This window comes from Rhinolophus sinicus, linkage group LG01, assembly GCF_036562045.2.
Source record: "Rhinolophus sinicus isolate RSC01 linkage group LG01, ASM3656204v1, whole genome shotgun sequence".
Lineage (NCBI taxonomy): Eukaryota > Metazoa > Chordata > Mammalia > Chiroptera > Rhinolophidae > Rhinolophus > Rhinolophus sinicus.
Genome location: NC_133751.1, coordinates 1450804 through 1577434, shown reverse-complemented (window position 1 = coordinate 1577434; position 126631 = coordinate 1450804). Strand labels below are relative to the sequence as shown.

Genomic DNA, 126631 nt, shown 5'->3' with positions numbered 1-126631 from the left:
ACGGACGTGGCTCTCAGTCGTGGCGCATTAAACAGAACCCAGCAGTGGGTTCCAAACGCACTCCCACACTCGAGGCCCTGCGCCTGTGTCCCAGTGACAGCGCCCAGGCCAGCTGGCTGGGCTCACACTTGCTGCTCCACAGTCGCCAGTGCACAGGGAGCTGACAGCCTCATCCTTTTCCAATGACAGCTAAGACCAAGCAGCCAGTCTTAGCGTCGGTCCACCCATGTGACAAATGCCACGCAGGGCAGGCAGGCGCTGCTGTTTGCTGAGCAGCAGGACACAGGCTCCTTGCTGATTTGGGTCCCCTTCCCCGTCCATCCGACGGGCATGGGGTGGGGACGAGCCCCACCTCACAAGGAACTCGCCACCTGATGGGGGTTCCTGATGGATGTGACCCTGGGTCAGAGGAAGAGAGTGGAACCGGCCTCGTGGCAGAGGGGGAATGTCAGGGTCCTGCCAGGGCCCCTTGTGTTCTGTGGGTGCTGGTGGCCTCGGCACTCGGGGGCCCTGTCCTTGCTGCCAGGAACTCTCTGTGTGCTCTTACGCCAAAATCAGCCCAGATCCTGGATGCCACCCACACATGGCCCTGCAGGGGGCTCCGGGGGTGGATGGGGCTACTTCCCTCCCCACCCTTAGCTGGCCCCCAACCCAAAGCTGCCTTCCCCTTGACGCTGGGAAGGGGGCTGGGTGAGGACCAGAGCCCCTCCTTCTCTTGAGCCCAGAGTCAGGGGTCTGCTGGCCCTCCTGGCCTTTCTGGGCCCCTCGCCCCTTTGTGCAGTCTCCCAGGGGAGGACAGCTTCCTCCAAGGAAGACCAGCAGGACCTCAGCGCCGAGACGCCAGCTCCCTCCTGCACCTTGCTCCAGGCTCCGGGCAGCGGGTCCTCTCCAGGTGCATTTGCAGGAGACTTTGATCCTGACTGAGTTACCTGGGGCGGAGGTGGGGCTGCTGGCACAGGCAGTGGTGGAGGCAGAATGTTCTGGACTTGAGGCCACGGCAGGAGCCTGGGGCAGCTCCTGGAGTCATCCTGCTGAAGCTCCGTCCAGTCTGACCCTACCGTCCTCCCCACCCTGAGGGAACCCGCAATAAGCCTCCTTGTGCTTAAATCAGCTGGAGTGGGTTCTGCTGTGGGCACCACCGACCCAGGCTCCTCACTGCAAACTCGGCCACGTGACCGAGCTGCCAGACCTGCAGCCCATGCTGTGGAGGAGCTGGGTCAGGGGCGAGGCCAAATCACACAGCCTGTGGCCCAGTGTGGAAGTCCGCGGCCACCGTCAGGCCTCTGGGTGACATGGGCAGGGTGCCCACTGGGAAGGTGGCAGTCACGAAGTCACTAGACAGCATGTACTGGGCTGGAGGGGAAATGACGAACACAGGAGTCGGCTTGTTTGGGGCAGAGCTGACGCCCAGGCCTGGAAGTTCTCACTCCAGGAAACACAGGCCCTAGAGTGCTGTCAACACAAGGAGGTGAGTCCTCGGCTGAGCCCCAGATTGAAGGCAGGCCAGCGTGTGAGGCAGGGCGGCCCAGGCTCGAGGTCCAGTCTGGGGCAATGCAGCCAAGAGCCTGGGGCACTGCATCTGTAACCATGGCGATGACACTGGTGGGAAAGGAGCGGGCACTGGGTTGGCTGCCAGGCCTGGTGACCAGGCACAGCTCGCAATGTTCCCTGGAGTCCTGTGCAAAAGGAGGTGGAGAAGCAGCGTCCCAGAGTGAGGAGTCCACTGGGCTAAACTTCCCTGTGAGTCCAGCTGCTGGGCTGTCGCTGGGAGGGCTCCAGGAGCAGTGGAGGGACAGAGAGCCAGGGGGTAGGTGGGGAGTGGCTGCTAGGCCAGGAAGCTGATTCCAGAGGCAACATCAGCAGCCAGCCTTACGGATGGGGAAACTGAGGCACAGAGCAGTTAGGGGACTTGCCCAAGGGCCAGGACCCCAGCACTGCTGAGGTGCTACCCCTGCCAGGCCCCACCAGGCACCTCCATCCATCCCAGTGAGTTGGACGGGCAGCCACTATCCAGCACCCCGCTGTCTCACGCTCAGCTGCCACCCCGTCTGCGCCCTCTCCTGGATGCCAGCCACGGTGGCCTCACTTGGCCGGCAGGGCTGGGTCCTGCTGTCTGTCTGTGAGGCGGTCACATCCGGGGTTAGTGGTGTTGACCAGTGGGCGGCCCTGTGTGTGGTCAAGCGCCCTGGTGATTTGCAGTTTCTCCCCAGTCACTGCTGCAGTTACCAGATCAAGGGCTCGGAACGGACCCCAAGCTGCCTGTCCTCGCCCTAGGCCAAGGGGTCATCTTCAAATCAGAGCTGTGCAGTCCAGACGTCCCAACAATGAGCCACACTGAGGTCCCCAAGCCAGTAGCTTGCATTCCCGTCACACACCAAGAGGCCTGCCTCTCACTTTCAACTGGCCTGCCCACGAGAAGGACCTGGGCAGGCCCTGGTCACTGGTGTGACATTCACTAGTGACATGTGCGTGTAACGTGTCAGAAGTTCAGTCTGTTTTCCACCATTGAGATTTCTCCTTTGTGAACATGTGTTCATGCCCTTTGCTCTCGGTTCTGGTTTGTATGAGCTCAGACCACGGTACTGGCCGTTCCAATGACCCTGTCCTTGGGTGTACCAACAGTGCCTGCTGGTATGCCACCTTTACTTACTTGTGTTTTAAAATGACATCGTGTATTTGACAGATATCTATCTACCTATCTGTCTATTTTATACCTATCCATCAATCTACCTGTGTATCATCTATCGTCTATTGTCTATATCAGGGGTGTCCAAACTTTTTTCAACAGTTTTCACCAAGGGCCATATGTGGTAAAATACATAAACAGCCGGCCACTCACTAGAGGTGAAGTATGTATTGCCTCACCTGGTTTATTTAAGTAAACTAAATATATTTTTGGAATTTGCTGCGGGCCAGTTAACAATGGATCGCGGGCCGCACCTGGCCCGCGGGCCGCAGTTTGGACGCCCCTGGTTTATATCCTCCCTTTCCATTTTCTTCCATTTTCATTTACTTACGTTGTTTTCACCTTTAGAAAATTTCCCTCCAAATAAAAAAAAAAGTACTCTAGAATCATTTGATTTCTAACATCTGTAACTTTAACTCTTCCAAATTATGCCGAAACCATGTTGAATTGTTTAATTTTAGTATCATTTACTACCTCGGCACCAAGCTTTCCCTCTTTCAAAATATTTTTCCGTGTTAATTCTCTGAGATGCTCTGTGGGTCACTCATTCATCACAAAGGCCGGCTTTGGGATTTTGATTAGCTGTGAGTGTGTTTGAATGTGTGTGGTTTGTGTGCATGTGTGCATACGTGGGGTGTGTGTGTGTCTGTGTGTACATGTGTTTGGATGTGTGTGGTGTGTTGTTTATGTGTGCATGCGTGGTGTGCATGTGTTTGGATGTGTGTGTGTGCATGCATTGTGTGTGTGTGTATGCTGTGTGTGTGTGTGGCGGGGGCTGAGCTGGTGGTGCCGAGGTGAAGGGGTGCCTACAGGAAAAGTCCAGCAACCCTGACCAGGAGCCATGAGCACGGTGACAACAAGATTGGTCAGCACGCCCCTATCCCCCACACTTCCTAAGCTGGCAGGACTGATGGAACAGGTGACTCCGTCCTTGGCCTTGTTCGGGGCTCAGGAGGGAGCCCGCCCTGGCAGTCAGGAGAGAAGCACACGCTGCCCTGGACTGTATTTCTCCAGGAAATCACCACCCCGAAGAAGCAACCCCAGAGAAAAATGCAGTATGTACAAAGATGTTCTCACAGTGTCATTTATCACAGTGCGGACCGAGCAGAAGAATTCCTGGGAATTAACAAAGGCTACGGGCTCGGAGTCGGGGCATTGCCACAGGAAGTACAACATGCTCGTTAAAATGACAAGAATGTGCCATGACGTCACATCATACGCAAATTCACACAAAACCACACGCCGCCTTGCGAACGTTTAACAGCAGGACAAAAACCAGAGAGCTTACTTGATGAGATGTAAATATTTTAATGTTCACTGCTTCCCCCTCCTCTTTGCATTCATAATTTAAACAAGTCTTGTTTACAATTTTTGTTTCCAGCCAGTAGAATGGAGACTGGGTACTGTGCCGAGGTCGTGTGGCACCGTGTCATCGCAGAAGTCCCGAGCAGATGCCTCCCTGCGTGTGCCTCTGGGTTTGCGGTCTGCGTCTGCGTCGTGGGTCTCCTTCCTCCAGGTGCTAGTCCCCCTTTCCCCAAGGCAAGCCAGACCCCACAGTGACACCCTCAGGGCAGAGAGAAAGCCGGCAGATGTCGGGATCACCCCGGGGAGACAGCAGCCTTGGAGGGCTTGTGACAGTCCCAGTTTGCCCCTCCCCATGGATAAAGCGAGGCTCCTGGGACTGACCCAGCCGTCCTGCCGCCTGAGGGCCTTGTCCTGTGTGAGCGCTGTGCTGTCCAGCAAGTGTGCGGGCAGGGAGAAGAGACTTACTGTGAGGAATCGGCTCAGGGAGTTGGGGAGGCTGCCGGGGGCCCCAGGGGAGCCAGTGGTGCAGCTCCAGCTCAGGGTGTCTGCTGGGGAAGCCCCCGTGCTCGGGAAGCCAGTCTTTTGTCCCACAGGCCTTTTCCTCACAAGGGAGGCCCACTGTGGGGAGTGTCTTCTGCTTCCCCAAGTCCACCGACTTCAGTGTCCCCCTCACCGAGCACGCCCTGCAAGGTGACCCATAAACCAAGTGTCCCAGGCGTAGCGGCTGGGGTCTCGGAGGCCCCCCGCCGTGCTCCCGGCCTAGGTGGCCTCCCGGCCTGGGTGGATAGCCTACCTCTGGCAGCACTTCTGGGGGGTCCTCCTGTGGGATGGGCGCCAAAATGACAGGCCACTGTCCCCCATCAACCCTGCAGGTCTCCCCGGGCCGTGATCTTCCTTTGGCCCCTCTTCTCATGGCTGCTCAGACCCTGCCTCAAATCCCAGTCAACATCAGAACTGCCCCCCGCTCCCAGCAGACCCCAAGAGGTGTGTCTTGTCCCCACTCCTCTCTTAGGGACAGTGGGCAGGTCGAGCCAATCCGAGTACAGGACGCCCACCTGGAGCTGAGTTTCAGGTGAGCAGCAAGCAGAGCTTGAGGGACCTTCCAGGTGATAGTTGGGACATATCTTTACACATGTGCAGTGACATGAAAAGTATTCCTTGTTCCTCAGCAGTTCGAGTTCATCTGCAGTCCTGCATTTTGTCTGGCACCCTCAGCCCATCCTCCTGGGACCAGCTGATTTACGGCTGTCACCATAACCCATCGGGCCCACACGTGGGGGCCCCTGGCTGGCCAGGCAGGGACATGGCCAGGCCACAGGGACACTGACAGCAGGGGCATGGGGGCTGCCGTGGCAGGTCTGACTTGGAGTAAGGGGCATATCTGCTTTCTCCAAAACACTGAGTGCATACATGGGGGGTCCACACCTGTGGCTCTACCTGGTGGACGCCTGAGCCCGGGACCTCTCTCACAGGTCCCCTGGCCTGGCCCCAGACCCTACCCCACACCGCTCCTGGCCCTTTGCTGTTCTCCCTGAGGAGGGGACATCCTTGTCAGAGGTCAGCCCCAGCCCTGCCCAAGGCACATGGCCCACTTATTGGCCTGAAGGAGGCTCTAGAAAAATCTCACCATTTGGGAATCACGAGGACCCAGACCTGAGAACCCCTAGTCTGGCTGCACTGAGGAGTGGGAGGCTTGGCCTGGGCTCCGACCTGGCTGGTGGGCCTACCTCGTCCTCACATGGAACCGACCACAGGGCCCCAGCCACGGAAACCCAGGACTCAGGCTGCCTGCAGCCGCCACTGTGCCTGGCATGTGATCTTGGGCAAAAGTCGCTGAGAATTTTGAAATGGCAACAGCAGAGTGTTCACCGAGCCTGGGGCCTTGGTGCTGCCGAGCTCCAGCCCCCCCACCACACCCAGAGTGGACAGTGCAGTGGGCCTGGCCTGGCTACCACCCATGGTCTCCTGGCTGTATGGACTTCACAGGCCTTCCAGCAAAGCCTCTGGCACGGAGCACCCCCCCCAACACCCCACCATGAAGACCTGCCGGTGGTGCTGGCATCGCCCCACCTTCCCCCAGCCAGGTCCCCAGGTTGGTGTCATGTCTGCCCGGCAGCCTTCCCAGGGAGGCAGGAGGCCTCTGCCCGGTGTAAGGTCAGGGGCAGTGGGCAGGGAGGGAGGAGCAGAGTGAGCACAGGCCCCAAGGATGCATCCTGCACACCCACCAGCTGCAGTGCCTGGGGCGGCAGCCAGGCTGCAAAGGCACGATCGCCCCACTGAACATGGGGTCTCTCGTGGGGGCGGCCTTGGGGAGGAGATAGGACACGTGCCAGCACTGCTTGGGATTTCTGATCTAACCCTATGCTCACTGCATTCATGGGTAAACTGAGGCCACAGACGACATCCCTGCAGAGGAGAGGCACCTTCCGCTGCCCACACTGGTGATTAGGGACCCGAGGGCATGTCCCTAAGGCCTGTGACGCACTCACCAGCAGTCGAGGCCCCGCCAGAAACACGCAGAAACAGTGTGCTCTTTGTAAAGAGCGTCATAAATATATTTCGATACAGACAGAGCGTAATAAATAGCTGGGACGAGATGTGCCGAACGCATCAGGCCTGCTCCCCACCTCGGCGTGGACGGGCGCACGGGCCAGGCCTCGACGCCCCGCGGCCTTTGAGGTAAACAATTGTATGAACTTTTCCTCTAACGCGAATTCCCTACGGGGCAGCTCTGTGCTCTGCCCCAACGCCCATGGGCCACTATATCCAGCTGCAATGGCCACCAGGGCAGACAGGTGACGCCCCCTACTGGACAAGGGCCAAGGATGGCTCAGGAAGCCAAGCCGCCCCAGCTTGTCCCTCCAGAGGTTTCAGGGCTTCTTGGGCGGCATTCTGGGTAGAGCCGGCAAGTGGTGTCCCTGGGGACCCGGGGCCTGTCAGCCCGTCCTGAGCCTCAGCACCCGGGAGAGGGGCTCCTTGGCGCTGGAGTAGACGAGGTAGGAGCCGGCCGCGGTGCGGAAGGCTTCCCAGTCCCTGCAGCCAAAGGTCGGGAGGCTGTGCACGGCCACGAAGCCCTCGTACCCCTGCCACCTGCGGGAGAGACACGTCAGCCTCGGGGACGAGCACGCGGGGAAGGCTTGCCCCTGCCGCTCGCAAGGAGGGGCTGCTCCCCCACCCCATGGCCCCCACCCCACCCTTCTGTGCTCCTCTCTGGGCTTGGCGTGGAGGGGCCTCGTGGCCCCAGCTGCACAAGCTGCCCGTTATAATCAGAGCTGGGCCAGGAGCCTGCAAAGAGGGAAACTGAGGCCCGAGGTTCGCCCTGTCCACGACCCTGCAGCTCCTCATATCCACCCAGGACCCTGCCCCCAGCCCACAGTGCCCTCGGGGCAGCCCCAAAGGGAGGGGTGGGGGTAGGAAGGGGTCCTGGCGGTTCAATGGGTTAACTGCAGGGCCAAGCCGATGTCCACCCACACGCGCTCAAACACACACTGTCCCCACATGGGACACAGCAGCCAAAGCGGCTCCTCACACACTGCTCTGCGACCCACACCCCAGTTCGGATCCGGAACCCAGCCGTGGTTCTGACAGCTGCAGGGTCAGCGGTTTCTGGGTTTTGCCTTCAAAAGGGATTTATGGACAGGTGGTTCCATTTTCCTAAAGTGGAATCCCCACAGCAGGACGCCTGGATCAAAGGCACAAGTAGCTCCTATTTTAACATTTTTCCAGACCACTTTCTGAAAAGGCTGCGGTGATCCCTGTCCCGATGAGAAAGGGCCGTCCCCCTCCCAGTTCCATGCACCGCTTCCAGATGGATGGAGGAAAGAACCTGGGTCATCCTCGCGCTTTGAGAAAAACAACTTCTAATCTGTTTATTCACATTTGTCATTTCTTCTTCTGAAAATGCCTGCTCATATCTTTTGCCAATTTTCCCAAGTTGAAAAAAAAATCTTTTATTACTTTGTAGGGGTTCCTTTTCGGTCACATGTGTGGTACACAGTTTGTGTTTTCATTTTGAATAGGATGTCTTTTTCCATTTAAAACGTTGAAATGTAGGTCGTCAGCCTGATGACCTATTTTCAGCCTTACTTAAAATTTCCACATCTTCTTGTGTAACTTTAAGGTTATATAAAGTCATCTTAACTTTTCTTTTTACATTTAGATTTTAATCCTTATTTAGTTTGTAGATAACATGAAGCAGGGTTATAGGTTGATTTTCTTCCAGATGGACAGAAAATTATATGAAATTATTTTATTAAGTAGTCCATACTTTTTTCATTGAATTGAAATACAACATTTATCATGTTAAATGACTGTAAACGGTTGGCTTTCTCCTAGACTGTATTCTATTTCACCTATAGATTTAGTTCTGGTGAAAGTCACTTTGCGGTGTTTACATGCTGTCAGGACCTCTTTCACTATTCTTCCTTTTCAAATTTTCTTGGCTATCTTTGAAAATGTATTGTTCCTCATGAATTTTAAAATTTGTCATGTTGGAAACCTCTACAGAAGTAAATTAGAAAGTCTAAAGAAAACTGATGGTTTTTCTAGTAAAACATGGATGGACCAAAATTGTCTTAAGAAGAGACAGAAAACCTGATTAAACCAATAACCATGGGGGGAAACTGGACAAGCTGTTTCAGAAACACTATTAGGAAGGGGCCAGGCCCAGACGGCGTTATAACTGAATTTAACCTAATCGTAAAGAAAATAGATAAATCAATTTTACTATTGAAACTATCCCAGCCGACAGGGATAGGTAGAAAACTGCAGCCTGCATCTACCGGGGGTGCCAAAAAAGTATATATATATGACATGCACTCATCTTCTATTATCAGTATATAATGAGTATTACAATTTTAACACAGAGTTTTCCGTTTTCAAACATATATATATATATTTTTTTTTTGACACCCTCTGTATTAAGTTATGCTTCATATCGAACTAGATAAAGAAAGGTAAGGCCCCAAAAGAAAACCACAGAGCAACTTCATTTTCCATTAAAGATGTAAAAATCTTGACCATACATGATTGGCAGCCAGTGGTATATTAAGTAATTACACATTCAGAGGCCTTAGTCCCTGGAATTCGACGAAACCTCTCACAAATCATTACCCAACAGAGGAACAGAGACCCAGGGGCCATGTCCTGCACTAAGAACTCCACAGGGAACCACGCGGATGGGACACGACCGCTCACGTCCCATCAGGCCATGTGACGCTCAGCTTGCTCTCATCAAATCAACGAGGCAGCTCTGTTGGCCGTTGGCAGAACTATTCAAGATTGTTTTGGAATTTCTAGTTAATTAAGAAAACTAGGGCCGGCCCGGTGACTCAGACGGTTAGAGGTCTGTGCTCCTAACTCCGAAGGCTGCCAGTTCAATTCCCACATGGGCCATTGGGCTCTCAACCACAAGGTTGCCAGTTCAACTCCCACAAGGGATGGTGGGCTGTGCCCCCTGCAACTAGAAAATGGCAACTGGACCTGGAGCTGAGCTGCGCCCTCCACAACTAAGACTGAAAGGACAACAACTTGAAGCTGAACGGCACCCTCCACAACTAAGATTGAAAGGACAACAACTTGACTTGGAAAAAAGTCCCGGAAGTACACACTGTTCCCCAATAAAGTCCTGTTCCCCTTCCCCAATAAAATCTTTAAAAAAGGGGGGGGGGGCAGCCTCAAAAAAAAGAAAACTAGATAAACAGTAAAGACATTTAAAGTAAAGAGGCGAAGGTGTTTTATTCGCAGAGGCAGTGATATTCTTATACCCTCCCACAAACTGCTTCAGAAAACTATCAGAACTGATAACACCATTTTGTCAGGTGGCTAGACACAAAAATCAATTGTCACAATAAGCAGCTGGAAATGAAAACGAAAGGCCCCAGGCGTTGTGCTTAGAATACGGGAAAAAACCCCTAGGTGAATTTGATGAAGGTGCCACAATGAGGACACTAAACTGTCCTGATGGAGGAGAAACCTACCAGAGTCCCAGTGGGAACTTAGAGAATAAAGTATCAACAACTGTCAAATGACTGTGTCCACATACTACATCCCCGGCCAGACTCCAACGTCCTGAGCACCAGCCTGACCACTGGTCCCCTGGCTACCCCAGGGGCAGGACCCACATGTGGCCAGCCCTCAGGTGTGCCAGGCAACCCCCAGGGCCCGAGGCTGTGACTCACTCTGAGCCTGGTCACCAGGCGGGGGAAGGTGAGCCCACCCGGGCGAAGCAGGTGGGGAGGAAGGGTTCGGCCTTCGCAGCACTTTACCTGTAAATAATACTGTTTACCAAGAAGGTATTTCCATCGAAGGAGTTGGCAACCACCAGGAAGTAATCTTCTCCCACTGAGAAAAACTCCCAGTCCAGAGCACTGCGGGAGCAGGGGACAGGGTTAGGGCGCAGGCATTAGGACACTGAGCCCTTGGCACCCGGAGCTCAGGGCTGGCTTCCAGCCAGTTCTCCGAATCCCCAAATCTGAGGAGGGGCGATTTTCTCAGCTACAATGGGAGTTGGTCTATTCCAGGGAAATGCAAGTAGTGGTTCCCTTAAAAACAATTGTTTGAAGTTTATAACTGTGGTAAAACATGCATAATATAAAAGGTAACCTTTTTTGAATGCACAGTCCACTGTTAACATTGTCATTACTGCACAACCATCACCACATCGTCTCCAGAACTTTCCATCTCCCCAAACGACACTCCGTCCCCGTTCAACACGAGCTCCCCATCCCCTCCACCAGCACCTGGCCCCCACCATCTACTTCCTGTCTCTGAGTTTGCCTCATCTGGGCAGCTCCTGTCAGTGGAATCACACAGTATTGGTCATTTGTGACTTATTTCACATGAGGCTATGTCACTCAGCAGAATGCCCTCCAGATCCATCCATGGAGGAGCAGGTGTCAGAATGTCCTTCCCCTTGAGGGCTGAGTGATGTCCCACTGTGTGCATGGACCCCATCTGCTTCTCCCTCCTCCATCTTCGGATACCTGGGTAGCAAGTGTGGATGGTGCCGCTCTGAAATGGGTGCAAAGTCTTTCACTGGGAAGAGGTGGAAACAATCAGAGAGCAGTCCCCAGCTCAGGGTCGCGCCCTGAGGGCTCACAGCACCCTGGAGGCGGGAACTTGAGGACATGGGCAGTGAGGTCACCCGTTTGCCCCCAGTTCCTCCCCAGACACTGGTCAGGGGCTGACACAGACACGTTCTCCTACACTTGGAAGTTGTGTTTCTTGTTGCAAACCAACACGCTGGGTTCTGTCTTAGACAAGTACCCTGGATTTGCTAAGGGGGCGTTTGTGCTCAGAGATGCTCAGTTCGAGGGATCTGACTAGTGGCTCCTGGAAGAACTCCCCAGAACCCTGTCCCTCAAGGAGGCCCCTCTGGGCTGTCAGCCCATGGCCCCCTCATTGCCCCTCTGATGACTGCAGGCCCTGTGCCCACTTTACAGATGAGAAAACAGAGACCAAAGCCACACAGCTAGCAGGATTTCCTCAGATGCCAAGGCCAGGCCAGTGCATCTGCATCTGGTAGCCTCAGGGCTGTGGCCCGCCAGGTGGCAGAAGGCCACCCTGGGTTCTTTCCCTGTGGGGAACTGAGGTGCTGGCCTAGAGCAGGGTACTCAGACAGGACCCCAGGAATGAGGGACCCAGGAGGTACCTGGGGACACAAAGGGGCAGGCCGAGGCCAGCAGGGCCTTGGGGCCCCTCACTCCTTCCTTCTTCCGTTGGCCAGATGTCTTGGGCCACTTCCAGCCATGGCCAGTTATGATTCGGCTCTAAAGAGGTGGCCACAACCATGCTCAGTGAGGAACGGCCTGTGAGGGGCAGCTGTGGGCGCTGGGACAGCGTGTGGTTCCATGTGTGTCATGCCTCCAGGTGTAACTGGCTTCTGAAAGCAAGGCCGTGGACAAGATGCAAACCGCAGTTCTGACTCCACTGCCTGAAATCAGAGGCCGGCCTGGCTTAGCCCAGAAGGGAGACGGGGTACAGAGTGGCCACGTTCTTCCTTGAAGTGGCATAATGGTGGTGGCCCTGACAGTAATCTGAAGTATACTTTTATCCTCAGAACCACACCATGTGGCCAAAAGGTGGAAACGACCCACATGTCCATCTGGTGGGTGAATGAGATGTGGTGCATCCGGACGACGCAGATCCTTTGGCCGAACAAGGAATGAGGCAATGACATGTACTCCAGCTGGAGGGACCTTGAAAACGTGATGCTGAGTGAAAGAGGTCACATGGTACATATCCCTTCATAGGAATGTCCGTCATAGGGACATCCACCAGAACAGGAGGCCGACGGTGATGCCAGGGGCTTGGGGGTGTGGGGAAGGGGTGATAGCTAAAGGAAGGGGTTTCTTTTCAAGGCGATGCAATGCTCTAAAGTTAGCTATGGGGATGGTTGCACATATCTGTGACTTTAATACATCACTGAATTGTAACAAACCAACCAACCACACCATTTGAGAGCCATTAGAGCCCAGATGACAAAGCCAAAGAACCACTGAGCTCGCCCTGGAGAAGGTTTGCAACACAGGCCACACCACACCTCCAAGGGCTGCAGGCAGCAATCTGTGCTGCGCACCACTCCTGAGGTGGGGACGAGGCAAGGAGCTGATGTGACGCTGTGCCCCACCCACCTCGCCTGCCCTTCTAAGCAGCCACCGGCCTCAGCCACTGACCTGCAAGTGGTGATCTCCTGAAACTTGACAAACATCTGTGCGCTGACATTCAGCTCATAGATGACAGAGTTGATGACATAGGAGTCGTTTTGCACTTGCATTTCCACGTCGTAGCTGTGACTGTTGGCGACCGCGAGGAAGAGCCTGTCTCCGATGCGGAAAACTTCCCAGTCTGCGGCGCCGAACGTCTGGGGGGCGAAGGCGTGCAGAGAGCACGTGTGAACAGAGATCCGCAGAAATGGCCAAGTGCCGCCGGAGGCCCCATCTGACGCCCACACACGTTGGTGCAGCCGCGGCGCCCCCGGCCCAGACGGCAGGGGCTCACTTTCCCATCCACAACCACTGCCCTTTACGCACCTGAGTGCCAACTGTGCCTCTTCCTGAACTGTGCCAGCTGCAGTGACTGCTTCTTAGTCCTCAGTGCCGCCCACTCCCCCACACCCTTGCGCTGTCCATCCTGCGAGGTCCAGCTGCCACAACACCTCTTCCAGGGAGCCCTCCCTGCTTCCTCCATTCTGGCTCTAGACTCCGAAGCAACCCCTAGGTGGCTCCGTGTTCCTTACTATGTGCTGTTCCTGCCTGAGGTTCGCCTTTGGCTCCTTCAACAGTCCCATCTCTGAGCTCCTGTGCATGCTGTCCCTGTGTTTATCACTTGTCACCCTCGAGGGTGAGGTGTGCAGGGTCAGCAGGGCTGGACTTCTGCACAGATGGCCAGCTGCAGAGCCTTTGCCTCAGACCTCAAGCTGCACAAGTGGATTTGCATGTGAAGCCCACGTCCTGTTCATGTCGTTTATGGTCAGCATTTTGGGATAATGGTGGTGTGTGTGCGTAGAGAGGGAGAGGACGGGAGAAAGCCAGACCTAGGCCCTGGCCTGAGCCCTGAGGAGAGAGGGTGGGGGCAGAAATGAAAGGAGACATTTTCCTGGGAAAACAAGGGGCAGGTGCAGGCAGAGGTTGGGCAGGTGACCACACAGGACGACAGGCCACAGGGGGAGCGGGAGAACGTGGCAGCCCCTTGTCGCAGGGGCCTGTGGCTGACACAAGAGTGTGCAAACGCTCTTGGGGGCCATGGACCACAGCCTGTGGGGGCAGCTGGTGTCTCAGCTCCCACTTGCGCAGAGGGGGGTTGAGCTGACTCCTTCTGTCCCCCCAGGCTGGTGAGGGCAGCAGAAGCTCCAGTGACAGACTTTGCATTTGAAACTGTCTTTAGATATTTAGCCTCCTGACTTTCTGTTAGACTGACCCGCAATTGTATGCTCTGGATGGTTAAACAAAGCACCCAAAGGTTCTGGAGAAGGGCCGAGAGCAGGCAGAACCTGGGGGGGGTGGATGACGTGCCCCTTAACATGTGCTTATCTGACGTCTCCTCTGAGGACGCGCCCTGTCCCTGGCACGCCAGTCACCCACTTGCACGTCATTTCCATGCTTGTAAATTCAGGGTGTGCCGCCTGGCCCTTCTGCTTGACCCCTGCCTGTCTGGGTGCCCGGCTGGTGGGTGGCAGGTATTATAAAGAAAAAAGTCTGGCCAGACTTGGCAGTGTTTTCTCCATGCCCAGCAGAGGGAGCCATTGCGCCCCAGCCCAGCTGGCCTGGCTGCTGGCTGAGAACATTCCTGGGGGGCCCCTAAGCCTGGGCTCAAAGCCAGGGGCTCTAGAAACAGGTGTGGACCCGTCCTGAGGAGCGGAAACAAGTCAGTTTAAGCTAAAAGTAAGACTCACTAGGACAAGGACACCTGGTGGTCACTGTCCCCTCACTGGAGCCAGAAGCTTGGCTGAGGCCTGGATTAGCGTGTTCTCCCCTCACACATTCTGCCCCCAGGGCTACCCCACAACTTCTGAGTGGGCTCAGAGACCCTGGGGGTGAGGGGCCTTCAGCACCCTCTGCTCTGTGGCCGCTTCACAGAGGATGAAGACCCACGCGGCACGGAGAGTTACACACATGCCAGCTGTGACTTCACGGAGAGCTACAGACATGCCAGCTGTGACTGGGCAGAAACCAAACAGGAGACATCAGACTGTTAGATCATGGGCTCTTCAGACCCATGCTGGGCAAACCATGTCAGTGGGAAACCAAACACGTGTGCACACACGTAAATGCACACACCTATGTGACACATGTAAATGCACATGTCTGCATGCACGCATGTAAAGGCACATGCCTGCACGCACACATGTGCATACGCATGGACATACCTGGGTGCACACACATGCACACATACACACCTCGCATGCACATGTGCACACGGGCACGCCCACACAGTACAGGAACAAGAAGCTGTCTGAGGGGCCTCCTCAGATAGTCAGTTTCCTTCAGCTCTGAGGTACTCGATTCTGAGACTACTCACTTATCCTGAACCCCAGCATGGAGGGCGAACAGATGGGGGGCTGTGGAGGGAGCACTAGGAGAAGAGTCCTGAGGTGGGAAGGAGAGAGGAGAGCGTGGCCAGCGGTACTGAGTCTGGATGGAGGGTCCAGGAGAGCCTGGCTCAGGGGCTGTCATCCTACCTCTGCTCTGTGTGCTCGGCCAGGTCAGGGTCCTGAAACAACAAATGCAGGCCCCTCATTCCATGTAAATTCCAGAGAAACAAGGATTTTTCTGTCTATGTATCCCATGCAATACTCGGGACATGTTTTTACTAAAAAACTATTCATTGTTTCTGTGAAATTCAAATTGAACCGGGCATCCTGTATTTTATCTGTCCACAGGCTGGCAGAGACCTGAATGGGGCCTCGCTGGGTCACCGTCACGGGCTGTCAATGACCCCTTGTCCCCACACCAGGCTGCCAGAAGCCCTAGAGAGTGGGGCCAACACCTGTGCCCTCAGCCAGAGGCCAGGCTCCTCCCACTGGGAGCTGAGAGGGTGGAGAGTCTGCAGCAGCCCGGGCAGGGGTGTATGGGCCTGGGGCCTGTTGTCAGCCCACTCCTGGGTTCTAAGCGCATTAGGACTCATTCGGGGGAGAAGAAGAAATCCCCACATCAAACGGCCTTGCCAAACCCTGCCTGGCACCAGAGCCCAGGCGGCCAGGCACCTGCTGGGCTGGGCAGGCCCTCCCCTCCTTCCCTCCTTCCGAGTGGAATTCCCCTGGAGCGCTGCCCTGCCAGCCCTGGCATGGTGCCAGGGGCTCAGGAGCACCTTGTGGGGAGGACGGTGTGGCCAGAAGCACCCGGAGCTCCTGACAACCATCCTCGAGGGTGGGAGGGCCCCCGGTGATCAGCGGATCAGTGTGGGCAAGGAGGCCTTGGGTCCCGGCTTTGATGGAACAAGAATCTGGCCTGGAAGTGCTGGGGCGAGGGAGGGGGAGGCTGGGGCACTGCCACACAGAAGGCAGGTGGCCCCCAAAGGACCCTAGGGGTTGCTGCCATCCTCACTGCAGGCAGTTGCCTAAGGTGGGTGAGGCTCCCGTCCCAGGAGGCTGCAGAGAGCAGCACACCTCCCAGCCAACTACTGGGTACCCCTCCGAGCTGCCCCCAGCCAGCAGCCCCTCCAAACCGTGCCCCTCCCTCACCTGCCTGGACCACTGGCAGCTGCTGCCTCACACAACAAGCAGAGGTCACTGGAGGCAGAGGCCTGTCCTCTGAGCACCTGGGCAGGTCACGCTGGGCAGTGCCGACCACGACGTGGCCTCCACACCACCCCTCTTACAGATGGGGATCTCCACCCAGCTTTCTTGCCTTTCTTTGCATTTGTTTCTGGACGTTTACACATGGTGGAGACTTTCCAACAAGCCTGCAGCTACCATGCCACCCGCACACCGCCAGCCACTCTGCTGCACCACCAGGCCTCCCCTCCTCACTGACCCTCTCCTGGGGCCCCTGGGCACACAGCCGCCCTCCTGCCCCAGGCCCCTCGCCGCACTGGGTTCTCATGTCTGCCAGCGACACATCCATCAGCCTAGCCTCCCAGGCCACGAACCCGAACTGAGAACCTTGGTCAGCGGCTCCCCTCTCCCGTCGCTTACCTACCCCTCCTTAGCCCCATCCCCTCTATTTGACGACATGACCACAACCCCACAGCTGTCACTCAGGGAGCAAAAACCCCAGCAGCTGAAGTCTGGGTCTCCCTGGACGGAGCCGCTCCCTCCTGGACACACCAGCTCGGGCCTCCTTTGGTCCAAGAGGGAGAAGACCAGCGGTAGAAGCCTGGGTGTCTGCCACCTGGAGAGGGTTCTAGGATTCCTGGTGGGAGAGGTGGGGAGAGCCAGGGGGCAGGGCAGAGGAACGTGTCGCTGGGTGGGCAGCCGGCCTCCCACTCCCACTGGGGCCTGGATTCCTCGTGGTCTGTGCAAACAGCTTTGCAAACACCCACCCGAGCCTCGCCAGCCGGCCGAGCACTCAGAAAGGACTCCCTTTGCTGGCAGCCCCTGTCCCGGCACACGCTCTCTGAGCACCCTGCCCCTCCTGCTCCAACGCTCACGGTCAGGAAAGGTGTTGCAAAACTCCAAACTAAACAGTAAACACATTGAGGCATGTCCGGGGCCGAAAGCATTTAAACACAATAGGAAAATGCTGGCAAACCATGAAAGTGGAATTTGGTGGGTTTCAGGCATTACCGAAGTGTGAAGAGATGTGGCTTTTACAAGGCTGCCTCCAGGCAGGGCCCTCCCTGGCCGTCTGCAGAGCCCCGAGCCACCCTAGCAACCCCCCAGTCCTGGCCCTGGGGCTGGAGAGGCGCTGTGTCACGGCCACTGTGCATCTGCTACTGGGGCTTCTTGTAGGCCCCTTGGCTCTCCTGAGGGTCACATAGCCTGGATGAGGCCTTGCCTTGGCTCAGCTGGCCTGTTTGTGCCCCTCTGCTTCTGGCCTCCCTTCTGAGGATGCCTGTGTGTCCAGGGCTTGGCACAGACTGGAGCCAGCTCTCAGATGCCGCCTGAAAATGCAGAGTGGCTGCCACCTTCCAGGCCGGCTTGTCTACCACCACTGACGTCACCCAGGATGGAGTCCTGTAACCACATTCCAGGACTGCCTCCCACCTGCCCCCAGAGCAGGTGAAGAAGACCCAGGTGAGTCTGCTCAGCGAGGCGCAGCGTCTGTCCTGATGCTTTTTGATGAAGGGCCGGTAGCGTGGGTCTCACACACCAGGAGGGGAGGAGGCAGCTCAGTGTGTAAGCTCGTCCAAGGGCACAGACTGGGATCCACCTGGATGGCACAGGCCTGGAGGAGGGACCGCAAGTGGGCACAAGGACACCTGTGGACAACTGGCCTTTCCACTCACCACCATTTGTCCCGGCCAGGTCCTCTCACTTCCTAGACTCAGTTTTCTCATCTGGTAAATGGGTCTCAGATGGCTCACAAGCCAGCTGAGTACGTGCAGCCACAGACCTCCCTCCATAAATCTCTGTAAATGGCAGAAAGGCTTTTCAAGAAGGGGAACAAGAAAGGTTGCCACCAGTAGAAATTCCAGGGGTTCTGGCTGAGGCTGTCGGGAATGGAGAAAAGCGTGTCCCGAGCCCAGGGCCATGGGGTTGTGCCTATTCGGGAGCAGCAGCCTGCCCATGGTCTAGGGAGACCCTCTGCTTCCTGGAGGGCAGCGCTGGCATTCTCTCTTCATGCCCTGCATCCAGGGTGAAGGTGTAGGGCCTCTACCCTCCTTCCACCACCTCGCCTTCTCCCTCCAAGCTGTTCCCTCCAGTGGTCCTGGCCACATCGTAACATCTTTCTCGCAGAGCCAAGGCCGTGGCCAGGGTTGCTTCAATGGCAGGATGATCTCCATGCTTTCCCAGGGGTCAAACAGACGCGCCGTATGGCTCACTTCACGTGCGGAACTGCTTTTCAACAAGTTCCTAGTTGCATCTTCCGAAACTCCTCCCTCCCTTCTTCCCTCTTCTTCCCTTTTTGGGGACAAAGCATCTTGGCACACAGCCATGTCTTCCAGCTCCTCACTGGTCCCCCCCCGCCCCCCAGGAGCCTGTTCTCTCTCCTGCTCCCTGAAGCCGCTTCCTGTGATTGTCACGTCTTCAGGGCTCTCCTGGGGGTCCCACCCGAGTGTCTTTCCACTGCAGTCTGTGCTTCCATCACTCCTTGAGGTGTCCAGCCCATGAGTCTCCACGGAGTCCCCGTCATGTCTCGTCACCCTCCCCCCGGGGTGCTCCCACCGAGCCCCCAGGGCTGACAGGCTCTAGAACAGACACTGGTTCTCATTCTGGGGTCACCACCATCAATGGCTGGAGCCACCACTTCCCGTTCTGGTTTCGTGCCCGGGGTGACTCCCACGTTTGTCGCCTTCCAGGGGCTTCCCCACATTTCCCAGTGCCTCCTGCCGCTAGGCTGGATCAGGTGACAGGTGCCAGCCAATGGGCGTCGAGCACAAGTGAGCACATGCCCTCCCAGGCTGGGGAGTGAGAGCAGATCTCTGTCCTCTGTGTCCACAGGTTTCTTCCTGGTGAGTTTCGTGTGGCTCTCGTCCCCTAGGTCTCAGTGCCCTTTCTATCTGCAGGTTCATGTCCCAGAGATCTTAGGGTTTTTCTTTGGTAATTCCATTGCTGCCTTCTCCCCCTTCGCTCTTTCTAGAACTCTGGTTAGCCGGCTCTCAGATCTCCTGATGGAGTCTATCTTTTCTTTCTGTTCTACATTCCAGAAGATTTCCTTACCTTTATTTCCCAGTCGTGTTGGAGGGTCTTGTCATGCCAGCAATCGCGTTTTCATTTCCCTGGACTCGTTCCTGTTCACGGCATCCGTACTTACCTCATGAGTGTGATATCCTCTTGGATAATTCCGAAGACAATCATAATTTTTAAATACTCTTGTTTCTAGAACTAGCTGTTTCTCCTATTGTGGGTACATGATCTTTCTGCCGACTCCTCTGTGTTTCAGTCTCCTGTCTAGCACCTGGAGACCCTTAGTTGTCTGAGTCTGTTTAGTGGTAAGGATGGCAGGCTGTGCCCTGGGGACCTGGGGCCTCTGGCTGGGGCCCTTGATGACCCTCCTAAATTGGTCTTTTGTTGTGTTGTACCTTCTTGTTCAAATGTAGGAGATTTAGGGTCACAGTGTTGGTACCTGTAGAATAACCCCCAAACTGCAGTCTCCACCTCCTACAGGGCCTCTCTCCGTACCCCAGGCACAGTCTGACAGCCCTGCCAACGACCTGCGTGGTTCACCAGAAGCCATGTGCTGTGCTTTCTATGCCAGGTTGCAGGAGCCTGTTGCCAGGACCCCACAGAGGTCTGTCCTGTCCCCGCTCATCCCTTACAAACTGGGAAACAATCACCGAATCTCCTTTCAGAACGAAGTCTTCAGTTGCTCCGATCGTCCCTCCTGCCACAGGTTCCAACCCCTCCCAGATTCTGGCCGGACTGCCTGGATGCTGCAGATACGCAACACTGCAAAGCCCTGCTCGGCTGGCGCGGCCCCGGAGGGCAGCCCACACCCCTCAAGCTTTGCAGACCCACATGCGATTAGTTTAGAGCCCTTGGGCTTCCCACGCACACTGCCGTCCACCTGCCACCATCTGCTGCCCAGACCTCTACTCAGCCCCTTCACTCTGCAGATGCCACGTCCTCGTCCAGGCCCTGCTGTCCAGGCCCCTTGGGAACCTGATTTTACCACTCAGGTTTGCAGGCCCAGCCCACCTCCAGCTCCTGCCACTTTGCACATCCAGTCCGACAGGCCTGCGGTCTAATCCCGAGTCGGAGGTTTGGCCACCCCTTGGGGACCCCCTGCCAGCCCATTATTGAATACTCTCAAATCAGTGTGTACACGTACCCAAGCCACATGCTTATCTAACCGGGGATGTCTGGGCACCCGTACGATACCACGGCAGTGACAAACATCACGTCAGGAGCTCGTATTGGAGGCAGCAGCACCCCACTCTGCCCAGAACAACTCCCAGAACCTCCATGCCTGTTTCCCGCGGGTAAGAGGGGTCTGGTGGCAGAAGTTACCTCACAGGGCGGCTTGGAGGCCTGAGTGGGAGAAGCGGTTAAACTCGTGGCACAGGCGCTTTATGAGACCATTGCTCAGCAAGCTTGAACCACTGTCACTACTCACCTCCCAAGACTGAGACCGTTAGAAAGTGGATGGCTGCAGGGGTCACACCTCACCCCAGTCTGGCTTCTTCCAGCATACCCCCGCCCCCAACCATGTCTCAGGAAACAGCTCCCTGGCTATTGACCTCCTCATGCCATGAAACTTGGGGTCACCTGGGTCACAGCCCCCACAGCCTGATGCCCACAGTAGCTGGAGGGTCAGTAGAGTGGCTCTTGCTCTCTTAGCGCCTGCCTCCCACCCTCCCACGGGCACCCATAGGCCCTGGGCTGCCCCTCCTGCCAGCTCCCGTACCCTCTCTCTGGGCTTGTCCTAGTGTCACTTGCCCAGGGAGCCGACCTGACATGCAGAGGAGCAGCTGGGGCCCTGAACTTGGTTTTGTCGGGGCTGCACTGTGTGTGCTGTCGGGCGTGTGTGGATACCTGGACAGCCGTGCCCAGCCCTCAGCGGGCCTGGTGGCCCCGGTGCAATTCCAGTGACTGAATGAAGGACATTAATGGCATGGTGTCCTCCGGGGGCCGGGCCAGCCCTTAGCGCTCAGGCCCTCTGCTTCCTGCACTGCTCTCATTTCTCTCCGTGTGTGTGGGAGCTCCAGGACTCCCGACTCCTCCACATCATCTTCCCCCTCTTATTTGCAAACAAACATGCCGCCTCCACCTCGTGCCACCTCCAGGCTCATCTGTGTAGATGGTGCGGCTGGAATGTTCTGGACTGCCGTCAATCACTCCAGCACAAACCCCCACCAGCCCCTTGGCAAATGCAGGACTGCTTAGCAAACGTGGCTGCCCTCCCTGGAGCCCACAGGAGGGGCGGTGGGTCCCCTGCTCTGCTCCCTCCTCCACCCATGACTGCCACCCTCGCTGGGGACAGGGACACTTGAGCAGTCACTGTCTGAGGCTCAAGGGCCCTCAAAGCACTTTTGTTGGTGAAGGAGGGACACATAAGTGAGCAAAGGCATGTTCCAGAAGGATGTGAGGGAGGAAGGAGTCTCCCGCTGGTGTTGGCAGTGACGGCCTCTCCATCACGTGGAGACAGAGTTCCCCCCACTTTGTGAGGAGAATGGACGGCAGCCAGACCCACCCGCGAGCCTGCAGTGGCCACACCCGCACCCCACCCGGCCTCCATGCTTCCCCTGCCCATTCTCATCACCCAGCCTGGGACACATGCAACTCGTGGGGCATCTGGCACCGCCCCACACTACAAACACTTCCGCAGCCTCCCCTCAAAGGCCCCCCAGCCAGCCCGTGGCCACTGGAACCAGCTGAGGACACTGAGGTCTGAAGGAGAGTGCTGCCTGGCTGCCCAGGGCAGGAGCCTGGCAGCCACACAGAGGCAGGTCACACAGCGGGGCGGCCAGGACAGTGTGATGCCAGTGGGAGGAAACAGCCAGGGCTCCCTCCCCTGCCTCATATTAGGGCTCCCCAGGCCCTTTTTGGGTGACAGGGGCTGCCGTTGGAGCCTTATACTGGGGAGGTGCCTGGGTGGAGGGCACGGGGTGGCAGTGCAGACCCGGGCTGGCCCTGGTTGGGGTCCCCGCCGGTCCTGTGTCACCAGGCACGGATGCGGGATAGAAGGCGGGTGCACAGGTGCACGTCGTCCCTTACCAGGAAGGACTGGAAGAGCTGGAAGGAGCCGAGCAGCCACACGTACAGGTGGGACTGCACCTTCGTGGACGTGCCGTTGAAGGCGTTGGCCACCACCAGGAATGAGTAGGGCCCCACGGTGAAGAACTCCCAGTCGTAGGCCCCGCACGTGGCGATGGTCTGGTTGGGCTCGAACAGCCGTGTGCTCGGGTTCCACTTGTAGATGACGCTGTCGATGTTGTGGTTGTCACCTGGAAGCCAAGCAGCTGCACTGAGGGAGGGGACACAGACTTCCTCCCCGTGGCCCGACACTGCCCAGGGCCCCTCAGCCTGGCCTGCCATCCAGCCAGGCCGAGGGCCGCTCTGGCTGGTCCTGCTCCCTTCTGTACCCGTCACTCCCCAGCGGCGATGCCCTTCATGGGCCATTCCTCCACCCCCGCTCAGATGGACACCCTCAGCGGCCCCCCCTTCCAATAACTCCAGGTTCTTGGAGGTGGGACGCCCCACTGCACCTCCAGCCTCACCTCTCACACTGCCCGGTGTCCCCTCGCTCCCACTGTCCCCCACAGGTCAGGCACTGTGCTCCTGGAGCCCCCTTTGGGCCAGCCTGTCCTGGAGCACTCACTCACACTGAGAGGCACTGGTGAGGTCCCCTGTCCATCAGTGGGTGGGGGGACTCCTCCCCAGGCCCCCCACAGAGCTCCCTGGAGGGTCTCAGACTCAGGTGAACTCTGACTAATGGCATCTGCCCACGGCCTGAGCTAGAGACACCTCACATGGCTGTCTGGGGCCTTGGACCTTGTGCAGCCCTCGAGCCACAGGATGGGGAAGGCTCTTCTTGGTCACTCAGGACAGTCACTGGCCCAGGATGACGTTTGCCTGTTCCTGGCCGTCCTGTCCGCCGCACACATGCGTCACATGGACTTTGGGTACAGACAGGTGAACCTGTTCTCGGAGAAGTAGTGTCTGGCCCTCCCAGCGGCTCCCCCAGACTGACACTGGGCCTCCTGCTCAGAGAGCTCACCTTACCGCTTGTGTCAGCCACACCTCCCCAAGGGGAGGTTGGTTGGCTAGTGAGTCAGTTAGTTTCAAACGAGGCAGTCTGTGCAGCCAGGTGCCCCACATTTCCATGTGGGCAGGTACAGAACACATGTCTGTCTTCCTACCTGGACAGGTGAGGAGGTGCTCAGGTGTGTTCACCCTTAGAGGCCACCATCAGGTGGGCAAACCTGAGGACTTGTGCTGGTGTGATTTATTGTCACTTTTAATGGGAGCAAAATGAGTGGGCAGGTGAGTCATGCCCCACCCGAAGCAGTTCCCTTCCGGGTTGAAGGCCACGGCCCCTACCTTCCCGGTGGTTGGCCACGGCCAGGAAGTGCTCCCCAGCCACCTCAAAGGCCTCCCAGTCCCGAGCGCTGTGGGTAGGAACCCTCTGGTAGGGTGTGAACCGCAGCTTTCTCTGGCTCCATTTGTAAATGACGGAGAACTCCTGACCCTTTTCATTCGGGTCAAAGTTAGCCACAGCCAGGAAGACCTGAAAGATAGGACCCGGGGCACTTGGTTCTCCTGCTCGGCGCCAGGCTCTGGCGCGAAAGGCTTCTGAACGTCAGTGTCTCTGCCCGGAGGACGTGGAACTGGCTGAGCACCCCCTCCGTGACTGCTGGCTTCGGTGGGCTAGCAGCCCCGACTGCCCACATCTGCTCCTCACATTTAAGACCTTCAATCATGTCCGAGTCCGCCAGCCTGCCACTGCCCTTTCTCTCTCCCGAACCCAGGAAAAGCTTTGTCACAAAAATGTTTTTGTTACCAGGCCTGGAAATGTGAGTACCCCAGTAAACCCTGCATCTCCTTGGGTGACTGGACAGATTTTCCTCTTTTTCAGAATTTCCCAATTTTTCTTTGATGTAAAGTTATCATGTTTTATAATACAAACATAAACACCTTTGAAATGTCATCAACCGAATAACCAGAGAGTGAGTCATTCACTCACCACGCTGGACCTGGAGCAAGGACTGCAGTGGATGCCAGGGGCATGGGGGCAGGGCTTGTCTGTCCCCTGTGGGTGGGCCAAGGGGCAGGCAGCACCGTACCCAGCACACATGTGTTGGTGAGTGAATGATTTGGGGGACAAGCATGGGAAGGTGTAGGGACAGAGTCCCAGAGAGCAGTTTCCAGGCTCTCAGCCTCATATGGAAAGGTGCTGGCTCGGGTAGTAGATGGTCATCAGCTGTGATCAGTTGGCCATTAGCCACTATTGTTTTGTATATAAGTGCTGTGGTTACGCTAGCAAGTGCGGATTGCAGATGGTACAGATTGTGTGGATCCTACTTCCTGTGTCTTGCCCAGCAGTCAGTGAGACTGGGGTGCAGGAAAACCACTTGTTGGGGTACTGGCGGATGTTTGCTTCTTGTGTCTCCACCAGCCGCCGTTGAGAATATAGTGGTATGAACCCCCTACCTGTGGCTCTGTGGGTGTTCCTTTTCGGCCTCACCATACCCTGCGTTCACCTGCCAGGAGCGGGAGCTGAGTCCCTGCGTTACAGAAGGTATCCCCAAGAAGGAGCTGGTAGACAAGATTAATCTTGACAGGGGTGGGGATGGCATCTCTGAGACCCTCCACCTGCGGGCCCTCTGCTCAGTGCAGCCCTGACCAGAGGGGGGGCTGCCCACAGAGTCTCACACCCCAGGGCCCCTGGGGCCCAGGTCTCATCCTCCATGCCTGTCCCCCTCTGTCTGGACACAGCATGACCTCAACGTTTGTGTTGCCATTCTGAAATTATTTCTGCATCGTTAAGGGGTCCAAAAGACCACAACAAGTTTTTAATTTAGTACTGATGGGTCTACAGAGAACTGGGTGGCATCTTAGAAATGACCTTTCTTCTGTCACGTAGGGAGCCAACAGACTTTCTCAATGTCACAGTCTGGATTTAGAGACACAGCTACGTAAGCATGTGAGTGTGAATGATGTTGGGAACCTGGAAGGCTTTGGAAGCAGCAGAAATGCTTTTTCCTGTCGGATCTATGTAAGGAGCCCCAACCTTTAGACTCTGTGCGGTTTTCCAGCTTAGAAAGGACTGAGGAAGTCACCCACAGCGGACTTGCCTTTCTCCCGATGGTGAAGTGCCTCCAGGACTGTGCTTGCTGCGTGGGGATGTTCTGGTACGAGGCGAACTTCCCGTCCATCCACTTGTAGATGGCGGACGTGGTTTTCCGATTGGCCGTTGCCATGAAGAGCCCGGCCTCGGGGATGATGAAGACCTCGAGGCCCAGCGTCTCCGAGTTGGTGTGCAGGCTCTGGTACTCTTCCACGTAGTCCAGTTTCTCTTTGGCTTGTCACAGAGATGGTGAGACCGGTTAACACTTCCCAGAACGGAAGCCCGGAGGAGTCTTGGGAGTGTGACCCCCAGCCCTGAGCTGTGACCCTGGGGCATTGGCGAGGACCATGGGCGCAGGTCCACCCTCATGGGTCTGTAGGGCCCCCAGTGACACTCACGGGGAGGACCCCATGTGTCCAGTCCTTATGAGACATTTCCCACGCTCACTGCTGCCACAAAAGGCTGTGCCCTAAACTAGAGGGTAGACTCAGGATCTTGCGAAGGGCCCAGCTGGAGCCAATTCCCTTTCCCTGCAGACACCCTGCCGGGAGCACCCATGGCCCCCTCCACTCGCCCTTCCCACAACAGGGATGGACAGATGCAAGGGCTTGCTACAGCAGTACCACCCTGCGGTTCCTGCATCCAAGGGCACACTGGATGTGAAGACAACGAGTGGGCCCCACGAGCCAGGCCAGCCCCCAGGGAGTCCCGTGCTCTTCCCTGGTCGGGGATGAGGGGAAATGACACACCCTGCCAGCCCACGTGTCGTGCCCAGTGGGCACGCAGTTCCAGTTAAATACATAGGCTCACTGCTCTGGGTGGGGTCGTTCCCTGTTCTGAGCAGACACCCTCCGTCACTAGAGCCCCAGTCATGGCTGCCCAGCCCGCCTCACCTGCCAACACAGAGACCCACTCGCTGCCCACGCACAGGTACAGCCCCTTCCGGCCAGCATCAAACCAGAACTGGGAGTCCTCCACTTTGGTGCATGGAGGTTGGATTCCCAGCGTCACCTTCATGTTGGTTTCTGGAGGGGGACAAGGAGCATGAGTGTCTGGTGGGAACGTGCTCCTGGCAGGGGCGGACCCGCCTTTGCCTTTGAGCTGGGCTGCAAGGACCCACTCCGGGGTCTCAGACAGGAGCAGGTGGCCTGCCCCAGGGGTCTGCACACGGGCAGGACGTCCTAAAGCCCCCTGCCGGCTCCAGAAGACAGCAGTCTTCACCTTCACCTCCAGCTCTTCTGAAACCCTTCGTGATACAGCCGCCTTGCTCACCTCCCTGGGACATGTTTACTTACATTTCTGTTTTGCTTGGTTCTCAGCCCATCACTTCCTGTAATTATACTTCCCTCTCAGGTCAGGCACACATGTCCTACTGATGCTCCGTGGCCACCTCAGAGCCGCATCTGTACTGCAGCCCCAGTGGCCAGAGCATATCCTCGACCCTCACAGTGTCCTGCCCAGGCCTGGGGCTGGACACCTGCCCCGTCTCCTCCTTGTGCTCGGGGTTTTGGAAACATGACTCCAGGACTGCATCTCAAGGTCATCAACCTGAGGGGGCACCCTGGACCTGTGAGGCTCGGAGATAGTCAGGCTGCCTCCCCACTTCCTCGGGGGGTGGGGGCAGGGGGCTTGGAATCTCTACAGCTGGTGGTGTGGTTTAAATAAAACTCAACATTGTAAGTTACATTGGGAAGGTGCAAACACATACTAGAAAAAGCAAAGTCAGGGACCCTCTGGCCTCGGGGTTCATGGAAAACAAAAATGAACCTCACGAAACTTGGGGTCCCCACTGGGATGGGGGCTGAAGTTTGGATGGCTGTCAGAGAGGGATGGGGAGAAAGGACCCCAAATGCTGCTCTGGGGGCAAATCAGGCAGCAGGCAGAAGGCAGAGACTCAGGAAGAGGAAGCCTTGGCATGTGGGGCTGGCAGCTTTGGCTACTAACCATAGGGGTATTTCAGCACCTCATTGTCTGCCGGCCTCCCCGTGAGGCCCTGCAGGACAGGGGGGATGGACAGCACGATGTCAGCATTCCTGCAGGGGCACAGCTGTGCAGCGGCGTCCGAGCCGGGCAGCAGGACGAGCTGCCTCACCAGGCCCTGCAGAGAGAGGGCAGCACGTTAGGGCCTTGGGGGACAGTGGGACTGGGGGGAGCCCTGGGGGCACGCTGGAGAACTGCACATTCTTCTAAGGTAATTAAACCACAAAGGAATTTTTTCTGTGGACTAACCTAGAGTGGCTGGCTTGCCTCACTTACCCATCCATTTGTCTACCTGTCTACCCGTGCATCCTATCACATGCCCATCCATCCATCCATCCATCCATCCATCCATCCATCCATCCATCCAATTACTCATCCATCCACCCAGCCATCTATCATCTGTCTGTCTGTCCATCCATCCATCTACCCTCCCACCCACCCACTCATCCACCCATCCATCCATCCATCCATCCATCCATCCATCCATCCAATCATCCATCCATCCACTCATCCATCCAATTACCCATCCATCCATCCATCCATCCATCCATCCATCCATCCATCCATCCATCCATCCAATTACTCATCCATCCATCCATCCATCCAATCATCCACCCACCCACTCATCCACCCATCCATCTATCCATCCATCCATGCACCCTCCCACCCACCCTCCCATGTGTGGATCCATCCACACATTGATCCATCATCCATCCATCATCCATCCATCATCCTTCCATCCATCCATCCATCCATCCTTCCACACATCCATACATCATCCATCCATCCAAGCATGCCATCAGTATATATTCACAGAGCACCTGCTATGTGTCACGCATGGTTCTAGACACTGGACACACAGGGAATTAAAGGCCCTACTCTCATGGAACAAGGTGCCCTCACCTGCACTCTAGGGGAGAGGCAGGCAGTGAGTAAACACATAGCTGGTCTGAGGGTGGTCAGGGCTACAGCGAAGAGTCAACCAGAGGAGGCATCTGGGAGGGCTGGGCATGGGCTCATCTGCTCAGCATGGGGAAGGCCTTTCTCTGTAGTAAGAGGACACAGGGTAGGGCCTGGAGGTACAGTGGGGACCCGTGTGCCCGGAGGAGGGAACAGTGATGCAGGGTCGTGTCGGTGTGGCTGGTGTGTGTGAGCCGAGTGTTCCCCATTCCCACCTGCCACACCCAGCAAACTGTCAAGCCAGAGCATCAGGACAGCAGGCCGTAGTGACAGCCACCCTGCCAGCAGTGGCGCGGGGAGGGCTGGCAGGCAGCCCCTCTACACTTACCGTGAACAGGCCTTTGGTCCTCCTCCGGCTGCCGATGAAGAACCGGGCTCCTTGCATGGATAGGGTGGCCGGGAAGGGCACGTCAGCAGTGCTGAAAACCATGGAGGAAGGTTTTAGGGCCACAAAAGAGCAGCTGGCGGAGGCCATTTCCGTAGAAAAGGACAGGGCAGCGCCCCCTGAGGGTGTAACGAAGGGGCTGGGGCTGGGCAGCTTATATAACAAATTAATTCCCTCCCAGTTCTGGGGGCCAGAGTCCAAAATTGATGTGTTAGCAGGGCCGTCTCCTGCTGAAGGCTCTAGGGGAGGGTCCTCCCTGCCCCTTCCTGCTCCTGGGAGCTTCCGGCGTGCCCTGCCTATGGCCGCATGGCTCCAGTCTCTGGCCTCGTGGTCACACGCCTTCTCCTCTTCTTATAAACACACCAGTCACTGGATCAGGGCCCACACCTCCAGTGTGACCTCAACTTAACTGGATCACATCTGCAAAGGTGCTGTCTCAACAAGGTCCCATTCCCAGGTCCTAGGGGACATGAATCTGGGGGGACGCCCTTTGTCCCAGGACAAGGTCTTCTGCAAAAGCACTGGCTGTGGAGGTGTTCAGTGGCTCTTTGCCATCTCATGGGGACCTCCAGTGGCTTCTACCTGTGCAGGGTCCCTAGCCCTACCACCCTCCACTGAGCCCTGGCGGGACAGATGGTGTCAGAGCAGGAGAGGGTTCACCTCCCTGGTGACTCGGGGGTGTTGGAAGACGTGACCGGAGTTGGGTCTTGATGTGCAAGTGGGGGCCGAACTCTGAGGACAGATGAGAAGGTGGGCACCCAGCTGGAGGGGATGGCGTGGCTGGAGCCTCTGGAGCAGAAAAGCCAGGCATGTGTGTTCCCCTGGTTGCCCAGGTCCCATGGGCCATGACTCCACATCTTGTGCAAACACCTACTCCTTCCGGTCTTTGCCATCTGGCTGCATCTGGCCGTGGTGAGGCTGGCTCCTGACCACTGTCCCTGAGCGCCCTGGGTTGGCTTCCTGCACCCTCCCCAGCACAGAGATGTCGTACTGCTGGCTCTCAGCATCTGACAAGTCATCATCTTGTAAAGGTCCCAATCTGCTTGGGGGCAGGGTGGGGGAGGGGTTGATAAGCCAGGTTTAAACAGTATCTAGGGGTGGACAGGTGGCTCAGTTGGTTAGAGCGCAAGCTCTGGGCAATGGGGCTGCCGGTTCAATTCCCTCATGGGCCAGCGAGCTGCACTCTCCACAACTAAGATTGAAAGGACAACAACTTGACTTGGAAAAAGTCCCAGAAGTACACGCTGTTCCCTAATAAAAGTCCTGTTCCCCTTCCCCAATAAAATCTTAAAAAAAGTTTTTTTAAACACAGTGTCCAAATGTTATGGATTCTTTTTGTTATGGAATAAGTTTCATTACAACAAAGCAGGGTAAGAGTCTACCTTTGAAAGTAGTATTTGGTATAATGATAGATTTAATGTAAACGGGACCATTTTGATTAAAAAGTCTCCAGCCCCACTCACCAAGGATGGCAGCTGAGGGCCTGTGCGGGTGGTTAGCAGGCCGGGCAGCAGGGACTCACAGTCCAGGCCACAGGAACCGGGCGGGGACAAGGTGATAAGGACAAGAAAGGAACTCAGGCTCCCGAGTGCTCAGTGTTGTGTCAGAGCTACTAAGAATTACTGGCGCGTATCTTGAGTTTTAGTGACTATTTGCCCCCTCGTCCCGGATGAGGACGCTGAGTCAGAGGTTGAAGGACGCGGTGAAAGTCACACAGCAAGACCTGGGCTTCAAGCCTGGCTGTTTGGCTCCGGTGCCTGAGTTCTTCCTGATGTCCCTCCACAGGTGCCTGTGCCTGATGGTGACAGCACCCCGCGGGTCACGTTCCCCTGGCCAAGCCCAACCCACGCAGCCTGGACTCACACTGCAGCCCAAACCCTGCGCCAGGCGTCGCTCCCGCCGCCGCCCTCAGAGTGGCGCCTGTGCTCGGCCCGCCCCACGGTGGCCCTTCTGGAGGCAGGTTTGCCGTGTACTTGCCGATGACCCCGGCCCTCGCGCCACAGTGGGTGTTCCGAAGGATGGTTCCTCCAGAAGCCAGACCCCGCTGGGGCTCACGCAGCACCACGCGACCCTCCCCGGCGTCCTGGTACCTACATGTCCACGGGGATGCCGCAGTCCATGGTGAGGGAAAAGGAGTCTTCAGACACCGCCAAGACCAGCGTGTGCCACTGGCTGTCCATCAGGGCCGGGCTGCGGAAGGACACGCGCGTCTGCCAGGCGCCTGCCGCGTCCTCACGGAGGAACAGGAAGTGCAGGCGGGCGGGCGAGTAGCGCAGGCCCAGCAGCAGAGCGTCCGGCCCCTCCGCCACCACCGAGAACAGGTACTCGTTCTTCTGCAAGAAAGGGGGGCCAGGTGAGGGCCGGCAGGTGAGGGCCGGCAGGTGAGGGCAGGACAGGTGAGGGCCGGCAGGTGAGGGCAGGACAGGTGAGGGCAGGACAGGTGAGGGCAGGACAGGTGAGGGCCGGCAGGTGAGGGCCGGCAGGTGAGGGCAGGACAGGTGAGGACAGGACAGGTGAGGGCAGGACAGGTGAGGGCCGGCAGGTGAGGGCCGGCAGGTGAGGGCAGGACAGGTGAGGGCAGGACAGGTGAGGGCCAGCAGGTGAGGGCCGGCAGGTGAGGGCCGGCAGGTGAGGGCAGGACAGGTGAGGGCCGGCAGGTGAGGGCAGGACAGGTGAGGGCAGGACAGGTGAGGGCCGGCAGGTGAGGGCCGGCAGGTGAGGACAGGACAGGTGAGGGCAGGACAGGTGAGGGCCGGCAGGTGAGGGCCGGCAGGTGAGGGCCGGCAGGTGAGGGCAGGACAGGTGAGGGCAGGACAGGTGAGGGCCGGCAGGTGAGGGCCGGCAGGTGAGGGCCGGCAGGTGAGGGCAGGGCAGGTGAGGGCAGGACAGGTGAGGGCTGGCAGGTGAGGGCCGGCAGGTGAGGGCCGGCAGGTGAGGGCAGGACAGGTGAGGGCAGGACAGGTGAGGGCAGGACAGGTGAGGGCAGGACAGGTGAGGGCCGGCAGGTGAGGGCCGGCAGGTGAGGGCAGGACAGGTGAGGGCCGGCAGGTGAGGGCCGGCAGGTGAGGGCCGGCAGGTGAGGGCAGGACAGGTGAGGGCAGGACAGGTGAGGGCCGGCAGGTGAGGGCCGGCAGGTGAGGGCAGGACAGGTGAGGGCCGGCAGGTGAGGGCCGGACAGGTGAGGGCAGGACAGGTGAGGGCAGGACAGGTGAGGGCAGGACAGGTGAGGGCCGGCAGGTGAGGGCAGGACAGGTGAGGGCAGGACAGGTGAGGGCAGGACAGGTGAGGGCCGGCAGGTGAGGGCCGGCAGGTGAGGGCAGGACAGGTGAGGGCAGGACAGGTGAGGGCAGGACAGGTGAGGGCAGGACAGGTGAGGGCCGGCAGGTGAGGGCAGGACAGGTGAGGGCAGGACAGGTGAGGACAGGACAGGTGAGGGCCAGCAGGTAGGGTGGGGCTTAGTGCTGGGCCCGCTGCAGTAACTATGTCTGTGATAAAACCAGGCGCACTGCTAACACCCATGAGAATGGCTACTATCGACAGAAAACAGCAAGTGTTGGTGAGGCCACAGAGAAATTGGAACCCTCGCGCACTGTCGGTCGTAATACTAAATGGTGCAACAGCTGGGAAAGTATGGAGGTTCCTCAAAAACTCAATACAGAATTATCACATGATCTAGCAATCCCACTTCTGGGCACCTCCCCCCCCAAAGAATTGAAAGCAGGGCTTCAAAGAGATATTTCCACACCCATGTTCACTGCAGCCTCAGTCACAGGAGCTGAAACAGAAGCAACCTGTGTCCACCTACGGATGGACGGATAAGCAGGGTGGTCTAGCCATACAATGGAATGTCATTCAGCCTTGGAAAGGAAGTTCTGACACCCACATGGAGGAACCCTGCGGACATCATGCTCAGGAAATAAGTCGGGCACAAAAGGACAAACACTTTGATTTCACTAATATGAGGTCCCTAGAGGATGCAGATTCATAGAGAGACAGTAGATGCTGGGGGCCAGGGGCTGGCGGTTGCGGACGGGGAGTTAGCATTTCAAGAGAGCAGGTTACATTCTGGAAAGATGAAAGAAGTTTTGGGGAGGACAGGAGTGATTGCTGAACAACAGTGTGAATATCCTTAATACCATTGAACTGTGCGCTGAAACCAGCTTCATGTTATGTGGATTTTACCACAATTTAAAAGCCATGCACTACCACCACCATGGTGATGTCAGACAATGTGACCTCAGAACCCCAGCAACCCCAGCCACACGCTGGACTGGACTGTACAGAAACAATGTACACTCGACTGTATGTAATTGCAACTCCAAGTCTATTCATCTTTAGTCTAACACAAAAAGAAAAGAATTGAAAGGGATTCAACCTGAATACCAAGCAGATCTGTAAATAGCTACAGAACATACACTTTTAGCAAGTCTTTGGCCAACTCACACTGTGAACCCAATTCCATGCCACTATTATTCTACAGAAGTCAAAGGCTCCAAGGTCCTAATAGGATTTAATGCCTAATTCAGCAAAATCCACAAGGCTCAACTTGGTCACATGGCCTCTGGCCACTCCATCACAGACCACCCTGGACGACAGCTAGTCCCACCAGTGACCCTGTCCCCCCAGAGGAGTTAGGCCACTGCCTTTTGGGATTTATTTCTCAGTCACTCATTCCTAGCATATACGTGTGCATGGAGGGGAACAGTGTCTGGTCATAGCCGTGTGTCCCCACCCAATAAGGTCACATGAGGAAGCAGGTCAGGTGATGAAGTGAGTTTATTGGGGTGCCCTAGAAGGTGCTGACACACTGAGAGTCAAGGTCAAGTGATTGACAGAGAAACTGAGAGGGAAGAACAGGTGACCCAGAGGCAGGAGGAGGCCACTCCTGGGAGGCAGAAGCCCGGGGAGCAGTGGGGTCAGGGGTTCCTGGGAGTCAGAGGTCAGGTCAGGACACTCGGGACCTGGGGGAACCCCATCCTGGGTGGGGTTGGCCAGCCAACACAGGTCAGGACCACACTGAGGGGCGGCTGGGGGGACCACTTTCATGGGGTCTGCTGGAGCCTGCTTCCCCTGCGGTGACACACTGGTCAGCAGCAGGACTTCTGGGCCGAGGCGGGGATGCAGCAGACTGTGCGGGAGCACAGGGGGCGGCAGATGAGGGACACGCAGGAGGAGGGTCTGCAGCAGGACGAGGGGGCTGGGCAGGGGGCGGCCCCAGAGCAGATGGGTGTGCAACAGGCCGGCTTACAGCAGACAGGTGTGCAGCAGATAGGTGTGCAACAGATGGGCTTGCAGCAGACAGGTGTGCAGCAGATAGGTGTGCAACAGGCGGGCTTGCAGCAGATGGGTGTGCAACAGATGGGCTTGCAGCAGACAGGTGTGCAACAGGCGGGCTTGCAGCAGACAGGTGTGCAGCAGATAGGTGTGCAACAGACAGGCTTGCAGCAGAAGGGTGTGCAGCAGGAGGGCTGGCAGCAGCTGGGGACACAGCAGGGGGGCTGGCAGCAGCTGGGGACACAGCAGGAGGGCTGGCAGCAGCTGGGGACACAGCAGGGGGGCTCGCAGCAGCTCTCCGGGCAGTCATCCACCTGCCAGGAGGAGTCCGTGCAAGAGTCACAGGAACCAGGCAGGCAGACTCGGCTGCTGTAGGTCAGGTCGCTGGAGCCGACAGACAGGGTGGACGCGGCCATGGTGGGCGGTGGGTGGGAGGTGAGCTGGGAGGAGGGTGTGAGTGTGAGTGTGAGAGAGTGTGTGAGTGTGAGGTGCTCGGCTGTCGGCTTTTATACCTGCCTGGGTGTTTGTTTGAGGCTCCCCACGCCCTCCCTTCCTCCTTGTTGTTTTGAGCACAGGCCTTGGAGGAAGCCCTTACTGCGCTTGTTTATTTACAGGAATGAGTTGCTGGTTGTCAAACAGCTGCTGTCATGGGAACTAGGTTGACCCTTCACCAGGGTTTGCTTTTCTAACACAGACAGTACAGGAAACACCGGAGCCCTGGAGCCTGCCTGCTCTGCTCTCCAGATGTTCTCTGTGACGTTGTAGGTAAGGGTGTCCAATTCTCAGTGACCAGGCAGCACGGGGCTGGCATTGGGACACCGCTGCTCATCCGCTGTAGGACGTCCCAAAAGAGAAGGGCTGAAGATGGGCGAGACCAGGCACAGAGAGAAGTAGTACGATAGGGGAAAGCAGGCAAGGAGGGGTCTCAAAGCCAGCAGATTGACAGCTGGAATGCAGAAAGGAAGACCTAAGATAACAGATGGTATTTCCAGACGATCCATGACTCATCACACGGGATTTCCAGAAAGGCCGAGCACCCACAGGGAGAAAGAGAACGTTTCCCAGAGCAGAAAGGAAACACGGGTCTTCAGACGTGGAGTTTGGACCCAACATGGAGCCAGATGAATGGAAATGGTCATTTCTAGATACACTGGTGAGATATCTGACGCCAAACATGAAGACACACTGAAAAAGCTTCTAGAGAGATTGGCTTCGTACCCTAACCGGCCCGTCGAGATGCTGGAGATAGTGGCACCGATGTCCCACGTCTGAGAGAGGTAAATGACTTCCATGATCTGATTCCGCTAGGTCACCTGGTGTGCGGAACAAAGGCATTTCCGTAACACAGCTGTTCTGAAACACTGCCTCTCACACACTGTGAATGAAAACAGGGGCCAGCAAAACAAAGCACAGACAGTAGATGCAAAGGGAAGCAGAATACAGAAAATAACTGAGCAACATGTCAGCAAAAAGCAGGTGAAGTTTCTGAGCTTCTTCGGGGAGAGGAAATTCATCTGCCTGGCCTCGCAGAACCAAGGGACATACCCCTCCCCCCACCCCTCATTAACTCCCTCTTGGTGGTTGCAGGTCTATGACTTCGACAAGTGCACATGTATCACTGTACCCTACAAAAGAATCTCATCACCCTCAAACGTTCCCTTGGGTCATTTCATTGCCGCCAGTTCCCTTCATCTAAGACCCCTGGCAACCGCTTGGTCTCAGTCACCACAGTTGTGTCTTTTCTGGACGTCATATAAATGGAGCCATATGGTATGTAGCCTTTGGGCTCTGGCTTCTTTCACTCAGCACAACGCACTCGGGGAGTCGTTTTGTACCAACCGTTCATGTCTTGTCATTGCCAACTAGTACTCCACTGTATGGATGGACCACTGTTGGTTTGTTCAGTCATTGGTTCAAAAACGTTTTCACGGTTTCCTGTTCTTGACGATTATTAACGGCTGCTGTAAATATTGTTTGTATCCAGGTTTTGGCATGATAATGACTTTGCGTTTCTTTAGGGTAAACACCAAGGAGAGGGGTGGCTGCATCACGTGGTGAGTGCGTGTTTAACGTGACAAGAATGCCAGACTAGTTTCCAAAGTGACTGTGACACTTTGCATTTCTCACACTGTGTGACCGACCGTTCCAGTTCCTTCACGTCTTTGCCAACTGGGCGTGGTCAGTCTTTTTAATTTGAGCCATTCTAACAAGTGTGTGGGCTATCTCATTGTGGTTTCAGCTTGCATTTCCCTGATAATTAACAGCGTAGAGTATCTTTTTATATGCTGTGTGCCATCCATGCAATTTCTGGTATTTCGTCCAATCATTAGGCCCTTTTCCTTGTTACATTTTATTGCTGTTGAATTTTGAGATTCTTTATAAATTTTGGCTGTAAGTCTTTGGTCAAATGTGTGATTTGCAAATATTTTCTATAATTAAGGTGCTTATCTTATTCAGGTGATTCTCTTAACAGTATCGTTTGAAAAGCAAAAGAGTTTAATAGTAATAAAGTGCTATTTTCATTTTTTTAAAGATCGTGCTTCTGGTGTTGAATCTAAGAACTCTTTGGCTGACATAAGGTCACAAAATTTTCTATTTTCTTCTAAAAGTTTAAAACTTTGACATTTTACATGAGTTTATGAACAATTTGATTAATTTTTTACATTAAGTGTGAAGTATGGCTCAAGGTTCCCCACTTTTTTTGCATATAGATATCTACTTATTCCAAATCCAGTCTGTGTCATTAACTTGCCTGGGCACATATGTCAAAATCGGTTGACTTTATTCGTGTGGGTCAATTTCTCTATTCTGTATCATTCATCTGGGTGCCTAGCTTTTTGCCAACATCTCAATCTCATTGTCTTGATTAGTATAGCTTTATAGTAAATCTTGAAGTCAGGTAGTGTGGGTCTTCCAATTTCGTTCCTCATTTTCAAATTGTTTTGTCTATTTGAGATCTTTGTCTTTCCAAATAATTTTAGATGCAGCCTGTTAATAACAAAAAAAAAATCCTGCTGGAATTTTTATTGGGATTGCCTTGAATCTATAGATCAATTCGGAGGTAACTGACATCATAACAGTATTTCAACCCATGAACATGGTCTAGTTGTCCATTTATTTATGTCCTCTTTGATTTCTTTAATCAGTGTTTTTATAGTTCTCATTATGTACATATTATGTTAGATTTATACCTTTTCCATTTTTATTTTTTTGTAAGTCATATTCTTAAACATAATTTTTGTAATCCAATTGTTCATTGCTATTATATAGCAATACAATTAATTTTTATCATTTTAAGCTCATGTCCTTTAACCTTGCTATATTCTCTTATATTTCTAGGAGTGTTTTTGTAGATTCTTAAGGATTTTCTATGTGGGACATCATGACCTCTGTGAATAGACACAATTTTATGTCTTCACTTCCAGTATGTATGTCTTTTATTTCTTTTTCTCACCTCTTTGCATTGGGGAGGACTTTTAGTGCAATGTTGAGTAGGAATGGTGAGAGGGGACATCTGTGTCTTGTCCCGGACTTAGGGGAAAACCATTGTCTTTTACAATTGAGTATAGTGTTGGCCGTGAGCTTTTGATAGATATCCTATATCAGGTTTGGATTATTTGTTTATTCTTAGTTCACTGTAAACTATTTTAAAATTGAGAAGAGGGAACACTCCTTAACTCATTCTATGAAGCCAGAATTACCCTGATACCAAAGCCAGACAAAGACACTACAAGGAAACTACAGACCAATATCCTTTACGAAAAGTGATGCAAAAATCCTCAACAAAATGTTAGCAGACCAACTTAAACAGATATTAAAAGATTTATACACCATGACTAAAAGGAACCTATTCCTGGAGTGCAAGGAGGATGCTACATATGAAAATCTATCAATGTAGGAGAACCAAGATGGCGCAGTAGGTAAATGCTATGCTTACCTTCTCTCACAACCACATCAAAATTACAACTAATGTACAAAACAACCATTTTTGAGAATCCCCTAAAATCAAGCTGAACTGCCGCCTTGCAACTAAGGACGCACAGAAGAAGCCTAATCCAGACTGGTAGGAATGTCAGAGACACACAATGGGTTGTTCCCACGCCCATGTGTGACCATTAAAGATCAGTAGGGCTATTTTGGCTGTGGGGGTCCCCCACTATCCTCTAGAACAGGGGTGTCCAAACTTTTTTCAACGTTTTTCACCAAGGGCCATATGCGGTAAAATACACAAACAGCCGGGCCACTCACTCGAGGTGAAGTATGTATTGCCTCACCTAGTTTATTTAAGGAAACTAAATGTATTTTTGGAATTTGCTGCGGGCCAATTAAAAATGGATTGCGGGCCGTAGTTGGCCTGCGGGCCACAGTTTGGACACTCCTGCTCTAGAAGGACGAGAGATTCCAGCCCCAACCCAGCCCAGGGTTCCACTGCCAGGGAGAGAAGTCCCCTTGATTTCTCATTATGAAACTCAGTGGAGATTGTGACTGAGTGAGACTCAGTACACCTGAACTCACAGGCGCTCCTCTTAAAGGGACCATGTGCAGACTTACTCACCAACAGAATCACTTGCTGTGAACTCCAGTGCTGGGGAAGCAGCTGGAGAGGCAGCAGGGACAAGTGATGGGGAATTGAGTAGTCGGGCTTGGGACGAAGGGTGGAAAGGCTGCTTTCTCTTGGACAGCGGAGCTAGTGGAGGCAATTGTTTCTTTGTTGAGCCCTCCCCCTTCCCAGCCACACATGGCCATCATATTTGAGTCTCCATTCTTTGTTCACCACCAAGTTAATTTGAAACCTGGCCCTGCCCAACTTTCAGGAACACCCAGGCTGCTTTCTATGGCTTTTTCATGTAGACCGCATGCTTTTGCTCAAGCTTCAGAATTTCCTAGGGTCTCTCAAAGGTTCACGGAACCCAGACAAGCAGCATCTGGCTTGAGCATGTCCTGTACCTCTGGCTGAGCAGCCCTAAGCCGGCACTAGCAACAACCAGCCTTGGTTCATGGCTTCTCCTCTCAAGGAGCTTCCAAGCACAGCATGGGCAGCAGCCCTCTGCGGATTTCTTTATGGCTCCTGCTGGTGGCCCCAGGTAGGGCAGGGGTTGGTGCTGAATTTGACCTACAGCAGACCCTCTCTAAGGTGGTCCTGGGGCTGGCGCCCCCAGTTCCAAGCTTCAAAATGTTCTGGAGCATCACCCAGATGCCTCCAAGTACAACACACTCAAGGGGTGGATTGGGCAGACACCAGAGTCCTGCTGAGGCAGATCCTGCTCCATAGGATTGGCCCCTGGACAACAACTCTTCCACTGTAGTCAAGGCCAGTCCTCACAACCAACGAGTCCAAGGATGAGTCCCTCCTATTGATGTGCAGTTATCAACTAAGGTGCAACTACAAGAGGAGGGCACACACGACCCACACAAGAGACACATCTGGAGTGTGTAGCTCAAGTGACCAGAAGGATTGTGCCATTGAAACCCACAGCACACCTACTACATAAGGCCACTCTACTAAGACAGGAAGACATAACAGCCCTACCTAATACATAGAAACAAACACAGGCAGGCAGCCAAAATGGGAAGACAAAGAAACATGTCCCGAATAAAAGAACAGAACAAAGCTCTAGAAAAACAACTAAGCGAAATGGAGATAAGCAATCTACCAGATGCAGAGTTCAAAACACTGGTGATAAGGATACTCAGTGATCTCAGGGAGAACTTCAACAGAAAGATGAAAAGCATAAAAAAGAACCAGTCAGAAATAAAAGACACAATAACGGAAATGAAGAATATATTACAGGGAATCAACAGTTGATGAGATGAAGCAGAGGATCCAACCAGTGATGTAGAAGACAAGGTAGCAGGAAGCACCCAACCAGAACAGCAAAAAGAAAAAAGAATCCAAAAAATTGAGGAGAGTTTAAGGGGCCACCAGGACAATATCAAGAGTACCAACATTTGCATTATAGGGATACCAGAAGGAGAAAAGAGAGAGAGCAAGGAATTGAAAACCTATGTGAAGAAATAATGACAGAAAACTTCCATAACCTGGTGAAGGAAGTACACATACAAGCTCAGGAAGCACAAGATGAACCTAAAGAGGCCACCACCAAGACGCACCATAATTAAAATGCCAAAGGTTAAAGACAGAGAGAATCTTAAAAGCAGCAAGAGAAAAGAAGTTAGTTACCTACAAGGAAGACCCCATAAGACTGTCAGCTGATTTCTCCACAGAAACTTTGCAGGCACGAAGGGAGTGGCAGGAAATATTCCAAGTGATGAAAAGCAATGACGTACAACCAAGATTGCTCTACCCAGCAAAGCTGTCATTTAGCCCTGAAGGTCAGATAAGGAGCTTCCCAGACAAGAAAAAGCTGAAGGAGTTCATCACCATCAAACCAGTGTTACAAGGAATCTTAGAGGGACTTCCTTAAGATAGTTGGGGGGTTAAGGATGGGTGAAAGGGGAAGGGATTAAGAAGTACAAATTGGAGGGCCGGCCCGGTGGCTCAGGCGATTAGAGCTCCATGCTCCTAACTCCGAAGGCTGCCGGTTCGATTCCCACATGGGCCAGTGGGCTCTCAACCACAAGGTTGCCGGTTCAATTCCTGGAGTCCCGCAAGGGATGGTGGGCTCTGCCCCCTGCAACTAAGATTGAACACAGCACCTTGAGCTGAGCTGCCTCCCGGATGGTTCAGTTGTTGGTTGGAGCACGGGCTCTCAACCACAAGGTTGCCAGTTCAATTCCTCGGGTCCTGCAAGGGAGGGTGGGCAGCGCCCCCTGCAACTAAAATTGAACATGGCACCTTGAGCTGAGCTGCCGCTGAGCTCCCGGATGGCTCAGTTGGTTGGGGCGTGTCCTCTCAACCACAAGGTTGCCAGTTCGACTCCCGCAAGGGATGGTGGGCTGTGCCCCCTGCAACTAGCAACGGCAACTGGACTTGGAGCTGCGCCCTCCACAACTAAGACTGAAAGAACAACAATTTGAAGCTGAACAGAACCCTCCACAACTAAGATTGAAAGGACAACAATTTGACCATTGTTCCCCAATAAAGTCCTGTTCCCCTTCCCCAATAAAATCTTTAAAAAAAGAACATAATTTACCAACATAAAAAAAAAAAAAAGTACAAATTGGATAGGAATGGCGGCAACAGGTGGTCTTCTTGAGTTCTCCTTGGGAACTTGCCACAAATTGAACATCTATAACCCATCAAAGGACTCTCTGCTCATCACACAGAACAGCTGAGAGACTCATACCAGGATTACTTGAAAGTGGGCAAACTGGGCGAGCAGGGGAAGAGGGAAGGGAGCAGAGTGGAGACACGGCCCACATCTGTGGATGCAGAGATACAGGGGGTTCCAGGACAGAACAGAGAACACAAGAGCCAGGAGGTGGGCTCTTTCCCTGCGTCCCACAGCTGATCTCTCCTGCCGAGAGAGCAGCATATCCAGCCTTTGAGGCAGTAACCTCACTGAGACCTCCAGCTGGGCCCTAGGTCAGACAAAGGACATAAACACCATACTTGGGCCCCTTCCCCCACTCTCCCAATCCTACCCCTACCCTTCCAGAGACTCAAGCAGGCCTCTGAACTGAACTGGCCTCTATCAGATTACAGAGGTGCTCATGATCTGGGAGCATTTAGTTTGCAGCTACTGTGACCCAGGGAAGAGGCTGGGAAGAGTGTGACACTGCTGGGCTGGGAGAGAGAAGACTCCTCCATCCCCAGCCCCCACCCTTTCTGGCCTAGAGCAGGGTAATTACAACTGCGGAGACACTCCCAGGGGTCAGCAGTAGGTGGCAGAGGCAGCTTGGGGCTTTCAGCAGCTCAGAAATCTCATACCCTCCACACACACACACACGGAAGAAGTGCCCTAAGACTCAGGAGACCTGGGCACAGGGCTGGCTGTGTTACTCTCACTGCGCATATGTGCAGGCAAGAGCAGAAACTGCACTGACTTTGTAAAAACTACCATCCAGACCCCATAGCCCCACTCATCTAGAACTACAGTCCCAGGGGCACTCTGGGCACCAGGTGACTGGATCTGCCTGCACAAGACGCAGAGGACTCTTTGGTACAGCAGAGGACAACCTGGAGATTACTTGGTGGGTTTAAGCCAAGACCGTTGCTGCTTTTTTTGCTTTGTTTTGTTTTTGTATTTTTGATATTTCTGCCTGTGTTGAGTGTGAGCTATTGGCTGTTTTTACATGTGAGTGTATTTGGTTCTTTCTTTGTTGTTGTTGTTGTTGTTGTTGTTGTTGTGCTTGGTGATTTGCTTTCTTCTGAAATTGCCCTACAGCAGGGCCCAGCCCAAGGGGCACAAGATTCAACACACCCAGAGGCCAACTCCAAACCAAACCAGAGTACTACCGGGTTTGACCTACAAGTGACACACCCAAAGGGAATTCTCTACAGGCACAAGAGCACATAGGGGCCAAGCCTCATTTGAGCAATCAACACTCACGCCGCAGAACATCCTGTTATGGGCAGAGCCACGTCTCACAACTAGTCAGCCTAGGAGTCAATCCCACCTACTGATAAGCCAAAATCAATTAAAGATCAACTATAACAGGACAATATACACAACGTAAGAGTCACCTTTAGAGCACATACACAGGAGAATAGGGAAGTGGTGCAAGTCAAATGTAAAGGACACATATTACATAAGGTCACCCAGCAAAAACCAAGAACCCTAGGGGATCTACCTAATACACTGAAGCAAACACATAGAATCAGCCAGAATGGGGAAACAGAGAAACATGTCCCAAATAAAAGAACAGAAGAAACCTCCAGAAGTGGAACCAAATGAAATAGAGGTACCAACCTATCAGAGACAGAGTTCAGAACACCGATGATTAGAATGTTAAAGGAGCTTAGTGACGACATAAAGAAGGATAGAGAAATCATAACGAACAACCAGTTAGAACTAAAGAACACAATAGCTGAAATAAAGAACTCACTTGAAGGAATTAACAGCAGGTTAGATGAAGCAGAGGATCGAATCAGCGACTTAGAAGACAAGTTAGCAGAGATCACCCAAACAGAACAACAACAACAGCAAAAAAATAAAAAACAATGAAGATGGTTTAAGAGACCTCTGGGATAACATCAAGTGCAACAACATGCGCATCATAGGAATACCAGAAGGTGAAGAGAGGAAGCAAGGGATTGAGAACATATTTGAAGTAATAATGACTGAAAACTTCCCTAACCTGATGAAGGAAACCAACATACAAGCCCAGGAAGTGCAGAGAGTTCCAACCAGGATAAACCCAAACAGGTCCACACCAAGACACATTGTAGTTAAAATGGCAAAGGTTAAAGACAAAGAGAGAATCATTAATCAGCAATTGAAAGACAGAGGGTTACATACAAGGGAACTCCTATAAGACTATCAAATGACTTTTCCACAGAAACATTGAAGGCCAGGAGGGAGTGGCAGGAGGTACTCAAAGTGATACAAAACAAAGGCCTACAACCTAGATTGCTTTATCCATCAAGGCTATCATTTAAAATTGAAGGAGAGATAAAGAGCTTCCCAGAAGAGAATAAGCTAAAGGAATTTGTTACCACCAAGCCAGCACTGCAGGAAATATTTAAAGGACTTCTGTAAACAGAAGAAAGATGAAAACAATCTAACTACAAATTTAAAAACGGCAATAACTACGTACCTATCAATAATCACTTTAAATGTAAATGGATTAAATGTTCCAATCAAAAGACATAGGGTGGCTGAGTGGATAAGAAAGCAAGACCCTTGTATATGCTGTATACAAGAGACTCACCTCAGATCAAAAGACACACACAGGCTGAAAGTGAAGGGTTGGAGTAAGATATTTCATGCAAATGGAAATGAGAAAAAAGCTGGAGTTGCAATACTTACATCTGACTCAATAGACTTTAAAATGAAGAATATATTAAAAGACAAAGTTGGGCACTATATAATAAGAAAAGGATCCATCCGACAAGAGGACATAACCCTAGTAAACATCTATGCACCCAACATAGGAGTACCTAAATATACAAAACAGATATTGACTGACATAAAGACAGAGATCAACAGTAACACTATCATAGTAGGGGGCTTCAACACACCTCTGACAACAAGGGACAGGTCTTCCAGAAAGAAAACCAATATGGAAACAATGATCTTAAATGACACATTGGGCCAGTTGGATTTAATTGATATTTTCAAAGCATTTCACCCCAAAGCTGCAGAATATACATTCTTCTTGAGCACACATGTGACATTTTCCAAGATAGACCACATGTTAGGCCACAAAACAAGTCTTGATAAATTTAAGAAAATTGAAATCATACCAATTGTCTTCTCTGACCACAGTGCTATGAAACTAGAAATCAACTACAGGAACAAAACTGGAAGACACACAAATAAATGGAGGCTGAATAACATGTTATTAAATAATGAATGGGTCAACAATGAGATCAAGGAAAAAATCAAAAGATATCTTGAGACAAACAAAAATGAAAACACGACGACCCAAAATCCATGGGATGCAGCAAAGGCAGTCCTAAGAGGGAAATTCATAGCAATGCAGTCCTACCTGAAGAAATAAGAAAAATCACTAATCAACAATTTGTCTTCACACTTAAGGGATCTGGAAAAATAACAGCAAAATAAGCCCAAAGGGAGTACAAGGAAGGAGATAATAAAGATCAGAGTGGAAATAAATGAAATAGAGACCAAAAAACAATACAAAAGATCAATGAATCCAAGAGCTGGTTTTTAGAGAAGATAAACAAAATCAACAAACCTTTAGCCAGACTCATCAAAAAAAACGAGAGGACCCAAATTAATAAAATCAGAAATGAAAGAGGAGAAGTGACAACAGACACCACAGAAATACAAAAAATTTTACGAAATTACTATGAGCAACTATATGCCAACAAATTAGACAATCTAGAAGAAATGGACAATTTTCTAGAAGCATGCAACCTTCCAAGGCTAACTCAAGAAGAAATGGAAAACCTGAATAGACTGATTACTACCAGGGAGATTGAATCAGTAATCAACAAGCTCCCAACAAACAAAAGCCCTGGACCAGATGGCTTTACAGGTGAATTTTACAGAACATTCAAAAAAGAATTATCACCTATTCTCCTCAAACTATTCCAAAAAATCCCAAACACTTTTTACGAGGCCGCTATCACCCTGATCCCAAAATCAGATGAAGACATTACAAAAAAAGAAAATTACAGGCCGATATCCCTAATGAACATAGATGCAAAAATCCTCAACAAAATATTAGCAAACAGAATTCAGCAATACATTAAAAAGATCATATACCATGATCAAGTGGGATTCATTCCTGGTATGCAAGGTTGGTTCACTATCTACAAATCAATTAATGTGATACACTACATTAACAAAATGAAAAATAAAAATCATATGATCATACCAATAGATGCAGAAAGAGCATTTGACAAAATCCAGCAGCAATTTGTGATAAAAACTTTAAAAGTGGGAATAGAGGGATCATATCTCAACATAATAAAGGCCATATATAATAAACCCACAGCTAACATCATACTCAATGGGGAAAAGCTAAAACCATTCCCCATAAGATCAGGAACAAGCAAGGTTGCCCACTTTCTCCACTTCTATTCAACATAGTGCTGGAAGTTCTAGCCACAGCAATCAGACAAGAAAAAGAAATAAAAGGCATCCAAATAGGTAAGGAGGAAACAAAATTGTCATTATATGCAGATGACATGATACTATATATAGAGAACCCTAAAGACTCCACCAAAAAACTATTAGAACTGATAAATGGATTTAGTAAAGTAGCAGGATACATAATTAATATTCAGAAATCAGAAATTATTGGCATTTGTATGTACCAATAATAGAATATTCGAAGGAGAAATTAAGAAAACAATCCCATTTACAATTGCTTCAAAGACTATAAAATACCTAGGAATAAATTTAACCAAAGCAGTAAAAGATCTGTACTCAAAAAATTATAAGACACTGAAGAGAGAAATTAAAGAAGATACAAATAGATGGAAACACATACCATGCTCATGGATAGGAAGAATCAATATAGTTAAAATGTCCATACTGCCTAAAGCAATATACAGATTTAACGCAATACCTATCAAACTACCAAGGACATTTTTCACAGAAATAGAACATATAATCCTAAAATGTATATGGAACCATAAAACACTCCGGACAGCTGTGGCAATCTTCAGAAATAAGAACAAAATGGGAGGTATAACAATACCTGACATCAAATTATACTACAAGTCTACAGTAATCAAAACAGCATGGTACTGGCATAAAAATAGACAGATAGATTAATGGACCAGAATAGACAGTCCAGAAATAAATCCATGCCTATATGGTCATTTAACCTACGACAATGGCAGCAAGAATTTACGGTGGGGTAAAGACAGTCTATTCAATAAATGGTGCTGGGAAACCTGGACAAAACATACAAAAAAATGAAGCTGGACCACCTCCTTACACCATATACAAGAATAAATTCAAAATGGATTAAAGACTTAAATGTAAGATCTGAAACCATAAAAGTCCTAGAAGAAAATATAGGAAGAAAGTTTACAGACATTACCCAGATTAAATTTTTATTGATATATCCCCTTGGGCAAGGGAAGTAAGAGAAAAAATAAACATGTGGGATTACATCAAACTGAAAACTTTTTTCACAGCAAAGGAAACCATCAATAAAACAAAAAGGGATCCTACTGAATGGGAAAAGATATTTGCCAACAATATATCCAATAAGAGGTTAATATCCCAAATTCATAAAAAACTCACTCAATTCAACTCCAAAAAACAAACAACCCAATTAAAAAATGGGCAGAGGATATGAAGAGACATTTTTCTAAAGAGGACATATAGATGGCATATGAAAAAATGCTCAATCTCCTTAATCATTAGAGAAATGCAAATAAAAATCACAATGTGATACCAGTCAAAATGGCTATCATCAATAAATCAACAAAAAACAAGTGCTGGCAATGATGTAGAGAAAAGGGAACCCTCGTGCTCTGTTGGTGGGATTGCAGATTGGTGCAGCCACTTTGGAAAACAGTATGGAGGTATCTCAAAAATCTGAAAATGGAACTACCTTATGATCCAGCAATTCCATTCCTAGGTATTTATCCGGAGAAATCCAAAACTCTAATTCGAAAAAATTTACGCACCCCTATGTTTATTGCAGCACTATACACAATAGCCAAGACATGGAAACAACCAAAATGCCTATAGGTAGATGACTGGATTAAGAAACTGTGGTAGATTTATACAATGGAGTATTACGCAGCCATAAAGAAGAAAGAAATCTTACCATTTGCAACAACACAGATGGACCTAGAGAACATCATGTAAAGTGAAATAAGTCAGACAGAGAAAGACAAATACCATATGATCTCACTTATACGTGGAATGGAAAGAAAAGAATAAATGAATGAACTAATCAGAAACAGTCTCAGAGACATAGAGGAAAAACAGGGTTGCTAGATGGGAGGGGGTGTGGGGATAAGGGGGAAGGTGAGGGGATTAGAAAGCAGACAGTAACCACAAGATGGCCACGGGGATACAAAAGTCAATTTGGGGAATGTAATCAATAATGTTGTAAAGATTTTGTAGGGTATCTGATGGACAGTAGTCTCGTTAGGGAGACCACCTCAGGGAAGATGTAGATGCCTGATCACTGCACTGTACACCTGAAGCTGAAGCTGAACAATAATGAATGTCAACTACAATTTTATATATGTATATATTTTTACAAGAAGCGGAGCACAGCATTAGGACTAGACACAGTGGAAATGTAATGGCTGTGTGTGATGTCAGAGGGATAGTAGATGGGGGGAGGGAGGTTGTCACTGTGTGAGGGATACAAATGATAAATGTCTAACTATTACATTGTTTTGTGCACCTGAAACTAATTTAAAAAATTCTTTAAAAAAAGAAGTATAAATTGTTGTTACACAGCAGTCATGGGGATGCAGGGTATAGCACAAGGAATACAGACAATAATATTGTAAGAACTAGGTATGGTTCCATACAGGTACTAGATCTATCAGGGAGATAGATGGGGATGGATTGGGGGCAGGTGAAAAAGGTGAAGGTGTTAAGAAATACAAATCGGTAGTTAATACAATATGGGGAATATAATCAACAATGTTGTTAAGATCATGTAAGGTGCCAGACGGGCACTGGACTTATCAGGGGGACCACTTCACAGACACAGCACATAGCTGCCCGCCCAATGTGCTATACACATGAAGAGCTGAAGAAGAAGAATATTGAATGTCAACTATAACTAAATATATGGGTTCATATAATCATGGGATGAGGAGTACAGCATAGGGTAGATAGTAAATGGTATTGTAACAGCTACGTTGTTTCCCCGAAAATAAGACCTAGCCGGACAATCAGTCTAATGCATCCTTTGGAGCAAAAATTAATATAAGGCCCAGTATTATATTATATTATATTAGATTATTATATTAAAGACCTGGTCTTATAGCAAAATAAGACAGGGTCTTATATTAATTTTTGCTCTAAAAGACGCATTAGAGCTGATGTACAGCTAGGTCTTATTTTCAAGGAAACACAGTATATAAGATGTCACAGGGGTAGTGGACTGGGGGGTGGGTTATTACTTTATGAGGGGTTGAAATGTCTAACTATTACATTGCGGTGTACACCGGAAACTAACAAAAAGGGAAAGAAAAATCTATCAATGTATACATACTACTTTAGAATGAAGGAAAAAAATACACGATTAGCTCAACTTGTGCAGAAAAAGCATTTGACAAAATTCAATACCTTGAAAGGTATTGACTGCTAATGACAAGGACTAGAAGGAAAAGACCTGAACATGAATGTATGTATGAAAAACCCACAGCAAACATTGTACTCAGTGATTGTACTCAAAGACTGAAAGCTCTTCCTCTAAGATCAGGAACAAGGCAAGGAGACCCACTTTTGCCACTTCTATTCACCATAGTGCTGGAACTTTAGGACAACAGTTAGACAGTGAAAGAAATAAAATTCATCTAAATTGGAAAGGAAGAAGTAAAATCAACTCTCTTCACAGATGCTGTAATCTTCCAAATAAAAAATCCTAAAGATTCTACAAAAAAACCTGTTAGAACTAATACATGAATTCATCAAAACACAAGGATACAAAGTCAACACCCCAAAATCAGCTGCATTTCTATACACTAACAGGGAACAATACAAAAGGAAATTATGATAATAATTCCATTTAAAAGAGAATCACAAAGAAGAAATACTTAGGAATTAACCAAGGAGGTGAAAGACTTGGGCAATGAAAACTACAAAACACTGCTGAAAGAAATTAGAGAATTCACAAATAAATGGAATGACAGCCCATGTTCATGGATGGAAGACTTAATATTGTTAAGATGTTAAGATACTACCCAGAGTAATCTACAGGCTTTATGAAATCACTGTCAAAATCTCAATGTCCTTTTTGCAGAAATATAAACACCAATCATAAAAGATTCATATGGAATCTTAAGGGACCTGAAAGCTAAAACAATCCTGAAATAGAACAAAGCTCGAGGGCTCATACTTCCTGAAGTCAAAACTTACTGCAAAGCTACAGTAATCAGAACAGCATGGTACCAGCATAAGAACTGACCAGGGGAATAGAATCCAGAATCCAGAAATAAACCCTCATACAATAGGTTAAATCATTTTTGAAAGGGCATCAAATCCATTCAGTGGAGAAAAGACATTGTTTTCAATAAATGGACCTGGGAAAAGTGGATATCCATATGCAAAATAAAAAATTTAGAGCATTCCCTAACATATATACAAAATGAAGTCAGCATGGACCCATGACCTAAATGTAAGACCTAAACAATAAAACTATTAGAATAAAACACAGGATAAAGCTTCACGGCATTGGATTTCATAATGATTTCGTAGACATGACACCAAAGGCACAGACAACATAAGAACAATACAAAAAATGGGCTTTGTGAAAATTTTAAGTATTTTTGCATCAAAGACAATCTCAACAGAGAAAAAATAAAATGGGGGAGAAAACATTTGAAAATCATGTATCTGAAAAGAGATTGATATCTAGAATGTATAGAGAACTCCTAACACTCAATAACAAAATAAATCATAGAGCCCAATTCAAAAATCTGCAAAGGAGTTGAGCAGACTTTTTTCCAAAGAAGACACACAAATGGCCAATAAGCACATGAAAAGATGCACAACATCAATCATCATTAGAGAAATGCAAATCAAAAGTACACTGAGATACCACCTCACACCCATTGGGATAACTAGCATAATAATAATAATAATAATAATAATAATAATAATAATAAAAAACAGAAAGTAACAAGTGTTGGTGAGAATGTGGAGAGATTGGAACCCTTGTGCACTGTTGGTGTGAACATGAAATGGTCCAGCTACTGTGGAAATCACCATGGTTGTTCCCCCCAAAATTAAAAGTAGAATTATCATATGATCCAGTAATTCTATCAGGTACACGCTCAGAGGAACTAAAAGCAGGGTATCAAAAAGATATTTGTAAAGCCATATTGACTGCAGCATTATTCACAATGGCTAAAGTGTGAAAGCAACCAGTGTACATGGATGGATGAGTGGATAAGCAAAATGTATGTACATGCAGTGGAATATTGTTCAGCCTTTTCTTTTTTTTTTTTTCAAAGCCTACAGCACCCGGTATTCCCAGGCGGTCTCCCTTCTAAGTACTAACCAGGCCCGACCCTGCTTAGCTTCCGAGATCAGACGAGATCGGGCGCGTTCAGGGTGGTACGGCCGTAGACTGTTCAGCCTTTAAAAGGAAGCAGAAAAGGATGAGCCATGAGGACACTATGGTAAGTGAAATAAGCCAGTCACAAAAGGACAAATACTATATGATTCCACTTCTATGAGGTGCTTTAGAAACAGAGAGTAGAATGGTGCTTCCCAGGGGCTGGAGGAAGGGGAGAACAGGGAATTACTGTTTAATGTGTATAGAGTTTCAGGTTTTCAAGATGTAAAGAGTTCTTGAGGTGGATGGTGGTGATGGTTGTACAACATTATAAATGTACTTCATACCACTGAACTGTACATTTAAAAATGGTTAAGACAGTACATTTTATGTTAACTTTATTTTATCTCAATAAAATTTTAGAAAGAAAAAAGAGAAAGAAATGAGCCATCAAGCCATAGAAAGACATGGAGGAACCTTAAATGCACATCACTCAGTGAAAGACACAGTCCGAGTCTCCATACCATGGGATTGCAAGTGTACGACATTCTGGAAAAGGCAAAACTATGGAGACAGTAAAAGATCAGATATTGCCAGGGGTGTGGGGAAAGGAGCGATGACTCGGCAGAGAACACAGGAATTTTAGGGTAGTGCAACTGTTCTGTAGCAACTATAATAATCCATATATGTCATTACACCTTTATCAGTACCCCTAGAGCGTATACCACCAGGATGTGAACTATAGATTTTGGGTGATACTGATGCGTCAGTGTAGGTTTACTGGTTATAACAAATGAACCGCATTTATACCAAATGTATCAACATTGCAAGATGTTCACAGCGGGAAAGGCTGTGCACGTGAGAGGGTGCAGGTTATGAGGGAACTCTGTGTACTTTCCGCTCAACTTCGCTGTGAACCTAAAACTGCTCAAAGAAACAAAGACTACTACTGAATTGCCATAGGACCATAAGGTTATCTGGTTTCTCTTGAGTGAGTTCTGGTAGTTTGTGTCTTTAAGAAATGAGTCAATTTCATCTTCGTTGTCTAATTTGGGGGAATAGAATTGTTTCCTGCAGTCCTTTTTGAATTCTTTTAGCCTCTGTGGGGTCTGCAGTAATGCCTCCTCTTCCATCCCTGATACTGGTGATTCGTGTCTTCTTTATCTTGTCTAGCTCGAGTCTGTCCACTTCAGTTACCATTTCAGGAAACAAGTATGCTTTCATCTTCACTACTGTTTCACTGTTTTCAATTTCATTGCTTTCTACTTTAATCTTTATCATTTCATACTTTATGCCTTCTTGGGGTTTAACTCACTCTTATTTTTCCATTTTTCATTTTTAACCTCTTTGTTTCTTTATATTAAAAGTTCACTTCCCATAGGCAGAAGAGTGGAGTTTGTCTTTTTGTCCCATCTGGCAGTCTCTTTTCTGTTCCTCCTTCTCTCTCTTCCTCTTTGGGGACTCCAGTTACAATACTCCAGCTAGCTAATGCTCTGTCCATTTCTTTTCCCTCTCTGTGTCTCATTTAGTTTCTATTTCTCTGCCTTCAACTTCACCTGTCTTCTCTTCTGCAGCATCTATTCTGCTGTTAATCTCATTTAGTGTAATTTAGTGTCGTTTTCACTCCGACATTGTAGTTTTCCTCTCTAGATTGTCTATCTGTGTCCTTTTCAGTATTCCTCATCTTTCCCTAATACGTTGCTTAATCTTTTCTCTATCTTCTTGAATGCATGGAACAGAGTCTTAACTCTTACTAATTCTATCATCCATAACATTTCTGATTTGGTTTTGTTTGTTTTTTTATTGGGGAACAGTGTGTACTTCCAGGCCTTTTTTCCAAGTCAAGTTGTTGTCCTTTCAATCTTAGTTGCGGAGGGTGCTGTTCAGCTTCAAGTTGTCCTTTCAGTCTTAGTTGTGGAGGGCACAGCTCAGCTCCAGGTCCAGTTGCCGTTTTCTAGTTGCAGGGGGCGCTGCCCACCATCCCTTGCAGAACTCGAGGAGTTGAACCAGCAACCGTGTGGTTGAGAGCCCACTGGCCCATGTGGGAATCGAACCAGCAGCCTTCGGAGTCAGGAGCATGGAGCTCTAACTGCCTGAGCCACCAGGCCGGCCCCTCTGATTTGGTTTTGATGGATTGATTTTATCCTTATTATGGGTTGTATTTTCTGCTTCTTTGCATGCCTGGCAATTTTGAAAGGATATCTGAAATTTGAATTTTACCTTGTTAAGTGCTGAATATTTTGTATTCCAGTGACTGTTTTTAACCTTTGTTCTAGGATATAGTTAAGTTCCTTAGAAATGGCTTTCTTTGAGGCTTTCATATCAGCCGTGTCAGGTGGGACTGGACCAGTGGTTACACTGGGGCTAATTTAATCCACAAATGAGGCAATGCCCTGTGGGTGCTCTGCCCAATGTCCTGAGAATTATGACCATGTTCTAACTGCCAATATTTAAAGCATGTCTGGTATCTGGGATTATGCCATCTAATTTTGTTGATTTCCACAGTTGCAGCCTCACACATGTTTGCTGACCATCACTAACTGACACCGAGGGAGACCCTCTGAGGGCCTGGGGTTACTCAGTGCAGCTCTGCCCTCTCTGGCACTCTCACCTCAAACAGCAGCTGTCCAGGGCTCTCCACAACTCTCAAGGCCGTCTGCGACTCAGGGGTGCGTGGAGCTCTCATTGGGTTTTCCCTTTCTGCATTGGGGCCTAGAAATATTAAGGCAGTGAGTGGGGCCAGGCGTGAGACGCACTTTGTTTGTTTCCCTTTCTCAAGTTGCCTGTTCTGTGCTCTTCAAGTCCAGTATCTGAATCCAATTGCTCCACGATATCCTTAACTTTATGGTTTGGCCCAGGTGGGAAGGTCGTCCAGCCCCCCTCACCCCATCTGGGCTGGAGCAGCTCCTCCCTGACTCCTTCACGTCTCTGCTAAAGGTGTAGACCTGCGGGGGTATCACAGGGGTCGCCCCGGGCTCGCAGAGGCCGTGCTGCATGGCGCTCCAGGTGGCATCCTGGTGGGCGACTGTCAGGGTTGGGTTTGCTTAGATGGAACAGCGGGTGGTCATGGTCCAGGGTCCTGAGAGCCTAGACCATGCCTTGTCCGCAGGAGAGCAGCCTCAGGGAAGCCCCAGGCAGGGGCCCAGCAGGCACTGACCCTCCGGGGCGACAGCTAGGGTCCCACCAGTGACCCTGTCCCCCCAGAGGAGTTAGGCCACTGCCTTTTGGGATTTATTTCTCAGTCACTCATTCCTAGCATATACGTGTGCATGGAGGGGAACAGTGTCTGGTCATAGCTGTGTGTCCCCACCCAATAAGGTCACATGAGGAAGCAGGTCAGGTGAAGTGAGTTTATTGGGGTGCCCTAGAAGGTGCTGACACACTGAGAGTCAAGGTCAAGTGATTGACAGAGAAACTGAGAGGGAAGAACAGGTGACCCACAGGCAGGAGGAGGCCACTCCTGGGAGGCAGAAGCCCGGGGAGCAGTGGGGTCAGGGGTTCCTGGGAGTCAGAGGTCAGGTCAGGACACTCGGGACCTGGGGGAACCCCATCCTGGGTGGGGTTGGCCAGCCAACACAGGTCAGGACCACACTGAGGGGCGGCTGGGGGGACCACTTTCATGGGGTCTGCTGGAGCCTGCTTCCCCTGCGGTGACACACTGGTCAGCAGCAGGACTTCTGGGCCGAGGCGGGGATGCAGCAGACTGTGCGGGAGCACAGGGGGCGGCAGATGAGGGACACGCAGGAGGAGGGTCTGCAGCAGGACGAGGGGGCTGGGCAGGGGGTGGCACCAGAGCAGATGGGTGTGCAGCAGATGGGCTTACAGCGGATGGGTGTGCAACAGGCCGGCTTACAACAGACAGGTGTGCAACAGGTGGGCTTGCAGCAGATGGATGTGCAACAGGCCGGCTTACAGCAGACAGGTGTGCAACAGGCGGGCTTGCAGCAGATGGGTGTGCAACAGGCCGGCTTACAGCAGACAGGTGTGCAGCAGACGGGCACACAGCAGGCCTGCTGGCAGCAGCTGGGGACAGAGCAGGGGGACTGGCAGCAGCTGGGGACACAGCAAGAGGGCTGGCAGCAGCTGGGGACACAGCAAGGGGGCTGGCAGCAGCTGGGGACACAGCATGAGGGCTGGCAGCAGCTGGGGACACAGCAGGGGGGCTGGCAGCAGCTGGGGACACAGCAGGGGGGCTGGCAGCAGCTGGGGACACAGCAGGGGGGCTGGCAGCAGCTGGGGACACAGCAGGGGGGCTCGCAGCAGCTCTCTGGGCAGTCGTCCACCTGCCAGGAGGAGTCCGTGCAAGAGTCACAGGAACCAGGCAGGCAGACGCGGCCGCCATAGCTCAGGTCGCTGGAGCAGACGGACAGGGTGGACGCGGCCATGGTGGGCGGTGGATGGGAGGTGAGCTGGGAGGAGGGTGTGAGTGTGAGTGCGAGTGTGAGTGTGAGGTGCTGCTGTCGGCTTTTATACCCCTGCTGGGGGGGGTGTTGTCCCAGGAGGAGGCTCCCCACGCCCTCCCTTCCTCATTGGTGTTTAGAGCCTGTTGCAGCAGAACCCTCATTAGTGCTGGTTTATTTTCTGTAATTGTTTTTCCTCATTAAACCTGTGACTGTGTTGCAGGATGTGTATCCCATCTCTCCTCTGTTTGGCTCCAGAAAACTTACAGAAATTATTTGAGGCAAGATTATGCTGAGTTGAGGTTTAGCTGGGAACTCTCCACAGTGATGGATTCTGCTTCCACCTCTCCTGTGTTTGGAGTGTTTTTCATATTTTCATTACTTTAAAGCAGTTTTAAATGTAGGTATAAAGTGACAGTTGCATATCTTATGAAACACAGCTCTACAGAGGATTTGATAATAGAAACGGGTTCTAAGTCATGTTCTTGCAGGGGCCACAGCAGTCTGAGCTGAGTGGACAATGACGTGTGCGTTTGGACGGAAAGGTCATCAGGATCTTCAAGGGAATCCGTTCTTTAGAGCCCTAGACATACACTGGCAAGTTTTTAAATGAATAGAAATAGGAACAGCCCCCCCACCAGGCGGGAGGGAATGGCTGCCTTGTAGAGGTGAGGCAACACCAGGCTGTCCTCCAAGGTGCAGGACCAGCCCCGCAGGGGGGATCAGGTGCTAAGGGTGATCTTTCCTCTCTTCAAATTATTACATCTTTCTCAAGTAAAGGCAACAGTAACATTTTCACGTAAGCAAGATTTTAGGAAGTGTTCCACTCATATTTCCCTCTTGAAAAAAATACGTAGGAAATACGAAAGACAACCACGTGATGAAGCAAACAGAAAATTCAGGAAATGGAGATGGGGCTGGCGTGGGTGTGAAGAGTCAAACACATCCTTCCGGGGCCCCACTGATGGAACTGTACAGAGAGGGACTGGTAAGGGAAACGACTGTCGAGGTGCAAGGGACCTGCCTCTTGGGCCTGCAGTATTCAAACAGGGACTTCCTGACTCTGTACCTGGTTTGCACAGACCTCCCGTGAAAAGCATGAAGAAGAAATAATACCTGGACAAATTAAAGGTAAGTAGCAGAAAGGAAAATAGCCCTCAAGGACTAAAGCATCAGTGTAAACAACAGTGGAATGTCGTGGAAAATTGTAATTAATTTAAGGAGATTCAGGACATCACTACAAGGGGTTCTGCTTCTGGGAGCCTGTGGTGGAGTTTACTTGACCGAACTTCCTGTTGAAAACAATGGAAAATACTGGGTGGGGGGTGGGGGTCTTCCTAGAGCACTAGAAAGCTGAAAACAGAATCAAGAATAATGGGCCAGTGGGTGTGGCCGGATGGCTCAGTTGGTTAGAGCACGAGCTCTTAACAACAAGGTTGCTAGTTCAATTCCCACATGGGATTGTGGGCTGTGCCCCCTGCAACTAAGATTGAAAACGGCGACTGGACTTGAAGCTGAACTGCACCCTGGAGAAGCACACTGTTCCCCAATATTCCCCAATAAATTTTTTAAAAGTGGGAGACTATCATTCACCCTTCATTTAAAAAAAAGTGAAAAGAATGACAGGCCGGGAGGGATGTCAGGGTCTGTGCTGTGGACCCCCAGCCAGTGTGAGAAACCTTGGCTGTTTTTAAATAAATAAAGTGAAATACATAACAGGTTACAAAGAAGACCAGTTACATTAAAACACACTTACTAAAACATGAGACACAATGAGTGATCTGGTACTTGCCTGTCTGCTAAACAGGTACGTGACATACTCCAGCACTGAGCCTGACAGCTGCCCTCGCTGTACATCCGTGACACCACAGGTGAGGTCTAAGACCTGTGACAGCCCTCGTGTGACACCACATACCTGGATTCTGTTGGTGATAGGCTCAGGCATTGTTGATACCACTAGGGTTTGCTGGCTACTCTCATTATTAATTGAAACGATACATTTCAGTTGGAGGTTAGTGAAAATAAAGACGTAATTCCTTTTTTGCATCCAACTGCAGAGGCCCCAGGGAAGGGCCCTGCTCTAGCCCACGGCACCGGGCAGAGCACAGAAGTCCCTCTGTTCTAAGGGCACATGCTGACCTAGCAACTGGACCTGGGAGTTCCACAGTTTTGTGGGATGAAGGGGAAGACATCACAGCGAGCAGCTGCCCCTCAGGGGGTCAGGCAGGAGACCACCCCTCCTTTAGGCTGAGGGCTGCCTTTCAGGAAGGTGAGTCAGGAAGGGGCGCCCGGCCCAGCCACCCTGGGCTGGTCTTGCAGAGCCAGGCGGAAGCATCCTGTCCATCACAAACCTGCCCTCTTCCCGCAAGCAGCCCAAATCACAGCTCTCAGGGGGCCCACCAACCAGGAGCCTCAGATGCAGTTAGTCTTCCCGGACTCAGAGTTCCCGTGCTGGACAACAGCAAACGTTCTCTCTGCAGGAAGACATCTGAATCGAAGCAGGAAGAGGCCTCAAACTGCCTGCAAACACTTCTCTAAAGACAAGGACCATTACTCAGCCAAAAATAACCAAGCACACCAGGAAAGAAGCCACATGAGCAAGAATGGGCAGACGTAACTGAAAACTGGGCTGCACCCACAGCCTTCCAACAGTGAAGTGCCACCTACAGACTATAAAACAAACCTCACAGAGACTTAAAGAGATAAAAGGCCAACTTTAAAAGGATTCAGGAATAAGGAACTCTAAGAGGTCCTGCAGAGTGGGCCACCAAGAGACTACCAGCAGGTGGGCTGGGCCATCACACTAGGCGTGGTGCCAATTAAAGGGTCTGTCGTGAGGGCCGAGGCAGGCTCTCAAGAATGTTCAGCCTGGCTGTGAGCAGAGAGAGGACTGGCTGGAGTGAGTGAAGGCAGAACTGGGTGGGAGGGAGAGTGCCTAGGTGGCCCTGTGTGGAAGAAAAGGGTCAGAGATGGAGAATCGAGTCACACCGGGCAGAACAGGAGAGGGGCAGGACCCAGGGAGAGGCTGGGCTGCTGGTGTGGCTGTTGTCAGCGGGGAGCTATAATAACACGGGGTTAGGGAGGAAGGACAGGGCGTACCTGGCACCACATTCAAGAGGGTGCATGTTGGCATCCACAGGTCAATCAGCCACCTGGAGGTGGGAATGGAACTTGGGCCCAGGAAGCTCCCTCCACGGGTCACCTGCTTCCTTCTGACTTGGGATCTGTACACCATGACATCGCCAAGCACAGTTTCCCTCAAATGGGGCCAGAGGTGCATTTGAGGCCCGCAGTCAAAGCCCTTCCTCACAGGAGACCACTGCGGCCCAAGCCAGGCTTGCACCCTCCAGGTAACACGCCTGCCCTGAGCCAGTGTCGATCCTCCTCTCTGTATTTCCCAAGATGGCCACCGGCTTTCACACTTGACTTCCTGAGGGGAGCCCCCACTGAGCCCCACCACTTCCAAATATCCCACTGCTCTCAGCTATTAGTCCCTGTGATGGTTAATTTTATGTGTTGACTTGGCCAGGCCACAGTGCCCAGTTTTTTGGTCAAACACATCTGAATGTTGCTGCAAAGGTATTTCTTAGATAAGATTAACATTAAATCAGTGGGCTGGTCAAGATGGCATAGTAGGTAAATGCTGGCTCACCTCCTTCCACGACCACCTCAAAATTATAACTAAACTACAGAAAACCATCATCGAGAATCACCGGAAGTCTGGCTGAATTGAAGCCCTACAACTAAGGACATAGAGGAGAAGCCGTGTCCAGACTGGCAGGAGCGGCAGAGGCGCGGAACGGGCTGGTCCCACACCTGAGTGTGACCATGAAAAATCAGGAGGGATATCTCAGCTGTGGAGGTCCCCCCTGAAAAGTCAGAGGTCCCAGGCTCCCCCACCCAGTGTTTCAGTGCCAGGGAGAGAAGTCTCCAAAATTTCTGGTTGTGAAAATCAACAGAGATTGTGGCTGAGTGAGACGGAGGGTGGCTGGAGTCTCAGGAGCTCCTCTTACAGGGCCCATGCAAGGACTCATCAATGAAATCACTAGCTCTGAGCTCCAGTGCTGGGGAAGCAGCTTGAAAGGTACCAGGGACAAATGGGGAGGAGTTGAGTTGTCTGACTTCAGGACTAGGGCTGAAGGGGCAGCTTTACGCCTGATGGAGGAGCTGGCAGGAGCCACTGTTCCTTTGTTGGACCCCCCCTCCCGGCGGGCAGATGCAGGTGGCCGCCATATTTGAGTTTCCATCAACCTGGCTGACACCATTCACCCCTCCCAACTTGCAGGACCACCAAAGTGGCTTCCAATGGCTTTTCCGTACAAATGGCCTGTCTTGGCTCATGCTAAGGACTTTCCTAAAATCTTTCAAAAGTTCACAACCCCCAAACAAGGAGCATCTGGCCTTGGTGTGCCCTGTACCTCTTGCTAAATAGCCCCAAGCCTGGCATTAGCAGCAGCTGACCTCGGTTCGCAGCTTAGTCGCTTCCAGGCACCTCCAAGCCCAACATAAGTGGCAACCATCACTTTGTAGTTCATACCAAGTGGCTTTGACCTGCACCAGAGACCCTCCCAAGAGGCCCCAGAACCAACAGAACCAGTGGCCAGATTTAAACCACACAAGAGCACCGCTCAACCTCCTCCACAAACAACACACCCAAAGGGCAGACTGGGCAGGCTCCATAGCCCTACAAAAGCAAACCCTGCTCCACAGCAACTCCACTGCAGTCATGGTCAGTCCTCACAGCCAGTCAGTCTGAGAGTCAATCCCTCCCACTGACATGCCAACAGCAACCAAGGCTCAACTATAACAGAAGGGCACAACACAACCTACACGAGAGACATACCAGCAGCACCCTGCTCAGTTGACTAGGAAGACTATGGCACTGAGCCCCACAGGACACCTACAACATAAGGCCACTCTACTAAGACCAGTATACATAGCAGCCCTACCTAAAACACAGAAACAAACACAGGGAAGCAGTAAAATTGGGAAACAGAGAAACATGTCCCAAATGAAAGAACAGAACAAAGATCCAGAGAAAGAACTAAATAAAATGGAGACAAGCAACCTATCATAGACAGAGTTCAAAACACTGGTTACAAGGATGTTCAATGATCTCACAACTTCAACAAAGAGATAGGAAACCTAAAAATGGGGATAAAAACATAAAAAAGGACCAGTCAGAAATAAAGAATACAATAACTGAAATGAAGAATACATTCAAGGGAATCAACAGTAGAATAAATAAAGCAGAGGATCAAAAAAGATTTGGAAGATAAGGGAGCAGAAAATACCCAAACAGAACAGCAAAGAGGGGAAAGGTCAAAGATGGCAGAGTAGATAAAAATTGTGCCTGTGTCCTTCTGTGAACACGTTAAAATTACAACTAAATTATAGAACAATCAACCTGAACAACTATTTGAAGTCTGGTTGAACAGAAGTCCTATAACTAAGAATATAAAGAAGAAGCCATGTTGAGACTGGTAATACAGGCAGAGATGCAGAATGGGCCTCAAACCTTTCTGTGGCGGTTGAGAATCAGGAGGTATACCTTGGCCGCAGAGGTCCCCCAGGAGGACTGAGGAACCCCAGCTTCACACCAGGCTCCCCAGCCCAGAGTACGGGTGCCAGGAAGAGGAGCTCCCACAACATCTAGCTGTGAAAAACAGTGGGGATTCCAACCTTTTGGGTGGGACAGAAGGTTGAGGGAAACCTATGTTCTCTTAAAGGGCCCACACACAAATTGCTCTCACTCCCAGGCACTCACCTTGGGCTCCAGTGGAGGGATGGTGACTCAGGGGGCCTTGGAGGCATGCAAGGTGCAGACTGAAGAGTGTGGCTTTGGGAGGGGGTGGGTACTGGAGGACAGTCAGCATTTTCCTGGTGAGGAGTCTTCTTCCCATGAAGGCGGCAGGTAGGCACCATCTTTTCTGTGTTGAGTCCACCCCCATAGGCCAAATCTGAATCTGATTGTCCTAGTGAGCTCTGGAGCTCCATATGGTTGACTCAGATGGGACCCCACTCCACCCAATTCACACATCACTAAAGGCATTTTTTTCCATGAGCAGCCAGCCCCTTCTGCATTGCACTCTTTTAAGGAAAACTATCAGAGTCCATGGGCCCCAGATGGGTAGCGACTGGCCTCAGTGTGCTCTGAGACTTTCATTGAGTAGCTTCAGGCTCAGCAGTGGGACCAAACTAGAATCTGCATTAAACTGGTGACCACAACTCTTCCCACTCTAGTGACTCCCTGAGACCCTGCCCCACCCAACACACCTACCACATGAGGCTCTATCACTGGCTGAACCTTAAGGGAGCTGGCAAGTGGCAGCAGACCTCTTGGTATCCTGCTTTTTGTGGAGCTACCCCAGGCCTGGTACTGGTGGCTGACGTCCTCGGTTTGTAGCATGGCTTCTCCCACGTGCCTCCAGGATTAGTAAAGGCAGTGAACACTACGGATCATTCTGTAGCTCCTACCAGGTAGTCCCTGGGTGGTCACAGGCAGTGGGTGACCTGGGCTTGCACTGGAGCCCCTCTCAAGAGGCACCAGAACCAACGTACTTGGAGGTTGGCTTCAGACCACAGCAGAGCACCACCCAATTAGCCCCACAAGCAGCACACACAAAGGTGGTCTCAACAGGCACCAGAGCCTGCTGGGGTGAATACCACTCAGTGGGGTAAGCCACCTGCACAATAGCGCATAACCTGTAGATGTGGCCAAACCTCACATCCAGTCAGCCTGAGTGTCAATCCCACCCACTGACATGTCAATAGCAATCAAGACTCAACTATAACAGAACAGCACACACAACCCACACAAGGGACACTCATGGAGCACCCAGCTCAGGTGAGCAGGGAAACTGTGCCACTGGGCCCCACAGGATACCTAGTACATAAGGCCACCTGTCCAAGACTGGGAGACATAGTAGATCTACCTAATATATAGAAACAAACAGAGACGCAACTAAAATGAGGAAACAAAGAAATGCATCCCAAATGAAAGAAGAGGAGAAAAATCCAGATGAAGAACTAAACGAAATGGAGACAAGCAACCTACCAGATACAGACTTTTGAAGATACAAACTTCAAAACAATGGTTATAAGGATGCTCAAGGAACTTAGTGAGAACTTCAACAAAGAGATATTAAGCATTAAAAAATGATATAGAAACCATTAAAAAGAACCAGTCAGAAGTGAAGAATACAATAACTGTAATGAAGAATGCACTAGGAGGAATCACCTGCAGGCTAGATGAAGCAGAGGATCAAATCAGGTAGCAGAAAACACCCACAGAAAATAATTTAAAATATGAGGACAGTTTAAGAGACCTCTGGGACAACATCAAGTATAACAACATTCACATTAGGGGTACCAGAAGGATAAGAGAGAAAGAAGAAATATTTGAAGAATATTTGAAGAAATAATGACTGAAAACTTTTCTAACCTGGCAAAGGAAATAGACATACAAGTCCGGGAAGCATAGAGAGTCCCAAACAAGATGAACCCAAACAGACACATTATAATTAAAATGGCAAAAGTTAAAGACAAAGACAGAATTCTAAAAGTAGCAAGAAAAAGGCAACTAGTAACTTATGAGTATAAGGAAGCTCCCATAAGACTGTCAGCTGATTTCTCAACAGAAACGTTGCAGGTCAGAAGTGATTGGCACAAAATATTCAATGTGATGAAAAGCAAGGACCTACAACCCAGCAAAGCTATTATTTAAAACTGAAGGCCAGATAGAGAGCTCCCCTGACAAGAAAAAGCTAAAGGAGTTCATCACTACCACACCAGTATTACAAGGAATGTTAGATAAGAAAAGAAAACCCCTACATATGCTGCCTACAAGAGACTCACTTCAGATTGAAAGACACACACAGAGTGAGAAAGTAAAGGGATGGAAAAAGATATTCCATAAAAATGGAAATGAAAAAAGTAAACAAAAAAGCTTGGGTGGCAATACTTATACAAGACAAACTAGACTTTAAAACAAAGCTATACGAAGAGACAATGAAGGACCCAATAATTCCACTGCTGGGTATTTATGTGAAGAAATGCAAAACTCTATTTTGAAGGGACATGTGCATCTATATGTTCATTGCAGCATTGTTTACAATGGCTAAGATGTGGAGGCAGACCGGGTGTCCATAGATGGAAGAATGAATAAATAGGAGCTGGTACATATATACAATGGAATATTGCTCGGCCTTGGAAGGGAATGGGTTCTTACCATCTGTGGCAGCATGGATGGACTTGGAGGGTACTGTGCTGAGTGGAGTATGTCAGATACAGAAAGACAGACGCAGTATGATTTTGCTTATATGTGGAATCTAAAGAACAAAATTAACAAACAAAACAGAAACAAACTCATAGATACAGAAAAGATTTTGATGGTTTCCAGATGGAAGTGGGGTTGAGAGTGTGGATGAAAGAAGGGGAAGGGATTAAGAAGCACAAATTTGTTGTTACACAGTAGTCATGGGAATGTAGGGTACAGCATAAGGAACACAGTCAATAATATTCTAATAACTATGTACGGTGTCAGATGTGTACTAGATCTATTGGGGTGGTAGATGGGAGGGGGTTGGGGGTAGGGTGAAAAAGATGAAGGGATTAAGAAATACAAATTGGTAGTTACAAAATAGTCACAGGGATGTAAAGTAAAGCACAGGGAATATAGCCAGTAATATGGTAATAACTATATGTAGTGCCAGGTGGGTACTAGACTAGTCAGTGGGATCACTTCTTAAGTTATATGAATGTCTAACCACTAACTATGCTGTACACCTGAAATTAATATAAAATAATTTTGAATGTCAAAAAATAGAAGACCAAAATTCTAATTTCACTCTTTTTGAACATTATGCATGTAACAATCTGCAGTAAAGGATTTATTAGTATGCACTTATATGTATCCATTTAGGCATCAAAAATATATAAATATACAAATAAATAATAAATGTAAAGTGTTTATTTAAAAAAGAACAGCCAAAAAATATATATGAAAAAAAAAAAAAAAAGAAATGAGAGTTTAAGAGACCTCTGGGACAACATCAAGTGTAAAAACATTCGCATCATAGAGGTACCAGAAGGAGAAGAGAGAAAGGAAGAGATTGAGAACGTATTTGAAGAAATAATGACTGAAAACTTCCCTAACCTGAAAAAAGAAATAGACACACAGTTCGAGGAAGCACAGAGAGTCCCAAACAAGATGAACCCAAAGAGGCCCACACCAAGACACATCATAATTAAAATGCCAAAGGTTAAAGACAAAAAACAGAATCTTAAAAGCAGCAAGAGGAAAGCAGTTAGTTACCTGCAAGGGAACTCCCGTAAGACTGTCAGTTGGTTTCTCAACAGTAACTTTGCAGGCAAGAAGGGAGTGGCAGGAAATATTCAAAGTGATGAAAAGTTAGGACTTACAACCAAGACTGCTCTACCCAACAAGCCTATCATTTAAAATCAAAGGACAGATCAAGAGCTTCCTGAACAAGAAAAAGCTAAAGGAGTTCATCACTACCAAACCAATATTACAAGGAATCTTAGAGGGACTTCTTTAAGAAGAAAAACAAGATTAAAAATATGAATAATAAAATGGCAATAACTACATACCTATCAACAATTAATACTTTCAATGTAAATGTATTAAATGCTCCAATCAAAAGACAGGGTGGCTGAATGGATAAGAAAACAAGACCCTTACATATGCTGCCTACAAGAGACTCACTTCAGATTGAAAGACACACAGACTGAAAGTAAAGGGATGGAAAAGGCTATTTCATGAAAATGGAAACAAACAAACAAAAAACACAGCGGTTAGCAATACTTATACTAGACAAAATGGACTTTAAAATAAAGGCTATAACCAGTGACAAAGAAGGACCCAGTCATCGCACTTCTGTGTATTTATATGAAGAAACACAAAACACTACTTTGAAAAGGTGTGTGCGTCCATATGTTCACTGCAGCCCTGTTTACAACGGCCAAGATGTGAGGCAGCCTGGGTGTCCCTGAATGGATAAAGCAGAGGTGGTACACATATACAGTGGAATATTACTCAGCCATAAAAAAATAATTAAATTTTGCCATCTGCGACAACATGGATGGACCTAGAGGGTACTGTGCTGAATGGAGTAAGTCAGACAGAGAAAGATGAATGTCGTATGATCTCACTTATATGTGGAATATAAAGAACAAAGTAAATGAACGAACAAAACAGAAGCAGACTCATAGACACAGAACATTTTGATGGCTGCCACCTAGGAAGGGAGATGGGGTTGGGGTGAAAGAAGGGAAGGGGTTAGGAAGTACAAATTGGTTGCTACACAGGAGTCAGGGGATGCAGGGTACAGCATAAGGAACACAGTCAATAATATGGTAGTAACTGTGTGTGGTATCAGATGGGTACTGGATTTATTGGGGTGATCACTTCACAAGTTATATAAATGTCTAACGACTATGTTGTACACTCGAAACTAATCTAATATTGTATGTCAACTATAACTGAAAAATAAAAAATGATTTAGAAACATTAAATCAGTGGACTTGGTGTAAAACAGATTGCTCTCCATGGTGTGGGTGGGCCTCAGAGAATCAGTTGAAGGCCTTAAGGGAAAAGACTGCGGTCCCCCAAAGACGAAGTTATTCCGACTCCAAACTGTTTTTGGACTCGAGCTGCAACAGCAACTCTTCCTTTAGCCTCTGGCTGCCCTACAGATTTTGGACTTGAAAGGCCTCACAGTCACGTGAGCCAATTGCTCAAAATAAATCTCTGCACACACACACACACACCCTACTGGCTGTTTCCTGGAGAAGCCTGACTAACGCAGGTCCATCGTCACCCTCCTGCATCTTCATACAGAGGGAAGCAGCACGCTGTGCCCGGGGGCACTGGAGTGCCTGTACCAGCCTGCCCAAGGCCTGTCTTGGAGTGGGCTTCATGCCTTCAAGTCAGACGCCTATTAGATGGGATCTTCTGCCCTAGCAGAGCCCCGAGGCTCCAATGTGCAAGGCCCAGGGCCTGGACAAGTGGTCCTTCTGTCCCTCACAGGTAGAGGTGTTGGGAGGCATATGGGGGTCTCCCAGGTGAGCAGGATTCTCTGCACTGAAGGCTGCAGGGGGATTCGTACCCCAGGAGACCCAGGCAGAGGGTGGGAGGACCTGGCCAGCTCTGCCCCATCGGTGCTGTCACCCTGGACGCAGCTCAAAGCCAGATTGCTCTCCCGCCCACCATGCCACATCAAGCCCTGATGGCCTCACAGATATGCACTCAGGCCACACAGAGGGACTGACAATGACTTTATTTGTTCACAGACAGGTCACTTACATAGGGCAGGACAACCAGGCCAAAGAGAAGGATGCTGGATGAAATGCAGGGCCTGGAGGAAACTCAGAGCCAGTGGGCAGTGAGGGCTCAGCTCAGCCTGCCAGGTGGGTGGCTCAGGGGCAGAAGGAGACCCTAGACTGGGCTCAAGGCTCTAAACATTCCAGGTGGAAGTCAGTGCGGCCCCAGGAGGGCTAGGGGGATGTGCCCGGTCAGCAGCAGGACTTCTGGGCCGAGGCGGGGACGCAGCAGGCCGTGCGGGAGTACACGGGGCGGCAGATGAGGGACATGCAGGAGGAGGGTCTGCAGCAGGACGAGGGGGCTGGGCAGGGGGCGGCCCCAGAGGAGATGGGCACACAGCACACGGGCCTGCTGCAGACGGGTGTGCAACAGATGAGTGTGCAGCAGACGGGTGTGTAGCAGACGGGTGTGCAACTGACGGGTGTGCAACCGATGGGCACACAGCAGGACTGCTGGCAGGGGGAAGAGGTGCAGCAGGAGGGCTGGTAACAGCTGGGGACACAGCAGGGGGGCTGGCAGCAGCTGGGGACACAGCAGGAGGGCTGGCAGCAGCTGGGGACACAGCAGGGGGGCTGGCAGCAGCTGGGGACACAGCAGGACGGCTGGCAGCAGCTGGGGACACAGCAGGGGGGCTGGCAGCAGCTGGGGACACAGCAGGGGGGCTCGCAGCAGCTCTCCGGGCAGTCATCCACCTGCCAGGAAGAGTCCGTGCAAGAGTCACAGGAACCAGGCAGGCAGACACGGCCACCGTAGGTCAGGTCGCTGGAGCAGACGGACAGGGTGGACGCGACCATGGTGGGCGGTGGGTGGGAGGTGAGCGGGGAGGAGGGTGTGAGTGTGAGTGTGAGTGTGAGTGTGAGTGAGTGTGAGTGTGAGGTGCTGCTGTCGGCTTTTATACCCCTGCTGGGGTGTGTGCTGCCCCAGGAGGAGGCTTGGGGAAGCCTTCCCTTCCTTGTTGGTGTTTAGTGTTGCGCTGTGGTTCAGCATCACTGGCTCACTGTCAATGCCATGGGCTCCTGAGTGGAGCTCATGGACGATCCTGACCTGTGTTTGTCCCCAGAGGACAGACAGTAGAAATGTTCTGATGGCTTTGCAGGAACAGTAGCAAACAGGCAATTCTGAAAACAATAGTTGTCTGCTCCATCCCATAAGGGGCTGCTCCTATAAACAGAAGCTCTACCCCACCCGAGGGAGGAGGATAGGACAACCCAGAACCTTTGAGAAGAGGGAGATGTGCTCAGCTGGGGATGGCCTGATGATGTTCAGTTGGCCTGGCCACAGGGGGATGCACTTTGGGGGCTCATGAAGCCGGTTGTTGTGGGAGCTGAGAAGGCATGCATCTACCAGCAGTGAGCCCTGGGGCAGGTGTGAGGAAAATGTGTCCTTCTGGGGACAAGACTGGCTCACAGAGAGGGGCAGACGCAGACCCCTGCTAGTGCAATAGGAATGACCATGTGGGGCAAATGCCTTGGCTCATTGCACCTTGAGATTTCATAGAACCCTCCCAACGGAGTGCCTAATGCTCACACTTGTGTCCTCTCCTCACAGCTCAGACTATATCACCTGCACAGGGTTCTCAAGGGCTCCTGCAGCCTCTGCATGAAAATCAGGGCAGGGTCTCCTCCCTGAAGAACCACCCCCTCAGGCAGAAGGTCATCAGGATTCTGTGCCTGTGAGCTGTCCCTCTATTGCCAGTTCCTGCACACTGTCACAGTGAATGCAATGGCAGGGTCTGGCTGTCCATGGAGCCTTGTCTCAAGGACTCCTGCACAGTGTGTAGCATCTCGAGGCCCAGTGCTTGCTTCTACACCTGTGACCTAGTGATCAACATCTGGTCATGGCCCCTTGTGTCCTCAGCATATGGCTACTGTACCCTGCCATGTCTCTGAAGGGAAAAGGGCAGGGGCCTCTGGGCTGCAGAGCTCTGCAAAATTAGCCCATGTCTCCCTTAAGGGCTTGTCAGGGGCCAGTGGGCTTCAGGGTTTGAGGCCTCACTGACCTCTGATGGGTGGGGCTGGGGCTCTGCTGGAGAACAACATGGCAGTTGGACCACAATGGAGAATTCTTATCTCAAAGAAATAATGGCTGAAAACTTTACAAATTTATTTAAAAACTTTAATCTACACATCTAGGAAACTCAATGAACTCCAAATAAGATATACACAAAAGATCCACAAACAAACATGCCACAGTAAAAATGCTGAAAGTCAAAGACGAGGAGAAAGTCTTGAAAGCACAAGAGGGAAATGACAAGTCACTCACAAGGGAGACCCCAAGATTTACAGCAGATTACCCATCAGAAACGATGGGGACCGCAGGCTGTGAGATGATATATTCAAAATGCTCAAAAAAATTGTCAACCAAGAATCCTATATCCAACAAAACTATCTTTTAAAAACTGAAGACAAAATACATTCCCAGATAAATAGAAACTGAGATAATTTGACGTTAGCAGACCTACCTTATTAGACATATTAAAAGGAGTTCTTCAGGCTGAAAGCAAGTGACCCCTGACAAAAATTCTAATCCACAGGAAAAAAACAAAGAGCACCAGTAAAGGTAATCATGTAATTACAAAAGATAATACAAATGTCTGTTTTATTCTTTCTTCTATTAACTGATTTAAAAGCAATTATACAAAACAATATGTGTACTATGTATGTTGGGCCTGTAGTATATAAAAATGTAAGCTGTTTCACAATATCACTACATAGGAGCAAAGCCCTATTGAGCAAAGGAAATTACTCCAGATGGCAATGTAAACCCACAGGAAAAAGTGAAGAGAACCAATAATGATAAAAAAGTTAGGATAACAAAAGCTATAAATATGCACTTGCTCTCCTTTCTTCTCTAAGCTTCTTATAAGTCATAAATGTATATTAATTAATAATTATAATATATGGTTGGGTTCTTTAACATTTATAGATGTAATATGTATAACAGGAAGCCCATAAAAAGGACACGAAGAAATACAATATATGTAAAATGGAGCAATGTTTTTACATGTCACTGGAATTGAGTTAATATAAATCAGAAGTTGATTCTGATAAGTTAAAATAAATATATAGTCAGTTCTAGAACAAACACTATGGACAATGTTTTAAAATATAGGAAAAATATTAAAGAAATCAAAACACTACATTAGAAAACATTCACCAAATGCAAAAGAAAGCAGCAAACGAGGATGAGAGGAAGACAACAAAAAGACACGAGATACAGGAACAAAAAACCAAACCAGCCGCCACTGATTCTTGTCACTAGTGGTAACCATGTTCTATCAAGTCATGATAAACACTGCATTAGCAAACACTGAGCCATTGCTCCGGGGGAAATACAGGGCTAGTACCTGTGAGCGTCTGGTCTCATTTTTGTCAACTGCTCATTACACAACCTTGTTTTATGTGTGTCTAGGAAAAACACATGGTATTTTCCCTTAATCACACATAATGATTCTGACACCAGATGCGTGGGTTTTTCCCACACCGACCGATTCTCCAACGCAAACTGGGTGTCCTACAATTCAGTTCTGACACTACCCAGAGTTAGTGTCAGACCCCACAGGTTAAGAGCTCAGTCCCACAAGACTGCCCTCCACTTCAGATGCCAACTGCAAGTAGCAGGTATCTGGGTTACCCACAACTTCTGTTCTACTTGGCTACAAATCAGAGGTTTCCACAGCCCCCTCCTCAGTTCAATAATTCATTAGAGTGGCTACAGACCCAGGAAAACAGTTTACTTACTATTGATGATTTATTACAAAGGATATTTTAAAGGATACAGACAAACAGATAGAAGATACATGGAAGGTCTGGGAGAGTCCTGAATGCAGGGACTCTATCCCCGTGAAGTTAGGGTGCATCTTCTCCTAGCATGTGGATATGTCCACCCACCTGGAAGCTCTCTGAACTCCATACTGTTTGGATTTTATGGAGTCTTCCTCAGGAAAGCATGCTTTATCATTAACTCGATCTCCAGCCCCTTTGCCCTCTCTGGAGGATAGGGGTGGGGCAGGGCTAAAAGTTCTAAGCTTCTAATCAGGGCTTGGTCTTTCTGGTGACAGCCCTTATCCAGGAGCCACCCAGAGTGTCTTCATGAGAATAAAAGAGGCACCTAGTGATCTATCACTTAGGAAATTACACAGGTTTTAGGAACTCTGTGCCAGAAACCAGGGTCAAAGACCAAATATTAGCAAGAACAGAGGATAGATAGATAGATAGATAGATAGATAGATAGATAGATAGATAGATAGATAAAGATATAGATATAATTTCACAATGTGTGTTTAATATTCATTGTTGATTCATTAACACTTCCTACAGCAACATAACTCATGCTGAATGAAGCTTATCTAACACTTGTGTTCTCTCTATAAGGAACATCACAGCCTTCTTGCACTTAAGAGGCCATTTTAAACAGCAAAATCACCAATAAAAAGCACAAAAATGTAGAAAATGTGGCACTAAATAGACACAGAAAAGGACCCCATCTATAGTATGAGCTATAGTACTCCCCTTGGGAAGCTATGCCCTGACACCAGTGCCTAGTCCACCCTTCAAAGCAATTTTGGAACTCTTTTTTCTGGAATGGCCATCAGAGCTGCCATCATATTACCCTTGATGTCCTGAATGTCATCAAAATGTCTTCTTTTCAATATTTCCTTTATCTTCAGGTAAAGAAAGAAGTCATAGGGGCCAGATCAGGTGAGTAGGGAGGGTGTTCCAATACAGTTATTTGTTTACTGGCTAAAAACTCCCTCACAGACAGTGCCATGTGAGCTGGTGCATTGTTGTGATACAAGAGCCATGAATTGTTGGTGAAAAGCTCAGGTTGTCTAACTGTTTCAAGCAGCCTTTTTAGCACTTCCAAATAGTAAATGTGGTTAACTATTTGTCCAGTTGGTACAAACTCATAATGAATAATCCCTCTAATATCAAAAAAGGTTAGCAACATCATTTTGACTCTTGATTTGGACTGACGGAACTTTTTGGTCGTGGAGAATTGGCTGACTTCCATTGTGCACTTTGACGCTTGGTTTCAGGGTCGTATTGGTACACCCATGTTTCATCACCAGTGATAACACAGCTGAAAACATTTTCTTGCCTCTCCAAAAGGTCTTGGCAAACTTCAACTCTCCTTTGTTTTTGGTCATCGGTGAGCTCCCTCAGGAAAATTTTTGCACACACATTCTCATGCCAAGATTTTCAGTTGTGATTTTCCTGTTTCTCTATTGGTGTTTACTTGGTCTGCTATTCTTCTCGCAGTCAACTGACGATTTTGATGCACAATTTGACGAATTTTTGCAATGTTTTCATCAGTTTTGCTTGTTACAGGCCACCTTGACCTCTCTTCATCAGTAACACATGCTCTCTCCTCGGAAAAACGTTTAATCCATTTGTACACTGCCATTTTCTTTACGGGATTATCCCCATAAATTTGGACTAACATGTCACTGATTTCACATCAACTCTTGCCAAGTTTAACAAGAAATTTAATGTTTATTCATTGTTCTAATTCAAGCTCAGAGATTCTCACGATGGCACACAAAAACATGCAACTACAATAATGAACGCCACCCTGCAAGACACCACCACACATTGACACGAACACAGCTGTGAGACACTGATATACCAAGGTTATGAAACCTTACTGAGCTGTTTGTACAGTGCTGCCAATGGAAGAACACAGTGGCAAGTTCACAAACTTAATTGTCATACCTCGTATATCAATAATAATTTAAGTGTGAATAAATTAAACAATCCAATCATAAGTCAGAGTTGTTAGATTAAAAAAAATGATTCAACCTTATGTTCTCTATAAGAGACACATTTTAGGTTGGTGCAAAAGTAATTGTGGTTTTTGCAATTATTTTTAACCTTTTAAACTGCAACTGCTTTTGCATTAACCTAATAGATTCAAATATGCAAAGAGATTGAAAATAAAAGCATTATGCAAAAAAAAGCTGGAGTAGCTAAACTAACAAATAAAATAGACTCTAAAACAAAAATTGTTACTAGAGATAAAGAGGGACATTTTGTAATGACAAAAAGGCCAATCCATCAGGAACATACAATAATGATAAAAATGTATGCAAATAACAACGGAGCACCAAAATACATGCAGCAAAAACTGATAGAAACAAAGGGAAAATAAACAATTAAAAAACATTAGTTGGAGACTTCAATATCCTCACGTCTATAATGGATAGAAAACTAGGGAAATCAACGAGGAAATGGAAGATTTGAATGACACGATAAAGCAACAAGACTTAACAGACATTACAGAACACTCCACCCAGCAAGGGCAGAATGCACTTTCTTCAGAAATGCACATGGAACATTCTCTAGGATAGAATGTATGTTAGGACATCAAACAAATGTCAGTAAGCTAAAAAGGACAGAAACAGCACAAAGTATGTTCCCTGACCACAAGGGAATGAAATTAGAAGTGTTAACAGAAAAACATTGAGTAAACTCACAGATACGTGGACATTAAACAACACACTCCAAAATAACCAAAGGATCAAAGAAGAAATCAAAAGGGAAATCATAAAACACCTTCAGATGAATGAAAATGAAGACCAAAAGAGCAGAACTTACAGGACTTGGCTAAAGCACTTCAAGAGATATTGATAGCTATAGGTTCCTATGTTAAGAACAAAGAAAGGTTTCACATCAATAATTGAACCTTTCACTTTAAAACAAGAGGTAGGGGGAAGGCAAACTAAGCTTAAAGCAATCAGAAGGAAGGAAATAATAAAAATCAGAGCAGAAAGAAGTGAAATGGAGAATAGAAAAATCGAGAAAAATCAGTGAAACCAAAAGCTGGTTCTTTGAAAAAATTTAAAAAATGGAAAACTTTTTCACTACAGTGATTATGAAAAAAAGAGAGAAGACTGAAATTACTAGAATCAGAAACAAAAGAGGGGATATTGCTAACAACCTTTAGAAATAAAAAGCATTACAGAGAACTCCTAGGAAGAACTGTGTGCTGATAATTTATATAAATTAGATGAAATGGACAAACAGGAACAAAATAACTGCAAAACTAATTCTCCGAGAGCTGTAAAACATTGTTTCTGTTTTGTTAAAGAAACGCTAACCCAATGGGAAAACATCCCATGTTCGTGGCTCAGAGGACTTAGTAATGTTAATTTAAAATGGCAACATTCTCCCAACCTATCTACATATTTAGGCAATTTCTATCAGAATAGAAACTGACTTCTTAGGAAAAGTTGACAAGTTGATTTAAAAATTCATATGGAATTACAAGGAGCCCAGAATAGTCAAAACAATCTTGAGAAAAAACAAATTTGGAAGACTCACACTTCCCAATTTCAACATTTACTACAAAGCTACAGTAATCAAAACAGTGTGGTACTGGCATTGGATAGACAACAAATCAATATTTATTGATTTACCAATGGAATCAAATTGAGAGTCCAGAAGTAAACCCACACATGTATGGTCAACTGATTTCAACAAGGTGCCAAAAACGTTCAACAGAGAAAGGAATAGTCTCTTCAACAAATGGTGCTGGGACAACTAGAAATCCACATGCAAAAGAATGAAATTGGACCCCTAACTGATACCATATAAAAAATTCACTCAAATTAATCGAAGACCTAAATATAGGAGCTAAAGCTATAAAACTCTTAGAAGAAAACATTGGGGTAAATCTTCAGGACCTCCAATTTGGCACTGGATTCTAAAGTTCATATGACACTAAAAGTATAAGCAACAAAGGGGAAAAAAAGATAATCTGACTTCATCAAAATTAAAAGGTTTTGTGCTTCAAAAGATACTATCAAGAAAGTGAAAAGACAACCCACAGAATGGGAGAAAATATTTGCAAACCATGTATGTGATAAAGGACTTATATCTAGAATATAAAGAACGCATGTAACTCCACAATTAAAAGGAAAGTAATTCGATTAAAAACTACAAAGGACTTGAAAACACATTTCTCCAAAGAAGACACATAAATGGCCAATAAGCATGTGAAAACATGCACAGTATTCATCATGGAAATGCAAATCAAAGCCCCAAGGCTTTGATCCCCATGAGGATGGCTGGACCAAAAATGTCAGATAACAAGGGTTGGCAAGGACGTGGAAAAATTGCAACTGCTGGTAGGGATGGGAGATGGTGTAGCTGCCCTGGGAAACATCTGGCAGTTCCGAAAAAGTTAATCCCCGTGGCCCAGCAATTCCACTCCTAGGCATCTACCCAACAGAAACGAAATATTCTCGTAGGTCCATATAAAAATGTGTAAGTGAATGTTCACAGCAGCACTGTTCCCAAGAGCCAACAGGTAGAAACAACCACACGTCCATCAGGCGGTGAATGGAGAAACAACTGTAGGGTATCCACATGGTCGAATATGACGAGGCCATGTCATCGCAATGATGTACTGATGTGTGCTACAACACAACGAACCTTGACCGTGTGGTCCACACGAGACACCATATGTGATGTGGTTCCGTTTATATGAAATGCCCACACCAGGCGGACCCATTAACGTGCTTAGTGCTGGGGGCTGAAGAGCTAATGTGCTCAGGGCTTGTCGTTGGAGGGTGAACACATTCCAAACTGACCGTGCTGCAGGCGGCACTGACAGCACTGAACGGTGTGCATTAAGTGGGTGAATTGTGGGGTGTGTCTACCACATGTCAATAAGGCTGCCAAAAAATGACTGAGCGAGACAGGAAATGGAAAGAGAAAGCAGAGCCAGCCCCCGGTGACCCACATGTTGGAGGCGTCCGTGGAATGGAGACCTTGCTTCCAGGTACTGGAGTCACTGTCAGGAAAGTAGCTGACAAGACAAAGGCTTTACCCTAAGAACTGGAACTTACATTAAAAAGAAGAAAACGGCAGTTACAGAGCTGAAAACGCAATGACTGCAACTGAAAACTCAGCTGTTGGATTTGACAGCAGACTCGATGGAACAGAAGGAGACAGGATTAGTAAGCAGAACTGCCCGGGAAATACTGGATGGAACCAGATCCACAGAGAAAAGACCGCAGGAGGCCCCAGTATGGAGAGGGAGGGCGGACTTGGAAGGATCTGGCACACCCAGGAAGCGCATTGTCCTGGAACCGGAGGAAACGCATGTGTGCTCGCCTCCAGGGGCTCCCAGCCCAGCAGGGGGACGGACCATTAGCTGGCTCTGGGGTGGATGGGACTGCAAGTCACAGGGAATCAGACCCCAAAAGGGGACGTGTTGTCGTTTTTACTGTTGACTTTTCCTGCTAAAGGATGTCAAACTGAAAACTCGAAGCATTATCCCTGGCCTCTGACAGGCCAGCGCACCAGAAAAGTGATCATTGTAGGAATTCCTAGTACAGATCTGGAACCAATGGCCATAGAGCTCTGCCTGCACACTCGCAGAGATGGGGACCTCACTACCTACCAAGGCTACCCCCCAGGTCTGGGAGACCTTGACCGCTGCCTCGTGCCCTTTGCACGCTCTGGCACTGAGGACTCTGGGTCGTCCTGACACAAAGACCAAAAGTGTCACTGACCTTTGGGGGAAGACTGGGAGGTTTCAAGGTTACGACGATGGAAAATTCTTCAGGAAACAGGTCGCATCTGACGAAAATCCTGGACGCAGGGAAGCTGACGGCGTGGGGGGCGGCGGCCGAGAGCTGGAGCCCCAGCGCACCTTGAACCCGCGTCACGCTGATTCCGCTCGCAGCGCCGTCTGGAGGGACCGCCTCTGCCAGGATGTCCAGGGGGCGCAGGTCTGTGCAAGGAAACCACAGGCGGGTTACGCCAGGTCGAGCGGAGGACGTGACCGGGCGCCCCGCGCACAGACTGCGCGAAGTCTGGGTGGAGCGCAGGGGAGGCCGTTGTGCGCTGAGGGGCCAACGCCTGCTCTGTGACAGGAAGCCACGTTGGTCTGTTACAGTCTGTGTCGTTGAAAGCAAAGCAGTAGGGTGTGGGGAGAGCGTCGCTTCCTGTGCTGTGAAACGAGCCGCTCATGAAGCGGCCCTGAAGGCGGCAGGCATAGAAGCATCCATGTTCTCCCACACATCTGAATGCCAAGGGCAGAGGTCACACTGGGGCCGCTGTGCGTGTGTGTGCGTGTGTGCACGTGTGTGTGTGCGTGCATGCGTGTGTGTGTTGGGGGGTGTCCCAGATTGTCTCAGGAGGAGTCTGGCATCTGTGGGGGTTGAGGCAGGGGAGGGAGTCTGTGTTCCTGACCTTGACCCAAAGCTCAGGCTGGCTGCAGCATGGAGTTGTGCCTGGTGGAGGACCCTGGAGAGCTTAAGGCTCTGAGTAAACACTGTGCACCCCAAATTCATCCCCCAAAAAACTGGGAAACACTGGGTACATGGGTCCTGCCTGGTGGTGAGCTTATCCTTTTTGGTTTTAGCTGTGGTCCCACCAGGATCCAGCCCCTCCTTCAGAAAACATGGGTTCTCGGCCAGGCAGGCTGCTCAGCTCCCAGAACCCTCCACCGTCTGGCCAAGCCCCAGGCACAGGCAGTTAGGGCCCATTAACAGCGAGGGGGACCTTGAATTCAGCTAATCCCAGCGTGAGCCTCTCCGACACTGTTTAATTGAAATAGCACCTTGCTGAGGTCACCCCACCCCAATCAGTGCCAACACATGCAATCTTGGCTCTGACAAGTGTTCAGGCCACATGCACTTGTGTCTCTGAATCTGCCTCATCCACACACACACACAACAAGGTTTTCAAGGTTAACAGAGACTGAGCTTTGTATCTTCCTGGAAAAGCTCCCACTAGGTGCAGAATGAGTGATGGACTGCGTGTACGAAGTTGGAGCTGGACATTCAGACGCAAGCACGTGAGGAGCGCTGCAAATGAATTCTAAGGAATTCAACACATTCATGGGCACCAGCGGTGTCCATGCTGAGGGCCCAAACATACCCCTGGACAACAGACCAGACATCACAGAGACGTGGTTTGCCCAGGAATCCGACACTGCTCTAGCATTCAAACATCAGTGAATGTGGGTACACAGCAGTTCTGCCCCAGCTTTGCAATTTCCCATGAATCCACAACTATTTCCAAAACGAAGTCTTCCAAATCAATTAATGTAATTCACCATATCAACAGATTTAAAGAGAAAACTATATGATACTCGTACGTAAAAAGCTTTTTGTGAAATCCAGCATCCGTTCAAAACAGGACCTCTCAGCGATAAAAGGGGACTTTTTGGAAAACCTACAGGGTCACCAAGTAGCACTTGGCCACAGAACACAACAAAAAGATGCCTCACTCCGTGTGCCACACCCACAGCCCCGCCCCGGAACGGAGACTCCCATGGCTTATCTTCTCCCTCTGCCTTTCCCTCTCTCCATGCACGCACACACACACACACACACACACACACACACACACACACAGAGGCCATTGTCATTATTTGCAGTGTGGTGTCCCATAAAGTCTCCACAGACACTGAATTAGCAAATGCTGAATCATGACACCTGGGGAAATACAGGGTTGGGTTACTGGAAGCCTCTGGGCGCAGTATTTTCACCAGCCGATCAACACATAACCTTGTTTGATGTATGTCTGTTTAAAGGCATCTTGCTTATCATACGTCTTACTTAACAGCAGAGTACAATCAACTGCACTGCAAGCTCGCCCAAACGAGGCTTCTGTGACCCGTTTTCTCTGTGAGGACATCCCAGCCTCCGGAACACCAGACAGCAGTGCAGCTGGATGCTGAGGGCGTGTTAACCAGCCAGCTCGCAAGCACACAGCCCCACAATGTGAAAAACGTGGCACTGAAGACACCTGGGAAGGATACAGCTGAAAGAAGGGGGCAGTGTCTCTTTGTCCCAGCTGGGACCATGCACCATGGGGGGGCTCAAGTTTTGGGGCACGCTGCACAAGCCCACAGATGAGCTTGCAGGCCCTACCAGTATGATTTGGGTTACAAGTGATTTTAGTGAGTAGGTGAATTCATCAATGGGGAACCCAGGACTCATGCGGACTGACTGCGTCTCTCTCCATTTATTAGGCTGGTGCAAAAGCAATTGCAGTTTTTGCATTTATTTTTAACCTTTTGAACCACAATTACTTTTGCACCAACCTAATATCATCCATCCGTCTATATAGATACACATCTAATGTCTTTGTGTATGAGTTTTTAAAATACAAATCGTATCATATGTTGCCCACTATGGTTTAAAAAAACTAAACTGACTACAATGTGGACTCATTCCTGTGAAAATATTTTTCCTCCTCGTTTACAGCTGCATAGAATCCCACACTGGTCTGTGTGCTCGATTTCTTCTGCTGCGTAACAAACAACCAAAGCTCAGTGGCTTAAAACAATTCCCGTGAGTTGTGTCACCGTCTCTGGGGCTCAGTAGATGCACTGGGTCTGTGTGGGGCCACACCGTGGGGTGTCACCTGGGAAAGGAGGGAGGTGATGGACGGTGCCTGAAGGGGCTGACAGGGCAGCAGTACAGATCTGAGTCTCTTACCCTGCAAGGACACCACAAAAACGTGGACGTCAAACAACACCGCCAGGCAAAGAGAAACTGAGCAAATGCACCACTGGAAGACCCACTGCGAAGGAAATGCTGAAGGGAATTTTCAGGCAGGAGGACAGGCGGACAGGAGCACAGCAAGAGTGAGGAGAACTTGAAAGGATCGATAAGAGGACAAGTGGGAGTGAAAACTGACCTACGTGACCGTCACACGATTGTGGTGACATATTTAAAGTTCCTGATGGGATCGAAACTATAAAGAGAAATGAAATGTATGACAGCACTAACAGTAAAGGGTGAGGAGGGTAAGTGGAGGTAAAGTGTCCGAGGCCTTGGTAAGAGAACTAGTGTCCACTTGAATCTCTAGGTCACCACTGAAAGGACAGCACACACCAGGATAATTACCCATGACTACAAAAGGGAAATGAGTAATAAAAATACTTGATGAATCAGAAGTCAGGAAACAATGTAAAACAGCAGGTTGTGACAAATAAAAAACAGAACCGGATAGTAGATAGAAACCCAATCATCAATAATTAAACCTAAAGTATTAAATATGCCAATTTATAAATAAAGATTGTTAGTTTGGATTTTTAAAAAAAGAAAACCTGTTTGCTACTTCCAGAGCTCGATCCCAAATATAAGGGCACATAAAGGTTGGGAGTAAAAAGGTGGAAAAGGGTACATCATGCAAACACCAACTTTAAAAAGCTGGTGTGGCTTATTACCTGATAAAGTACATTTTAAAGCAAGAAGAATTATTTGAGATCAAGACATTTCATAAAGCTAAAAGGGCCAGCTAGTAAGCTGTAACAATTCTAAATGTATGTACCCAATAACATACACTAAAACACAGAAATAAAAAAATTGACAGAACTAAAAGCAGAAATAGAGAAAGGTGAAATGATACTTGGGGATATTAATATAGCCCTCTCAATCATTGACGGAAAAGGAGACAAAAACAATCTCAGAGAGGGAAAGGCTAGTCTAAGTTTGGAGTAAAACACTAGTGTCCATGTACCATGTGGCCTCTGTCCCCCACGTGTGGTCAGAACTCGTGACATGCTTTAGCCACAAAGAATACAACGGGGGTGATAAGATGTGCCTGGTTACATTACATAAGATCGTATGCTGGCCTTGGGGGAGAGACTCTCTCCTGTACTGGCTGTGAGCAGCCAGCTGTCCCCTCTGAGCTGCCCATGGAGAGGCCATGTGGCAAGAAATGAGGGCGGCCTCCACTCAACAGCCAGCAAGAAACTAAGGCCCTCAGTCGGACCCCCTGCAAGGAACAGAATGCTGACAGAATTTTGTCAGCCCCTTAAAGACCCTACCCATTACCTCTTCCTTCCTCATTTCTGTGGGGGAATCTACTATAAATCTGATTGCTTCAAATTTGAACTTAAATGTTTCTTTTCCCTCTGACTGTTTTCGACAATTGGTCTTTATTATGGGTTTTCATCGGTTTCATTAGCATGTGCCTAGGTGTGGCTTCACTAGAAGTTATTCTCTTAAGGTTTGTAGCATTTCTTCAATTTGCAGCTTGAGTCTTAGTTTTGGAAGATTCTTTATCATCCTCTCTCCAAACATTCCCCCATTCTCTCTTTCCTCCCACATGAGACTCCAATGACAAAACAAAACAAAACAAAACAAAACAAAACAAAACAAAACAAAAAGGTGTGAAATCTCCTCGCCAGGTTTCACCACATATTTCCCCTCACCAGCCCATCTTAGATGCTTCACAGCTTCCAGGTCACTGATCCCTTCTCTGCTGTCCATTCTACTATTAACCCACTTATCAGTTCATAAATACCATCGTTACGTATTTTTCAGTTCAAGAATGTCTACTTGTTTCTTTTTATATATTTCAGATTTATGATCAAACTCTCCATAATTACATCTATTTTCTTGAGTACTTACATCTATTTTCATCACGATTACTTTAAAACTGCCTGAAAACTCCAACACAGTGTCACCTCTGGGTCTGTTTCTATTGTCTATTTTGTCTCTTGGCCCTATTTCTTGTCAAGGCTAATTCTTGATTGAATATTTGATGTTGTATATGAAACATTCTAGCAGCTCCAAGTGAGTTTCTCTTCTTCCAGAGTTTCACCTCACCCTCCACCAGACAGCCAAGTGGGCACAGAGGACTCTTATTGATGTGAAGCTGGGAGGCAGTCTCTGGAAGCTTTTGTCTACGTCTGGTTTTCCCCACTTAGGATTTAGCTCTTCAGAGGTTCCAGCTGAAAGCTACTCTTCCTTGGCTAGTCGTAACTCTGGGTTATGTCTCCTCGGTAATGAGATTGCAAAAGCACTGCTTGGATTTTTAGTGGCTTTCAGTTCATTTTCTTTCCTGTGTAGCATGAAAATTTGAAAAATGCCCTGAGGGTCCAAGCTCCAATTCTAGAGCTCTTTCTTCTTGGTGCCTCCCATCTGTTTGGGACCCTGTCCCCTTGAGTCTCTGCTGCCTCTGCAGTCACAAATTCCCATGTAATTTTCTCCAACCCCATGAAATTTCCAGAAGGTCTGTTGACTACTCTACGTCTCAGTTTTAGCCTCTGCCCAGTTTCTCCTCCTCACACCCCACAGCAAGATTATCAGTGGCACTTAAAGGAAAAGCCATTTGGAGAGTGCTGGCTCACGTCTCCGGAATCCCTGCATGTCCAGAACCTTTGCTCCTCAATTCTTAGTTTCACTTTCAAAAGCTTTAAATGGATGTTTTTGTGTTTTATCCAGCTTTTCAAATTATTCTCATCAGGAGTATATGTCTGGCACAAGCCACCTTGTCATGCATGGAAGCACACATATCTGTTCTGTCCTCTCTCTCTCTCTCTCTCGCTCTCGCTCTCTCTCTCGCTCTTGCACTTCTAGTCTATACGATCAGTTCCTATACCTCTGGAAGGGCCTGGAGCTGAGCACAGAAGGCCAGGTTCAAATCAATCTTACTTTTATAACTCAAAATATTAAAAAAAGACAACTCAGCCCTCAATTTAATTGAATTCCTCACTGCCTTTCTTGCTTTTCATACATTTCCTAGGAGTTGAGAGGCCTGGGTGGAGACCCACTGTTAGAAACAGAGCGGCAGGCGAGTGAGAATGTGAGTGCCCAGACTCCGGGGGCGTCACCCCCCCAGACAGCCCCACCTCGAGCCTTCCTGCCATGTAGCTGCCAGTCCTCTGGGCCTCGTGCCTGCTGTGCTGTGCCTGGTCATCACCAACATAAGGGTGCCAACAGCCCACCTCTCCAGGCCCGCAGGGCTCCCCAGCTGGCCCGGGTTCGTATCTGCAGTCCTGAGCCTGGGGCCAGTTCCAGCCCGAGAGAGGATTTGCTGCGTAGAGAATACACTCCTGTTTGGAAGGTGAAAGGGCTAGAGACGGTTTGAAATGGATTCAGCAGAGAGACCCAAAAAATGTTTGGTGGCCCCTTGATAGTATTTGCAGAAGAAAGAAGCTGGATGACTTTCTGCTTTCTGGCCTGGGTGCCCCAAGGAAATTTTCTATTCATAATCAAGAGGAAACACAGCGATCCTTGCTTCCCGTGTGGAGGCCTTTCTGTGGTGGCTGTGCTCTGTGCAGGCAGGAGGCTGGGTTGGGGTAAATGCAGACAGGATGCGAGGTTGTGGACAGGCGCGGGCTCTGTGGCCCCACTAAGCGGTTGGGTGGACAGCGTGTGTGCACAGCCCAGCCAGGGACATGGTGGTGCTGCCACCACACTGCCCACCTTCAGCTGCTTCCACCTGTCCCAGGGAAGTCCCTGCACAGGAGGTGTGCCAGGGACACAGAGAAATGACCCGGGCTTCTCCAGCTTGGTTCTGGGCAAGTCGTGACACCCTAACAAGCACAGTCCCCAGGTGTGCACAGGACCCATCCCAGGTGTCAGCAAAAGGACAGCTGGATTAGGAGACATGGATTTCTCGTCCGGCCAGTGCAGACCCAGGACAATTATCTGCAGACACACACGCTCTTTCTACCTCAGTTCTACAGACCAAAGGCACCTTAGGATGCATCAACGGACTAGGACACACGAGGGAGTTTAGAACTATGCAGCATCTCATAGAACTAAACACAGAACAAGCGTTAACAAGAGTACGCTGGGTTCCAAACACAAACAAGGAAGGGAGGGCACGTGAGCTTCCTGTTGGGAAACAAACACCCAGGTGGGTATAAAAGCCGACAGCAGCACCTCACACTCACACACTCACTCACATTCACACTCTCCTCCCAGCTCACTTCCCACCTACCACCCACCATGGCCGCGTCCACCCTGTCCGTCTGCTCCAGCGACCTGAGCTATGGCGGCCGCGTCTGCCTGCCCGGTTCCTGTGACTCTTGCACGGACTCCTCCTGGCAGGTGGACGACTGCCCGGAGAGCTGCTGCGAGCCCTCCTGCTGTGTCCCCAGCTGCTGCCAGCCCTCCTGCTGTGTCCCCAGCTGCTGCCAGCCCTCTTGCTGTGTCCCCAGCTGCTGCCAGCCCTCCTGCTGTGTCCCCAGCTGCTACCAGCCCTCCTGCTGCACCTCCTCCCCCTGCCAGCAGTCTTGCTGTGTGTCCATCTGTTGCACACCTGTCTGCTGCAAGCCTGTCTGCTGCACACCTGTCTGCTGCAAGCCTGTCTGCTGCAGACCTGTCTGCTGCAAGCCCGCCTGTTGCACACCCGTCTGCTGCAAGTCCCTCTGTTGCACACCCGTCTGCTCTGGGGCCGCCCCCTGCGCCTCATCCTGCTGCCGCCCGACCTCCTGCGTGTCTGTCATCTGCCGCCCCCTGTGCTCCCACACGGCCTGTTGCGTCCCCGCCTCAGCCCAGAAGTCCTGCTGCTGACCCTTCCTAAACCTCATCCATGGTCCTTTCCCCAGCAGGCGGCTGACTTTCCAGGCAGCTACACACCCTCTGGCTTTCCCAGCCACAGGGGACAGGACGAGCCCTCCCCCTGGCTTGGCCCCTGCAGGGTTCAGGGACCCAGATGCTCACCTCGTCCTCCCGATGCTGGCAGCACAGATGCCCCTGTAGCTCCAGTCCTGCCCCTGGGCCCCAGGGTGGGTCCTGTGGCCTCAGCAGGCTGCTCCCATCCCAGGCAGTGACATCATCTCTCAGTCCTAATAAAACCACAGCTGCCTCACTCTGACCTTCTGTTTGTGTGTGGATACATTGGGGACAGACTGACAGGGCACCTGGTGCTGGCCTCTGTCAGCCCCTCAAGCCAGGCCACTCGCAGCCCTGTGGGACCCAAGCCCACCATGCAGTCCCCAGGCCCATCTCAGTGAGCTGCAAGCCAGGGCACATGGGACACAGCGGACCCCGCCAGCAGCTGTGGGCCTGGAGCCACACTTGCCATCACAGCTTGGTGGCCGCCCCTAGGCCCAGGCTGCATGTCTGTGCCTGGCCCCACACCCAGGGGTCTCATCCACCTGGTTCCCCCCAGGAGACCAGCCCGAGGACCACATGCCCTTCTGGCAGCCTGGCAAGGTGGCCTTTCCTCCAGCTTGGCCCGGACTCCTGCCAGTGAGACACGAGGAGAACGCCCCGGCCCAGGAGGGAGAACCCAGCAGCCCTGGGTGCTTCCTGGCCCTTTCTCAGGCATGGCCACGAGGATATAAATGAGATGAGCCTAACAGTACTGTCTAACCGGCAGACTCCCCTAAAGATTGGGGGGGTTCATGGTTGCCTCCTGACCACGTTCCTGGACTCTGAGCCCCCATCTGACACCCCCATACCCCCCTGCCCTGAGCCCTGTCCCACTCTCACTGTCCTGGGCCCCCTGACGTCTGTGCCCCACACAAGTGGGCTCACACGTACTTCCCACCCTCCCAGGTCCCCCAGGCCTCTTCTGAATGGCCCTTGGCTTCTCCCTGCTGCCCTCCGGCCTGGGCTCTTTCTGTAGGGCAGCTGAGTCCATCCGAGACCCTGAACCTCAGCCCACCCTACTAGTAAATGGACCCACACAACCAGCCACACCTCCAGGCACAGACAGCAGACAGACCTGGTCCAGCTGCTCCCACCACAGTGCCACCCCTCTGTGCTGGCACAGTCAGAACAGCCATCTCCCTCGCTCCTCCCTGGAGCAGACCCCCCTCCCCAGGACAGGCAGCAGTGCTCCCTCTCCACCCCGAGCCAGAAACCAACCTGACACAAGCTTGTCCATCTTCTTGGAAGCAAAGCCACGTCCTTCCAAAGGGACACAATGAGGGTCCCAAGCACAGAAATGTTGTCTTTCTTGTTGTGGTTCTGGGTGGCTGCTGCGCCCAAATCTGGGTTCTGGGGCTCAGGCACCTTCGTGCTCTGCCAACAGCTCTGGCACAGTGGGCCTGAGCCCCTGCTCTGGGTTCTCTGCCACTGCAGGGCCAGAACGGATGGCAGCGCAGGGCCCAGACTCACTCCGTGCCTGCACACCATCACCAAAGACAGACACGCGCCGCCTGCCCTGGGTCCCGGGAGCGCCGGCCGGGGCGTGGGAGCTACCCTGAGGGCCCCAGCGCGTCTCCTCTGCTTGCTCAAAACATCAGGCCGGTGTCAGGGCCCTGGCAAACAACTCCTCCAAATGCAGGAGCCACAGTAGGACCCGGCAGGTCTGCATCTGGGCAAATGCCAACAAGGAACCAGTGTTCAAACAGAATCTCCTTCCCCAGTGTTCACTGCAGCTCTGGTCACATAACCGGACCGTGGCAAAGCAGCCCAAACGTCAACCCGCTGAAGAATGCAGAGACCCTGTGCGCCAGCCACACCGCGGGGTGACTCAGCCATGAACAGGTGTGAAGCTGTGACAGCCTGCAATGTGGGTGGTCCTGGAGGACTCATGATGAGTGACAGAAGACACACAAGACCACCTGTTACATGATTCCGCCCACAGGAACGTCCAGAACAAGAGACTCCCCAGAGACCGATGAGGGGTTGCCAGAGCTGGGGGAGGGAAAATGGGGGTGATGCTAGTGGTATGGGGTTTGGGGGAGACGTTCTAAAATAAAATAATGGTGACAGCTGCATAACTCTGTGAATACACTAAAAACCATGAATTGGGCATTTTAAGTGGTGACCTTTGTGGCATATGAATTATATCTTAGTAGCCCTGTTAGAAACAAAAAGCACCATTCCATTTCCAGGTCAAAAATACCAGTGAAATATACCATGTTCTAAAAAAATGTAACTACATTAACAAAATGAAAATTTCAATACAAATATAGAAAAAAGTGAAGATAAATGTAAAGATATAATTGTTCAAAAGGCACAGACTTGGAAAGTTTTAAAGGTATGTCCCATCAGTCTTCAGCACAGAGCTTTTTCTTATATTTAAAATATTCCAGAGCTTAGAATAAGCCAGAAGGTTTCTGGGTTTATCTAAGAAGGTTGGAAAAACTCTGATGCCAAACCAACAACGAGGGTGGGGTGGAGAGAGGGAGGGAGAGAGAGAGAGAGAGAGAGAAAGGAGAGGACTGTAGATGAACCTCATTTGAAACTGTGAGGTAGGAGAGTCCAATAAAGTATTAGTACATTTAACATGGAACTACAGGAAAAGAACGACACGCCATTATGAAGCAGCATATACCTCAGAGTGCAATCCAGAAATGCTATCATTAACTGTACTGCTGAATGCCAACGGGAAACCCATTAGCGCTCTCCATACAGTAACACACAGAGGATTCAACTCATTCTTTACTCAAAAGCGCAAAGCACACTTCTTGGTAAACTAGGAATAGAAAGAAGCCTCCCTAACACAACGACAAGTGCTGTGCGCCCGGAAGCACACACTTGGCCCTTGGTGGCAGGCGGCACTCCGCCAGCTCCAGGAGTGAGGTGACAGGGCTTGCCGCCACCGGCCCTCACCCAGTGCGCTCGGCATCCTGGTCAGTGCCTAAAGCGTGGAATAAAAGGAAAGCACACCACACAGCTTCCCAGACGCTCGCCCCTGCTGGCATCCCTTCCCCCCACCACCCTGCTGGCCCAGCCAGCACCAGGAAGTCATTACACCGCTGCTCAATCTCAGATGCCCAACATTTTTTTCCTGTTTTCAAACATCGTCTGATCTCCCACTGCACCTGCCCTGCCAGCTCCAGCCCACGGCACCCTGATCCAGAAGCCCATCTCTGAAAGGGCTGGGCCAGACCTGGGTCAGGCCAGCCCGGCCCCTGGAAGGCTTGTGCTTAAAGCAATGACAGTTGAAATACTCCTTGGCCATGACACACGTGTTCCACAGGCCAAGGAGAGGGTTGCTACACAGGAGGGTGTGGGTCACAAATGAGAAACAGAACACGGAGAGTGTCCTAATGCCCATTAAGCTGGACCCCAGGACAGCTGTGGGAAGACGAGAGGCAACATTATACTTGTCCTAGAAGCCAGTGTCAGCCTTCCCAAATACACCTAGTTTCAAACCCACATTCCCTCCCCAGCTCCACCCACAAAATCCAGAGCTGGCCTGGGGGAGAAGGGGGTCGTGACAAGCAGAGCCCCTTGTAGCCAGGGGAGGAACATCGGACCCTGGATTCTCAGGTTTCCCGCTATCATTGTCCTGTTTCACGGGACATTGTACTCTGGCAGCGTTTCTGTGTCTGTACAAGTGGGTCCCTGAGGGGCACTCGCACAGTGGTTGCCTTTGGAAAGGACTCAGCCTGTGATGGGACATGTCTAGCGATTCAGCACATGATGCCATGTCATCCTGCACTTGTCACGAATGTTGCCATCATTTCCCTAAAGCAACACTCAAGTCTTCAGCTCTGGAAGGTGGAGTGGCCACATGGTTCTCTCTGAAAGCAAATTTTAAAAGGTATAAGAAAACCTAAATCAAACAGTATAATAAGAAGCAGGGTCACCAGGACATGTCTGCAGAAAAGAGAAGCAGAAGGAAACAGATCGGTGTATAAACTGGAGCAGGACCCCAAAGCACAAGAATAAAACAGTGTATTCTTTTATTTAGAAAATCAAATGACGGACACCAAGGAGCAGTTTATGTGACACCCAGGGAAACAGATTACTTAAAAAATGGTGGAAAGCTTTTAAAAACACACGCTAACACCGTCCAAGTGATGGAGGAACGCATCTCACTCATATCCCAAGATGAAATCAAGCTGCTACAAAAAAGAAATAATCGAATAATAATATTTGAAAATAAAAAACTAAGGAAAAAGTCAACGCAAAGGCCAAATAATACACTAGAAATGGTGAAAGACTGAAATGTGATCTGAAAGACAAAATCAAGAAAGTCTCCTAGATAAGAGAGCAAATGATAAACGTAAGGGAAAATGACAGAAAAATTTAGAGAGATGAAGGCAAGTTCCAGGAGTCACAAAAGCATAGGACAAGGAAGATGAAATCATTTTTAAATATACAAATAGTACAAAAGCATTTCCAGTGAGAAGTCTTATACTGACAGGCTCAATGAGCTCTTCACAGAACATATAGTAATACACACTCCTAGAAAGCAAAACATGATGTTTTAGAACAAAAATAAAATCAAATGCTCTTGGAAAGTTAAAAAAAAAAAAGATAAACTATAAAGAAATGACAGCCTCATTTTCATCTTTAACAGTGGACACTACAGCAAAATGCAAAGCTGTCTTCCGAGTTGTGAGGAAACAATTATTTCAAACCAGAATTCGGTACCCAGTTGAACTATCACGTATGAAAGTAACTTGATACATTTTCAGATATACGAGAAATCTTACAATGTGAAGTCCACCATCATGTATGACAAAGTCTTTGATCATTTACCATGGTGAAATGAAAATGGAAAAAATCCAGAGTACAGCTTGAAATATGACAAAGGAGTCACCTTAGCACAGGGTGGAGGAAAGTGGAAGGAAGGCGGAAAGAGAGAGCTAGTTGGCAGGACATCGAAACTCTGAGTGTTCTCCTCCCACAGGCAGGGGTGATTTGAAGGGAGGGCACTCAGCTTTCTCACATCCAACCCTCTGTACCAGTTGTATTTCATAAGGTGAGCAAGTTGCACCGTATACTTACATTTAAGTGCTTACATGGATAAAACATGTTAAAACACTACAAACACAGAAGAGGTAGAACCAGAATCCATCACTGTGGAGTGTTCACAGCTAAAACTCAACTCGGCATAATCTTACCTCAAAGTTTTCTGGAGCCAAACAAAGCAGAGATGGGACATACATCTTGAAACAGTCACAAGTTTAATGAGGAAAGACTAATTATAGAAAATAAACCAGCACTAATGAGGGTTCTGCTGCAACAGGCTCTAAACACCAATGAGGAAGGGAGGGCGTGGGGAGCCTCCTCCTGGGACAACACCCCCCCCAGCAGGAGTATAAAAGCCGACAGCAGCACCTCACACTCACACACCCTCTCACACTCACACTCACACCCTCCTCCCCGCTCACCTCCCACCCACCATCCACCATGGCCGCGTCCACGCTGTCCGTCTGCTCCAGCGACCTGAGCTATGGCAGCCGCGTCTGCCTGCCCGGTTCCTGTGACTCTTGCACGGACTCCTCCTGGCAGGTGGACGACTGCCCAGAGAGCTGCTGCGAGCCCCCCTGCTGTGTCCCCAGCTGCTGCCAGCCCTCATGCTGTGTCCCCAGCTGCTGCCAGCCCCTCTGTTGTGTCCCCAGCTGTGGCCAGTCCTCCTGCTGTGTCCCCAGCTGTGGCCAGTCCTGCTGCTGTGTCCCCAGCTGCTGCCAGTCCCCCTGCCTGACCCTGGTCTGTGCCCCAGTGAGCTGTGTATCCAGTCCCTGCTGCCAGGCAGCCTGTGGGCCCAGCGCCTGCCAATCAGTCTGCACCAGCTCCTGCACGCCCTCATGCTGCCAACAGTCTAGCTGCCAGCCCTCCTGCACCTCCTCCCCCTGCCAGCAGGCCTGCTGTGTGCCCGTCTGCTGTAAGCCCGCCTGTTGCACACCCGTCTGCTGCACACCCGTCTGCTGCAAGCCCCTCTGTTGCACACCCGTCTGCTCTGGGGCCGCCCCCTGCGCCTCATCCTGCTGCAGACCCACCTCCTGCGTGTCCCTCATCTGCCGCCCTGTGTGCAGGCCCGCCAGCTGCGTGCCCATCTCCTCCTGCTGTGCCCCTGCCTCCTCCTGCCAGCCCAGCTGCTGCCGCCCGACCTCCTGCGTGTCTGTCATCTGCCGCCCCCTGTGCTCACGCACGGCCTGCTGCGTCCCCGCCTCGGCCCAGAAGTCCTGCTGCTGACCAGCTCGATCTGCCTCTTGAGCTGCTGTCCTGCTCCCAAGCCCAGCCCTCCTCTCTCAGCAGCCCCTGGAGCCCCTCTGCAGGCGCCAGGACCTCCCCCTCCCCACAGGTGGGTGCACATCTGCTGCCTAACGGGGGCTGAACATGGCGCCCGTGGCTTCTGAGAAGACACGACTCACAAATCCCTCACCAGCGCTGGGGGGACTTGGGGCCCGCGGGGCCTCCTCTGCAGGACGGTTGCTTGCATTCCATGTGACAAAGGCCGTAATCAATAATCAATAAAGGCTATAATCAATACAATGTTTGTGTTGGGAAATACGATGCGCGTTTGTCTTCTCCGCCCGAGCCCCACGACCACGCCAAGTCTGGGCTGTGCTGCTCCGTCTGATACAAAGCAGACGGCAGAGGCACATTCTCATATCCAAGTTCCCAGCGGCCAAGTGACGGGAAGATCCGCACACTCGTCCCCTTCCCAGGCAGCTGCCCAGCCTCCCCGAGTGCACAGCCTCCAAGGCGGGGCCCAGGGGCGGTGTGGGCGCCAGAGGCTTGGACTCTGAGTGGACTGGGGCTCCTGCCCGCGCCTGTCCCCTGCCTGTCCAGGTTAAAGGTGAATCGGGGAGCAGCAGAAACCCTGTTGGTCAGAATCTGAGAGTCCAGTACCTGGCACCACGCTGCCTTCCCTGGGAGAGGGGGGCCCGCATAGAGGCGTGCTGGTCAGAGCACAGGGGCCCTAACAGGGCACAAAGGCTGGTTCAGACATCACTCGTTCCACTCAAGCTTTCAAGGTCTGACCGAGGAGGCACAGAACAAAAAGATGCCTTGTGAACAAACCCTCGGGACTATGAGGAGGACGAGCCTGCAGTCTCAGTGGACCACTAGTATGAGTCAAGCAGACACCAGTCAGACTGACCAGGCAGCACTGAGGGCCCTCCTTGTCCCTTGTCCCCTCACCAGGAATGGACCAAGGAGGCCCGTGGGAGCAGATGGGACCAGGAACGGAAGGCACCTCCCCAGGGGGCTGGTAGGGGAGCCTGTAAGCCCCACCCCCACCCCAGATAAGCTCGACCCAGGGAAGGAGCCGGCAGAGCAAACACCCTCTGAGGGCCTTCGAAGAGGAAGTGGCTGGATCATAAGCCCGCCTTGACGTTAAATCCCTCAGCCTGCCCGAGTTTATCCAAAACCCGTACTCATTCCTTGTTCATTCAAATTTTAAGAAAAATGCAACCATCTTCATAGTAAATGGACAAAGGCCTTGATGGAGTCTTCATAGCCCAGAGTTAAAAAGCCATGGAAAGGGGTGGCTGGATGGCTCAGGTGATTAGGGTGTAAGCCCTGAACAACACGGTTGCTGGTTCAATTCCCACATGGGCCAGTGAGCTGCGCCCTCCACAACTAGATTGACGACAAGGAGCTGCCAGAAGGGCAGCCGGATGGCTCAGTAGGTTAGAGCGCGAGCTCTCAACAACAAGGTTGCCAGTTCAATTCCTGCGTGGGATGGTGGGCTGCGCCCCCTGCAACTAAAGATTGAAAACGGTGACTGGACTTGGAGCTGAGCTGCGCCCTCCACAACTAGACTGAAGGACAACGACTTGGAGCTGATGGGCCCTGGAGAAACACACTGTTCCCCAGTAAAAAATTTTTTTAAAAAGCCATGGAAGAAGGTTCTCCCTCACCCCTAACCCAAAGAAAGTGAGGTGCAGAGATGCTGACACACGTGGAAGCCAGCAATCTACAACCCAGTGTGAGTGACAGCTGATTTCCCAGCGCTCCTGGGCGTGCCCGTGGCAGTGTCCTCACAGCCCAGGCTTCCTCTGCCTGGGACACCATCCCCGAACCCCTTCACAGCACCCAGTGCCAGCTCAGCATCACCTCCTCACAGAGGCCCCAGCCACCCACCAGCACCCCTTACTCTCTATCTGCTGAACCTGTTTTCCTTTTCAGGACTCAGCCGTCTTTGGGATTACTTCATTAAAAATAATTCTCCATTCACTCATTTATTCATTGCCCTGGAAGGCTCACGAGGCTAGGATGTCTCCGTGGCCAGCACACAGTACAGTCTGTAGCGTGAACAAATCAGCTCTTGTGTAGATTACTGGAAGGCAGGAGTTGGCGAACTGTCTGTGAGAGGCAGACAGTAAGCATGTCAGGGTTTGCCATCACGTAGTCTCTCCCATAACTACTCAGCATTCTTTTTTTTTTTTAAATTAAATTTATTGGGGTGACAATTGTTAGTGAAATTACATAGATTTCAGGTGTACAATTCTGTATTACATCACCTATAAATCCCATTGTGTGTTCACCACCCAGAGTCAGTTCTCCTTCCGTCACCATATATTTGACCCCCTTTACCCTCATCTCCCACCCCCCACACCCCTTACCCTCTGGTAACCACTAAACTATTGTCTGTGTCTATGAGTTTTTGTTTCTTCATTCGTTTGTCTTGTTCTTTTGTTGTTTTCAGTTTTATATACCACATATCAGTGAAATCACATGGTTCTCTGCTTTTACTGTCTGACTTATTTCGCTCAGCATTATACACTCAAGATCCATCCACGTTGTCACAAATGTTCCTATATCATCTTTTCTTACCACCGAATAGTATTCCATTGTGTATATATACCACAACTTCTTTATCCATTCATCTATCACAGGACACTTTGGCCATTTACATGCCTTGGCCACTGTAAATAAAGCTGCAATGAACATTGGAACACATATGTCTTTATGGATAAATGTTTTCAGATTTTTGGGGTAGATACCCAGGAGAGGGATTGCTGGGTCATATGGCAATTCTATTCGTAATTTTTTGAGGAACGTCCACACTGCCTTCCATAACGGCTGTACCAGTCTGCATTCCCACCAACAGTGTATGAGGGTTCCTTTTTCTCCACAGCCTCTCCAACACTTGTTACTATTTGTCTTGCTGATGATAGCCATTCTAACTGGGGTGAGGTGATATCTCATTGTGGTTTTGATTTGCATTTCTCTGATGATTAGTGATGAGCATTTTTTCATATGTCTATTTGCCATTTGTATGTCCTCTTTGGAGAAATGTCTCTTCAGGTCCTCTGCCCATTTTTTAATTGGATTGTTTGTTTTTTTGTTGTTGTTGTGTTGTAGAGTTCCTTATATATTTTGGATATTGGCCCCTTATCAGAGGCACTATTTGCAAAAATCTTCTCCCATTCGATTGGCTGCCTCTTTATTGTGTCAATGGTTTCTTTTGCTGTGCAGAAGCTTTTTAGTTTGATATAATCCCATTCATTTATTTTAGCTTTTACTTCCCTTGTTTTTGGAGTCAAATTCATAAAATGCTCTTTGAACCCAAGGTCCATAAGTTTAGTACCATACTCAGCATTGCTGTGCAAAAGCAGCCCTAGACAGCAGCAAATGCATGGACGTGGCTGTATCCAATAAAACTTTATTGACAAACAGGCAGCAGGCCAGATTCCTACCGTAGACTTGTTTGCAGACTTCTGCTCTAATGTTTCCTGTGCAGAATAAGAGCTCTAAGTACATTACTGCCTCAGAGTCTTCATGGATGGCAGGTGACAAAAGGGATGTAAAGGACACAGTGCTGAGTCAGGCCGGGGTGCCTTGTGCACAGTACTGACCTGGAGAAACCACAGGAGCCCCCGAAGAGTCAAAGCAGCACATCCTGTTTGCAAGGGAACCTGGCCTCAAAGCCAAGTGTATTTACGGTGGAGCCTAACAGAGGAGAGTGCGTTCCCGGATACAGAGAAGCACGTCGAAACACGTGGAAGGAGCCATGAGGAAGTCAACAGCCGTGCTTCGGTGTTGACTGTGGGGATGCCCACAGCCTGGGAATAAGGCCACCAGGGAAGGAGCCTGCAGGTGTCACTGCCCTCCGCCCCACGCCAGCCAGCCCCACGTCAACATGTGCCACACTGGCTGCTCCAGGGCTGCCAGGTTGCCTGCTGCTCGCCCAGCCCCTGCCAGGCGTGCTGACATGTGCCCGTGAGCTGCAAGCCCTCTGTGTGCATGGACCCCTCCTGGCAGGCCTCCATCTGCAGGCCTGGGAGCTGCAAGCCCGTCGTGGGAGGACCCCCCTCCTCTCAGTCTTCCAGATGCTTCCAGCCCTCCTGTTCCACACTGGCCTGCAGCCCCACCTCCTGTGACACCCCTTCCTGCTGCTGACCGCAAGTCTCCTACCCAGCTGGTCCCAGTGCAGACGGGGTGACACCTGCACCTCTCTCACAACGAGTCCTCGGCAGCCCCCAGGTTCTGCTCATGGCACATGAAAAGCACGTTCAACAAGCCCTCTGAACTCCAGGACGAGAGTGTGGCGGGTGATCTGGACCCCTTGTGACCCTGTCCACCCCCGAGGGAAGCCCTGGTTCTCAGGGTCCTCCTGTCTCCAGGAGGAGACCTCACCCTGCATGAGGCAGACACATGGGCTTTCCCAATGCAGCGTGTCCCCGTTTTATCCTCACATATTTCTGAAGTCCTTCCCTTGAAGGTGGATACCTTCATACGCACAGCAGCCCCTCCTCAAAGAGTTCTCTTCCTGAAAGCTCAGCTGAAAGTGGGGGTCCTTCATGGGTGGAGGGTGGAGGGAAGGTGCCGTCCCCACATCTGCCACCCAAGATATTGTAGATGGAAAGGACAGAGGAGAAAATTCCCTCCCATTGAGTGGAGGATGGGAAACAGGCCTGGGCCCCGGACCCAAGGGGTACCTAAAGGATCACTGCAATGGGGGAGGGGAGCAGGGAACTCTCACACAACTCCCCCCCCACACACACACACACACACACAGAGTGGGGTCTGGCCAGCCAGGGAGGAGTGGCAGGAAGTCTGAGAAAGCCTTCCCTTCCCAGTCCCAGGTGCTCAGGGCCTACTCAAGGCTGACACTGGCCATGGTGACAGACAACCCTCCCCCCACTCAGCCCGACCAGCACAGCTGCACGAGCAGCATCAGCCTCCACCAGGGAAAGGCCCCTTCCATGTGCTGGTACACAGGGGCAGTGGAAAACTTAGGGCTGTGTCCCCACTCCCACCCCCAGCCCTGTCCTACGCACAAGGCACCGGCAGCCCACCACAAAGGAATCTGAAGTCTTTGGTTCCCTGAAGGTCCTCACAATAACAACAAAACCCAAACCAAGGTCAACATCTGAGCAGGTTGCTTCAAACTCCCTCCAACACACACGTACTGATGACCTGACAGAGAAGAGGCACATCCATTTCCAGGACGAAACACTGTTTATGTCCATTTCAATTAGTGTGTGATATGATATTCAATCAAAACTTAGAAGACATGCAAAAAAGCAGGGAATAATCGATTCATTTTTAAGAGGCAAAACAATCAACACAATTGGACTCAAAATGACCCAGATGTTGCAGCTACTGGACAGAAACTTTAAAATAACGATGACTAATATGGTAAAGGATGAAGTGCAAACCATGAACCACGTAAGTGAACAGATGGGGAATTTTACCAGAGATATGGGAACAATAAGAAAGAGTCAAGCAGATAGTGGAGAAATCAAAGTAAATAAATATCAAATTGAATTCCTTCAATGAGCTCATCAGTGAACTTGACACAGCTAAGTGTGGACTCATTGAATTTGAAGATAGGTAAATAGAAATTGTCCAAATTAAAACACAAAGAAAAAGATAGCGGGGGTGGGGGGAGAACAAAACATCAAAGAGCTCTAGGATAATATAAATCATCAATAAAACATGTGATTAGACTCCCAGAAAGAGAGAGAAGAGACAGAGAGAGAGAAAGAATAAAGTAAAAGAAATATTTGAAGAGGTATAGCTTAGAAATTTTTAAAAAATAATAAAAATCACAGGAAGCTGGCAGAGGAGAGCAACCCAGAAAGCGTCTTGCTGCACAATGGAAAAGGTGATGTTGGAAAGCAGCCAGCCTGAGCGTCAGTTTGATCACCAATAACACTTTAATGTCTCATGAGAGCTACCATGGAGGCCCGGCAATCACTCATCTTTCCAAAGAGTAAATGATTCCCAAATTGGCATCCATCCACGTGGCATCCAGGGGGCTGCAGGAATGTTTCTAACTTGTGAATATGAAGGGGGACGGTCTGAAAGTAATATCAACGGAGTGTTGTGCCCTGGCAGACACTGACAGAGGCCTTCAGACACCCTGAGGTTCCTCCATGGGAACACCAGGGTCAGTATGGACTCCTCAGGCAGCCTCACTGGGCAGTGGACATGCAGCAGTGGGGGAGGACGCCGGCTCGGGAGTGGGACAGTGTATCAGTCCATCCGCAAACAAACAGTCGCTGAGACTGCAGGAGGCCAGCAGCGGGCTCTGCGTCTTTATGACCAGATCTCCTGCCAAAGATAAGGGTTCTGGAGGGCGCAGGCTTTGGTGATGACAGGGTGGGGTCACTTCTGCAGAAGCACCAGTCCCCATGGTATACCCGTAAGGTCAAGGACTTCAGTTTGGATATAGTTTTGGTTTGTGTGTGTGTGTGCGTGTGTGTGTGTGCGTGTTTTAATTTAGTAGATTAAATTAAACCTACGTGCTGCTGTACAGTGATGGAAAGGCTGACATGGTCTCAAGCCTCAGGAAATTAGAAAATCTGAGAATCACCCCTTATAGCCAAGCCACAGATCCACACTGTCTGTAATGTTCTCAACAGTTAATGTATTTTCCCACCCACTTCCATGCTGTTTTTCCAGCCACATCCCCCAGGACTAAATCCATGCCACACATTTTAAGCTTTATGTCTCCGTCCTTTAAACATGTGCACCTCCACACCCACACACCCTTCTCATCCAAACTTCTCCTATAAGTCCTACAATTTATTCCTGCTCTTCTCTCAGCTGGGAATAAACCTCTCTTCTTCTCCGCTGTCAACTTACACCTATTAATCTTTTTATTTCCACAGTAAACATGACTTCATCTACAAAGCTTGTATCCACTTATCTGAATTTGTTTTATTTCCTAGGATTTAGTAAGACACATATTGATATAGACTTTGCGTCTGGAATAAAATAGATGCTCAATCAAATAAGGAGGAGGAGGAGGAGGAGGAGGAAGAGGAGGAGGAGGAGGAGGAAGAGGAGGAGGAGGAGGAGGAGGAGGAGGATGAGGAGGAGGAGGAGGAGGAGGAGGAGGAGGAGGAGAGGAGGAGGAGGAGGGGGGAGGAGGAGGAGGAGGAGGAGGAGAAGGAGGAGGAGGAGGAGGAGGAGGAAGAGGAGGAGGAGGAGGGAGGAGGAGGAGGAGGAGGAGGAGGAGGAGGAGGAGGGGAGGAGGAGGGAGGAGGAGGGAGGAGGAGGAGGAGGAGGAGGAGGGAGGAGGAGGAGGAGAGGAGGAGAGGAGGAGGAGGAGGAGAGGAGGAGGGAGGAGGAGGAGGAGAGGAGGAGGAGGAGGAGGAGGAGGAGGAGGAGGAGGGAGGAGGAAGAGGAGGAGGAGGAGGAGGAGAGAGGAGGAGGAGGAGGAGGAGGAGGAGAGGAGGAGGAGGAGGAGGAAGAGGAAGAGGGGGAGGAGGAGGAGGGGGAGGAGGAAGGGAGGGAGGAGGAGGAGGAGGAAGAGGAGGAGGAGGTGGGGGAGGAGGAGGAGGAGGAGGAGGAGGAGGAGGAGGAGGACGAGGAGGAGGAAGAGGAGGAGGAGGAGGAGGAGGAGGAGGAGGAGGAGGAGGAAGAGGAGGAGGAGGAGGAGGAGGAGGAGGACGAGGAGGAGGAGGAGGAGGAGGAGGAGGACGAGGAGGAGGACGAGGAGGAAGAGGAGGAAGAGGAGGAGGAGGAAGAGGAGGAGGAGGAGGACGAGGAGGAGGACGAGGAGGAAGAGGAGGAGGAGGAGGAGGAGGAGGAGGAGGAGGACGGGAGGAGGACGAGGAGGAAGAGGAGGAAGAGGAGGAGGAGAAGGAGGAGGAGGAGGAGGAGGAGGAGGAGGAGGAGGAGGAGGACGAGGAGGAGGACGAGGAGGAAGAGGAGGAAGAGGAGGAGGAGAAGGAGGAGGAGGAGGAGGAGGAGGAGGAGGACGAGGAGGAGGACGAGGAGGAAGAGGAGGAAGAGGAGGAGGAGGAAGAGGAGGAGGAGGAGGAGGAGGAGGAGGAGGAGGAGGAGGAGGAGGAGGAGGAGGAGGAGGAGGAGGAGGAAGAGGAGGAGGAGGAGGAGGAGGAGGAGGAGGAGGAGGAGGAAGAGGAGGAGGAGGAGGAGGAGGAGGAGGAGGAGGAGGAGGAGGAGGAGGAGGAGGAGGAGGAGGAGGAGGAGAAAATATAAAACTACAGATCCAGGAACCACCGAGCAACCCAAGTAGGATAAACAACTTCCCCCTACAAAACAAAACAAAAAAGACTGTGATTTGGACACGTCATATTAAACCTGTTGACTATCAAAAACCAAAAGTAAGGAGGAAATCTGGAAAGCATCCATATGAAAAAGACACACTACATACAGAAGAGCAAAGATAAGAATTTTATCAGCATTCTAAGTAGAATTTATACAATCCAAAAGACAATGGAATAATATATTTAAAATACTAAAACTGTCAATCTTATGAAACTGACCATATCTTTCAAAAACGAAGGTGAAATAAATTCTTTTTCAGAGAAACAAAACCTGAGGGAGAGTGCAGCAGACGTGCACTACAGGAACTATTAAGAAAATGTTTTCAAGCCAAAGATTATGAAAGCACAGAGAAACCTGGCTCTAGAAGGGAAAGGGTGGCTCTAGAAATGGTTTGAAAGAAAAGATGAATATTGAAAGCATTACAGGATAACTGACTATCTAGAGCAGAAACAGTAGCAATGCATTGTGGGATTCTTAACATATGTAAAGTAAAATAGGACAATAACACAAAGGTAGGAGGGAGGATGGAAATCCACTGCTGTCAAAGGGGCAAAACACTGTTTGGAGGTAGATTTGGTTATATTAGAGATATTATCAATTCTAAGTCAATCGACTTCAAAAGATGGATAGCTAATGAACCAAAAGCAGCGGTGAAATGGAATAATTAAAAATACAAAACCAAGATCTGCGGCTGTGGGGACGCGGCTGACATCCGCAGCTGCAGAGACGCAGGGGATCCCAGGATGGAACAGAGAACACAAAAGCCAGGAGGTGGGCTCTTTCCCTGCGTCCCACAGCTGATCTCTCCCGCCAGGGGGTCCAGCATATCCAGCATTTGAGGCAATAACCTCAGCTGATACTTCCAGCTGGGCCTAAGGCCGGACAAAGGACACAAACTTCATACCTGGGCCCCTCCCCCCACTCTTCCAATCTTACCCCCGCCCTTCCAGAGATTTAAGCTGGCCCCTGAACTGAGGAATAGTGTCTGATTACAGAGGAGCCTTGGTGCTCGGGCTCTGGGAAGACTGGCGTGCAGCTCTGACCCAGGGAAGAGGCTGGGAAGAGTGTGATTTTTGCTGGGCTAGGAGAGAAGAGACTCCTCCACCCCCAGCCACCACCTTTTCTGGCCTGCCTAGGGCAGGGCAATTACAACTGGAGGCACTCCCAGGGGTCAGCAGTAGGCGGCAGACACAGCTCTGGGCTTTCAGCAGCTCAGAAATCTCCCTCCCACCACACACACACACACACACACACACACACACACACACACACATAAGAAGTGCCCTAAGACTCAGGAGAACTGGACACAGGGCTGGTGGTGCTACTCTTAGTGCGCATATGTGCAGGCAAGGGCAGAAACTGCACTGACTTTGTAAAAACTACCGTCCAGACCCCTCAGCCCCACGCATCTAAATCTGCAGTCCCAGTGTCACTCTGGGCAGCAGGTGACCGGCTCTGCTTGCACAATACGCAGGGGACTCTTTGGTACAGCAGAGGACAACCTGGAGATTACTTGGTGGGATGAAGCTAAGACTGGTGCTGCTTTTTGTTTTGTTTTGTTTTGTCTTTATATCTTTGATATCTTTGCCTGTGTTGAGTGGGGGTTGTCGGTTGTTTTTACATGTGAATGTATTTTATTTTTTGTTGTTGTTGTTGTTGTGTTTGGTGATTTGCTTTGTTCTGAAATTGCCCTATCAGGGCCCAGCTTAAGAGGCACAAGATTCAAAATACCCAGAGGCCAACTCCAGACCAAACCAGAGTACTACCGGGTTTGACCTACAAGTGACACACCCAGAGGGAATTCTCTACAGGCACAAGAGCCCATAGAGGCAAAACCACATTTAAGCGGTCAACCCTCACGCAGCAGAACACCCTGCGTGGGCAGAGCCAAGTCTCACAACTAGTCAGCCTAGGAGTTAACCCCACCTACTCAAAAGTGAAAAGCAATTAAAGATCTTCTTTAATAGCACAATATACACAACACAAGAGTCACCCTTGGAGCACATGCAGAGGAGAAGAATGAAGTAGTGCCAGTCAAATATAAAGGACACATACTACATAAGATAACCCAGCAAGACCTAAGAACCCTAGGGGATCTACCTAATACATCGAAGCAAACACAGAGAGTCAGCCAGAATGGGGAAGCAAAGAAACATGTCCCAAATAAAAGAACAGAAGAAACCTCCAGAAATGGAACCAAATGAAGCAGAGGTAACCAACCTATCAGAGACAGAGTTCAGAACACTGATGATAAGAATGTTTAAGTAGCTTAGAGACGACATAAAGAAGGATGTAGAAATCATAATGAACAACCAGTTAGAACTAAAGAACACAATTACTGAAATAAAGAACTCACTTGAAGGAATTAACAGCAGGTTAGATGAAGCAGAGGATCGAATCAGTGACTTAGAAGACAAGTTAGCAGAGATCACCCAAACATAACAACAGAAAGAAAAAATAAAAAAAACAATGAAGATGGTTTGAGACCTCTGGGATAACATCAAGCGCAACAACATGTTCATCATAGGAATACCAGAAGGTGAAGAGAGGAAGCAAGGGATTGAGAACATATTTGAAGTAATAATGTCCAAAAACTTCCCTAACCTGGTGAAGGAAACCAACATACAAGCCCAGGAAGTGCAGAGAGTTCCAACCAGGATAAACCCAAACAGGTCCACACCAAGACACATTATAGTTAAAATGGCAAAGGTTAAAGACAAAGAGAGAATCCTAAAAGCAGCAAGAGAAAGACAGAGGGTTACATACAAGGGAACTCCCATAAGACTATCAAATGACTTTTCTACAGAAACATTGAAGGCCAGGAGGGAGTGGCAGGAGATACTCAAAGTGATGGAAAACAAAGGCCTACAACCTAGATTGCTTTATCCAGCAAGGCTATCATTTAAAGTTGATGGAGAGATAAAGAGCTTCCCAGAAAAGAATAAGCTAAAGGAATTTATTACCACCAAGCCAGCATTGCAAGAAATACTAAAAGGACTTCTGTAAATAGAAGAAAGATGAAAACAAACTAACTACAAGTTTAAAAATGGCAATAACTATGTACCTATCAATAATCACTTTAAATGTAAATGGATTAAATGCTCCAATCAAGAGACATAGGGTGGCTGAGTGGATAAGAAAGCAAGACCCTTGTATATGCTGTATACAAGAGACTCACCTCAGATCAAAAGACACACACAGGCTGAAAGTGAAGGGTTGGAGTAAGATATTTCATGCAAATGGAAATGAGAAAAAAGCTGGAGTTGCAATACTTACATCTGACAAAATAGACTTTAAAATGAAGAACATATTAAAAGACAAAGATGGGCACTATATAATAATAAGGGGATCGATCTGACAAGAAGACATAACCCTAGTAAACATCTTTGCACCCAACATAGGAGCACCTAAATATACAAAATAGATATTGACTGGCATAAAGACAGAGATCAACAGTAACACTATCATAGTAGGGGACTTCAACACACCTCTGACAACAAGGGACAGGTCTTCCAGACAGAAAATCAATATGGAAACAACAGCCTTAAATGATACATTGGACCACTTGGATTTAATCAATATTTTCAGAGCATTTCACCCCAGTGCTGCAGAATACACGATCTTCTCAAGCGCACATGGAACATTTTCCAAGATAGAACATATGTTAGGCCACAAAACAAGTCTTGATAAATTTAAGAAAATTGAAATCATACCAATTGTCTTCTCTGACCACAGTGCTATGAAATTAAAAATGAACTACAGGAAAAAAACTGGAAGACACACAAATTCATGGAGGCTGAATAACATGTTACTAAATAATGAATGGGTCAAGCAGGAGATCAAGGAAGAAATCAAAAGATATCTCAAGACAAACAAAAATGAAAACATGATGACCCAAAATCTATGGGATGCAAAAAGCAGTCCTAAGAGGGAAATTCACAGCATCACAGACCTACCTAAAGAAACAAGAAACATCACTAACCACCATTTATCTTCACACTTAAGGGACCTTGAAAAAAACAGCAAAATAAGCCCAAAGGGAGTACAAGGAAGGAGATAATAAAGATCAGAGCGGAAATACTTGAAATAGAAACCAGAAAAACAATACAAAACATCAATGAATCCAAGAGTTGGTTCTTAGAGAAGATAAACAAAATCGACAAAACTTTAGCCAGACTCATTAAAAAAGAGAGAGAGGGGACCCAAATTAATAAAATCAGAAATGAAAGAGGAGAAGTGACAACGGACACCACAGAAATACCAAAAAAAATTTAAGAAATTACTATGAGCAACTATATGCCAACAAATTTGACAATATGGAAGAAATGGACACTTTTCTAGAGGCATACAACCTTCCAAGGCTAACTCAAGAAGAAACAGAAAACCTGAATAGACTGATTACCACCAGGGAAATTGAATCAGTAATCAACAATCTCCCAACAAACAAAAGCCCTGGACCAGATGGCTTTACAGGTGAATTTTACAAAACGTTCACAAAAGAATTATCACCTATTCTCCTCAAGCTCTTCCAAAAAATCCAGAAGGAGGGAAGACTCCCAAACACTTTTTACAAAGCTACTATCACCCTGATCCCAAAATCAGACAAAGACATCACAAAAAAAGAAAACTACAGGCTGATGTTACTAATGAACATAGATGCAAAAATCCTCAACAAAATATTAGCGAACAGAATTCAGCAATACATTAAAAAGATCATACACCATGATCAAGTGGGATTCATCCCTGGTATGCAAGGGTGGCTCAACACCTGCAAATCAATTAATGTGATACACCACATTAATAAAATGAAAAATAAAAATCACATAATCATATCAATAGATGCAGAAAAAGCATTTGATAAAATCCAGCAGCCATTTATGATAAAAACCCTTAAGAAAGTGGGAATAGAGGGATCATATCTCAACATAATAAACGCCATATATGATAAACCCACAGCTAACATGATACTCAATGGGGAAAAGCTAAAACCATTCCCCTTAAGATCAGGAACAAGGCAAGGTTGCCCACTTTCTCCACTTCTATTCAACATAGTGCTGGAAGTTCTAGCCACAGCAATCAGACAAGAAAAAGAAATAAAAGGCATCCAAATCGGTAAGGAGGAAGTAAAATTGTCATTATATGCAGATGATATGATACTATATATAGAGAACCCTAAAGACTCCACCAAGAAACTATTAGAGCTGATAGATGAATTTAGTAAAGTAGCAGGATACAAAATTAATATTCAGAAATCAGTTGCATTTGTATATACCAATAATAAAACATCAGAAGGAGAAATTAAAAAACAATCCCATTTACAATTGCTCCAAAGACTATAAAATACCTGGAAATAAATTTAACCAAAGAAGTAAAAGATCTGTACTCAGAAAATTATAAGACACTGAAGAAAGAAATGAAAGAAGATACAAAGAGATGGAAACACATACCATGTTAATGGATAGGAAGAATTAATATAGTTAAAATGTCCATACTGCCTAAGGCAATATACATATTCAACGCAATTCCTATCAAACTACCAACGACGTTTTCACAGAAATAGAACATATAATCCTAAAATTTATGTGGGACCATAAAAGACCCCGGATAGCCTCAGCAATCTTGAGAAATAAGAACAAAGTGGGAGGTATAACAATACCTGACATCAAATTATACTACAAGGCTACAGTAATCAAAACAGCATGGTACTGGCATAAAAACAGACACATAGATCAATGGAACAGAATAGAGAGTCCAGAAATAAATCCATGCCTATATGGCCATTTAATCTACGACAATGGAAGCAAGAATGTATGGTGGGGTAAAGACAGTCTATTCAATAAATGGTGCTGGGAAACCTGGACAGACACATGCAAAACCATGAAGCTGGACCACCTCCTTACACCATATACAAAAATAAATTCAAAATGGCTTAAAGACTTAAATGTAAGATCTGAAACCATAAAATTCCTAGAAGAAAATATAGGAAGAAACTTCACAGACATTACCCGGAGTAAGATTTTTACTGATATATCCCTCTGAGGGAAGTAAGAGAAAAATAAACATGTGGGATTACATCAAACTAAAAAGCTTTTCACAGCAAAGGAAACCATCAATAAAACAAAAAGGATCCTACTGAATGGGAAAAGATATTTGCCAATGATATATCTGATAAGGGTTAATATCACAAATTTATAAAAACTCACTCAACTCAACTCCAAAAACAAACAACCCAATTAAAAAATGGGCAGAGGACATGAAGAGACATTTTTCTAAAAAGGACATACAGATGGCAAACAGACATATGAAGAAATGCTCAACCTCACTAACCATCAGAGAAATGCAAATAAATAGATAGGTGAAAAGTAAACAGATAGAAATATATACCATACTAACACTACTCAAATAAAGTTGGCATGTCTATTTTAATATCAGAAAAGGTATATTTCAGAGCAAGACATATTACCAGGGATAACGAGGAATATTACATAATGATAAAGGGATTGATTTAAGTGTGTAAGCACCTAAAACAAAGTTTAAAAACACATGAAACAAAATAACTGATGGGACTGACGGAAGAAACAGACAATCCACATTTATCATTGGACTTCAGCTTCTGCGTAAGCAGTCAAACCAGCAGACAGGACATCAGTAAGGATACAAAAGACTTTGCCACACCTACTTAACCTGATTGATGTTTATAGAACACTCCACCCAACAATAACAGAATATACTTTTTTTTCAAGTACACATGGAACAAACACCAAGAGACCATATTCTGCACCAACTATATAAGATAAACCTCAACAAATTTAAAGGGATTGAAATAATACAATATATTCTCTGACCACTGAAATTTAATTAGACATTAATAACCAAACGATAGGCTGGAACCCCTCCCCCAAACACATGCACACACATTTGCAAATTAATCAACCCACTTCTAAATAATCCATGGTTCAAAGAGGAAAACACAAGAGAAATTAGGAAATATTTTGAATGGAATACAAATGAGAAGACAATATGTCAGAATAGGTGGGACACAGCTAAAGCAGTGTTTAGAGGGACCATTGTATCATTAAATGCTTATATTTACAAAGAAAGAAATTCTGAAATCAATTATCTAAGTGTTCCCCTTAAACTAGAAAAGAAAGCAAGTTAAATGAACAAAGGCAAGGAAATAATTTAAAATACCAGCATAAAACAATGAAATAGAAAAACAATAGGAAAAAAAAAAAAGAAACCAAAAGCTGCTTCTTTGAGAAGAGCAATATAATTGGTGAACGTCTAGCCCAATCAGGAAAACAGAGAAGCTTTAGATGAGCTGTGCTGAGACACTGGCCAATTAATATTTGGGGTACATTTTGTCTCAAAGACTGAATTTATAAGTAAATGTCAACTTGTGGCCTAAAAATTTGTGTTCATGGCACATATACATTTAAATCTTTATTTCTATCAAAGAATTTCAGCTAGATACAAAAAAAAAAAATAGTTTTTATCACAATGGATGATGCTGAGCTATAACAGGTCAAAAGTCTGAATTTATTATCATTTTAAAACAACTTCTGGTCAAAATGGTGGAGTAGGTAAGTGCTGTGCTCACCTCCTCTAAGGACCACATCAATTACAACTAAACCATAGAACAACCATCATTGAGAATCACCTGAAGTCTGACTGAACTGAAGCCCTATAACTACAGACATACAGAGGAAGCCACCTCGAGCCTGCAAGGAGGGGCAGAGATGCAGAATGGGCTGGTCCCACACATGTGTATGACCATTAAAAATCAGGAGGGACAGCTCAGCTGTGCAGCTCACCCCTGGAGGAGTCAGGGGTCCCAGCCCAGAATTCCAGTGCTGGGGAGGAACTGAGTTGTCTGGCTGCAGGCTGAGGGCTGAAGGGGCAGCATTGTCCCAGGCAGAGGAGCTGGTAGAAGCCACTGTTTCTTTGTTGAGCCCTCCCCTGCCCAGTGTGCAGATGTGCACACACGCAGACATCATATCTGAGTCTCCATCTGACTGGCTAGCACCTTTCATCTGACCCGCCCTAGTGGCTCCCTGAGACCATGCCCCACCCAACTTTCCAGCCCACCCAAGCCACCTTCAGTGGCTTCTCCATATAAACAGTCTGCCTTGGCTCACTCTGTGGACTTTCCTAAAATCTCTCAAAGGTTCACAAATCCCAAACAAGCAGCATCCAGCCTTAGCATGTCCTGTACCTCTGGCTGAGCAGCCCTAAGCCCAGCACTAGCAGCAGCCAGCCTTGGTTCATGGTTTGGCCTCTCATGGCACCTCCAAGCACAGTGCAGGCAGCAGCCATCTCTGGATTGTTTTGTGGCTCATGCCAGGTGGCCCTGGGCAGGGCACAGGCTATGGCTAAATTTGGCCTGCAGCAGGTCCTGTCCCAGGAGGCCCCAGGGCTGAAACACCTGGTGGCCAGCTTCAGACCCAGCCAGAGCATCAATCAGCCACTTCCAAGCACCACACACCCAATGAGCAGACTGGGCAGGCACCAGAGCCCTGCTAAGGCGAATCCTGCTCTGTAGGGTCATCCTCTGCACCACAGCTCCTCCACTGTACTCACAACCAGTCCTCACAACCAATCAGCCCTAGGGTCATTCCCTCCCACTGATGTGCAAACAGCAACCAAGGCTCAACTACAACAGGGGGTCACACACAACCCAGACAAGGGACTCACCTAGAGCATGCAGCTCAGGTGACCAGGGAGATTGTTCCAGGACCCCATAGTGCACCTACTACATAAGGCCACTCTACTAAGACCAGCAGGCATAGCAGCCCTACCTAATACACAGAAACAAACACAGGGAGGCAGCCAAAATGGGGAGACAAAGAAACATGTCCCAAATAAAAGACCAGAACAAAGCTCCAGAAAAAGAACTAAACAAAATGGAGACAAGCAATCTACCAGAAGCAGAGTTCCAAACACTGGTTAGAAGGATGCTCAATGATCTCAGGGAGAACTTCAACAAAGAGATAGGAAACATAAAAATGGAGTGACAAAGCATAAAAAAAGAACAGTCAGAAATAAAGACTACAAACTGAAATGAAGAATAATACATTAGAGGGAATCAATAGATTAGATGAAGCAGAGGATCAAATCAGCAATTTAGAAGATAAGGTAGCATAAAACACCTCATCAGAACAGCAAAAAGGAAAACAAGAATCCAAAATAATGAGAGTTTAAGGGGCCTCTGGGATAACATTAAGCATAACAATATTTGTATTATAGGGGTACCAGAAGAAGAGAGTGCAAGGAATCAAAAACGTATTTGAAGAGATAATGATGGAAAGCTTCCCTAACCTGGTGAAGGAAACAGACATACAAGTTCAGGGAGCACAGAGTCGCAAACAAGATGAACCCAAACAGGCCTACATCAAGACACATCATAATTAAAACGCCAAAGGTTAAAGACAAAGAGGGAATCTTAAAAGCATCAAGAGAAAGGCAAGTAGTTACCTACAAGGAAGCTCCAATAGGGCTGTCAGCTGATTTCTCCACAGAAACTTTGCAGGCCAGAAGGGAGTGGCAGGAAATATTCAATGTGATGAAAAGCAAGGACCAAAACCAAGATTGCTCTACCCGGCAATCTATTATTTAGAATCGAAGGACAGATAAAGAGCCTCCTAGAAAAGAAAAATCTAAAGAAGTTCCTCAACACCAAACCAGTATTATAAGGAATCTTAGAGGGACTTCTTTAAGATGGAAAAAAATATGAATAATAAAACAGCAATAGCTACATATCTATCAACAATTACTTTCAATGTAAATGAATTAAATTCTCCCATCAAAAGACATAGAGTGACTGAGTGGATAAGGGAACAGGTCCCTTGGGCTCTGAGCTGACCGAGAGGAAGGCAGTGTCGCCTGGATGGGGGGGTCACTGAGGAGACCTCCATCCAGGACAGCTCCCCTTCCCCAGGTCTCTCCCCTCTTGCCCACAAATCCCCTCAGTCTCCTAGGCCTCTCAGATCTGATATTGTGGCCTGAGGTGAGCGCTCGGGAAGGGTGATTAGCACTGACAAGCTACATTTGCAGTCAAGATGATAGAAGTACTGACAACAACTGACTCTCACAAATGCTACACCAGTTGAACGCTCTGTTGCAACAAGAGTGGACATGTCAGCCAAAGGTCTGTGGCTTGAGACTAATTGAATCTGCACATGATAATGGCCTCAGGATGACTGCACGGCTAAGGGAATTGGAAGTAAAGGATCTTCTTAGTCTAACTCAGCTCTTTGGCTTGACACCGAGACACTTTCCCTAGCTGTGAATTTACTGCAGATTCCTGTCCAAAATGAAGGTACAGGCCAAGCCTCTTGGGTGTGTTAGACTGAGCTGCTTCTACTTGGCTGTAAAATCCATAGAAGAGGAAAAGACTGTCCCATTGGCAACTGATTTGATCCAAATAAGCCAGTACAGGTTCACAGTTTCAGACTTGATGAGGAGGGAAAAGATTGTGTTGGACAAGTTATATTGAAAAATCAAAGCTAATACTGCCTTTCAATTTCTGCAGTTCTGTTATTCACTCTTTCAAGAGAACTTGCCATTTGAAAGGAGGAAGAGCATTAATTTTGAAAGACCAGAAGCTCAACTTCAGGCATACCACTGCAGGATCATGTTTTCTAAAGGAAAGCTGTCAGTGTTGGCGTTGTCTGTCATTGCATTGGAGATCCACGCACAGGAGTGTGTGCAGTTAACAGAAGGGCTAGGATATCTTCAGAAACATTGCAAGATAAATGGCAGCGACTTGGCCTTCCGGCAAGAGCTTGTATCCAAGTAGGCAGTTCTACAACTATTATTATAGTTAGAAAATTTAATACCCTATTTTCAATAATAGACAGAACATCTAGGCAGATCAATAAGGAAATAGAGGACTTGGACAACACTATAAACCATCCAGTCATAACAAACATATACAGAACGCTCCACTCAATGACAGCACAATAAACATTCTTCTCAAGTGCACATGAGACATTCTCCAAGACAGACCATATCTTATATTTTCAATGAATTTTTAAAAACTAAAATCATACAAAGGATCTCCAATCACAGTGGAATGTTATACATCAGTAACAGAAGGAAACTAGAACATTCACAAATGTGGAAATTAACAACATACTCTTAAAACAACAACAACAACAACAACTGTGGGTCAAACACAAAGTCACAGGGAAATTACAAAATACTTAGAGATGAATTAAAACATAACATATCAAAACCTATGGGGTGCAGTGAAGACAGTGCTCAGAGGGAAATTTAAGGCTGCAAATGCCTATACTAAAAAAAAAAATCTCAAATCAATAAACTAACTTTACACCTTGAAGAACCAGAAAAAGAAGAGCAAACTAAACCCAAGCAGCAGAAGGGGAAAAAATGATAAAAATTACAGTGGAAATAAATGATATAGAAGTTAGAAAAACAGCAGAGAGAATTAAGAAATCCAAAGGTTGATTCTTCGGGAAAAAATCAATAAAAGTGACTAACAAAGAAAAAAGGAGAGAAGGAGCAAACAACTAAATTCAGAAATGAAAGTAAGGATGTGACTATGGACCTTACAGAACTGAAAAGGATTATAAGAGAAATTAGACAACCTAGATGAAATGGATTTTTTTAATAAACACACAAATTATCTAAATTAACTAAAAAAGAAACAAATTCTCAACAGAACTATAACAAGTAAAGATACTGAATTATTAGTCAAAAAACTCCCAACAAAGACAAGCCCAGGACCAAATGGCTTCACTGGTGAATTGTACCAACGTGTAAAAAAATTAACACCAAACCTTCTCAAGCTTTCAAAAAAAAAAAAAAACAGAAGAGAGAAATTTCCTAACTCATTCTACAATGCCAGCATTACCCAAAAGAAAATTTACCTTGAGACCAATATATCTTGAGACAAAAATTCTCAACAAAATAACTAGCAAGCTAAACTCAACAGCATATGAAAAAGGATTATAAACCATGACCAAGTGGGATTTATATCAGGAATCCAGAGATGGTATAACATTTAAAAAAACTCAACCAATGTAATAAATCACATTAATAGAATGAAGGAGGGGAAACATGATCTTCTCAAATGGTGCAAAAAAAAAAAAAGGCTTTTGACAAAATCCACCACTATTTTATCATTTAAAAAAAAAAAAAACTTGGAAAACTAGGAATAGAAGGGGAATTCCTCAACATGATAAAAGGCATTTATGAAAAACCCACATTAACATCATACTCAGTGGTGAAAAACTGACAGCTTTCCCCTTAAGATTGTTGTGGAAAAGTGACGAGGACCGAGAAACTCAAGCAGCTTGCAGAGGTCAGGGAGAACACAGCTTTATTACGCCAGTGGGCCCAGTGGGATTGTTCCCAAAGAACTGAGCACTGACTGGGGTCAGGCGCTTTGTTTTATAGGGTCAGGCCTCTGGGTTTGTGGGAGAAATCTGGCCGGGGTGCCAGGGAGATCCATCCCTAGCAGCTGTGATCCCTCAACTTTGTTTTGACAGGGAGGCCTCTAACTATGGTGCCTACGGGAGACAGCTCTGATAAGGTATGGGAGGAGGAGGGGGACGGAGCTCCGATAAGGGGGGATGGAGCTCTTAGGGGGAGCTTGCTGGGGACAGCTCCAATAAGGGGGAGATTGAGCTCTTAGGGGGGCCTGCAGGAAAAACCATCCCAACAAGATCAAGAAAAAACTCAGGAAGCCCATTTTTCACCACTGGTATTCAATCAACATTGTACTAGAAGTTCTACCCAGAGTTATTAGACCAAAAAAAAAAAAAAAAAAAAAGGCATTGAAACTGGAAAGGAAGAAGTAAAATTATCTCTATTCACAGATGACATGATCTACACATGGAAAGTCAAAAAAAATCCACAATAAGTTACTAGAGCTAATAAAAGAATTTAGCAAAGTTTAGGGTACAAGAAAAACACTTAAGAAAATCAGATGTGTTTCTATATGCCAGCAATGAACAATCCAAAAAGGAAATTAAGAAAAGAATTCCATTTACAATCACATCAAAAAAAAATAAAATTCCCTAGCTATAAATTTAACCAAGGGGATAAAACACTTGCACACTGGTCACTATAAAAGATTGCTGAGGGAATTAAAGACCAACATAAATGGAAAGACACGCCATATTCATGGATGGGAAGACTTATTGTTAAGATGACAATATTCTCCAAAGCAATCTAGAGATTTGATGCAATTTTTTAATCACTGTTACAAAAGCCTTTTTTCCAGAAATGAAAAAACCGATCCTCAGACTCATATGGAATTAACAGGGACCTGAAATAGCCAAAATAATCTTTAAAAAGAATAACAAAGTTGGAGGACTCAAACTTCCTGATTTTGAAACTTACTACAAAAACTACAGTAATGGAAACAGTGTGATTTAAGGCATAAGGATAGTCGTGGAATAGAACTGAGAGTCCAGAAATAAACCTGTACGTTTATGGCCAAGTGATTTTTGACAAGGGTTTCAAGACCATTGAATAGGGGTAAAAAAATCATCTTTTCAACAAAAGGACGGGAACAATAGATTTTGGTGTGCAGAAGAATGTAGCTGGACCCCTACCTCTCCCTATATACAAAAAAATACCTCAAAATGGATCAACAACCTAAATGTGAGGGTTAAAACCAAAAAAGTCTTAGAAGAAAATACAGGGGACATGCTTCCTTGGATTTGACAATGGATTCTTGGATATGACACCAAAAGCATGAACCACAGAAGAAAAAATAAATAAATTGGACTTCAGCAAAATTAAAATTTTTTGTGAACCAAAGGACATCATCAAAAAAGTGAAAAGACAATATGCACAATGGGAGAAAATATTTGCAAGTCATATGTATCCTGAGTTTATTTAATATCCAGAATACATAAAGAACTCCTAAAACTCAACAACAAAAAGACAACCCAACTGAAAAATGGGCAAAGGACTTGAGTGGACTTTTCTCCAAAGAAGACACACAAATGGCCAACAAGGACATGAAGAGACGCTCAGCTCACATCATTAGTGATCAGGGAAAGGCAAACCCAAACCACGAGACTCCGCTTCACACCAAATATTTGGAACCCTCAGACATTTCCATTGGGAACAAAAAGCAGTGTGGCCACTGTGGAAACAGGCAGTTCCTCAAACAGCTAAACATAGAAGTACCGTACAACCCAGAAATTCCACTCCTAAGAACATGCCCAAAAAAACTAAAAGAAGGGACTCAGACCTTTATAGCCTGATTCACAATAGCCAAGCGGTATAAACAACTCAAGTGTTTCTGTCCAATGGATGGATAAACAATATGGGTCCATGCATGCAATGGAGTAATTCAGGCAGGAAAGGGGAAGTTCTGACACATCCTCCAACGCAGAGCAAACCTGGAGAACATGATGCTGAGGCCCCCCCACCCCCACCCCCCCACCCACGGGATCCAGGTTTCTCGTGCCTTTCCCATCTCTGCTCCTAGGGAGCTGTCTGTGGTTCCAAACATGGGCCCCCACGTCCTGATCCAGGCTCTCCTGCTTGCTGGCATGGCTTTGGGGCAAGTGCTTAACTGTACCTTGCTTTCCCCATCTGTAAAGTGGGGATAACAACAGCCCCTACTTCACAAGGCTGCTGTGAGGGCTGGGAGTTAACATTTATTCAGGTGCTCAGAACGGTTGCTGGAGTAGCAAGACCTATTAAGTGTTTGCTAATACAATAAAAATAAACACAGCGCCCGAACCATTCACTGGTTTTTGGACTCAGGAGAGAATTACACCCCAGAACAGAGAGGATAAAAAAGGAAGAACAAAATACTCTTATGGTTCAACAGCGCATTGAGAAGGAGGAGGAGTGAGTCAAGCCCAGAGATGCTCAGCGGGGGCTGTCGGAGCAACTGGCCCGCCCCCGTCCACACCCAGGTCTGGCTCCAGCTCACTGCCGCCTGCCCTGCACCCCAGCTCTGTGGTCCCCTGGGCTCCAGCTTCTCAGGAGTTTAATGACCCAAGCTACCTGTCATGGCTGCATGACAAGCGTCTTCAGGGACCTGTTCCAACAACAAGGAAACTCCTCAGTGCCCTTATGATGGGATGGCACACACCCTGAGCTGTATATAAGCCCAACCGCCCTAAGCTCACACACTCTCTCACACTCACACTCACACCCTCCTCCCAGCTCACCTCCCACCCACCGCCCACCATGGCCGCGTCCACGCTGTCCGTCTGCTCCAGCGACCTGAGCTATGGCGGCCGCGTCTGCCTGCCCGGTTCCTGTGACTCTTGCACGGACTCCTCCTGGCAGGTGGACGACTGCCCAGAGAGCTGCTGCGAGCCCCCCTGCTGTGTCCCCAGCTGCTGCCAGCCCTCCTGCTGTGTCCCCAGCTGTGGCCAGCCCTCCTGCTGTGTCCCCAGCTGTGGCCAGTCCTGCTGCTGTGTCCCCAGCTGTGGCCAGTCCTGCTGCTGTGTCCCCAGCTGCTGCCAGTCCCCCTGCTGTGTCCCCAGCTGTGGCCAGTCCTCCTGCTGTGTCCCCAGCTGTGGCCAGTCCTGCTGCTGTGTCCCCAGCTGTGGCCAGTCCTGCTGCTGTGTCCCCAGCTGTGGCCAGTCCTGCTGCTGTGTCCCCAGCTGTGGCCAGTCCTGCTGCTGTGTCCCCAGCTGTGGCCAGTCCTGCTGCTGTGTCCCCAGCTGCTGCCAGTCCCCCTGCCTGACCCTGGTCTGTGCCCCAGTGAGCTGTGTATCCAGTCCCTGCTGCCAGGCGGGCTGTGGGCCCAGCCCCTGCCAATCAGTCTGCACCAGCTCCTGCACGCCCTCATGCTGCCAACAGTCTAGCTGCCAGCCCTCCTGCACCTCCTCCCCCTGCCAGCAGGCCTGCTGTGTGCCTGTCTGCTGTAAGCCCGCCTGTTGCACACCCGTCTGCTGCACACCTATCTGCTGCAAGCCCGCCTGTTGCACACCCGTCTGCTGCAAGCCCACCTGTTGCACACCCATCTGTTGCAAGCCCCTCTGTTGCACACCCGTCTGCTCTGGGGCCGCCCCCTGCGCCTCATCCTGCTGCAGACCCACCTCCTGCGTGTCCCTCATCTGCCGCCCCGTGTGCAGGCCCGCCAGCTGCGTGCCCATCTCCTCCTGCTGTGCCCCTGCCTCCTCCTGCCAGCCCATCTCCTGCCGCCCGACCTCCTGTGTGTCTGTCATCTGCCGCCCCCTATGCTCCCGCAAGGCCTGCTGCGTCCCCACCTCGGCCCAGAAGTCCTGCTGCTGACCAGCGTGTCCCCCCAGGGCCAGTGGGGCGCTATAGAGCACCCCCACCTCTCTTAGCAGCTGCCTTCGGGATTTGGCCCAGCACAAGCATTGGTAGATGTCTCAGCATGAACGTTCGCTGACCTCACACCCCAACAACCAGGCTTAGGTTATCTGCCGCCTCTACATAAAGTCCAGATGAAGCTGAGACTGCCACCCTCTGTTATTGGGGCATCCCCAGGTTGTTTCTGACAGCCATGGCCCGGCCCTTCCCCCATAGCCCCTGCCCTGTCTTCCCCTGCCCACCCCGACCCCTCCACCCCCCCACCCCACCCCTGCAGTGCTGTTTGCCCTCCCCTCCTCATATACTTCTCTTGAGCTGAGTAAATAAAGTCACATGCTGGCCACCGCTGCCCTCTCTCCAGGCCCAGCTGTAGTTTTGTCTCAGCCCTTGGGCTAATGTAACCCTGGCTCCTGCAACCTTGGACACAAGTCACATCTTTGGAGCTCTTCCAATGGTGTTGAGTTCTGAGGCCCTGCCAGTGAGGTTCCGGCCCCCACTCATGTGTCTGTACTTCCAAGCAGCTCTGGGGTGGCTGTGCTCTGTATCCTGGATTCACTGGGCAGCAGGCCCTTGGCGAGACGCCCTGTGGCCTCAGGCCTCACTCTCCCTGGTCAGTCTGAGGACACCAGGGGCCAGGACCTCCCTGGGACAGAGCTGACACAGAGGGTTTCTGAGTCTGTCTGTCCATCTCCCCTTGAACCTTAGTGTTTTATTCAAATGTCCCAAGCCTGCTTGTCTGCCTGCACAGGCTAATGACAACACCTTTCCCTGAGCTCAGGGCCAGCCTGGGTGTGGCAGAGGTCAAGGTGAAGAGTCCTGAGAACAGGTGACTGCAAGGACCCACTGTGGGGTGTGAGGTCCCAGCTTACTGCGCCTTGCGGGGGGGGGGGGGGGGGGTGCCCTCAGGGCCGGTCTGGATAGGCCCTGATTCCCAGACTCCGCACACCATGCCCTCCCCCTGGACAGAGCCACTTCCTGCCTGCCTATACCCCCACCTATGCCAACTCTTCATTCTTGACCGTCCCTGCTATTGCTGTGACACCCACTCCCTCCCAGCAAGGCGCTCCCTAAAGGGAGGGGAGTCAGCAGTGAGCGGCCCCCCTGAGAGACCCCTGACCCTCAAGTGGTCTCCCCTGGAAAACCTGGTCCCTGTGGGCTGGGCTGGCTTTTCCAGAGCAACCCTCACAAAAGGGGGTCCTCAGGGAACCTGTCAGAGGAACTAGACTTGGAGGGTGTGAACGTGTACAGACAGACCTGCACCCACAGTCCCATGTTCTGAGGCTGCTTCCCCTGGGGATGCTGCCCACCCCTCACCACTCTCCCGGAATCCCTGCCCCCATGAGAGAGCCATTCCCCCAGCTCTACGAGGCAGGAAATTCCCTGGGCTTCTGTGCATTGCAGCCTCCCTCTGGCCAACTTCATCTGCCGGACACTCCAGAGAGCAGTGAAGTAGGGGCCCCAAGCTCCTGTGGGCCTGGACCCCTCCGGGCTGCTGGTAAACCCATTGGCCCCTCTTGCAAACAGGAATTTAAATGCATAAAATGTAATAGATTTCAAGAGAAGACAACTGTGTGAAAGTGCAGTGGAGTCAGAGCACTTTAAACACCAATGACTAGTGAGGTGGCCTTTTCATTAAGGCATCAGCAGAGAAGAGAGTGGCCTCACACCGAGGGGACCAGGCTGTCCCTGCAAACCTGCCACAGGGCACAGGATGCTGGGGATGCCCGGGCACTGCCAACACCGGTGCGTTCCACCACCCCCCCCCCCCCCCCCCCCCGTTTGCTGGCCTGACAACAAAGACGCAGTGGTTCCCACCCAAGTTGGGGGGGGCGCGGGGGAGGGGGGAATTCCATCACCGGGACCCCAGAGGGAGCCCAGCAGAGGCGGGAAAGCCGTACCTGAAAAGAACGTCCAGGTTTAAGGAGCAAGCGCCCAACAGGGCACCCGCCTGAGCGCTGTTCTGTTCTGCTCTGTGGGGACGTCAATGGCGGCCTGTCATCAACCCTGGTGACCCTTCCCTGGAGCCCCTGAAGTCCTGCCTGGCCCCCCGGGCGCGCGACACGCAGACTTCCCGGGGAAGATCGTTACTAGCACAGGGGTTTCCTCTGCGTCCGCCCGAGCCTCGCCCTCTTACTCGCCGCGCCAGGTGGGTAGCGGAGCCGCGCCGCGGCCCTTGGAGACTCCCTACCACCTCCATGCGTGGGTCCTGCCGCAGGGCCGCGTGCGCGCAGCGGGCAGAAGACCATGAGACAAGTTTTCCCACGTGAATGGATATGCTGTGTGCACGCACACACATTCATGCACACACTCACATACCGCCTTCCCCTCGGAGTGGCACAATCCCTCCGTGTCCCCAGGGCTCCCGGCGGACGCCGCCCAGACCACAGATACAGTCCCTTTCCGCAGACGTGATGGCGGGGCCTCGCGAAGAGGGGCAGGAAGAGCCCGCGGTAGTGCTGTCCCCATCTCCCTACTCCTTCCCCGCCCAGAGGTGACAGCTCGCGCCCTCAGAGTCCCCCATGGCCCGAGTGGGAGCAGAGAGGGTTCCCGGGCTGCAAGCCAACGCTGGAGTCACCTTAGCAGCGAGGCTGGCATTTCTTCTTTCCTCCGCCCACCCCCCAGCGGCAGGTAAGTATCCGTGACACCTGCGAGATGCTTGTTAGATTGTATTCGCCTGAGACACACCCCCCCTACCCCCCCCACCCCAGAGCAAAGCTATCTGTGTCCCGGTGGCGCCAAGCCATGACCTGGGGTGGGATGAAAAGTGAAGCGTTGACAGACGGGGCCCCCATGCCAGCCCCAGCCCCGGTGAGGACCAAGACGGCAGGAAGGGACCAGGTTTCCGGTGAAGCCCTCTCCGCCTTCTGAGCAGAGCTGGGCAGGAGGCATGTGGCATCGGCGTGGACGCGTTGTGGGGTGGGGAGGAGTCGCGCAGGCTGGGTGAGCCCCCAGCCAGGCCTGAGCCCCCGTCTGGGGTGCTGCTGCAGGCGGTGATGCCGGGTTAGGGTGCGGAGGGTGACAGCCAAGGGCCATGCCACCCCTCCAACTGCTCATCCCCCTCGCACCCCAGACTCGCAGGATGGGGAGAGAAGTGGGCACTCCTCACCTCTCCGCACCCCTGCCTGGAGCTCAGAATGCACCTGGGAGGATGGGGGATCCCGCTGGAAACCAGTCCAGACCCGGAAGCATGCGTGTGGCTTGGAGACTGCACTGTAGAACAAGGCTGCCTGGAAAAACATGATTTACTCTTAAGGATCAAAACCACACGGTGTCATGCAGTGTGTGAGGTTCCGTTACAAAAATGAATATTCTTTGTTTCCTAATTTCTGTGAGGACAAAAAAGCCCGGTCCTAACAGCTGAAAATTTTAAAAATGAAAACAGGCATCGGGGTGACAGAGTGCCCTGGTTTGGTGCACGGCCTCTTCTGTGCATGGGGGGGGGGGGTTCCCCTCAGACTTGTTTTTGGAGAGACCAGGATGAGGGGTGTGCTGGGGTCTGCAGAGAGCAGGTCGCTGAGCCCATTCGTTTAAAGTCACGTATGGACTGCTGTGAAAAGTGACATAAACGAAAAGCCTCAGCACTACACGTGTGGGAACAGTGTGTCCCCAACTGCCAACCACTCCCCAGCCCTGCAGAATTGCCAAGCTGGTGAGACAGCCCACCGCCTCCCGACCTCCAAGTGCCGCGCGGAAGGGGCTGGTCTGGAACCAGGCGCCCGCCTGGGCTGGCTGCTTAGACGCCGAGGGGCCGGTGTGCTCCTGCTCCGAGTGGACAAAGGACAGGTGACGGGGAAAGAGAAGCGGCAGGCTTCATAACTGCGAATGGCTGAGAGGTTTGACTGGGGTGGGTGTGAAACGACAGCAGGGGGCGTCTCCCAGGAGCCGGCTGCGGAGGGGGGGAGGGGGCCTGGCCCCAGGGCCAGCATTCCCAGAACTCACCTTGGGACGCACCCCTCACACACACACCATGCACCAGCATCCCGCCCAGCTCCTGTTAAAGAATTCCGAAGGACAGAGTCCCTGGAAGGATTCCTGGGAGCAGCTGAAGGCCGGGTGGGGTGGCTTCCTGCCCCCAGGTGCAAAGGAGGCCAGATGCCCTGTGCCCCCCACTGGGCCTCCGGGCTCCCACACCCCAGCTGGCTTTAAAATGCAAACCTGTTCCTGTCCTTTCCTAGGTACTTCCTCCAGGTCCAGGGATGCAGGGCACCCCAGGTCTGACCACTCCTGCTCTTCCCCACCCTGGGGATCCCCACACCTGCCATGGCTTTTGCCTACATGGCTCCCGCCGCCCTGAAGTTTTCCTCCTGGAGACCCCCGCCCCAGCCTGCTTGCAAAGCTGCATCTGACCCCGAGCAAGCTCCCTCCCAGCCAGCAGAGACTGGCTGCCTGCTGCTGAGTTCCCAGCGGTGGGCGAGTGGAGGGGGGAAGGAGGGGGCAATGCGTGGAGGGATGCCATGTGGGCCCTGAGTCCCGAGTGAGGAGCCCACCCTGTTTCCAGGTAACAGACAACACTCGCAGGCACAACTGGGCAGGCGGAAAGCCAGACACTGTTCTCCTGTCATCCCCCTTCGAGTCCCCACCCCACCCCTTCTTTCACCCCGGCCCCCCTGAGCCCATCAGTGGCCCTGGTCCATTGGGTCCAGCTGTCGCCATTATGGCTTCCACAGAATACGTCCGCCTCAGCCTCCTGTCCCTCCCGAGGGGACAAGCTGAGTTGGGATAGGTGACAGGGACTTTGCACCAACACCCCGCCCCCACCTCCTGCCGCTGCTTCCACCCTGATGGAGAGCCCTGCCTAGAACACCCACCCAGGTGTCCCCACAGGACACCCCCACACGCGTCATGCAAGCTCTGTCGGAGCTGGAAGGATCTCAGCAGTCCGCACCTCACCCTTTCTGTCCAAGACAGCTGGCCCGGCTCAGTGGAAAGGCTGGAAGCTCCCGCATAAGAGGCTAAAGCACAAAAGGCATCTTGCCGCGGAATCCCACTGGCCAAACTCAGCATGGGCGCTCACCCCACCCCACACACTGGGCCGCAGACGTGGCTCCCAAGCCGGAGCCCCTTCCACCCTCCCGCCCTGAGGCTGGTCCGGCGGCCGCATCTCCCCGCTGCCCCCTGGCGGCCTGTTCCTGCTGACCGCCTGCCGCATTCTCTCGTCTGACTGACACGGATACTAAACCAGGAGACATCCTGTACACAGGGCCAACCCCCAGCCGCTCCCCCCACACCTCCGCCCCCAGCGCAGAGTCCCAGCCACACACTGGGCAGACATTTAACCTCCATTTCCCCACCACCTTCCCGTCCAGGAGCCGTGAGCGGGCCTGAGAAGCGCCTTGGTAAGCTGTGGCTGGTCAGTTGCCAAGCTCCTGGCACTGCTCACCAGTGTGCATGCCTGCCTGGTTCTGCCCACGGTACTCCAGTGAACCCTGACCGCTCTCCTGCCTGCTTCAGCTGTCCAGGACCAGGCTCCTGCTGTCCTGTCCCTGGGAACGCGGCAGAAATGGCCTGCTGCCCGTCCAGACATGGCCCTCCCTCCACCCCAGGCCTTCGGGACTGCCCCTCCGCATGCACCTCAACCTTGAACCTGAAGCCCCACAGACTCCACATCCTGTCCTGTCGAGCCATTGTCCCCTCTTCTCCCAAGTCCTGGGCCACTCTGGCCTCCTGCCTTCACCCAGAATTTCTAGGGTGTAGTTTCTCTCCTCTCTACAGCCCCACTGGTGAGGACGCCTGGAAATCCCAGCCTAGAGTTCTACAGTAACCTTAACAGCAACCTACCACTAGGGAGTGAGTGTAACCAGGGCAGAGAAATGACAGAGCTGGCAACCACGGCGCCTTCTGCCCAAAACGGCTTCCGCATGGGAGGGGGACACAAGCCAAAGCCCTCACCACTGCCCAGTGACCTGCACGTGTACTGTCAGCCACCACTCCAGCCTGGACAGGCTCTGGGGCCAGGACTTCAAGACCTGGGTGTCACAGCCAAGGCCCCGCTACTACACACACACACCCCTACACCACAAACTCAAGCACTTTCAAAAGTGAATACAAAGTGATTTTTTTAACTATTTGAAATCCTGACTAGCCATTGTGCAAGTGTCTTGGGAGCGTTCCAAATTTAGTTCAATATTATTTACTTGACTTTTATCTTTCCTCCATAGTTTGTGGTATTTATAACTGGGTCATCTTTTAACTATTTGCAACGTACCTTCAGGGGAGAGGGGGCGGGCTTTATAAATAACCTTTATTATTATTATGCAGGTTGATTCTGTTCCCAGCGCTGAAGGGAACGTGAATATACATGTCAGTGACTCCTCCCCAACCTGGAAGACGGCTGTGTGTCCGGAGGACCGACACTGACAGGGGTCCTCCTGGGCTGGCCTGGACCCCATGTGCTGTCTCTGCCAGGGATGGAGTTCAGTCTTCGATCACTTGAAGCCAGGGGGTCTCTGACGAGCTGACCTGGTTCCTGTAGGGACAGGGCTCTAATCCCGTGTCCCAAGGCAGTCACTAGGGAGGTACAGCCACCTCAGGGCCCCAGAAGTGGGGGCTCAGACCTTCCCCACACCCCATGAGCGGTACTCCGGCACCCCCACCCCCAGGGGTAGTGGCTGGGGAGCTTTATGGGGTGCTGCTGCAAAACAGGTGGGTCAGTGTTCCAAATTGGGTCATCATTGGTCATCTCCCGGTAACATCATTGGGCACCAAATGCCATCAGAGCATGGAGGAGACTTCAGCTGGTTCCAGGGGACCAAGGCTGAGTAATGTGTAAACAAAACCAGAAGCAGTCAGCTCACCCTGTCAGCACCCCACCCCCCCCCGACACCCACACTGCCACTGTCGCTGATACCACTGCCACCTGCATCGCTCGCTCACAGTCCAGCAACTGTGTTTCTGGGCACCAGGCCTTGCTTCCCTGTTACTTTGCTTTTTGATGTTAGGTTTGATAGGCAAAGTCTCTCGGTAGAAAGTGCAGAAGTGTGACAATCCCGTGGCCGTTAGCAGGTCCAGGAGGTCTCTCTGCAAAGTGGGGGCAGAACCTGGGTGCCCACTTCGCAGGCTGCTCAGCGGCACTCCCTGCTCCCGCAGAGGGAACCCAGGAGGTGTGCTTGGGGCTGTCCCCACCTTCTCCTCCCCGTGGACAGCAGTTCCAGGCCGGCGGCAGCCTGCGCTTTGCGAAGTCCAGACCTGGGGTCCCCTGTCCTTCGCGGGCTTCATTCCTAATGCAGGTAGAGGCCTTTCCCCCGGGGGCCAAGCAGGTAAGTGCATGTGAAGGGCCTCAGATGGAGGCTGCTTACCTCGGAACCGCATCCCCACCCTGCTCCCATTGAAAGAACTGCATTTCTATTGTGATCGCCTGACGCCCTTTCCCTTTCATCTTCTCCACCTCCAACTCTGCCCTGCCCACCTCTCCTTGTCCTGGGTGCACCAGGGACCTTGAATCATGTTGGAAAGCGGCAACACCCCTCCTGGCTCCCAGGCCGCACCCCTTACCTGTGCAGGGCTCCCATCGCCGGGCGCCTTGGCCTGGGGTCGCCAGGGGCAGGAGTACGACACACAGCGTCAGCAGGACCGACATGAGGGGTCAAGCTCCATCCAGGGCTCGCACTTGGCCCGAGGGGAGGCAGCTGCTCCTCACACACCTGGGTCAGCCCTTTCAGGGGGCCCCCCGGCGGTCACTGGGATGGCCCCATGCCCGGGGCCTGTGGCAGGGACAGAGGTGGCCCTGGCAGCAGCCGAGTGGTAGCAGCTGTGCTGGGGAGGCAGGTGGTGCTGGCAGGTGGGGCTGCAGCCACCACCCACCCGCCTATATCCTCATTTCCGCATGGGCTTGGGTCCTGCTGTGCAGGTGACAGCTGATAACATCTCCGCACGGGCCGTGATTAGTCATTGGCAAAGCACATTTTTCCCGAAGGAAAGACAGAAATAGATCGTCCAGCAGAGAGCTGAGAGCAAACCAGAAAAACTCAGAGAACCTGTTTGCCTCGCGTGCAGACTCCCCGCCGGCCACAGCTGGGGAGGGCCGGGAGCAGATCCCGGAGGGTGCACGCTGGGCTCCCGGTGGCAGGGCCCCCACTCTGCTGGGGTCAGGACACCAGGTGCCCCACTCTCCTGGGGTCCCAGCGGCAGGACCCCGAGCTCTGCTGGGTTCCCCGGTGGCAGTGGCGGTGGCGGCAGCACGTCCCTGCTCTCGGCAGTGGACGGCCCCCTTTTATCTGGTGCCCAGCCCTTTGGAGGGTGTGTGGGTTTGTCAACTGTTGGGTTTCAGGAATTTCCCTCCGGAGGGAAGTCAGTCCTTCAAGGGAACAGCTAATGAGAAGAGAGAAGAGGCGCCCAGGGGAGGGGAGTGAGCACCTGTGTGTGCAGCGGGTGGTTCTGTCTCCAAGGCCCAGGGTCACTGGGGTCTGACCTCTCAAAACCGCAGCTGACGTGAAGTGCTGCTTTAGGCGGACAGCCAGTAAGTGTGACTATTCTTTCTTGAACACACCCAGCCCGCCTGCCTCTCCCAGCGGTGCTCAGGGACAGGCTGGGGAGCTCCTACTGGTCGGGGTTTATGCCCTAGTAGGGGACCCAGGGCATCCCAGTCCCACACTGGTAGCTGTCCTTGGGTCAGTAGGACCCCTGTCCAGGGCTCCTAAAATGCACATTTCAGGACAGTGCTGCAGTGTGAACCCCAAGCTCCCCTGGGGATCCCCAGCTCCAGGTCTGGGCAGAGGCTGCGTGGGACACAGGTGTTTGTGAAGAGCACACACCCTGGGGTTAGGGCTTGCTGGGGGTGGAGACAGAGACAGAGACAGAGAGAAGAAGGCAAGGACGGGAGGGAGAGAGGCAGGGAGGATGTGGAAACCTCTTTCCATAAAACAACCTCCGTGCCTGGAGAGATTCTCTCTCTCTCTCTCTCTCTCTCTCTCTCTCTCTCTCTCTCTCTGATAGATAGATGATAGATAGATAGATCATATATATATACATATATGTGTATATATGTGTATATATTAGTATATACAGAGGGTGCCAAAAAACGTATACACATTTTAAGAAAGGAAAAAACTGTATTAAACTGGTAATACAATGAATGACGCTAGCATTCATTTGGTGAACACCATCTTTTGAGCGAATATCATACTATACATTGCTACTGTAATTCAATTCATCTTTGAAAAGTAATACATAGATAACATCTCTTAAAACGTGTACATTTTTTTGGCGCCCCAATATATACACAGCTCCAACGGATACTAACAGATGGTTTCCGTCCTGGTCATACAGTGTGTTATCTGGGGTTGTATGCAGAAAACCTGGAAATGGGTCTTATTACACAGGACCCTGTTCCCAGTGCCAAGTGAAACCTACCTGGGCCTCCCTACCTCTGCTCCAGGACCCCCTGCAGCCCAGGGCCACGAGGCTTCCTGACCCCACTGGATCTTAGCAGCTGTGAAACATCACACACAGTACAATGCACTGTAACCGTCATCTGATCAGAGGCAGGACATGGCCCCCCCAAAGCACGAAAGGCCTGATCTTTGGGGTAAGGACAGCTGCTTAAATTGGATAAACCGAGCTTTCCTCTTTTCTTTCCCAATTGATGAGCACTTTCTGGGTCACAGTGGCCCTAGGTGGGGCGGGAGGTCAGGAGGGCAGGTGACTTCCCACACGATGGGCAGGCCTGTGAAGGGCCACAAACCCAGGTCACATGACTGTGACTCCTGCCAACCTTGCTAGTAACCCTTGACCTCTGATCCCAAGACTCTCGCTGACCTTTAGTGGGTTGATAAAAATGAAATCATGTGTCATCTTTTAACAACCAGATTTGAGGAATAAAAATTCAGTTGCCATGCCCCTCCAGGAAAGTCTCCTTCTGCCCCTCTGACCACGCAATACTCGTGATGCTCAGTGACAAACAGGATCAATGGCGGAGTCTTACTCATATATAAAACTACTGAAGTACATGCCTGGACACAGAAAGGAGCTCAGAATTTCTTTCTCTAAACTGGGCCCTGTATGACCCTGGACAAGTCACTGAAACGCTCTGAATTTTGACTCCCCACCTGTGGAATGTGCCTAGTGAGACCTGCATGGCAGGAACGCCTGTAAATTAAATGAGGGGTATAATTTACATAAAGCGGCATGTCTTCATGTCCCCGGCACACGGCGGGCGCTGAGACGCATAGTGAGAACCAGGAGACGCGGTGAGGACTCCTCCAGGTCCCCTCCCTGGCTCTGAGGCATCAGCAACATAGAGACCTGCTTAAAGCTTTGTGTCCCATTTTCTCAATGCTGGCTTTGCCGCAGAAATCACTGTCCCCACGCCACACACACGGAAGTCGTGGAGATGCGTCCCAGCCACCCACTAGGCAAACACAGGTGTAAAGAGCAGAGCGTTTCCATGGTTGCTCAGAACGTCACCGGGTGTCACTCCCACAAGTAGGCTGGCTACACTCCCCACTGATAGCCATACACGCCCCCCACCCTAGCCCGCCACCCCCTGGGAAGCCAGCCCCTCCTGGGTCGGCTAACTCCCTCCAAGTGAAAAATTAGAAAACCTCCACAAAATTTCTGCCAAACACACCCTGTTTGACTCTGGTGCGGATGGCCACTCCCCACTGTCCCCTGGCCAACCGAGGAGGGCCACCCTGCGCTGCTCAGAACACGGCTGCTCAGTCAGTGGGCTGGGCCGTGTGCCACAGGCAGGCCCTGGCTTCCTCACGCTGTGACAGGAACCGAGAGCCTCACCTGTGGCCCAGGGCCATCCGAATGTGTCCACGTCTCCTCACATCCCAACCAGAGAACGATGCTTCCTCCAGGAAAATGAAGAGAAGTGACAGATAAAGGAGAAACTCGAAGTGATAACCCCATGTGTCATGCAGGGTGTCATGCAGGGTCTCTGGTCCCGCTCCCCACATAAGAACACAGGACATGGTGAGGCCAAAAAGGAACACCCACGGAGCCATAGATAGGGGAGTCATACCACTATAGTCTCGCTGGCGGCTGGGTTAGAGACACAGGAGGCAGGAGCCACACCATCCGCAACCTGCAGTCTGCTTCTCTGCCAACCAACCTCACTTGCTAGCTGCAATCCGTTGAGCTAACTGCAATCTGTGCTTGCTAGCTCAGCCACCATCTTCTTGCTAGCCCCCATTTTCTGCTAGCGTAGCCACGGCAGTTATAGTAGTGACCAATGTCTCACTGGTTACAGCTGACGGCCAACTAGCCACAGCTGATGGCCATACAATCACAGTTGATGGCCATTTACTACCTGAGCCAGCACCTTTCCACATAAGGCCGAGAGCCTGGAAACTGCCCACCTGGCTCTGTCCCCACACCATGTTACAAAAATAAGATGCTGATGCTATGCAGCCCCCAGTTTGGGGTTCCATGAAGATACCCTGTCACTTCTGTGCACTGGGGGGCAAAGAGAACAATGGATGTGCGACCTGAGTCTAAATGCACAGGAATGGTTGGCAGGCTCAGACAATGAGCAACAGCCGCCTCCCCGGGCTTACTGCTCCTGGGCCCACTCCCCAGGTGGGTGGGCTCCCACCTGGCACCCAGCATTGGTCCATTGGTCACTGTCACCTGGAAAGGAGCCGTGAGGCCCAGTGTCTGCAGGAAACACAGGTCAGAATTCCATTTTGAAAGTGATTTAATAAGAGAGGTCTCATGAGGTTCCTGAATAAGAGTTTGTTTTTCTTATCACGAGAGAAGCTCTTTGGCTAGTAGGGCTAGTAACCCTTTGTCTGCTAAAGGGTTGCTGCAAACTTTGTCTCCCTACCGTTTCTTTTTTGATGCTTTGGTTTAAATGCTTTTTCAAAATAGTTTTTGATGCTTTTGTCTTTTGCCAAGTACTTAAAATTTTTTTCAGTCAGCAACATTTTCCTTAAGACTTACAGGTCTTAAAATATGAATTTTTCCTGCTGTCATGTTGTATGTTTATGTTTAGCTCTATTCCATCTGGAGTGTGGGCACGAATGTTTGCAATGCAGTGAATTGAACTCTTGTTTCCAGAAGCTGTTATGCATCATTGATTAACTCCCTCTCCTTCCCGCCACCTTGAAATGTCACATATT

General features: G+C 49.9%; 6 protein-coding genes, 1 non-coding gene and 1 pseudogene across 10 annotated transcripts; 3 read left to right on the top strand and 5 right to left on the bottom strand.

Moving 5' to 3' along the window:
- Positions 1-6521: 6521 nt before the first annotated feature.
- Positions 6522-122902, bottom strand: TSPEAR (thrombospondin type laminin G domain and EAR repeats). 2 transcript variants are annotated; one of them, XM_074324189.1, is made up of 12 exons: positions 122061-122896; positions 75930-76150; positions 30743-30981; positions 28592-28682; positions 27268-27421; positions 26217-26348; positions 25331-25557; positions 23577-23763; positions 22251-22480; positions 12667-12854; positions 10258-10359; positions 6522-7081 (listed from the first exon to the last, which is right to left on the bottom strand). In XM_074324189.1, exons 1-12 carry the CDS (start codon positions 122143-122145, stop codon positions 6928-6930), a joined length of 2010 nt encoding a protein of 669 aa, XP_074180290.1. In that variant the 5' UTR covers positions 122146-122896; the 3' UTR covers positions 6522-6927. The 2 variants fall into 2 exon arrangements, with proteins under 2 accessions (XP_074180290.1, XP_074180323.1); XM_074324222.1 differs by lacking the exon at positions 10258-10359 and having other exon boundaries at positions 122061-122902.
- LOC141571558 (uncharacterized) lies at positions 33296-36509 on the bottom strand. Its single transcript, XM_074332097.1, has one exon. The coding sequence runs from the start codon at positions 34336-34338 to the stop codon at positions 33736-33738; it is 603 nt and encodes a 200-aa protein (XP_074188198.1). The 5' UTR covers positions 34339-36509; the 3' UTR covers positions 33296-33735.
- On the bottom strand, positions 50620-50738 carry LOC141568009 (5S ribosomal RNA). Its single transcript, XR_012491026.1, has one exon. It is a non-coding gene; the product is annotated as a 5S ribosomal RNA (ribosomal RNA).
- On the bottom strand, positions 54236-55050 carry LOC141571549 (uncharacterized). The gene has a single exon (XM_074332037.1). The coding sequence runs from the start codon at positions 55048-55050 to the stop codon at positions 54328-54330; it is 723 nt and encodes a 240-aa protein (XP_074188138.1). The 3' UTR covers positions 54236-54327.
- On the bottom strand, positions 66601-67203 carry LOC141571545 (uncharacterized). Its single transcript, XM_074331986.1, has one exon. The coding sequence runs from the start codon at positions 67201-67203 to the stop codon at positions 66601-66603; it is 603 nt and encodes a 200-aa protein (XP_074188087.1).
- Positions 83061-90076, top strand: LOC109454744 (uncharacterized). Of its 3 annotated transcripts, XM_074331863.1 has the most exons (3): positions 83061-83495; positions 89340-89481; positions 89533-90076. In XM_074331863.1, exons 1-3 carry the CDS (start codon positions 83121-83123, stop codon positions 90003-90005), a joined length of 990 nt encoding a protein of 329 aa, XP_074187964.1. In that variant the 5' UTR covers positions 83061-83120; the 3' UTR covers positions 90006-90076. The 3 variants fall into 3 exon arrangements, with proteins under 3 accessions (XP_074187964.1, XP_074188032.1, XP_074188006.1); XM_074331931.1 differs by lacking the exon at positions 83061-83495 and having other exon boundaries at positions 89220-89393; positions 89502-90076; XM_074331905.1 differs by lacking the exon at positions 83061-83495 and having other exon boundaries at positions 89220-90076.
- On the top strand, positions 108347-109446 carry LOC109436863 (cyclin-G1; annotated as a pseudogene).
- On the top strand, positions 113472-114750 carry LOC141571499 (uncharacterized). The gene is made up of 2 exons (XM_074331686.1): positions 113472-113645; positions 113964-114750. Exons 1-2 carry the CDS (start codon positions 113472-113474, stop codon positions 114525-114527), a joined length of 738 nt encoding a protein of 245 aa, XP_074187787.1. The 3' UTR covers positions 114528-114750.
- Positions 122903-126631: the final 3729 nt, after the last annotated feature.

What these genes read in the sequence shown, in the direction of transcription:
- LOC109454744 (XM_074331863.1), top strand. Translation starts at nt 83,121, where the DNA reads ATGGCCGCGTCCACCCTGTCCGTCTGCTCCAGCGACCTGAGCTATGGC. An exon ending in AGCCTGTCTGCTGCAGACCT is followed by an intron (nt 83,496 to 89,339) that starts GTCTGCTGCAAG and finishes GACTGCCCAGAG; the next exon opens with AGCTGCTGCGAGCCCCCCTG. An exon ending in CTGTGGCCAGTCCTGCTGCT is followed by an intron (nt 89,482 to 89,532) that starts GTGTCCCCAGCT and finishes TCTGTGCCCCAG; the next exon opens with TGAGCTGTGTATCCAGTCCC.
- LOC141571558 (XM_074332097.1), bottom strand. Translation starts at nt 34,338, where the DNA reads ATGGCCGCGTCCACCCTGTCTGTCGGCTCCAGCGACCTGACCTACAGC.
- LOC141571545 (XM_074331986.1), bottom strand. Translation starts at nt 67,203, where the DNA reads ATGGTCGCGTCCACCCTGTCCGTCTGCTCCAGCGACCTGACCTACGGT.
- LOC141571549 (XM_074332037.1), bottom strand. Translation starts at nt 55,050, where the DNA reads ATGGCCGCGTCCACCCTGTCCGTCTGCTCCAGCGACCTGAGCTATGGC.
- TSPEAR (XM_074324189.1), bottom strand. Translation starts at nt 122,145, where the DNA reads ATGTCGGTCCTGCTGACGCTGTGTGTCGTACTCCTGCCCCTGGCGACC. An exon ending in CTCCCAGTCTTCCCCCAAAG is followed by an intron (nt 30,982 to 75,929) that starts GTCAGTGACACT and finishes CCTTTCTTGCAG; the next exon opens with AAGAACGAGTACCTGTTCTC. An exon ending in GTAAACAGTATTATTTACAG is followed by an intron (nt 7,082 to 10,257) that starts GTAAAGTGCTGC and finishes TCTCTCCCGCAG; the next exon opens with GTGGCAGGGGTACGAGGGCT.
- LOC141571499 (XM_074331686.1), top strand. Translation starts at nt 113,472, where the DNA reads ATGGCCGCGTCCACGCTGTCCGTCTGCTCCAGCGACCTGAGCTATGGC. An exon ending in GCTGCCAGCCCTCCTGCTGT is followed by an intron (nt 113,646 to 113,963) that starts GTCCCCAGCTGT and finishes AGCTGCTGCCAG; the next exon opens with TCCCCCTGCCTGACCCTGGT.